The sequence below is a fragment of the Amblyraja radiata genome, chromosome 15 (assembly GCF_010909765.2).
Source record: "Amblyraja radiata isolate CabotCenter1 chromosome 15, sAmbRad1.1.pri, whole genome shotgun sequence".
Classification (NCBI taxonomy): Eukaryota; Metazoa; Chordata; class Chondrichthyes; order Rajiformes; family Rajidae; genus Amblyraja; species Amblyraja radiata.
The window spans coordinates 40,500,936-40,622,831 of record NC_045970.1 but is presented as its reverse complement, the minus strand read 5'-3'; the positions used below and the strand labels follow the sequence as shown (position 1 = coordinate 40,622,831).

The window sequence follows — 121,896 nt, the reverse complement described above, 5'->3', positions numbered from 1 at the left end:
CCGTTCTAAGATCTTCGGGTAGACCCGGCGCCCGCTGGAACAGACATTTGTATTAAAAGGACCTACCACAGTGTGCGTCTGAATCCCCTTTTCCGGGAATAAGTCCGTGCCCGGGTGCGGATGGATAGGGAATACGCCCTGTCTACGGGCACCCTGAGGGAGTTCCGCGACCGCTGGGCACCGAGGGAGGTTGAATGTATCCTGGACAAGGATTGCAATATAGTTGTTTAGCAGTTGCTTAGCATATTTGTTTCGTCTTGTATTATGGTGGTATTTTGTTTTATTGTATTGTAAATATTATTTTAATAATTGAATCATTTTTTTTGATTATATAAAAAGAAAACAGCATGCGTCTGCAGGAGGGACGCATTGACTCTTGTATTACAAAGCGCAAGAGGCTGTGAATTGGATTGGATAGTAACAGGGAAGTAGGTGCAGGACTAGGCCATTCGGCCCATTGAGCCAGCACCGCCATTAAACATGATCGTGGCTGATCATCTAAAATCAGTACCCCTCTCCTGCTCCCCCCCCCCCCCATATCCCTTGATTCCTTTAGCCCTAAGAGCTAAATCTAACTCTCTACATAGATTTAAATGAATATATTGGTCAGACGCAGGCAAGTGGAATTAGTGTGGATGGGACATCTTGGTGGCCATGGGGAAATGGAGCCGAAGCGCTTGTTAATTAATTAAATTAAAATAATTTTAAAGTGAGAATCTCATGGCTCTGTTGTCGGTACATATGACAATTAAGCATTCTTGACTCTCAAGGTTAGTCGTCGTGTAAACAAATTGCAGTCGACAGCAAGGGTTACTTTAATTTATTTTAATTCACTGTGAAAAAGACACAAAGTGCTGGAGTAACTCGGCGGGTCAGGCAGCATTTCTGGAGAACATGGATAGGTGATGTTTAAGGTCGGGACCCTTCTTCAGGCTGATCGTGGTGGAGAGTGGGGTGGGGGGGAGGGTGTGAGCTGGAAGAGATGAGGGGCACAGCAACGACTGAAGAGTGATAGGTGGATACAGGTAAGGGGGGATTTGATAGATGCGTGGTTGGACAAAGGCCAGAGATGAAAAGACAACATGTAGACACAAGGAACTGCAGCTGCTGGTTTACAAAAGAAGACACAAAGTGATGGAGTAACTCAGTGGGACAGGCAGCAGCTCTGGAGAATGTGGATAGGGATTTGGGTCACGATCCTTCTTCAGACTGATTGACATTTGCGGACGGGCCCCTTCTTCAGAAAGGTGTGAGATAAGAATAGAAGAGTTGTGAATTATAAAGCAAGAGGATAGAATAGGAGGGAAGGAGAAATGGCTGTGACTCCAGTCCATCACACAGACCAGATTCCCCACCATTCACTCAATCTACACTAAACAATGCCTCAGAAAAGCAACTGACAATCAAAGACTTGTCCCACTCCTGTCAGGCAGAAGATACGAAAGCTTGAAATCTCGTCCCACCAGATTCGGGAACACCCTCTTCAATTCTGTTATCAAACCACTAAACAATCCTCCCATAAGGGTAAAGGTATAGTACAAATCCTCCAACCTTCCATATTGCTGACTTTACACTTTTTCTCAGCAGCTGTAACACTGTAAAACTACATTCTGAACTCTGGTCTTTTTCCCTTTGAACTACCTGTTGTACTTGCCTACCGCTTGATTGCACTCATGTAAAGTATAATTTCATTGGATAGCACACAAACAACTGGATCTCGGTACATGTGACAGTAATAAACTAATCTCAATATTCCACCTCATATTCATTCCAGCACTAGCTCCAGCTCAACACTTCACATGAAAAAACCGAAAGCTGGAGGAACTCAGTAGATCGAGCAGCGTCTGTGGGGAAAAGAGGCCGTCCAATGTTAGTCCTGATGCGGTCTGGACTGGAAGCGGGCAGAATTATTCTCCCTCACAAACGCTGACCCAGCAGGTGCTTCTTTTGCCCTGGATTCAGCATCTTACTTGAAATTACTTGAAAGACTTGTCCCATCCCGGTCATTCCCCGGCATTCAGGTCGAAGGTTACTTGAAGCGTATTACTTGAAATGGGAGAATTCAATGTTCATATCGCTGGATCTACCCAAGCAGAATAAGTGGTTCAACATTGTTGGATAAGCAACAGAGTTCTGGTGAAGAACCTTCGACCTGAATGCCTGTTTCCCTCTCATATAGCCCTGGGCATCCCCAGTACATTTCAGCATTCCAGGAGCTTTCTAAAGGACAAGAATATCTACAGATAGACCAAGACACTCTAGCAAAGACACCTAATCAAACTTATAGATAATACGGCCACCCTTTTCACTTTGTACATAAGTAGGTATACAGTTGTTGATTAAGGCAGCCTCCTCCTCTTCTCTGCTGCTAAAGCAATGAAGACTCTTTCTGGCTGTTGAGAGAAAATGCAACTTAAGAATCGGAAGTACATATAGCCAAGGCATCTAGAATCACTATATACAGAATAACCACGGGCCAGGCAGCATCTCTGGAAGACATGGGCAGCATGCTCCACTTATACAGACTGATAGAGGGGAGGAAAGACTTTTGATGTTGGGTCAATTTTGATGTCTGAAGAAGTGTCCTGACCCAAAACGTCTCCTATTACTGTCCTCCAGAGATGCTGCCTGACCCACTGAGTTACTCCAGCAACTTGTGTCTTTAAAAAAAAATAAACCAGCAACTGCAGTTCCTTGTGGTTATCTTTAACATAATTGTTTTAAATGACATAATAATTATTTAATTGTCAGGCTTACATCAGAACTTTTAATGTGGTTTGTCAAACTACCACAGTAACTTATGCCTCAAGATTCTGTGGCTTGCTTATTCAGATTTAAAATCCTGGTTTCAGATTGAACTAAATCACTTTCGATACAAAATGTGTCAAATTAAACTCTCCATAACTATCAGGTTATATATTTCCAATTGCACAATATCAGATCTGAAACATTAATTCTTCAAAATACTGATGTAGAAAACCATCTTCAATATTCGCTCTGCTTGTGTCCACACTATTTCTGCTCAATTGCTTTGCCCAGTCTATGGGTAGATTGAAGTCCCTCTCCTTTGTGATCATTGTCTCACCCTCATCTCTAACCTCCGGTTCAGCACTTTGTTCCACATCACCGTTGGATTTCTACCATCAATGTTTCTTACCTCTATCTGTTTCTCAGCTCCACCCAAATTGTTCCATCTCCTTGATTTCCTGAGCTTTGATCCTTTCTCTTCCTACATTTATCCCATGTTTACTTTTACTTCGTCCGGCAGTATCCGGGATTATTCAATCCCCAACTACAGTCACTAGGGGGCCATCATTGTAACGCCCATAGCATCATTCCCATATGTACCTTCATTTACAAAGAACTCTGCCAATAGGTAGGACATCCTGACTCCCAGGGGACAGTGCAGAAAATCAAAATTCTTCTTCCAGAAATATCTGTTTCCTTCCGGATGCCACTGGGTGCCGTAAATTGGATAGTGTATCGCTGCAAGTTGGATGAAAACAGGTCAGTACAAATACTCTATCCCCTACTCCCAACTCCTCTGTCCATGACGCATCTGCACCCACGACGATGTGTTCCACACCAGAACATTTGAGATGTCCTCATTCTTTATGCAACGGGGGTTTCCCTCTTCCATCATAGATGAGGCCCTCTCTAAGATCTCCTCGATATCCCGCAGCTCCGCTCTTGCTCCGCTCTTGCTCCGCTCTTGCTCCCCTAGTTGCAATAGGGACAGAGTTTTCCCCAGTCCTCACCTTTCATCCCATCAACCGTCGCATACAGCACATAACCCTCCGACATTTTCGCCACTTCCAATGAGATCCCACCATTGGCCACATCTTTCCATCTCCACCCCTTTCCACAGAGACCATTCCCTTCGTAACTCCCTAGTTAACTCTTCCCTTCTCACACAAATCACCCACTCCCCAGGTACTTTTCCCTGTTACCGCAGGAGATGCAACACCTGTCCCTATACCTCCTCCCTCGACTCTGTCCAAGGACCTTGACAGTCTTTTCAGGTGAGGCAGAGGTTCATTTGCACCTCCTCCAACTCATCTACTGTATCCAATGTTCCAGGTGAGGACTCCTATATAATCGGCGAGACCAAGCCCAGACTCAGCGATCGTTTCACTGAACACCTCACCTCGGTCTGCCTACACCCACCAAATCTCCCGGCTGTTAAACACTAACTCTCCCTCCCATTCCCACAATGAGCATTCTGTCCTGGGCCTCCTCCACTGTCAGAGTGAGCCCAGTGCAGATAGGAGGCGCAGCAGCTCATATGTCGCTTGGGCAACTTACACCACAGCGGTATAAATATTGGTTTCTCTAACTTTAAGTAACCCTTGCTTTCCCTCTCTCGCCATCGGTCTCAGCCCGAAACGTCATCCATTCCTCTATCCAGAGATGCTGCCTGTCCCGCTGAGTTACTCCAGCATTTCGTGTCTATCTTCATGAGTGGAGGGCTTGATCTCGCCAACAACATCATTAGTGAGCAAAGGTCAATAAGTTAGAATGGATGCAGAGAAAATATCCAAGGCTGCTGCCAGGACTTTAGGGTCTGAGCCACAGTGAGAGGTTGGGCAGTCTGGGACTTTATTCCTTGGACCACAGGAGGCCAGACTCTCCCTACCTTCCATGGTGGAGACGAAGGTGATTCCTTGTGGGTCGGTGTTGGTGGAGACGATCCTGTAGAAGGAGCGCAGCTTCTCGTTCGCCTCGAAGTCCTAAAGCCAACGGCCTTGGTTAGTTACTGGGGAGACGGAGCCCTGACTCACACACCACCCACCACCCCCCCCCCCCCCCCGCCCCCCCATCCACACACCATATACCCCACCCCCTCCCCACAGCGTGTTGTGCACCATCCCTTCCCTCCTTCCGAACCCTCTACTCCCCCCATTCTTCAACCCATGTTCCATTTTGTCTTCCCCTCTGTCAGCGCACAACAGGTTTGAACCCGTGCTGTGTGACTATGACTCGCAGTGCTGGGTTTGAGTTTATTATTGTCACGTGTATCGAGGTACAGTGAAAAGCTTTGTTTTGTATGCTGTCCAAATCAGATCCGATAATACCATACACATATACAATCAAGTTAAACTGAAGTACAGTAGACAGAGCAAATGGGAAGATACAGAGTGCAAAATATAGTTTTTTATCAAGGCCTGGATATAATGGACTTGGAGGGGATGTCTCAATTAGTGGGAGAGTCTAGAACCAGAGGGCACAGCTTCGGAATAAAAGGATGTACCTTTAGAAAGGAGACGAGAAGGAATTTCTTCACTCAAAGGGTGGTGAATCGGTTGAATCCATTGCCGCAGACAGCTGTAGAGGCAGTCTTGATTATTTTTAAGGGGGGAGATTGACAGATTCTTGATTAGCAAGGGAGTCAAAGGTTATAGGGAGAAGGCGGGAGAATGTGATTGTGAGGGAAAGATAGATCAGCCATGATTAAATAGCAGAGTAGACTTGATGGGCCAAATTGTCTAATTATGAACCGTGATACACCAGTTCCAGAGTCAAAGTCCAATGCCTGCAATGTGAATCGGACAGTAACCTGGCTTATGGAAGCACCGTTCAGAAGCCTGAACACAAGGGAAGAAGCTGTTCCCAAGGTTTACTAATGGCAGCCACTAATGTAAATGAGTAGATTTTTATGAACTGTATCAAAATATAAACTAGCAGTGATCAGTTTTGCAGAGAAAACTTGTCTAGCTGAACAATGGCCACCGTCTGAAGATAGTTGCCGTGAGCTCAGTTCACCGAGCCGGAGTCAGACAGAGGGCGATGAACCCAACACGACCATAAACACCCGTCCAGGGACCCCGACAGCCCTTTCTGGTGAGGCAGGCTGATGGGTTAGAGGGGCGAAAGCTGGGATAAAGAGGTGCGGCAGGGTCTTACCCCCCCCCCCCCCCCTCCACAGTAGCCAGATAACCCCGCTCCCCCTCACCGCAGCCAGGCACCCCCACACGACAACCCCCTCCCACTGCCCACTACTGCCAACCCCACCACCTCTACCCGCTCCACCCTCCACACCCGCTAGCTAACCCCGCTGCTCGCCGCCCCATCTTACCTCCAGGGTGATGCTGTACTTGTGGAAGTGTCCGGTCAGAGAGTTTTCCCCTAAAGCTCTCATTGTCTCCGGCGGGAAGTCACGGAACATTCGGCAGCTTTTTATTTCTGAAAAACAACGAGATGGAGTCAGGGTGGGGAGGGGGTGGTCGAGGGAGGAGATGGGACAGCGGGGAGGACAGGATACCTAGCGACTCCTGCGGAGAGGACTCCATCCCTTCCCCTCTCCACCCCCGGGCGATCCGTGCCCACGTCCCCACCCAGTCCCACCCCGCCCTGTGCCACTACCGGGGGTGAAGAGGAGCGGCAGCGCCACCCGGCCGGTGTCCGTGAGGCTAAGCAGGTTGTGACCGGAGGTGAGCGCCGTCAGCAGCTGGTGGCCCAGACACGTGCCCCACACCGGGAAATAGTCGCCCCGGTCAGCGGCCTGTGGAGAGAGAGAGAGAGAGATAGAAAATGGGGGTTGTAAACATTGCCCGAGGCTTAAGGGGGGGGGGGGGGTTGCACTGTGGGAGGGGCTTTACTGAGGGAGCGCCGCAGTTTTTTTAAATTATTATACAATTACTTTTATTCAGGGGCAGACAGTCAACCCTGGTGCGGCCATTGACTATCTGCTGCCTGGACCCGCGAATGGCAATCGTGGCCAGGCCCAGGAGCAGACGGACAGGGAGAGTCCCCATCCCGACCTTCTCCCCTCTGTACCGGTGCCCAAATATCAGGAGTGTGGGGCTAAAATGTAGCCAAATCTTGAGGAACAGCCCCTTCAGATAGTCGAACAGGGGCGTAACCTCTCACACTGCATGTAGACGTGGAACACGGTCTCTTCCTCGCCGCAGAAGTGACAGGCGGCTGGCGAGTCCGTGAACCGGCTCAAGTATCTGTTACAGCCATGTGCAACACTCTCCACTACAGGTCCCCGATGTGAAGGGGGAGGACTCCCTTATAGAGAGCCCTCCACTGAGGACCACTCCCGCCATCAGGTGCTAACACGGACCGCCAGGGCGTGTCCGGACGGAAGACAAGGGCGAGGAAGTGCAGAGTGCAGGAGCAGCCTGTACAGTATGCGCCTCTCCGCGTCATGGAACGGCACGCTGGGCATCTCGGAAAGGCGGCTCATGTCGCGTGGGGCCGGCTCTCAGGAAGGGACCCGGGCCACAGGTCCCATGAGCAATTCCGACGGAGCGGAGGTAAGCTCGGCTGGAATCGCTCCACGCTCACGCCTCTCCTCGATATCCACCGTGACAGTGTGAGGACCATCCACCCTCTCAGCCACAACACCTCCCTCACCCTGTGGAGCAGCGCCCTGGCTGAAGGTGACCAGAATCCTGGCTTTAAGTATATCTCGATAAAAGCCAGGCAACTCGACTGATGCCCGCTACCGGGAGCTGTGTGCCCTCCTGAAGGCAGCGACCCTGGCGGAAAAAGTACATCGCCAGCGCGTGCCATCTAGGAGGACACTCGGAATACATGAACCTCCGCAGGGTTCTGAGACGGAGAGCAGCCACCTGGGTACGGACACAAACCAGTGCCTGACCGCCCTCCTCCAACGGGAGACTCAGAACCCCTGCAGAGACCCAATGATTTTTCTCTCCCCAGAAGAAGTTCACCAACCTCCTCTGAATCATGGTGACAAATAAAGAGGGCGGGACCAGAGTGGCCAGCCGGTACCACAACATAGAGGTCACCAGCTGGTTTATGACCAATGCTTGCCGCCGGTAAGAGAGCACGCCAATGAGGCCTGACCAACGCCCTAGCCGGGCAACGACTTTCGCCTCTAGCTCCTGCCAGTTCGCCGGCCAAGCCCCCTCAGTGGGACTCAGGCAGACCCCCAGGTAGAGGTGGTGTTCCACGCATAAGTTGTCATCTCCTCCGGCAGGGAGTCCATCTCCCCCTGAGCCACCAAGAGACCTGAACACTTGCCCCGGTTGATCCTGGCGGACGATGCAGCTGAGAAAATCTGCTGGCACTCGCGCATACTCCGCAGGTCACCAGGGTTGGTGAACATCAAAAGGACATCATCGGCGTAGGCCAAAAGAATCACCTCCACCCCTGGCCCGGGTAAAGCCAGGCCTGTCAACTTCCTCCGGAATGGCTCTACCCAGACGGGAATACAGCTGTCCGGGCATGGGACATCCGTGACGTACCCCCTCCTAAAGTGAATGAGGGCCAAGAAAGAGACATTGACCTTAACAAGGCATTCCGCAGCAGCGTACAAAAGCCGGACACGAGCCACAAGGTACGGTCCAAATCCGAATGCTTGCAAAGTCCCAAGAAGGTAGTCGTGATCCACCCTGTCAAATGCCTTCTCCTGGTCAAGGGAGAGAAAGGCGACTGACTGTCCAGCCCCCTATGTCAGATGGATCAGATGGATATTGTCCTGGATGGACCGGCCCGGGACTGTGTAGGACTAGTCCGGGTGCATCACTTGGGCCAGCACGGGACCCAGGTTAAGGGAGCATTGCCTTTCCGGGCCACTGTGGTAGAACTGGCAGTCCGGGTTCTGGGACAATTCCTGCGAAAATGTCCCACTTCTTTGCAAGAATGACATTGCAATAGGCCCGAGTTCGAGAACATGCTATCGGAGAAACCATCCAATTCCACATTGAACCTCCGCTCCATATCCATCCCCTGTGCCGTCTCTATATACACGCTGCGCTTAAACGTATATATATATGCCGCGGTCTAGGATAATCAAACCTGTGCAACAGTTTGGTGAGTCCTGACCGCACCTCCCCCAGTCTGTTTAGATGTGGGAGCAGGAGCTCATCTGGAATAAAAGTGGGAATGTTGGACAAAATGACCAGCATCACGGGACCCCCCATGGGTCCAACGCCGTGAAATTCCCACCCGCCGTTACCCCCCTTTCTAGCGCTAGAACTCCCCACTGACCACCACGCCTGAGACTATAGCTTCTGCTCCTACGACGTTCCTGTACTCTCAGCCATTTAGAGCAGCGCCTGATCCAACTGAGCCTCACTAATCCGACCACTCGCCCACCGCGTCGCCTCCTCAACACGGGGCCGTCCATGTCGCCCCCAGTGGCCCTTGCTTGCCCTCCATACCCCGGGGCATCCCCCGCAGCCGACCTCGCTCTCCGACCGTTAAACCGCCGCACTGTGGAGATGTTGATCACAACTGGACTTTGTTCCACGGTTCAACTCCGCACAGCGGCCTCTGTCCCTCTCGAAGAGAGAGAGAGAGCGAGAGAGAGAGAGAGAGACGAGAGAGAGGGAGAGCAGAGAGAGAGAAGCCCAGCTGCGAGGAGATCAGCGATCAGATCGATAGAGACTGAGAGCGAGCGAGAAGAGAGGAAATAGAGGCGAAAGCGAGAGCTAGATAGACTGCGATCTTCCGATCTCCTATCCTATCCTATCTTCTAGTCTCTATCTATCTCTCTCTCTCTCTCTCTCTCTCTCTCTCTCGCTCGGCTCATCTACTCTCTCTCTCTCTCTCTCTCTCTATCTATATATATATATATATATATTAGGCAACTTTATCAACAAAACACTCGGTCTCCCGCGGCGACCAGGCCTCCAAAGTCCCCGTGGACACCGCGCACGGACAGGGAGATCCCCCTCCCTCCCTCCCGACCCCACCCCGCCTCTGTACCGGGTGCCCAAATATCAGGAGTGTGGGGCTAAAATGAGGAACGGTCCCTTCAGATAGTCGTACAGGGGCTGCAACCTCTCACACCGCATGTACGAAACACAGTCTCTTCCGCAGAAGTGACAGGCGGCTGGCGAGGAAGAGTGTCGCACTGTCGGAGGGGCTGTACTGAGGGAGCGCCGCAGTGTGGGGGGTCTGTACTGAGGGAGCGCCGCACTCCCTATCTCTAGGTTTGGACATGGTTATCACGGACACAACCTGTCACCACTGACCTGGATCGCCAGCCTGTAGAAGATTCCGGAAACCCGGGCGAACTCCGAGCTCTGGACGTCCACGGCTCCCCCGGGGAGCAGGATGCTGGGGGAGAGGTGACGGTCAGTGAGCAAACGGTCCCATACGCAGAGCAGTGGCAGAGCAGCAGGCACCGGCCTTCAGCGTCCTGGCTCAAACACCCTGTACAACCGGAATGTAGTGTAGTGGACTTTATACTCAAGTCCCTGACGGGTGAAGGGCCGCGTGAACAAAATTACTAATGTGGCCAACTTCTACAGGTGCACCACAGAGCGCACGCTGTCAGGTGCATCACAGCTTGCTTTGGGAACAGCTCTGCCCAAGACCACAAGAAGTTGCAGAGAGTTGTGGATGTGGCCCAGACCATCACACAGACCAGACTCCCCACCATTGACGTCATCTACACTTTTCGGAAAGCAGCCAACATAATCAAGAACCGCTCTCGCCCCGGTCACTCCCCTTTCTCCCCTCCTTGTTCAGGCAGAAGAAACAAAAGCTTGAAAGCACATACCACCAGATTCAGGACCCCCCCCCCCCCCCCCCCCCCCCCCCCCCCCCCCCCACCGCTGTTATCAAACGACGGAATGGTCCTCCCATAAACTAGGGTATAACCCCGATCTTCCAACCTACCTCATTGGTAACATTGGAGTTTTCACGTAAGGTGTAAATGCCATAACACTGTATTCTGCACCCTAGTAATTTTCACTTTGCACTACCTGTTGTTCCTGTGTATGGTATAATTGTACTTGTGTATTGTGTAATTTGGCGGGATAGCATGTAAATTGTTTCACTCTATCTCGGTACATGAGACAACAATAAACTGATACCAAAAACTGCAGCGCGAGGCAATAGTGTCTGTCCAGGAGAGAAGGGTGGCATAGGAAGAGTCCAATATTCAGATTGGAAACGCTTGGAGACACCAAAGGACCCAGGAGGTTGGAGCACTTGCAGATACAGACAATCAGCGGGGCCCTGGGTGAGGGAGGGAGAGCAGTGTCCCTGAGAGGGGACAATAAAATGAGAGAGAAAAACCGATGATCAAACCTACCCATTTATTGAGTAAAATATCCGTTCATATTCAGACTCACTGAGGTACAATCTGAGGAAAACAAGGAACCTCGATGAAACAGTCATCCCCGTGAATAGCCCCCCAATGTTATTTGTTTCCTGTTCCTGATTCCCAATACAACCCAACTATAACTTCTCTCCATATCCAGCTCCAACCCCTGTCCACATCCCCAACACTGTTGCCCCAACCCATTTCCAACTCAACCCTTATGGTCCCAAACTCAATCCCCACATAATCAGCCCTATCCCACATCCCCTATTCTGTTACACTCCCCCAATTCCAGTCTAATCCCCATTCATAGCCCAATTAACCCCTTCCCCAACCTCCCCCCCCCCCCCCCATCCCTGCTTGAGCAAAACAATGTGGTGGAGGAAGTCAGCAGGTCGGGACCCTTCTTCAGACTGACCTGTTCATTCCCTTCACATATGCTGCCTGGCCCTCTGAATCCCTCCAGCACGTTGTGTTTTACTCAGGATTCCAGCATCTGCAGTTCCTTCCCTCTGACCATCCTTTCTTCTTCTGCCCTCGCTCATTCCCATTCTCCCCTGCCTTTTCTCCCTTTCCAACATTCCTCCCTGCCAAGATGTCAAATTTAGGGTCGACAGCCTCAACCTTTTATATAAGTTGACATAACTAACCATTCCATCTCCTCATCTTCCATAGATCATCTCATCTAGCACAGGAACAGGCCCTTCAGCCCGCTAGGTTCATGCACAACATGATGCTAAGCCAAACTCTTATGTGCCTTCACTTGATCCATATCCATCCATTCCCTTCATAGTGCAAGCAGATAAGAATTGGTCTTAGCACAATGTTTGACACAGATATTGGGGGCCGAAGAGCCTGTTCTAATGCTGTACTGTGCTATGTTGTATGTCCTCTAGTCTTTGACATTTCCACATTTGGAAAAAGGTTGAGACTGTCCACCCTATCTGCACCCTATGTAGTCCCGCTACACCCTTTAACCTCTGATCCTGCACTCCAGGTGGTCAGCCGGGTCAGGCCCACCTGCCCGGTCAGCAGGACAGTATTGGCATCCCCACCTGACAGGTGTCACCCGGCAGCCAGCCGACTCCAGGTGCTTCACGTTGGGAGCTGCTATGTACATCTTTGCTCTAAACGTCAGATCCTCGCGGGCAAGCTGCACCAAGATACCTGATGGGACAGAGGAGAGAACAGCTGGACCATCAACAGTCAGAACCTATTCCCCAGATTGGAAACATCGAATGCTATCTGCACTCCATTTGCTCCACCTATTGCTGTTGAATTTGACGGTTGTATTCGTGCATAGTATCATCTGATCTGATTTGGGTAGCGTGCACAACAATGTGCCCCTATACACGTGACAATACTAAACTGAAACCTAAACAATAGACAATAGGTGCAGGAGTAGAGCCAGCACCGCCATTCAATGTGATCATGGCTGATCATCCCCAATCAGTACCCCGTTCCTGCCCTCCCCATATCCCCTGACTCCGCTATTTTTAAGAGCCCTATCTAGCTCTCTCTTGAAAGTATCCAGAGAACCTGCCTCCACCGCCCTCTGAGGCAGAGAATTCCACATGCTCACCACTCTCTGTGAGAAAAAGTGTTGTCTCGTCTCTGTTCTAAATGGCTTACTCCTTATTCTTAAACTGTGACCCCTGGTTCTCGACTCCCCCAACATCGGGAACATGTTTCCTGCCTCTAGCGTGTCCAAGCCCTTAACAGTCTCATATGTTTTAATGAGATCCCCTCTCATCGTTCTAAACTCCAGAGTGTACAAGCCTAGCTGCTCCTTTAGAATTTGCCCCTTTCATCTTAAACCAATGCCCTCCAACGTTTAGGTGAGAGGGATAAGATTCAAAGGAGATGCGTGGTGCAAGTTTTTTTGCCATCTTATCTACTTGCGTTCTTGGTTCTTGGTTTCTTGGTCCTCCAAAATATTCCAAATGGAATTTTAACTGGAGGGGTGGAGGGAAGACTTAAGCCAGAAAGGGTTTTTGGGAAGAAAGAGCTACCTTAAATTTAGTTGTATCTGGTTGGGTAACTATGGTAGGGTGAAGATTATTCCATGCTTTAATTGTGCAGGGGAAGAACGAATTGCTGTATACATCTGGAATCTCAAATTGGATCGAATGCCCTCGTCTGCTCCTAATTGGTTTGGGTTTGTTGTAGGTTGTGCACTTTCTAGTTTCTAGTTGCTACTTTCATGAGACCATGGGACTTCCACCCCAAGATCTTTCTGTACCGAGGGTCCTGCTATTTACCGGTGGCCGCAGGACCAATGAGCGCAAACCGCCAAGACGCCAACACCACTCACCTATCACGGGTCGATCATTCAGGATTCTGCGTCTGTGGAAATGATAGGGATGAGGGTGAGTCTGGTGACGGAGCTACAGGGACATAAAGTGCTGGAATATGTGAGGTGATAGGGAGATCGGGTTGTGAACAGGAGTAAGACACCAGGGGCGGCAAATTTCATCTGATCTATTTCCTACTGGAGAGACGATCTCGACAGTAAGGCCAGTGGGGACTGCGCGCTTTTTATTGGCACTAGACCACATCAGGGTGGCGGTTGGGACTCTACACGGAACCTCTCCATAGACGCTGCCCGCCCGGTTAAGTTCCTCCAGCACTTGGAGTCTTGAGAAAGAATCGGCCGAACGGGTTCCAAACTTTCGAACTGCCCTCCGACGGCTAGTTCGTGCCATCGTCTTCAAATGGGCCGAGACATCGGGTTGATGACAGTCGCCCAGTCCCCGCGCCCCCGGCTCACCGACCGGCCACGGGAATACGTCCGTCAGAGCAACTGGCCCGGCCCTAACTCATCCCCACACACTCCCGTCTTCCCGGGAGTCCTGAGGCCGTTTCACCCGCAGCTGAAGTCCTTTAGACTTTAGAAATACAGTGCGGAAACAAGTCCTTCGGCCCACCGAGTCTATGCCGACCCGTGCACACTAGGAATTATTTACAATTAACAAAAGCCAATTAAACTACAAATCTTCTCGTCGTTGGAGTGTGGGAGGAAACCGGAGCACCCGGAGAAATCCCACGCTCAGTGAGAAGGTACAAACTCCGTACTGACAACACCTGCAATCAGGATCGAAACCGGGTTTCTGGCAGCTCTCCCACTGCGCCACCGTGCCGACCCGGGCAGCGAGTAAACAGAACCCCCCTCCTGCAGCCCTTTCTCCCCTCGGTGCCCGAGTGCAGTGCCTTGGCGCGGATGGCATCGACCATCCCAGCCCGGCCCGGCCCGGATCGCCCTCTCTGCCACCGCTCACCCGTTTTGTCCGCTCATGGCAGCGACAGTCTTTGGGATGTCCCGTTCCGAATAGTCTGGGCAGAAGGAAGAGGCTGCTTAAATATCGCCAGAACAACGACACACCCAGTACAGAGCTTCTTGCGTAACTCAGCGAAAGAAAAACATGTAACTCTTGCTGCCTCCAGCTCACCGTGGGAATGAGAAGCCGGAGCGAGAAAAATACCTGTTTGCAAGAGTGTCATTCGTTTAAAATGCATACACAGAGCAACAAACACAGATGATTTTGTAGATTAATTCCCCCCCCCCCCCCCCATCAGTGTGAAGAAGGGTCACAACCATGGTCTCCAGGGATGCTCCCTGACCCGCTGAGTAACTCCAATATTTTGTGTATTTTCTTGGTAAACAGGTCCCCGTTTCTACATTTTGAGGAAGGGTTGCTGTCCTGACACCATATTACTAAGTCCTCGGTCTCGTTCCGATACTCCGTCGCGTCATTGTTTGATACCCGGACCACCGCAGTGATGTACACTACAAACGGCAAATTGCAGATGGAATTAGAGCAGGACTTGGCCGCACAGTCATCAGGGTCTAGTTATTAAATTATACATCTGACGTTCATACGTTCACTAGTTATAGGAGCAGAATCAGGCCATTCGGCCCATCGATTCCACTCCGCCATTCAATCATGGCTGATCTATCTTTCCCTCTTAACCCCATTCTCCCGCCTTCTCCCAAGAACCTCTGACACCCGTACTAACTAAGAATCTATCTGTCTCTACCCTATTGACTTGCCTCCACAGCCTTCTGAACACACATCCTTGTGGGGCACAACCTGTATCCAATTTCAAACCTCACAGACACACCACAGACCTGATCTCGCGTTTCATTCAGCTTGCATCCCCACTGATGTGCTGCTGCTGGCTTCCATCCAATCGCATTCTTTACATGTTCTTTCTTGACACTGACTCATTGCCCACATAATCATCTGCCGACCTTTATTTCGACAATGTGAGTTTCAAATTACCGGAATCCTTTCACAACCAACCTCTCATAACTAATTTCCAAGGTTCCCAGCTGCTTTGAAAGGGCACTAATGATGTCAGTGCCCAAGAAGTGTAATGAGGCATGCGCGAATGATGACAGACCGGTGACATTAATATCTGGGGTGCTGAAGTGTTTTGAGATGTTGGTTTGACACATATCAACTCCTTCCTCAACAAGAACCTGGACCCACTACAATTTGCCCACTGCCACAATAGATCTACAGGGGGTGTGATCTCGCTGGCTCTCCACTCTTCACTGGACCACTTGGACAATAAGAATGCATCAACTGTAGCTGGCATTCAACGCCATTATCTCCAAGCTTATCATCAAACTCAGAGAACTGGGTCTCTGTACATCTTTATGCAACTGGATCTTCAACTTCCTCACTGGCAGACCGCAATCTGGACCAATTGGCGACAACACTTCCTCACCGATTACTCACCACAGGGGCACCTCAAGGACCATTGTTCAGTCATGTGCTCTACTTGCACTATACCCATGACTGTGTAGCCAGTCTCATCTTTACATCTGCTGAGGATGCTATCGTTGTTGGACAAATAATGAATCTAATGGTGAGTCAGAGGATAGGAGGGAGATTGATATTGTGATTCAATGGTGCCAAAACAACAATTTTGCTTTCAACGTTAACTCCGTCTCATCATTGTTTGATACCCGGACCACCGCAGTGATGTACACACTACAAATGGCAAATTGCAGATGGAATTGGAGCAGAACCTGGCCGCACAGTCATCAGTGTCTAGTTATTCAATTGTACAACTGAAATTCTTACGTTCATTATATAAACACAGGCCAATGAGTTTAACCTGTTCTATAACAGGTTTGATCTGGTATCCCCTCCCACCTCTACAGGTGCAGCCTCTCCCCACCATCCCCACCACGAGGCCGCCCCCCCCCCCCCCCCCCAACACCACAGCTGCAGCACCTCCTGTGCCGGCAGCTCCTCAACCGTTCTTCACGGAGGACGAGGTGAGAGCTGAGCTGAGGAGGTTGCGCCCTGGTAAAGCAGCTGGCCCTGATGGTGTATGTCCCAGGCTACTAAAAGACTGTGCGGCTCAGCTGGCGGAGCCGCTCCAGGCCATTTTCAACCTGAGCCTCCAGTCAGGGAGGGTACCAGGTCTGTGGGAAACATCATGTCTCGTGCCGGTTTCCAAAGCAGGGCGGCCGACCGAGATCAACGACTACAGACCGGTGGCCCTTACATCCCATATCATGAAAACAATGGAGCGGCTACTCATTCGTCTCCTGAGACCACAAGTCCAGCAGGCACTCGACCCACTACAGTTTGCATACCAGGAGAACATTGGGGTGGATGACGCAGTCCTCTACATGCTGCACAGGATCTACTCCTTTTTGGACAACCCCGGTGGCTATGTGAGGATTATGTTCTTCGACTTCTCAAGTGCGTTCAACACCATCCAACCCCTGATTCTGAATGACAAACTTAAGAAGATGGGGGTGGATTCCACATTTATCTCCTGGATATGCGACTACCTGACGGGTAGACCACAGTTTGTCAAGCTGGGGGACAGTGTCTCTGGCACAGTGGTGTGCAATGTTGGAGCCCCACAGGGAACGGTTCTGGCCCCGTTCCTCTTCACCCTGTATACAGCAGACTTTAACTATAAGTCTGACACATGCCACGTACAGAAATATTCAGATGATACAGCGATTGTGGCATGTGTAAGGAACGGGCAGGAGGAGGAATACAGGAACTTGACCAGTTCTTTTTGTGCCTGGAGTGAAGAGAACTGTCTCATCCTGAACACAACTAAGACTAAAGAGATGGCGGTTAACTTTGGCAGGTCCAAGCTCCCCCTTCAGCCGGTCAACGCTGCAGGGGCTGACATTGAGGTGGTGCAGACATATAAATACCTTGGAGTGCACCTTGACAACAAACTGGACTGGTCTGTCAACTCTGACTCCCTCTACAAAAAAGGCCAGAGCAGACTCTTTTTCCTCAGAAGGCTCAAATCCTTCAATGTGTGTAATGATATGCTGCACATGTTTTACAACACTGTGGTTGCAAGTGTTATTTTCTACGCTGTTGTCTGCTGTGGCAACAGCATTAGTGCAAAAAACAACAAGAAGCTGGTCAAACTGGTTAAACGAGCTAGCTCAGTGCTGGAGGGGAGAGTAGACTCTGGGATGGATGTGCTTGAGAGGCGTATGAGGCACAAGGTGCAGGTCATCCTGAAAAACCCCAGGCATCCTCTCCATGTCATTCTGGAGAGTCAAAAGAGCACTCGGAACAACAACCGGCTCCTCTCCCTGCCCTGTAGAACGGAGCGGTTCAGGAGATCCTTCACCCCTGCAGCCATTAGATTTTATAATTCGGACCGCTAGGCTGTAGGGGGATGCATTTTGTAATTTTTAATTGTTAATTATTGGTCTTTTTAAGTATTTATTGCTCTCAGGTAGTGTCCACATTGTATTCTATGTATTTTCTGTCTGCGTTCGTTTTGAATCTGTGGGTTTGTTGGTTGGGGGCTTCTGGACATCTGAATTTCCCTGAGGGGATCAATAAAGTATTTATTATTATTATTATTATTATTATCATTAATTATAGGAGCAGGATTAGGCCATTCGGCCCATCGAGTCCACTCCGCCATTCAATCATGGATTATCTATCTTTCCCTCTTAACCCCATTCTCCTGCCTTCTCTCAAGAACCTCTGACACCCGTACTTACTAAGAATCTATCTGTCTCTACCCTAAAAATATCTATTGACTTGCCTCCACAGCCTTCGGAACACACATCCTTGTGGGGCACAACCTATATCAAAATTCAACCCTCACAGTCACACCATGCTCGTTGATACCTGTTCTCCCGTTTCCTTCAGCTTGCATCCCCACTGATGTTAGGAAGGAACTGCAGATGCTGGTTTACACCGAAGATAGACACTACAGGCAGCATATCTGGAGAGAATGAATGGGTGACATTTCGGGTCGAGACCCTTCTTCAGACAATGTTACCTCTCTGCTCCCCTTTCGATATGCCTTTGGGATTGTCCACGCCCCTCGTCATTCTTTTACATGGACACATAGAAAATAGACGCAGGAGTGGGACATTCGGCCCCTCGAGCCAGCACCGCCATTCAATATGATCATAGCTGAACATCCAAAATCAGTACCCCCTTTCTGTTTCCCCCCCCCATATCCATTGATTCCGTTAGCCCTAAGAGCTAAATCCAACTAGTCGTGAGCATGTGCTGTGAATCTCTGTTTACTTTACTTTAGACTTTGGATAATACAGTGTGAGAACAAGCCCTTTGGCCCACCAAGTCTGCAATCAGCGATCACCCTGTGCACTAACAGTATCCTGCACACTGTGGATAATTTTACCAAAGTCAATTAACCTACAAACCTGCATGTTTTTGGAGTGTGGGAGGAAAGTGGAGCATCCCAAGGGAAACCCCATGTAGTCACGGAGAACGTGCAAACTCCGTACAGACAGCACCCATAGTCGGGGTGGAAGCCGGGTCTCTTTCCTGTAAGGCAGCAACTCTACCGCTGCGACACTGCTCCTCCACACCGTTTGCTTTCACATTATCCAAACAACATGTGGATCAATCATATTGAAACATATTTCCCATTTCTCCCGTATTCTGCAGGAGGATGGGCACCAGTGGGTGGATGCAGCCTGCAGCTTGAGGTGTTCTTGTTGAATGTGAAAACAGTGTTGTAATCGGAGTGTGTGAATGTACAGTGATGGGCAGCTCACCTTCTTCAGCGTGTTATCTTCGTGTTTCAGCCTGTCTGCCTCTCTGTCGGGCCTTGTTGAATATCAGCAAGTCACTGATTACTCCGTCATCGACAACAGAATCTACCAGGAGAATATACCCAAGGGAAAGCTGGTGACGGTGAAAGTACTGAGGTGGGAGTTGGCTGGGAGTGTGGGCATATGTGGCTGAGTCTCCAGCTATCCACTGGACTAAAAAGGTGATGCCTTAACCTGCCCGTTGGCTTTAGGAGATCCTTCATAGATCAGTGAGAATCCAGAACTTGCTATTCAGATGTATTCAGTCAAAGGTTTGAGGAGAAACAAAGTGCACAGTGCTGGAGGACCTCAGCGGGTCAGGCAACATGTGTGGAGGGAATGGACAGATGATATTTGCATCAGTCTGAGGAAAGGTCCTGACCCGAAACATCATCTGTCCATTCCCTCCGCAGATGCTGCCTGACCCGCTGAGTTCCTCCAACACTTCGCGTTGTGTTTATCCTCAAAATTGTGATTCTGAACACCTCTCTGTAACCTGCCACCACAAGGTGATCAGTTAGTTGAAGGACATAATTTCTGTGATATTCTAGTCATTTCTGGGCACCCTCTCCAGTACCTCCTGAGGAAGTACCTGAGTGTTTTAACGCGGCACGGTGCGTAGCGGGTTCTCCAGGTGGCTGTGCAGCCCTGGTGTGATACTCTTTTGTGCTTTCTCCACAGCACAGACGTGCAGTCTGGCCTAGTGGGGCTCTCGCTGCTCCCTGCAGATACCAGGAACCCAGACATGCTGCCAGAGTCGCTGGGCTTGTCGCGCAAGGAGCAGAATGAAAAGGAGAGCGGGACCACCGAGCGCGGGAAACGCAAGCGGAGAGATTCAGAGCGGGAGCAGGTGCTGAATTCTGCTGAAATTGGTTTAGTTTTACTCCTAGTTAAATGGTTGGGGTGCGGAGTGGTACAACAGGTAGTGCTGCTGCCTTACAACTCCACCTTGGGTGCTGTCTGTCTGGAGTCTGCACGTTCTCCCTGCGACCGCGTGGGTTTCCCTCGAGTGCTCCAGTTTCCTCCCACATCCCAAAGACGTGTGGGGACAGTGGGTGATATTACCCCTTGTGTTGGTTCCTGTGTGTTCCTTGTGTAGGGCACGTGATGTGGAATCTGTCGCTGGGGAATGGCAATAATGGGATTGCACAGAGTTGGTGTAAACCTTGGACTGAATGGCCTCTATTCATGAGCTGCTGCCTGGCCTGCTGAGCATTTCCAGCATTTTCTTGTTTATTTCCTTCACTTTGGTCCAGCATAACATGATAGGCATCAGGTAAACCTCCCTTCATTTTTATTGGCTCCAAGCCAGCTTCTTCTCAGAACTGAAGTTCTCCAACCTGAGTACATTGCCCCACCCCCAGGACCCATTCCCTGTGGTCTGTACTTGTCACTCAACTGATGAGTGCATCCTGTGGGGAAGTGCTTGGTCTTGTGCCAAAGATCCGGGTTCGGTCCGGACTAAGGGTGTGGTCTGTGGAGTTTGTACGTTCTCTCTATGACCAGGTAGATAATTTGGTGCTCCGGTTTCCTCCCACATTCCAAAGACGTACAGGTTTGTCGGTTAATTGACTTTGGTAAAAGATTGTGAATTGTGTCCACTGTGAAGGACAGTGCTAGTGTACGGGGTGATTGCTGGCCGGCGCGGACTCATTGGACTGAAGGGCCTGTTTCAAAGCTGTATCTCGAAGCTAAACTAAATTCCAGTGCTTGTTTGTGTGTTTGCTCTCCCATTAGCTGCCCTCCAAAATATTGAAGAGACAGATGAAACAGAGTTTGGAGGGGACTGATGGTGGGTTGGATGTGTACTGTCGGGATGAAGAGGAAGAGGAGAGTGACACTGAATTTAAGGTGAGCATCACTGAGTTTATAGCCCCTGCACAGAACAGAGTTTCCATCAACGCCCAGGTGTGTCCTCTCACCCAGAACGCTGCTCCCCTCAGTCCTTGCATCTAGTGCTCACAATCACAGAACTGTACAGTACAGGCATCGGCCCTTCAGCCCAGCATGTCCATGCCAACCAAACTGGAATACTGGGCTTGTCCCATTTGCCTGCATTTGGCCCATATCCCTCTTATCCCTTCCTGTCAATATATCTGTCTGAATGTCCTTTAAATTACATCTGCTTCTATAACTTCATCTGGCAGCTCATTCCAGATACGTACAATCCTCTGAGTGAAAACATTGCCCCTGAGGTCCCTCTAAAATCTCTCCCATTTCACCTTAAGCCTGTACCCTGTAGTTTTAGAATTCTCTACTGGGGGAAAAGATTGTGAGCATTTACTTTATCCATGCCCCTCATGATCTTGTTCACCTCAATAAGGTTACCCCTCAGCCTCCTACACCCCATAGGGAAAACGTCCCAGCCTATCCAACTTAATCCTGTAACTCAAGCCCGCAAGCCCAGGTAACAGTTTGAAGAATCTCATCTGCACCCTCTCCAACTTAATCCATTCTGATGTATGGGTTCCTCTCTAATCACCTCCCTGTAATGTGGAAAGTCCTGCAGCTTCTGCCCTATCTGTGCCTGCTGCCCCATTCCCCCCAGAATCCACAATCCTTCATGTTCCACTGAAGCCCATTTAAAACCTGCTCACCATTGTGAAGTGAGAGAGGTGGCACCTAATGCAGGCACAGCAGGATGCTTCAAACGGCTCTGGGTCGGGTGATTTATCTATTATTGTGTATCTATTCCGGTTTTAATATTAACCAGGACACTGGGGGGAAAGTAGTAGTTGTCAGCAGTGAAGCACTCCCCCAGTCCTACGTTGCAACTTTGACCAAGATTGTGTGCTTTGGTCTCTGGTGTAGGACTCAAGCCCTCATCCCTGTACCATGAGTTGCAGCAGTGCCCAAGCTGCCTACCCACTGTACGTGAGGCCACTGGGAGACAAATTCGTTGCCCCGTGTTCTGCATCAGTTGGAGCAATGCCCTGGCTTGTCAGCCTGTGGAAGGCGGGGGGGGGGGGGGGGGGAAGGGGCCAGTTATATTGTCACCCCGAGCACCCTCGGCAAGATGAGCTCCTCTGCATTTGCTTGATTCTGCGGGAGGTTCCCAACTGTCGGCTAACGCTGCTTCGCCCTGGTCTCCCTCCGCAGAAGCCAAGTTCCGCTAAAGCCACGGTCGCCAGACCCCAGCTGCTTTGCTTGGACAAAGCTTGGCAGGCAATAGGTGCTGATACACGTGATGGTGAAGCATTCTTGACTTTCTCTAATCAGGGGACAGGAATGTGTAGAGGTCATGCTTGATGGCAGATGGACAACTCCTGCCCCAACCTCTTGTGTTGCTCTTCTCAACATCACCATGACCTTGTGCAAAAGGGAGGTTCCCGACCCGAAATGTCACCCATGCTTTTTCTCCAATGATGCTGCCTGATCCACTGAGTTACTCCAGCACTGTGTGTCTTTCTTTATCACCATGACTTTGTTCTGCTGCAAGAGAATTAGTTGGAGAGTCCTTGAAAGGTAATTCAAATTGAATGCAAATTGTAACTCGGAAAATGCCTAGGTCATTATAAAACCAATTTAAACAAATTATCATTTAAATTAAATACAAATTAAATCATCATTCAGTCAACAACTGGAACAACATCCCACCCTTAAGTCCAACGTGACAACCACTGTTAAATGGGCTTGCCGTCTTGAGTTACAAGGAGAGGTTGGATAGGCTGAGACTTGTTTTTCTCCCTGGAGCATAGGAGGCTGAGGGGTGACCTTATTCAGGTGTACAAGATCACAAGGGGCATGGATAAAGTGAACACAGTCTTTTTCCCAGGGTAGAGGATTCTATAGCTAGAGGGCATATGGTTAAGGTGAGAGGGGACAGAGTTGAGGGATCTCAGAGGCAACTTTTTCACTTAGAGGGTTGTCCATATCTGGAATGAGATGCCAGAAGAAGCTATAGAAGTGGATACAATTACAATGTTTAAAATCCATTTGGACAGAAAAAAAGGATAGGAAAGGTTTAGAGGAATACTAGACTAAGTGTGACCCGTTGGGTCCCAGCATCACACGGGAGGGCTGGTTCCCCCAACGCAATATTCCACCTCTCCACCTATTCCAATATTGGTGGCCAGTGGGGTTTCTGGAGCGCTAGTATGGGTGTTGTGGGCTGAAGGGACAGGTTTCCAGAGGGCTAGTATGAACATTGTGCAGCGCTTCTTCCTGGAGATGGGGGGTGAGCTGAGTCGAGGCTGCGGCCCCCACGTCCCGCCAGACCCCCGCGCCGATTTGGACTCTCAGCCCAAGCTCTTCGGGATCACTGACAGCGAGGCCATGAACAAACTGTTGCGGGACTGGCACATCCACAAGCCGCCCCTGAACGTGGCGCCCGGCCCGGTGGTCCCGTCCTGCAGTTGCCCGTCGCCAAGATCAACAACGGCAGCCAGGTCCGTTGGGAGAAGGTGGTCTTCTGCAGCAAGGTCTGAGCCTGGTCCCCACAGCCATCTACACCCACCCCCTCGCTGGCACTTGACCAAAAGCCTCATTTACACCCACACTGGCCTGGTCCAATCTCATTCACCAGGCAGAACCACCCAGCACAGAAACAGACCATTTGCTCCAACTTGCATATGCCAACCAAGATGCCTCATCTAAGCTAGTCCCATTTCCCAATGTTTGCCCATAGACCTCCAACCTTTTTATATCCATACCCGTGTCTTTCAAATGTTATCGTACCATATCATTACGTTGTTATAGGGAAGAGCAAGAGCATAGATGGCAGGAGTGGTTTAGAGGGTTATAGGTCAATTGTAAGCACATGTATCAACTTGATTGGCATGGAAAACCAGGGGGCAGTCTTAGAATAACCAGGGGCCACAGTCTTAGAATAAGGGGGAGGCCATTTAAGACTGAGGTGAGAAAAAACGTTTTCACCCAGTTGTGAATTTGTGGAATTCCCTGCCACAGAGGGCAGTGGAGGCCAAATCACTGGATGGATTTAACAGAGAGTTAGATAGAGCTCTAGGGGCTAGTGGAATCAAGGGATATGGGGAGAAGGCAGGCATGGGTTATTGATTGGGGATGATCAGCCATGATCACAATGAATGGCGGTGCTGGCTCAAAGGGCCGAATGACCTCCTCCTGCACCTAGTTTCTATGAAAAAGCCATTCCCTCTCCAGTCAGGCAGAAGACACACAACTTTCAAAGCTTGTAGCTCCAGATTCAGGAGCCGAGGCAGGTACATTTTACGACATTTGGACAGGAAAGAACTATTCAGACCACTGAACAGTCTCCCACAAGCTTGGGGCAGTCCTAATCTTCCAACCTACCTCATCGCAGACACTGGACTTTATTTCTAGCTGCACTTCCTCTGTAGTTGTAACAATAGGTCTGCATGGTTTGACTATGCCCATGTACGGTGTGATTTGACTGGACAGCATCAAACAACAGACAATAATAAACCAACACATCAGCTTTATTACAGCATCACACAGCACTGGCCTTGCCCTGGGATGCCTCCCCCGCAGGGAACAGACCCCCCCCCCCCCCCCCCACTGCGAGCTGCGACTGTGGCCAATGTGGGATGTCACTGGGGTCCCGCTCATCCTGCAGCTTCAGGCTCAGCCATAGAACCGTCTGTGCAGAGTCGGTGCTCCTCCCCCCAGCCGAGACCATCCCTTGGGAAGCCGGCCAGTCCCAGCGGAGAAGACAAACGGATGAGGCGCAGCATCAGGGCAGATTCGGCCCGGAGGCTCCACCTCACCGGGAGATCGGCCGGCCCGTCTGGGGGTCCAATGTACAGAGGGCGCTGGTGGCAGGGCGGGCGGGCAGGCAGGGCTAGCTCCCTTCCATCGAGCCGCGCGACTCCACGTACGCCAGAGCCTTCTCCTTGACGGCCCGCACCCGCTCCGCAGTGCCCTGCTTCCTCTCATAGTCCAGGTAGCGCTTGAAGAAAAACTTGATCTTCTTGGGAGCTGCCTTGAGGTGCACGGCTCTGTCCAGAATATGTCTAGTGCAGTGTGGGCAAGAGACCAGAGTGGAGGGGGGAAATAAGTGGGAGAATGGGAGAGAAGGTTAGATTTAGAGTCACACAGCACGGACACAGAGAGTGGTGGGCATATGCAACCATCTGTCAGTGGGGGTAGTAGACGAAGGTACATTTTAAGACATTTGGACAAGTACATGAATGGAAATGTTTAGAAGCATATGGGTCAAACGCTGTGACCAAGATACCACATCTTAGCTAGCCCCATTTGCCTGTGTTTATGTCGTATCACTAATCCTTTCCTTGTACTTGTCCAATGTCTCTTAAATGTTGTTTATAGTACCTGCCTCAACAACCTCCTCTGGCAGCTTGTTCCATATACCCACCACCCTCTCACACCTTACACCTATACCCCCCTAGCCAGAGCCTAACTCTCGGCATTCAATGAAGTCTTCTGGGAACCTCCCCTCTTTCTCCTCACCCTGCCCCCTTCCAGACGGGACATACCTGACCTCCTCCTGGGTGCCGTACTTCACCACCATGTCGATGTAGACAGACCACAGGTCCGTGCGCTTTGGGTAGCTGCTCAGCGTGTTCTCAAACATGGCCTTGGCCCGCTCCGTGTCTCCCATCCGGAACTCCAGCTGTGCAAACTTGGCGATCACATCAACATCTGGAACGGCGTACAAAGAAAGAGCAACGTCAGCCGGCATCTCCCCTGGGCCCAGTGCGCAAAGACAAGCAACACACACACACACAGATCAGTACAGCACAGGAGCACGGCATTCTGCCGACAACGTCCGTCCCCAACATGATGGGAGTTTATAGCAGTAGTGGCAGAACTGGTGAAGCTATCGGCTCAGCGCCAGACACCAGCGTTCAAGTTCAAGTTGCATTTATTGTCCATACTGACCTCAGGCGCTGTGTGTGTGTGTGTGTGTGTGTGTGTGTGTGTGTGTGTGTGTGTGTGTGCGCGCGCGCGCGCGCGTGTGTGTTTTGCCCATTCCCTCTGTGATCGCATGGGCCTCCTCCGGGCGGGCGCTCTGGTTTACTCCCTCAACCCAAAGATGTGCGGCTCTGTATGTCAATTGCCCCTCTGTAAATTGCCGCTAATGTATCGGGAGTCGATGAGCAACTTGCATAATATGGAACTGGCGTTGACACATGATTGCTGGTCGAATGAACTTGTTGGGCCAAAGGACCCATTTCAATGTTGTGTCTCTTAACTAAACCAAATTATTCTCCTCTACCTGCTCATGATCCATATCTCTTCCCTCCATATCCATGTACCTATCTAAAAGCCTCTTAAAAAACAGACATGGATTTGAGATAAGCCGGGATCTGACTGCATGGGCAGCAGGTTCAAGTGTTGAACAGTGTTATCGTGTGCCCAGTCTTAAACCCTGCGCGGTGTGAGTGGAAATAGATCTGAAACACGTCCGATTCACACGTAATCCCCAGAACCAGTGGATAAGGAACCACACCAACACAATTTTAACAACCCAGCTACAGGGCAAGACTGAGAGGGACTTTTGTGTAAGTATTAGTTACACAGCAGGGAAACAGACTCCTTGCTCAACTCATCCTTATCAACGAAGATGCGTAGTTTAGTTTATTGTCACGTGTACTGAGGTACAGTGTAAAGCTTTTTGTTGCGTGCTATCCAGTCAGTGAAAAGACTATACATGATTACAATCGAGTCGCCCACAGTGTACAGATACAGGATAAAGGGAATAACGTTTAGTGCAAGATAAAGTCCAGTAAAGTCCGATTAAAGTCTAAGGGTCTCCAATGAGGTAGATGATAGCTCAGGACCACTCTCTAGTTGTTAATAGGATGGTTTAGTTGCCTGATAACAGCTTGGAAGAGATGCCCAATCTATGCTAGTCCCACTTGCCCGAGTTTGGCCCACGTCCTTCTACACCTTTCCTATCCATGTATCTGTCCATATCTATTAAATGCTGTTATAGTAACTGCCTCAACTACCTCCTCTGGTAACTCGTTCCATACACCCACCACCCTCTGTGTAAATAATCACTCTATCCCCCACCCTGTGTCTCCCCAACATTAAATAATTCCAATAATTTCCAGAAAGTCTCCCAACTCTTTGATCTGCTCCCCAATTGTCCTTGCGATTTCCTCACCTCCTACTCACTCGCCCCCACACATCCCAACCTCCATCTCCCTGTCCTCACCTCCTACAGACAAAGTGATACACACTAAACACAAGTTGGAGGAACAGCACCTCATATTTTCTTGGGCAGCTTACAACCCAGCGGTATGATATTGATTTCTCCAACTTCAAGTAACCTTTGAATCCCCTTTCTCTCCATCCCTCCCCACCCTAGCCGTTGTACTAGTTTCACTGGCGTCCTGGTGAGTTACATTGTCTGTATAACTCGTTTTCAACTAGCCCACAGCTAACGATGGACTGCTTCCTTGATCGTTACTTTATTACAGATCTTTGTTCTATATCTCTCTATATCGTCGTCTATATCTCTCGTTCCCTTTCCCCAGACTCTGTCTGAAGAAGAATCTCGACCTGAAACGTCACCCATTCCTTCTCTACAGAGATGCTGCCTGTCCCGCTGAGCTACTCCAGCATTTTGTGTCTGACTTCGGGGTAAACCAGTTCCTTCCCACACAAAATAATAGAGCATCACTACAGTCACTCCGTGTTGGCAAGAACACCTCAGGCTCAGTCACGCTGAGCACCGGCTCCCCTCAAGGCTGTGTGCTCAGCCCTGCTGTTGTTCACACTGCTCACACATCACTGTGATGCTAGATTCAGGGACAACAGGATTATAAAATTCACAGATGACACTACAGTGGTGGGACTCATCAGTGGAGAGGATGAAACAATGTACAGGGAGGAAGTGAAACAACTAGTGGACTGGTGCGGCAACAACAATTTAGAATTAAATGTAGACAAAACAAAGGAGATGATTGTCGATTTCAGGAGGTCGCAGCCCAAACACACACCCCTCAACATCAGTGGCACCACGGCGGAGAGAGTGGAGAGCATAAAGTTCCTCGGAGTGCAAATCACAGACAGTCTCACCTGGTCCAGGAACAACACTGGGGTTGTCAAACGGGCCCATCAGCGACTGCACTACCTGAGGAAACTCAAATAGGTCTCACTTCCCACCAACATCCTCAGGACTTTCTACAGGGGCACGGTGGAGTCTGTACTCACGTACTGCATGAACACGTGGTACTCCAACTGTAACTGCTCAGACTGAAAGTCTCTGCAGAGGGTAGTGAGGGGAGCAGAGAGGATCATTGGCGTCTCGCTACCCTCGGTACAAGAACTGTTCCAGAGCCGCTGTCTGAAAAAACCACTGAGCATAGCAAAGGACAAACTGCACCCCCTCCACACACAACTAGATCTCCTGCCATCAGGCAAGAGATACCGCAGCATCAAAGCCCGGACAACCAGACTGCTAAACAGCTTCCTGCCACAGGCTGTGAGGCTGCTAAACAGTCACTCCACCTGATTCTGCTGCTTTTGCACTGACAATTTAATAACTGACACTGAGTAATAACTCTGGCACTGGCTCAGGCCACTTAAATCAGCTGCCCTGGACATTTTATGACTGTTTTTACTTGTATTTTAATGTTGCTGTTTTTACCTGCACTTTTTTTGTTAAACTATTCGTACTGTTTTATCAGGAACTGGATTGTTTTTTATCGTTTTTTATTTTATGCGTGAAATGTTTAAGTTTTTATGTGCGATGCTCCGGTATTCCCTGGGAAACGTCTTCTCATTTTGCACTGTACAACTGTTGCTTTGCAAGATGACAACAAAGGATGATAATGATAATGATAATAATCTGCAGCCCTCTGATCCACTGCCCTTTCCAAGTTGTCCGTCAGGTTGGTATTGTGAAGCTGTAGCAGCTAATGAAACGAAACCTCCTGCCCCGCACCAAGTGACAAACGCAGACAGCAGAACACCCCACTCTCCCCCAACTCACGCTCTTTCTGTGGCAGACACTTGAGGGCTCTCTGCAGCAAGGCATGGCCTCCCTCTGCGCGCCCCTGCTTCAAGAGGAAGGAGGCGTAACTCAGCCAGACGGAGCTGTCCTGGCGAAACCGTCTCAGCATGGTGTTGTACAGGGAGTCCGCTTGCTGCAAAACACAACCCACAGTTACTGCGTGGCGCAGTGGTGATTTACTGTCTAATCCATACTTCCCCAGCCCCACGAGTGTGTGACGGGACGGTGCAGAAGTGCTTCACTCTCAAAAGATTCAAGACAGTCTATTGTCATGTGTCCCAGATAGGACAATGAAATTCTTGCTTTGCTTCAGCACAACAGAATATAGAAGACATGAATACAGGACAGGTCACCGTGTCCATATACCATTGTATAAATATATACACACATGAATAAATAAAACATATAAAGTGCAAATAAACAGATAATGGGCTATTAATGTTCAGAGTTTTGTTTGAGTTGAGTTCAATAGCCTGATGGCTGTGGGGAAGAAGCTGTTTCTGAATCTGGATGTTGCAGTCTTCAGGCTCCAGTACCTTCTATCTGAAGGTAGCGGGGAGATGAGTGTGTGGCCAGGATGGTGTGGGTCCTTGATGATGCTGCCAGCCTTTTTGTGGCAGCGACTGTCTGTCTGATCCCTGGATTGTGGGATGAGGCTGTGTAGAGGGAGCTTCTCTTTGTGTAGGAAGGAACTGCCGAGTTACACCAGCCTTTTGTGTTGAGCTTTACTCTGTCTCTAACCCTGGGAGTATGTGACAGACCGGGCCAGAGGGAGCTTTACTCTGTCTCTCACCTTGGGAGCGTGTGGTGGAAGTGTGTGATTTAAATTTTAAAAAAAATATATAAACACATTTTCGGGGTCAGACACAGAATGAAGCTCCATCCACACCCTCCCAGGGTCAGACACAAAGTGGAAATTATCACCTCTTCTGCATCCGGTGGCTTGGTATGGGTAGATCGGTGAACCAGGCACGGGGGAGCACCATCTGTCCCTGGGGCCTCTGGAGTTCAGGCCAGCGTGGGTGCCCTCTCCTGACCAGTGTTAGAGCAATAGAGCCCCCAACCTCCTCCCCCCCAGTTTTACCATCCCCAACAGACGCAGGGTTACCCGCCAGCCTACCTTGTACTTCTCGGACCTGCTGTAGACGCCGGCCAGTTGCTGGAAGACCTTGATGGGTTCACTGTTCTGCACGGCACGTTCGAACACCCTGGTCAGTGACTCCTCAGTGCCGTAGAGATTCTCCAGGTTCAGCAGGGCCACCCAAACATTCAGCTTCTCCTGCTCCTCCCTGAAAGGCAGAGGCCAAAACGAACATGAATGGGGTTAAGAGGGAAAGATAAATCAGTAGACTTGATGGGCCAAATGGCCTAATTATGCTCTTATGAGGGAGGGAGCAAGAGCCGAACCGTACAGAAGCTGCTGCAAACACTCGGCAGCATGAGCGGAGAAGAAGAGTTATAGTTTGAGGACAATTACTTCATTGCCCTGAGCTGAGATGCATTTCCAGAAACTGGATGAAGTTTAACATCGTGGAACCGGGACAGGGGGTGGATTGTCTGAAGGAGGAATTTAAAAAAAAAAAAAATTTTAATTTTATAAACGGTTTTGAAGAGGAGATTGTGGGACTGGGACAGAAATCATGACAGTGCAGGGAAGGTGGTGAAAAGGTAAATGTGGGCAGTAAATCAGCCTGGCTCGACACAAGATGGTGGTTCTGTTTCTCTTCCCAGAGAAACTGCCCGACCAGCTGAGTGTTACCAGCACCTTCTGTTGTTAGCAGAGAGGACAGTGTTGTGATGTGGGAGGGCGAGGGATTTCTCTCGGAGTAGAGGGCAGCTCTGTCGTGTGTAGGGAGGGGGGGGGGGGGGGTCCTGGACAAGGCTTTGAGAATGTGTGTGTCCCCTCCATCTTCAGAGTCACAGTGTGTTGCAGAGTTTGTTTGGTGTGTTGCAGGATTTTCTTTAACACTACCTGAAGGAGATGGTTTTCAGGGCCCTCTCACCCACCGCCCGTGCCTTCTCGATCTCGGTGGCGTGCAGGTGGAACGCCATGTACTGTATCCACACTATGGAGTTGCTGGGGGAGCTCAGCACCAGACGGTCAAAGTCGTCTGCTGTCTGGGGCTGCCGCGTGGGGTCGGCCAGACGCTGCTCGGTCCGCGACAGCTCCACCTCCTCACGCCGTCTGCTGGCTTCCTTTTCCCGCCGACTCAGCCTGGGCTAGAGGGTCGGGGGGGGGGAGAAGGCAGGAGAATGGGGTTAGGAGGGAGAGGTAGATCAGCCATGATTGAAAGGAGTAGACATAATGGGCCAAATGACCCAACTCTGCTCCTATCACATGACATTATGGCACCCCCCCCCCCCTCCCCACCACACAAGATACAAGAGCTTGAAAACGCAAAACATCAGATTCAGGAGCAGCTTCCCAAGAGCGAGAGCGTAGTTCCGATCTTCCAACCTACCTCATTGCCGACCTTGCACTTTTTTCCTGTAATTTAACATTATGTTCTGCACTCTGGTATTTTTCTCTTTGCACTACCTGTTGAACTTGTGTACGGTTTAATTGTACTCATGCAAGGTACGATTCGACTGGATAGCGCACAGACAAAGCTTTTCACTGAATCTTGGTACACGTGACAAATGATAATTCAATAGTAACAGTGCTAAAGTGACACGGAGGTCTCCCCTACCTCGGCGTTCGTGCTCTGCTCTTCTTCGCTGTCTGAGCTCATGTCCTCTTGATCCTTCAGTCCCAGCGCGATGGTGTTTAAACCAGCGTCCCAAGCAAAGCCATTGGGCAGCTGGAGTCTGGCGACCGTGGCTTTGGCGGGACTTGGCTTCTGCGGAGGGAGGACAGGGCGAAGCAGTGTTAGCCGACAGTTGGGAAACTCCCGCAGAATCAAGCAAATGCAGAGGAGCTTATCTTGCCAAGGGTGCTCGGGGTGACAATAAACTGGCCCCTTTCCCCCCACCCCCACCTGCCTTCCACAGGCTGACAAGCCAGGGCATTGCTCTAACTGATGCAGAACACAGGGCAATGAGTCTGTCTCCCAGTGGTCTCATGTATCGAGGTAGGCAGCTTGGGCACCGCTGCAGCTCATGGTACAGGGATGTGGGCTTGAGTCCTACACCAGAGACCAAAGCACACAATCTTGGTCAAAGTTGCAACGTAGGACTGAGGGAGTGCTTCACTGCTGACAACTACTACTTTTCCCCCCAGTGTCCTGGTTAATATTAAAACTGGAATAGATACACAATAATAGATAAATCACCCGACCCAGAGCCGTTTGAAGCATCCTGCTGCGCCTGCATTAGGTGCCACCTCTCTCACTTCACAATGGTGAGCAGGTTTTAAATGGGCTTCAGTGGAGCATAAAAGATTGTGGATTCTGGGGGAGCAGGCACAGAAAGGGCAGAAGGAGATTAGAGAGGAACCCATACATCAGAATGGATTAAGTTGGAGAGGGTGCAGAAGAGATTCTTCAAACTGTTACCTGGGCTTGCGGGCTTGAGTTACAGGATGAGGTTGGATAGGCTGGGACTTTTTCCCTTTGGAGTGTAGGAGGCTGAGGGTTGACCTTATTGATGTGAACAAGATCACCAAGGGCACGGATAAAGTGAATGTTCACAATCTTTTCCCCAGAGTAGAGAATTCTAAAACTAGAGGGTACAGGCTTAAGGTGAAAAGGGAGAGATTTGAGGGATCTCAGGGGCAATGTTTTCACTCAGAGGGTTGTACATATCTGGAATGAGCTGCCAGAGGAAGTTATAGAAGCAGATGTAATTTAAAAGACATTCGGACAGGGTTCGGACAAGAAAACAGAGATATATTGACAGGAAGGGATAAGAGGGATATGGGCCAAACGCAGGCAAATGGGACAAGCCCAGTATTCCAGTTTGGTTGGCATAGACATGGTGGGCTGAAGGGCCTATGCCTGTACTGTACAGTTCTGTGACTGTGAGCACTAGATGCAAGGACTGAGGGGAGCAGCGTTCTGGGTGAGAGGCCACACCTGGGCGTTGATGGAAACTCTCTGTTCTGTGCAGGGGCTATAAACTCAGTGAAGCTCACCTTAAATTCAGTGTCACTCTCCTCTTCCTCTTCCTCCCGACAGTACACATCCAACCCACCATCAGTCCCCTCCAAACGCTGTTTCTTCTGTCTCTTCAATATTTTGGAGGGCAGCTAATGGGAGAGCAAACACACAAACAAACACTGGAATTTAGTTTAGCTTCGAGATACAGCTTATGAAACAGGGCCTTCAGTCCAATGAGTCCGCGCCGACCAGCAATTATCCCGTACACTAGCACTATCCTTCACAGTGGACACAATTCACAATCTTTTACCAAAGTCAATTAACCGACAAACCTGTACGTCTTTGCAATGTGGGAGGAAACCGGAGCACCAAATTAACTACCTGGTCATAGGGAGAACGTACAAACTCCAGAGACAGCACCCTTAGTCAGGACCGAACCCGGATCTCTGGCGCTGTAAGGCAGCAACTCTACCGCTGTGTCACCCCATCGGGCACATATGCCCCTGATGTTTGCAGGAGTCGTCTGTAGAGTGGTTCAGAAGATAGATGGGTCTCTCGCCTCAGTTGGCAAGAAATAGCACACAAGACCAAGCACTTCCCCACAGAATGCACTCATCAGTTGAGTGACAGGTACAGACCACAGGAAGGAGGTCCTGGGGGGCAATGCCCTCAGGTTGGAGAATCAGTTCTGAGAAGAAGCTGGCTTAGAGCCAATAAAAATGAAGGGAGGTTTACCCGATGTCTGTCAAGTTATGTTGGACCAAAGTGAAGGAAATAAACAAGAAAATGCTGGAAATGCTCAGCAGGCCAGGCAGCAGCTCATGAATAGAGGCCATTCAGTCCAAGGTTTACACCAACTCTGAGCAATCCCATTATTCCCATTCCCCAGCGACAGATTCCACATCACGTGCCCTACACAAGGAACACACAGGAACCAACACAAGGGGTAATGTCACCCACTGTCCCCACACGTCTTTGAGATGTGGGAGGAAACTGGAGCACTCGAGGGAATCCCACGCGGTCGCAGGGTGAACGTGCAGACTGCAGACAGACAGCACCCAAGGTGGAGTTGTAAGGCAGCAGCACCACCTGCTGTACCACTCCGCACCCCAACCATTTAACTAGGAGTAAAACTAAACCAATTTCAGCAGAGTTCAGCACCTGCTCCCGCTCTGAATCTCTCCGCTTGCGTTTCCCGCGCTCGGTGGTCCCGCTCTCCTTTTCATTCTGCTCCTTGCGCGACAAGCCCAGCGACTCTGGCAGCATGTCTGGGATCCTGGTATCTGCAGGGAGCAGCGAGAGCCCCACTAGGCCAGACTGCACGTCTGTGCTGTGGAGAAAGCACAAAAGAGTATCACACCAAGGCTGCACAGCCACCTGGAGAACCCGCTACGCACCGTGCCGCGTTAAAACACTCAGGTACTTCCTCAGGAGGTACTGGAGAGGGTGCCCAGAAATGACTAGAATATCACAGAAATTATGTCCTTCAACTAACTGATCACCTTGTGGTGGCAGGTTACAGAGAGGTGTTCAGAATCACAATTTTGAGGATAAACACAACGCCAAGTGTTGGAGGAACTCAGCGGGTCAGGCAGCATCTGCGGAGGGAATGGACAGATGATGTTTCGGGTCAGGACCTTTCCTCAGACTGATGCAAATATCATCTGTCCATTCCCTCCACACATGTTGCCTGACCCGCTGAGGTCCTCCAGCACTGTGCACTTTATTTCTCATCAAATTTCTGACTGGATACTTCTGAATAGCAAGTCCTGGATTCTCACTGGCCTATGAAGGCTCTCCTAAAGCCAACGGGCAGGTTAAGGCATCAACCTTTTAGTCCAGTGGATAGTTGGAGACTCAGCCACATATGCCCACACTCCCAGCCAACTCCTACCTCAGTACTTTCACCGTCACCAGCTTTCCCTTGGGTATATTCTCCTGGTAGATTCTGTTATCGATGACGGAGTAATCAGTGACGTGCTGATATTGAACAAGGCCCGACAGAGAGGCAGACAGGCTGAAACACGAAGATAATACGCTGAAGAAGGTGAGCTGCCAATCACTGTACATTCACACACTCCGATTACAACACTGCTTTCACATTCAACAAGAACACCTCAAGCTGCAGGCTGCATCCACCCACTGGTGCCCATCCTCCTGCAGAATACGGGAGAAATGGGAAATATATTTCAATATGATCCGCAGATGAATGCAACATCTCCAGGTTTGCGGATGACACGAAGCTGGGGGGCAGTGTTAGCTGTGAGGAGGATGCTAGGAGGCTGCAAGGTGACTTGGATAAGTTGGGTGAGTGGGCAAAGGCATGGCAGATGCAGTATAATGTGGATAAATGTGAGGTTTGGTGGCAAAAACAGGAAAGTAGACTATTATCTGAATGGTGGCCGATTAGGAAAAGGGGAGATGCAACGAGACCTGGATGTCATGGTACACCAGTCATTGAAAGTAGGAATGCAGGTGCAGCAGGCAGTGAAGAAAGCAAATGGTATGTTAGCATTCATAGCAAAAGGATTTGAGTATAAGAGCAGGGAGGTTCTACTGCAGTTGTACAGGGTCTTGGTGAGACCACACCTGGAGTATTGCGTACAGTTTTGGTCTCCTAATCTGAGGAAAGACATTCTTGTCAGAGGGAGTACAGAGAAGGTTCACCAGACTGGGATGGCAGGACTTTCATATGAGGAAAGACTGGATAGACTCGGCTTGTACACGTTGGAATTCAGAAGACTGAGGGGGGATCTTATAGAAACGTACAAAATTCTTAAGGGGTTGGACAGGCTAGATGCAGGAAGATTATTCCCGATGTTGGGGAAGTCCAGAACTAGGGGTCACAGTTTAAGGATAAGAGGGAAGACTTTTAGGACCTAGATGAGGAAATCATTTTTTACACAGAGAGTGGTGAATCTGTGGAATTCTCTGCCACAGAAGGTAGTTGAGGCCAGTTCATTGGCTACATTTAAGAGGGAGTTAGATGTGGCCCTTGTGGCTAAAGGGATCAGGGGTTATGGAGAGAAGGCAGGTACAGGATACTGAGTTGGATGATCAGCCATGATCATATCAAATGGCGGTGCAGGCTCGAAGGGCCGAATGGCCTACTCCTGCACCTATTTTCTATGTTTCTATGTTGCTATCCACATGTTGTTTGGATAATGTGAAAGCAAACGGTGTGGAGGAATAGTGTCGCAGCGGTAGAGTTGCTGCCTTATAGGATCAGAGACCCGGTTTCTACCCTGACAATGGGTGCTGTCTGTACGGAGTTTGTACGTTCTCCGTGACCACATGGGTGTTCCCTTGGGATGCTCCCGTTTCCTCCCACACTCCAAAAAGATGCAGGTTTGTAGGTTAATTGACTTTGGTCAAATTGTCCATTGTGTGCAGGATACTGTTAGTGCACGGGGTGATCGCCGATTGCAGACTTGGTGGGCCATAGGGCTTGTTCTCACACTGTATTTTCCAAAGTCTAAAGTAAAGTAAACAGATTCACAGCACATTCTCACGACTACGAGCTGTGCAATGAAATGCTGGAAAACTCAGCAGGTGTTGGTTTTCAGCAGGTGTTGAAAACACAGCAGGAAACAGTTCATGGTGCTGGGTGACAATCAAGTGAGAACAAGTTAGACTGGAATCGCAGTGTGGGTGTGAAAGGTGTTAACACCCATTGTGTCAGAACGGCATATAAACAGGCCTTTCGGCCCACCGAACCCACACTGACCATTTATCACCATTTCACACCTGTTCTATGCTATTCCATTTTTACATTCATGCCCTACATTAAAGAGGCCAATTAGCCTACAAACCTGCACACCTTTTGAGGTGGGTTCGGGACACAGGCAAAATAAATAAATTCAGCAAGTGTGGCAATAAATCTGAAATTTAAAAGCTCTAACCTCACCAACAGTTCATTAATTTTTTAAACCCGTCTGGTTCACCAGAATGCGTCGGAGCCAGTCATCCACTTGGCCTGACACAATCTGTACACAGTTTTGCACACTCATTCACATCTGACATCTCGCACAGCTACCTGGGCAACCTCACCTGATGTACACTCCTAGCTCCCCAACGTCCTTCACGTAACCCCTCACGACGGCCCCCTTCCAAAGGTTCTTGATCGTTGCAAGCTCGGGGTCACACACTGAATGCTGCTTCTCAGGGTAAACCCTGGAGGGACCAAACGCACATCGGCAAAATAATTCAGAATATTACGCATTACAAAAAAAAAAATCAAAATGGAAAATCATCAAAAGACATTTTTAGTGTATTTTTGACTCTACAAGTGCAGATATCAGCTGATTAGCAGCAGCTTTTTCTGTGGAGTTGGCCCTGATGTGCAGGTGAGTACAGTTAATAATTTGATGATTTCTGCTGCATTTACATTAATAGTGTCCAGTCTGAAAATATAGAACAATGTAAAACCTTGTTCCTTAAAAGGATGAGGATTCGAGGGCCTGAGCTGCAGGGAGAGGTTGGACAAGCTAGGACTTTATTCCTATGGAATGCAGGAGGCTGTGGGGTGATCCTATAGTGCATACGATCATGAAAGGAATAGATCAGGTGAACACAGAGTATTTTACCCAGAGTAGGGGATTCAAGAACCAGAGGACATGGGTTTAAGGTGAGAGAGGAAAGGTTTAATAGGAACCTTGGGGGGGAGGGAGAATCCTTTTCACACAGAGGGTGGAGGGTAAATGGAAACAAGTTGCCAGAAGAGATAGTTGTGGCAGGTACTATAAAATTATAAAAAATACATTGGACAGATACATGGATATGAAGGGTTCTGAGGAATACAGATCAAATGTGCATGGGACTAGATTAGATGAGGCATCTTGGTCAGCATGGATGAGTTGGGCTGAATGGCCTGTTTACATGCTATATGACTTTACCACAATATATTGCAACAGGACAGGGGAGGGAAGGAGGGAAACTCACCTGGATTTCCTCAGAGAAATTCCAAGTTGATTCTGACTTTTGGAAATAACACAACACCTGAAGAAATAAAGAACAGAGAATCAATGGAAGACAAGGATGTACCAGAAAATTCAACTTCAGCAGATGATTACTTTGGAGGACCAGGGACCGAGGAGTGGGTGGGAGTGGCGGGGAGAAAGAGAATACTCACAACCTCACTATGTCCTCCCACATCCAATCATCCTTAAATCCCTCCTTTTCTCTCATAACAGAAGAAGCGGGCTCCCGGTGCCTGGCTTGGCATTCAGCGAGACCCATTACCTCAGTCCCATTTGCCCGCACTAACCCCACCTACCTTGAATCACCAGTTATCTAAAAACTTCTCATCTGCCTCAATGCCTGACGCGACAACACTTGGGTGGGGAACTCCAACCAAAGTCAATTAACCTACAAACACATACGTCTTTGGAGTGTGGGAGGAAACCAGAGCACCCGGAGAAAACCCACGCAGCCACAGGGAGAACATACAAACTCTGGGCAGACATCACCCGTAGTCAGGATAAAAACTGGGTCTCTGTCGTTGTAAAGCACCAACTCTACCTCAGCGCCAGCGTTCCCTGCACTGCATCACTCCCTGCAGTACTGCATCTCCAGCATGGCAGTGGCCTCCTGCACTGCATCACTCCTTCCAGTATTGCACCATTGCACTGCATTGAACTCTTCTAAATTGCAACACACCCTCTAGCACCCACTCCAAGCTGCAGGAGCCAGAGTCTCTCCACTGGCTCATCAACCCCAGAGTTGCTGCCTTACAGAGCCAGAGACCCGGGTTGGATCCTGATTGCGGGTGCTGTCTGTACGGAGACTGTACGTTCTCCCTTGGACCGTGTGGGTTTTCTCCCGGTGCTCCTGCTTCCTCCCACACTCCAAAGACGTGCAGGTTTGTAGCTTAATTGGCTTTTGTCAATTTCCCCTAGTGTGTAGGATAGTGCTAGTGTACGAGGTGATCGCTGGTCGGCCTGGACTTGATGGCCCGAAGGGCCTGTTTCCGCGCTGCATCTCTAATGTCATGTCCGTCCCTCTGACATCCCACTCCCTGCAAACACCCGGAGCCAGAGGGCGAACAAGGGCACCTCCTGGTACCCACACCCACCTGACGAGGCTGCCGGGTACCAGCCCATCCAGCGGTACCTCGCTGTACGAGTCCGTCACATCACACAGGCCTGCCCGACCAGTGGTGCCCAGGGGCAGGCTGACCATTACCCCTACGCCGGGGACAACCCTTCTGATAATGCCCAGGGTCATCGCACCTTCATCCAGCGAGCAGAGACCTGGGGAAGTGCGTTGGGAAGAAATCGTTTAGTGACGATTTAGCAACAAATCACAGAGCACCAAGCAGTCCTGTTCCCCCAGCCCCGACCTCCCTGCTCACAGCTGCTGGGGCAGAGCACAAAGTACCTGACCAGCAAAGTTCTCCCAGTATTCTGTATTTGCCCCCAGCTCCAGAACCTGGCTCCATTGCCCCAATTCCCAGCAGAAGTGCTTCGCTCTGTACACACAGTCTCCGGAAAGATGTGGAGGCACAAGGCACTGCAGATGCTGCTTTACAAAAAAAGACATAGAATGCTGGAGGAATTCAACGGTTCAGGTAGCGTCTCTGGAGAACATGGATAGGTGACGTTTCAGTGTGCTCTCCACTGCTGATCTTGCAATAAGTCACTGTTTAAGTGCCTCCATGTCTTTTGTTGGGCTAAGCCTCTCCCTTGCCTTTTACCCTGTAGACTGCAGGGTGGTAACTGACCCAGCTCACAGGCTACCCTGACACCCAGCCCCACAGGCTGGCGGGCTCAGAGCCCTCGAGTTGCTAGCTTCACCGGCTTCCTCCCCCCTTCCTCAGGTCCCAGCTCCCAGAGGCTGTTCCGCGGCCAGAAGTCACCTGATCATCGGCGACCCCTTGTCCCAAACCCTGCCAACAATCACCTCCCCCCCAACAGTGACCCTTCCCCAACATAAACATTTGCAGCTTCCCGCGCCCTCCCCCCCTCCGCAAACCCCCTCTCCCCAATCCCGGCAACTCCCCCAGTTCTTGCCCCTGGCCCACCCTGCCTCCAGCGCCCCACACTCAGTCTCACCTGTGAGTGAGAGACAGAGGCGCGTGCCGCTGCTGTCTGGGCCGATCACGGTCGCCGTCAATGCCTGACCGGGCTGGAAGGCTCTCTCGGGATGCTTCATGCACTGAGTTTGAGGGAGAGGAAGGAAACCTTTCAGAGGAGGTTTATAAATCAGACAAGCGCCATACTGACAAGAGTCCTGCTGACCGGGACCAAGCTACCCCAAATGGCAAACTAACACAATAAATACACGCTATCAGCTTAATGAAGGTACTGGAGCCTGAGGACCGTGCATTCATCAGGCACCTCCTTTAATCCGGACAAACGTACAAGAGCGCACTTGAAATATCCCCCCCGGAGTCCCACCCCCCACTGAAAGTGTGGCGCTTAGGCCTCAGGTGAGGAGGCCAATCTCGGCCTCACCGGGACTTCCGCATCCGACCAGTGGGTTGAATCTGCGCTCTGCGGCCGGGCCTCTGGAACTGCGGCCCGGCCGGCCAGTTCCCATAGCCAACTTTGAGGGCCGGCATCGTGGCTTGCCGGCAGCCCAGGTGGACCATTCCGGAACCGTTCGAGTCCCTTCAAAGCCTATGATCTCTGTTAGTCCGGCAAAACAGATAATCCAGAAAGCCTCTGGAACTAAGGGTGCCAGAAAATCAGTGGTGGACCAGTCCTACTGTCTTTGTTTAATTCGCTTTACATACTTTGGCTTGCACTATCTGGTTACCTGGCATTACTATAACTTATTGTATTGTTGAAGATTGTATATTTATTTGTTGCGTTAACGGACCTGTAAAGCTTCAGTAAGTAAGAATGTCATTCCTGGTGTATATGACAGTAAACACAGGACTCTCTTGGAATCAACCTGGACAGGACAACCTCCCAACTCACAGGAAGCCCTCCATGGTATTCTGCCCACCATTATAATTTCCCACCATTATAATTGCCCACCGACAGCCCGGCACTCACCTTGTGATTGAGGGACAGCAGCAGCAGCTCCACATTCCCGTGTATATCATGGGTCACTTCAACGTCCAGACATTGCTTGGCACTGTAGTACTGCGGGCAGTTGAAGGGGTAAAATACATCAGACATAGTGGATTGAGGCAGGTACCATCACAACGTTTAAGAAACATTTAGAGAGGTAGATGGATAGGACAGGTTTAGAGGGATATGGGCCAAACACAGGCAGGTGGGACTAGTGTAGATGGGACCTGTTGGTCAGCAAGTTAGGCCAAAGGGCCTGTTTCCACGCTGTACGACTATGTGGTAGGAAGAGGCCACATCCGTGACTGTCCTTGAACACGTGTGTATGTTCGAGTGGACACACACAAACAAAGAAACAGTGCCCACCAGCAGCTTGGAGAGCCAGCACGGAAAGGTCTACTCCCCAAATCCCCTCCTCAGATGGCGGAAGCGGAGAGACACAAGGCCGTACCCTGTACACGTAGCAGGTCAGTGCCTGTCCAGGCTTGAAGGCTCGCAGCCTGTCCACCAGGTCACCCTCCTGCAGCTCGGCACCATCTCGCCTCGACAGCTCGCTGGAAGGAACAGGACAGCAGGTCATGCACAGAGGGAACCAGGGGCAGGCTCGAGATTAGATCCAAGCTCACGTTTCTTTCAAACATTCAACCTTAAAGATCCCCTCCTCAGACGTGCAGTTTTTTTTTTTAAACAAAGTGGGTGATGGCTGCCTGGCATGCACAGCAATGGTGGTGGAGGCAGATACAATATTTAATAGGCTTTTAGATAGGCACATGGTTATGCAAGGAATGGAGGGATACGGATCACGTGCAGTCAAGTATATCAGCTTAATCTGGCATCATGTTCAGCACAAACATTGTGGGCCAAAAAGCCTGTTTCTGTGCAGTTCTATGTTCTCTTTGGGAACATCTGCTCCTGTGGTTATCAGCTTCAGTGGGAGCCTCACTTTAATCAATGTACCCTCTACAGCTCTAACTATTGGTGGTGACTCCATGTCAGAGTCTATGTCTTGGCTGCCACAGAACACACCCCAGCAGCAAGTGTTGGAGGCTGTTCAACTGAGACACATCTCACCCAACACAGACATCGGAGACGGCAAAGCAAGCTGTGTTCCCGAAACCTTCACAATCCAGAGCAAGCCACATAGTGCTGGAGGGTAGGACAGGCAGCACATGGAGGGAATGGACAACAGATGACGTTTCGGGTTGGGACCCTTCTTCAGACGAATGTTTTGAGTGGAGAGAAAACCTTTGCCGAATTTCCTTTTGTAATTCCCTTGCCGGCTTCTAATTCTGAACTCTCTCAGTGTAAATGCTTTCTCTGCACCTTTCTTGAACCCTTTCTTAATTCTAAAAACTTCTCCAAGGTCACCCTGCAGATTCACATTTCCAAAGGAAACAACCCTGGATGGCTCTACACTTTAACTGGTTCTCTCTCCACCTCCACAGATGCTGCCCGACCTGCTGAATGTTTCCAGTGCATCGGTTTTAATATCAGGTTTCCAACAGCCAGCTGCATATTTTTTTAATTTTCCAGCCTTTCCTATTATTTTAAACCCTCCAGTTCCTTTGCCCTCATGATGAGTGTTACCTTGTGCTTTGCCTAACGGCTTAACAGTCTTCCCGCACTGTGGGGACGTGACATTGAGCTGTGTTCTAGGAGCCCTGTACAACTACTGATGCACCCTAGGCCAGTGCTCACTGCAATACCATGTCTCACCTGGGTCTCAGGGTCAACACTGGTGTAGTCACTTTGAAACGCGAGTGCGTGATCGGCAGAAACCTAGCACAAGAGGGAGATAAAACAAAGAATATGTCAGAAGCAGTTAAAAAAAGAAACTAAAAAAGGACACAAGATGCCAAAGCAACTCAGCAGATCAGGCAGCATCTCTGGAACACACGGTCTGAATCAGTCTCAAGAAGGGTCCTGAAGCAGAACGTCACTTATCCATGTTCTCCAGACATGCTGCCAGACCCGCTGAATTACTCCAGCACTTTGTGTCTTTTTAAAAAATATACATAAACCAGCTTCTGCAGTTCCTTGTTTCTATGAGAAACTTGCTCATTGGCTTTGATCATTGATTTATCATTATCACGCGTAGCCAGATAAAGGGAAATATCTTGTTTGGCGTGCTCTCCAGGTAAATCATGAAAACATGATCACAGCACAGAGTGCAAAAGAGAAAATAAAGAGACTTCAAAGTACTCACACACAGAATGTAGGGCAACACATTTGGTCCAACTCATCCATGTTGATCAAGTTGAAAACAGAACCAGCCCGCCCAATCTCTACTTATAACTCCACCTTTCCACACCCGATTGCATCCGTATAGATTTTGCTGCACACGCTCCAGTTTAATGTCATCCTTACTATAGCAGGGTGACCACAACTGTACACCGTTGCCCCAGTTGAGGACTAAACATATGGACCATTTCCTTAACCATTTGAAAGACTAATAGCACCTACTTGTGGGACTTTGTATCCTTGCATCCGATGACCCTTGCGGTCACGGTGTCGCCAATCTTCTGGCTGGCCGTTGGTACCATGCTTTCCGAGACCTGGTCGAGGATCTCCGAGACGTGAACGAATCCGCTCACTCCTCCGGACAAGGCGATGGTCAGACAGGTCGGCCGGACCGACTTGACCGTGCCGCTGACGGTGTCTCCGACACACAAAGAGTGCTGGACCAGAGGCGCTGTTGCTGCTGCTGGTGCTGCCTCCGGAGGCTCGCGGCCACGGTCCCCGGCCGCCCTCCGCCGCTTGCCGGGACCCCTGGCGCTCAGCGGGATGCCCTGGTGGTTCTTGCTGCCGGCCTCCACCTTCACAGAGACCACCTGCCCCTCGCACAGCTTCTCCGAGTCAAAGTGGAAGGTGTCGTTGAGATGGGCGGCGACGGGGATGAAGGTGAGCTGCGAGGAGCCAGACAGGGATCCCACAGCCAGATCCGGCGTCACTAACTGCACCACAGCCGACTGCTGCACAGATCTTCTCGTCTGCTGGAGCTGCACAATCACAACATGATTCACTGCAAGTCGTACACTTGGTGACTGCTTCACTGAACATGTATGCCCGGTCCACCAAGGCCTGCTGCATCTCCCGGTGACTAACCATTTTAATTCCCCATCCCATTCCCACTCTGTCCTGGGCCTCCGCCATTGTCAGAGTGAGGCCACACCCAAACTGGAGGGATAGCACTTCATCTTCTGCACCTTACAACCTAATATAGAATTATCCAATTGTATGTAACCTCCTTCACCCTGTCACTTGCTCAGCTTTGTCCCACTCCCACCTCTCTTCCCCCACCCTATCAGTCTAAAGAAGGGTCCCAACCTAAAACGGCAGCTATCCTTTAGCCCAGAGTTGGGGAATAGAGAGCAAGAGGTGAGGTTTAAGGTGAGAGGGAAATGATTGAATAGGATCCTGAAGGGAAATTGTTTTTTGGGGTTTTTTTTACACAAAGGTTGGTGGGCATATGGAACGAGCTGACGAGGAGATAGTTGAGGCAGGTACCACCATAATGTTGAAGAGACATTTGGACAAGTATAGGATACTATTTGAGGTTTCTGGTCAAGCACGGGTAGGTGGGACTAATGTAGATGGGACATGTTGGCTGGTGTGGGCTAGTTGGACTAAAGGGACCGTGTTCCACGCTGCATGGCTTCATTCATGTTATCTCGAGATGCTGCCTGACCCGCTGAGTTACTCCAGCATTTGGTGTCTTTTCATAACCGCAGGTAGTCAGTTCAACCCGTTACCTAATCCTCTCACGATAATTCCAACTCTCCCTGGAAGAATCTTCTACACAATGCCAGACTTCATGAGCAGCTGCAGCCTGAACCATTCCCCACAGACGGGCAGAGGCTTTGGAGAGCACCAGACCCACACGCCGTACCTTTTTGACACTTGGATGCAGCAGTTCCGGGCGGACAGAAACGTAAACTGTGGAGGAGTGGAGGTCGACGAACAACACCACCACTGTCATCTGCTGTCCGGGGCTCAGGCTTGCCCCTGAGGAAGAAACAAAGAGGAAGCTGGTCAATAGAGTGGCAAAGAAGGCACAAAGTATGCTTGCCTTCATCAGCTGGGGCACTGAGTATAAGAGTCAGGAAGTAATGATACAGTTTTATAGGATTTTAGTTAGGTGCAGTTCTGGTCGCCCCATTACAGGAAGGGTGTGTAGGCTTTGGAGAGGGTGTGGAAAAGGTTTACCAGAATGATGCCTGGATTAGAGGGCATTAACTACAGGGAGATTGGATAAACTGGAATTGCATTCTCTAGAGCGTCAGAACCAAGGAGAGACCTGATTAGAAATATATGAAAATATTATAGGCACAGATAGGGTAGACAGTCAGAATATTTGTCCCAGGGTAGAAATGTTCAAGACTAGAAGGCACAGCTTTAGGATGGGAGGAGACAAAGTTTAAAACACATGTGTGGGACAAGTTATTTTTAAACAGAGAATGGTGGGTGCCTTAAACGAGCTGCCAGGGATGATGATGGAGGCAGATATGATGAGGGCAGTTAAGAGACTGTTAGAATGACACATGGAATGCCGGGAATGGATCACATGCCGGCAGAAGAGATGAGCGGCTACTGATGACTGTGGAAGGTGTGCTAACAAGAGGGATACAGTGGAAATGATAGGACGATGAGAGAGGGGGAGGACGGGAGGGGGCATAGCTTAACATTATGTTCGGCACAGACAATGTTTGTCGAAGGGCCGGTTACAATGCTGTAATGTTCTATGAAGCCAGGCCACATGGGCAACAAATGTACAGCTCACGAAAACGACACAACCCAGGTTGTCGGGCAGCAGGGCCTCACTAAAGACTCTGATTGCGGCATGTGGTTTGAACTCTTGGCCTTCTGGCTCAGGGACAAGATAAATGTTGACTCGTGGAGGTCTGCACCCCCCCCCACCCTCCTTCAGCCGGAACGCCAACACACCAGAGGCGAACGCACCTCTTTGGTGATAGCGACTGGCTGTGACTGTCAGACCAGCAACGGGCTCGCCGGTGAAGGACACTGTCCCGTCAGGCCGCTCTGCATCCATGGTGAGCTCCAGCCTCTCTCCGATGACCAGGCGGCTCAGACTGGCAACCACCGGGGAGTCTGTAACAACAAACAAGGGTCAACGCCTGCAGCTTACAATCTGCCCCCCACACCAGGCGTCCTCTGTAGAGCCCCCACCCTGTACCTTTGATTACACTCCAGCCTGTAACCCACTCTGCCATCTTAACACCAGTGTATTATGTGTCAATGATGTCAGGCAAAAAAAAAACCCACCACAGGGCAGTCCCAGGCTGCACATTAAAGGCAGATCTAACAGAGGAGGTAACATAGTGTAAATAATGACCTAAACAGAGAGAATATGACATTGCATTTCACCATTGCCAGCAGGTTGAAGAACAGATTCTTCCCAAAAAAAGACTCAAACGCTAACTTAAACTGTGAACTATGGACCATCTTTGCTTGTCTTGGGAGATAGTGTGGATGTGGAGAGGATGTTTCCAGTAATAACAGTCAAGGACCCGAGGACCACAGCTTCAGAATAAAAGGACCTACCTATCTTTAAAATGGAGATAAAGAGGAATTTGTTTAGTCAGAGGTTGTCGAATCTGTGGATGTCAAGTCAATGGATATTTTTAAGGTGCAGATTGATTCGTACAGGTGTCAGGAGTTATGGGGAGAAGGCAGAATATGGTTGAGAGAGAAAGATAGATCAGTCATGATCACGTGGTGTAGGAGACTCGATGGGTTGAATGGCCTAATTAAGCCCCAGACTTATGGTCATGGTTTATTGACCTGCTGACGTCCTCCAGTGCTGTGCTCTAAATCCTGGAACTCTCTACTCCCTAAAGGTCAGAGATTCAAGGACAGGCTTGGGGAGGTTGGCATAGGAAGTAGCTCAAATCTGCGATTATTATTTTTTAATCAAAAAGGATGCGTGCAGTTGCAGAACCAAGGGTAGATTGAATGATGCTGCAGACCAGCCCACTGATCAGCAACATGGGATCGGTGGCTGAATGTCCTCCAACTTATCCCGTCCCACGGATGTTCCCCCTGATACTGAGCCAGACAGCTTGCTGACTCCGCGCACCAGGGCTATTGTGACATTACCCCTCCGGCCCATGTAGGCCCCGATGAGCTCCAGCTCCGTCAGGTACTGCCTCAACAGGGCCAGGCTCTCCCGATCAGCGTCGCCGGACCCACAGTCCGACACCTTCAGGGACAGCAGCGCTCGCCTCTTCTCCGCGTCCAGGTTCGTCACCATGGCAACCACCGTCTGCCCCACCACAAAGTGGTCGCCCGTGTTGGTGACAAACTTGTCAGACATGGCCTGTGGAAGCAGAAACGTTCACATGCACGATCGTCACTCCCAGGAGCAAACTGGTCCTCGTGTAAACCCACACCTCACCTTCAACACCTCAACTTTACTCCAGCTCACAGCTCTCGCTGGCTGTTATTCTAATCAATAATCATCAAATTAGGTTGAAGGATGGGAGAGGTGGCACAGTAGCACAGCAGAAAAGCTGCTGCCTTATAGCCCCAGAGATCCAGGTTCAATCCTGACCTCGGATGCTGTCTATCTGTCTGTTTGTACATTCTCCCTGTGACTGCACGGGGTTTCTCCGGGTGCTCCGGTTTCCTCCCACATTCCAGAGACGTACAGGTTTGTAGGTTAATCGGCTTCTGTAATTTGTCCCTCGTGTATAGGATGCCAATCTGGGCTAATATAGAACTAGTGTAAAGGTGATTGTTAATTCGGCGCAAACTTGATGGGCCGACATGGTCCGTTTCCACGCTGAATCTCAAACTAAAATTAGATCACGTAGAACATAGTACAGCACAGGAACAGAGCCTTCAGCCGCAATGCACCTGGTGAACATGATGCCAAGATCAATTCCTCTATGCTTGTACATAGTCAGTATCCCTCCATATCCCTATGCCTTCCTAAATGGCTCTAAAACACCATTATTGTATCTGCCTCCACCACCGCCCCTATCAGCAGGTTCCAGACACCCTCCTTTAAACTTTGCCCCTTTCACCTTAAAGCTATGTCCTCTGTCTTTGACGTTTCCACCCTGGGAAAAGGCTCTGTCTACCCCATCTATGGCTCACAATTTTTATGCACCCAAATTCCCGCCCGTGACTATTTAGATCCCTTCCTATAATTCACCATTTTTTATTTTTTTATTAGAAGCATTGTACGTACATCTTAATCATGATATGCAACATAATACATTTTGTGTACAACTTGTCTTTTTTTTGTTTTAAAAAAAAAACTTTAACCTGTAATAGAAAAAGAGAAAAGAGAAAGAGAAGAATGAGGATAGTAGTGAAGTGTAGTCCGCAATAGTTGGAGTTAAATGAATGAAGATGGTTAAGTAGACTGCGTGCTTGAGAATGTGAAAAAAAAGAAAGAAAAAAGAAAAGAAAACAAGGCCCCAAAGGGAAGAGGGCCTTAAGAAGGGAAATTTTACTTATTTCAAGTAAAAAATCCAAAAAAGGTAGAGCTAAACAAAAAAGAAAGGGAATGTGCCTAATTCATAACGACTCACACCCATCACCCAGTTCTAAAACAATAACTTTCTAGGGTTTCACCATTGAATGTCCGTTCTATCATCTGTAAATTCCCTGTTACTCGGCTACATTCCAGTCTGCAACTCCTGAGTATCTGTTATTCGGTCTACAATTTACCCAAACTCTGATTAGATTCCAGCCAGTGACACATGCTGTCCACTACACGCCCTGCTACAGCATTAACCTCATTGCTTGGAGTCTGGAAGTGAGCACGCAAGCAAGGCCCATGTCAACCAGGACACACCGTGAAACCGACCGCACATAGCTTTTGCACTGACAATTTAATAACTGGCACTGAATAATAACTCTGGCACTGGCTCAGGCCACTTAAATCAGCTGCCCTGGACATTTTATGACTGTTTTTTTTTAAACGTATTTTAATGTTGCTTTTTTTAACCTGCACATTTTTAAACTATTCGTACTGTTTTTTTTATCAGGAACTGGATTGTTTTTTATTTATGCGTGAAATGTTTAAGTTTTTATGTGCGATGTATTCCCTGGGAAACGTCTTCTCATTTTGTACTGTACAATTGTTGCTTTGCAAGATGACAATAAAAGGATGATAATGATTAATGAAACAAGACTCACGGCTTTGGGAGCCAGGCCAACAAGTCCATGCGCAAACTCCACAAACACACCGTACGGCATGATGTTCTTCACAATTGCTGGCATCACCATTCCCACCTGCGAGCAGAGAGAGGCAAGCAGTTACAACACGCCTTTTGTTAGCAGCATGGTCCCCCCACCCTCTGATGATACGATAGAACTTTATTTACCCCGGGAGGGAAATTTGAAATTTGTCTGTCAACAGTCATAAAACACAAGATACATGGAATTAAAGTGACAAGTGTAAAAAGGATTGTGGATGTGCAAAGATGGGGGGGGGGGGGGGGGGGGGAAAGAGTCAGTCGCAGTCTACCCCATGACAGAAGGGGAGGAGTTGTATAGTTTGATACGGGGAAAAAAGACCAAACTTTCATTCAACTAATCTGATAATGTGCTGGAAGAATTCAGCGGGTCAGGCAACAGATGTGGGGAGAATGAACACCCGAGAGGCGTTTCAAGTTGGGACCTTTCTTCAAACAGATGGGGGGGGGGGGGGGGGGGGAAGGAAAGCTGGAAGAGAGAGGTGTGAGTAGGACAAACCCTGGCAAGTGATAGGTAGATACTAGTATCGGAGGGGGGGTGAATGGGTGGAGTACGTGACAAAGAATCAAGATGAAAAGGAGACAAAAGAGATGAGGGAGGAGAGGAACGAGATATAAAGCCACATGAGAAATGTTGGTGGAAGGTATCATGGGAGGAGAAAGAAGATGGATAAAAGGGAAAATAGGGATTGGGGAAGAGAGATGAACGTATGGAGTGGGGGAAAGGATCAGGTTGGCTAGGGTGCGGACAAGGTGGGAAGAGGGCACAGGAAAGAAGGGCATGGGGTGGGGGAGGGGGGTGAGGGGAGGAGGAGAAAGCGATATTACAGGGACTTGGAGAATTCAACGTTCATACCATTGCTTCCCAAGCGGAATATGAAGTGCTGTTCCTTAAGTTTGTATATGGCCTCACTCTGGAAAGGTCACAGATCCAAGAAAGTGCAGATGTGGACATTTTGAGCAAAAGTCAAAGTGCTGGAAGAACTCAGCAGGTCAAGCAGCGCCTGTGGAGGGAATGGACAGACACCGTTTCGGGTCCGACTTATGAAGGGACCCGAACCGAAACGTGACCTATCCATTGCCTCCACCGATGCCGCCTGACCCACTGAGTTACTCCAGCACTTTGTGTTATGACAGAAAGGCTGGTATGGGAATGGGAATGAAATGGTTAACAACCACATCCAGCAGCCTTGGTGGACCAAAAGTTCGTGTTTGGCAAAGCGGTCACCTGGTCTATGGTTAGTCTCGCCGATGTACAGGAGGCCACATTGAGAACAACAGAAGCAGTAGACAAGGTATGTGTCAGATATTGCTTAATGGAAGTAGATTTGCGTTATGTTACAGACGCCACGCAATTATATGTTGCTTTTAGAATATGGCACATGAGATGTCACCTCACCTGGAGCTCCGTAAAATCCTTCGCCACTGGGCCTTGTTCGACAAAAGCCAGTAATGCTGGCTTTCTGCAAAGAATCTGCGAGGGGGGTTAAGGTCAGCAAGCACTTATTGCAGGAGACAGGCAAGAAATGAAGTAGTCCTGTACACGACAGAGTAAGCCAAGTCCACTGGCTAAAGAGAACTGCTGTAGCAGCAACTCAAACCAGTCAGAATGAGTCAAACTTAAAACAACTCTGATTGCAATAATTAAATTGAAGCTTGTGAACCTGCAAACTACCAAAAAAAAAGACTAAAACGACCAGCAGAAGATTAGATTAAAAAACCCCAAATAGATTAGACCAAATAGATTAGATTTTAAAAAAAAACAATGGGAGGATAACCTTTAGAGCTCTTAGAAGTATTCAAGATAGACACAAAGTGCTGCAGTGACTCAGCCGGTCAGGCAAAGAACGGGTAACGTTTCGGGTCGGAATCTTTCTTCAAACTCAAAGTATTCAGCCTTAGAAGTATTCAATATATCACCAAATACTCTTAAAATATTTACAGATGCACTGTGGAAACCAGCAGAGTGGTTGTATCATGGCCTGGTATTGCATTCCACTGCACAGGAACACAAAGGCTACAGAAAGCAGTGGATTTAGCCCGGACCATCACAGGCTCCCCATTAAAAGCATCTGCAGGAGGTGCAGCCTCCATCATCAAGCTTCTCCACAATCCAGGCCATGCCCTCTTCTCACTACTGCCTACGGGCAGGAGGTACAGAAGCCCGAAGTTCCGCACCACGAAGCTACTCTCCTACAACCATCAGGTTCTTGACCCGACCTGCACAACCCTAATCCTACTCAGCAAGTAAACACCGCACACCACCTCTTGCATGACTATGGATATGTTAAAAAAATGTCTTATCATCTTATTGCACTGATGTCTTGTTGCACTGATGCATTTTTTCCACAATCTTTACTTTTTAATGTTATCTGGGGGTGATGCTGCTGTAAGCAAAGTTTTCATTGTACCAATATTCACCGTATTTGTGCACACGACAGAGTTGAGCTTGATAACAAAGATTAGCGCAGCCGTCTCACGAGGCCTGGGTCAGGCTCGGACACATGAAGCCGGGTGTGGGGTTTAGGGAGTGGGCTGAAGGATACGATCCTGTTGTTGGCTCGGCCCCAGCACATCACGCCAGAGATGACGTCAGCCACCCTCAGTCTCTCCGCCAGGATCGGGCAGTTGCTCACGTGGTCCGACAGGTGAGTGGTGGGCAGGAAGGCAGCCGTGAGCTCGGGCAGGATGGACACCTCCAGCCCATCCTTGGCCTTGGCCAACACTTTCACATCCACAACCTGACGGAGATACAACAAAGGGAAATACATTAGCAGCGGGCACATACTTCAACGGACCAGCTGAAGGAACACGCCATTCAGACCCTCAAGTCACTTTTCATAAGCAATAGGAGCAGAATTAGGCCATTGGGCTCATCAAGTGCACTCCACCATTCAATCATGGCTGATGCATCTTTCCCTCTCAACCCCATTCTTCTGCCTTCTCCTCCTAACCTCTGACATCCGTTCTAATCAAAAATCTGTCAATCTCCACTTTAAAAATATCCAATAACTTAGCCTCCACAGCCGTCTGTGGCAATGAATTCCACAGATTCACCACCCTCTTGCCTTGGTTCTGTAGCTCTGCGCACTTTCACCCTACAAAAAACAGGACCTGTACCTTGGCCTGGTGGATAGTGCCTCACTGAGGTACAAATCCCACCTCTACTGAAATAGATTATGTTGTACTTGTTGGGAGTAAATTCCATCTTTCCCATTTTCCTCAATTAAAACTTCAATATTGTTTATCGCCCAGTTTCCTAGTCTTTCCATCTTCTCCCATCCTTCCTGGAATATTCTGGTCCTAAACTCTTACAAACTATCCTTTAAAACCATAGAACAGTGCACCATTAGATCGTGTCCATCGGCCCATAATGCCCATGCAGAAGATGATGCCAAGACCAACTCTTATTTGCCTGCACAAAATCCAACCATTCCCTGCGCATTCAAAAGTCTCTTAAACACCACCGCCTCCAGCACCGCTCCCGGTGGCAAGTTCCAGGCACCCACCACCCTGTGTAATTTAAAAAGAAAAAATGCTCCACACTTCTCCTTTAAACTGTGCCCTATTACCTTAAATGTGTGCCCTCTAGCCTTTGATATTAACACCCTGGGATAAAGGTCTCTGACATTCTACCCTATATATGCCTCCATCATTTTACATACAAAAGACTCCTGCTTGCCAGCTATTGTTTTATGCACTAGCATCTGCTCCCTACAGGTCCTCTGTTACACCATTGAAAGCAGCTTTTCCCCAGTTTAGGGCCCCATTCCTTGCATTGACCACCTTGAAGCTTACAGAATGCAGGTAGCGAAGGCTGTGCCCCACTGTAATGCTCATGCTGTGGACTCAACAGCCCCCCTCTTCTCATACCTTTCCAGTCGGGTATCCAGTGGCTCCTTCCCTCTCCTGTTGACCTCCATCAGCTCCGGCCGCTGGGTCCCCTCCGGTGCCCTCTCTGGGGGACATAAATGAGAGCAGCAGCTTCTCCTGGGCTGGGTTACATTTCAGGACGGTGGCCTTCACAACCTGGGCAAGGGGTGAAGTGCAAAGTTTAGTTTTTCCCTCTGGCTATCAAACTCATGCAGCAGGGAAACAGACCCTTCGGCCCATCGACCATCCGTTCACATTGTTTCTATGTTATCCCATTTTCTCATCTACTCCCTATACGCTAGGGGCAAGTTGCAGAGGGCCAATTAACATACAAACCCACACGCCTTTGGACCTGTGGGAGGAAACCCACGCGGTCACAGGAATAATATGCAAACTCCACACAGACAGCACACAAGGTTGATTGAATCTGGGTCTCCGATGCTGTGAAGCGCTGTTTCTATCAGGTGTGTCACCACGGTGCCCTGAACATGCGATAGTGCACAGGAAAGTGTTGTCGGACTGCGCCCCGCCGCCACGTGGAGCCCCCTCACCTGTCCAACGTAGAAGACGTCCTCGGGGCAAGCGGGAGGCTGGGCGCTCAGTTCTTGCCGCGGGACCAGCCCCCGCACGTCACCGTAGAAACACACGATGCAGCCAAACGGCTTCACACACACGATGTATCCGTGGGCAACCAGCCCGGGCACCGCCTCTGCGTAGCTCGTGACGATGGCAAGCTTTGACCCCACCAGCGTCTTCTTCCGGGTCAACGTGACCCTCTTGGTCTCAGCGTTGACCTTCAACACCTGAGAGGGAGGCAACGGTCAGCTGGGTTATGGAGACACAAGGAACGGCAGGTGATGGTTTAGAAAGCACTGGAGTAAAACTCAAGAGTCAGGCAGCATTGCTGGAGGACGTGGAAAGGGAATGTTTCCAGTCAGGAACCTTCTTCAGACCTGGATTAATAAGACAGGTCCTGGTAAAAGTAGACTGGGGGCAGCCATCAGTGGGCGACATTCAAAATGGAACAGAGGGAGATCAGAGAAAACTTATTCTGATAATGGTGAAGGGGCAAGGACTGAGGAGGCCTGGATGTCATGGGACATCAAGGACAGATCAAGAAGGTAAAAGATAGCTTATGAGAGGTTTAGGCCGGCCTAGTCACACAGGTGGACGGAATGAGTTGTGGGCGGCAATTAATAAAGCAATTCAGAGGACCAAAGAGAAGCAAGTTTGCAGATGGCATGTATAGATTGGCGAGGTTACAGAACAAGGGGTCACAGTTTAAGGATAAGGGTGAAATCTTTTAGGACCGAGATGAGGAAAACATTTTTCACACAGAGTGGTGAATCTTTGGAATTCTCTGCCACAGAAGGTAGTTGAAGCCAGTTCATTGGCTATATTTAACAGGGAGTTAGATGTGGCCCTTGTGGCTAAAGGGATCAGGGGGTATGGAGAGAAGGCAGGTACAGGATACTGAGTTGGATGATCAGCCATGATCATATTGAATGGCGGTGCAGGCTCAAAGGGCCGAATGGCCTACTCCTGCACCTATTTTCTATGTTATGAATAGCGAAGAGGGTAATCATGGGCTTCAGAGCCACACTAGTGGTCAGACTGATCAGACTAGGATATACTGACAAATTACTAAAGAATAATATGTGTCTGATGATCCCTGAAGGTGGTAACACAAGTAGACAATGTGTCTAGGAATGTGTCTGGATTACTTGCCTCCATTAGGAGGTTGCGGGTAGGTACCCTTACCTACACTTAGAGCAGCGAGTTTATCTTCTTATCGAGTCCACACACAAGATTAGTTGTTCAGCCAGAGATGAACACACTTCTAGGCATCTGCATCCAATGGTGTCTGTCTTGTGCTTCTTGTGCGTGGTGGTGGAAAGATTGGTAGAAACAGGGCTGCGACGTGAATGCTCTTTCCTCGAGTTTATGATATAACCATATAAAGCATTCAACCTTTGCTCGAGCACTCACTGTGGGCAGGATAGAGGAGATACACCAGGATGGTAACGAGATCCTGCAGTGGTTCAGCCATGAGGTGAGATGGGAAAGGCTGGGTTTCACTATAGCGGTGGAGGCTGAGGGGGGGGGGGGGGGGGGGAATAAACCTAACTGATGTCCACACAGGTATGAGGGGCACATATTGCAGATGTACCAAGGGACTTTTCCTTGCAGAAGAGGTGTCTGTGAGCAGAGTGCCGGGAGATTCAGTGGTGATTTCACACTGCCCTCTCTCACACACAATACCAGGTAATGAACATAATGCACACAGCCCTCTTGCACATTGTACCAGACAGCAAACAATGCACACTGCCCTCTCTCCTTTACTGTGCCCGGAGACCACACCGCCCCTCCCACTCTGTCCCACTTCCCCATGTTGTACGGCCGTGAAAACTCTGTCGCTAGCCCCACTCTCTCCACACTGCACCAGGCATTGAACACACTTACCCTGCACTTAATCTTGTCTCCCACATTGTACATTTTCTCTGGATGCTGCAGTGGGACATTAGCCAGATGGGTTCGAGGCACCAGTCCCCTGATGTGGTCCGTCAATGTTACAAGTACCCCAAATTTCTCCAGGGAGACGACCTTGCCCTGAAAAGCGGTAACACACATAGGATAAGGATGAGAAAAACAGCCAGTTTGACACCAAAATTACCATTTCGCATGAACCAAAGCAACTTCCCACAGATGGACACAAAGCGCTGGAGCAACTCAGCAGGTCAGTCAGCATCTGTGGAGAACATGAATAGGCGACGTGTCGGGTCAGGACCCTTCTTCGGACTTCTGAATAAGGGTGTGGACCCAAAACGTCACTATCAAGGTTTTCCAGAAATGCTACCTGACCCACTGAATTACTCCAGGATTGTGTCTATCTTTGGTATATACCATCATCTGCAGTTCCTTTTTATTACAGCTTCCCACACTTGGAATACTGTTTGCATTTACAGGAAGGACGACATTGAGTTAGAAAGGGCGCAGAAAAGATTCAACAGGATGTTACCTGGGCTTGTGTTGCGGAGCTACGGGTCGAGTGAAAGATGCTGAACAAGAGCTTCAGTCCAGACTGGTCCACTGGGCTGGGTGTGAGAGAGGAGCCTGGCACAGGCACCAACTGGTAGGGTTGGTTCTGCTGTCAAGGCCCACAACACAGGCAGGGATGGAGCAAGTGGCACAAGCTGGTCTGAAGGACAAAGAGCCAGGGGCGGCACAGTGGTGCAGTGGTCGAGTAGCTGCCTCAGTGTCAGAGACCTAGGTGCGATCCTGACTAAGGGCGCTATCTGTACGGAGTTTGTACGTTCTCCCTGTGACCGCGTGGGTTTTCTCCGGTTTCATCCCACGCTCCAAATACCTACAGGTTTGTAGGTTAATTGGCTTCCGCATGTTGTAAAATTGTCCCTAGTGTGTAGTGTAGTGCTAGTGTATGGGGTGATCGCTGTGTTGGCGTGGACTCGGTGGGCCGAAGGGTATGATGGAAGGAGGCAGAGAACAGTAGGAGGGTGACTAGTTAATCAGGAGCTGTGGGTGAAGCGGGAACGATGTGGAACTCGGGGCCTCGGGTACGCAACGTGGGAGGTTTCTCAGACACACCTACCTCAATCACCTGCCCAGGGAGGATGTCCTGATGCCTCAGAAAGGAGGCTTCAATAATGCTCCTGAAAGTGGAAGACACAGTATAAGTGAGAAGCTCAGTGGACCCAGCGACTCTGACACATTCCTCAGGTGTCTGCTCCCCACAGGAGCCTGGAAACAAGGCTCCAGTCAAAGGTCTCTGAGCATTATTCCAAAACACAAAAGCACTTACCTCAGTTCAGAATAGTACATCGATAGATCAGTGTATATACCTGTCTAACCCACCCTAGGAGAGTATGGTGGGACAGAGTAGAGGGAGTGTCATTCAGCGTCTAACCTGTTTGTTTTGTGGAGGAAGCGTTAATCACTACCTCATCCGCGCTGTTGCTGCTTTTATTTTATTTTTTTTAAATACCAAAACTTTTATTCAGAAAACAAAAGCAAACATACCAAAAAAGTAACTTGATCAAAACTGTGTTTACAAACCCAGTTTAAATTCCACCTCCAGTTTAAATTCCACCTCCAGTTTAAATTCCATTTGGAATAATTTGGAGGACCAAGAAACCAAGACATCAATTTTAAAATAACGCCATCCTCATCAGTATTACACTCGACCTCCCGCGGCTACCAGCGGTCACGGAAGGCCTGGGGTGGTGTAGAGGGAGATTCACTCAGATGTCTAATCGTAGGAGTGTGTGATGGGACAATGCAGAGGGAGCTTCATTATGTGTCTGACCGCAGGATTGTGTTGGGCCGGTGTAGACTCTGTGAATACAACCCCAGGAGTGTGTAAGTGGATGGTCAAGAAGGAGCTTCACTCTGTGCCTAACCCATGCTGTCTCTGCCCCGGGAGCATGAGGGCAGCTCTAATCTGTCTAATACGTGTTTGCTGTCTGGGAATGTTCGGTGGGTCTGCACTGAAGGAGCTTCGATCTGCATGTAACCCTTGTCGTCTCTCTTACACACTGCTGCGCCACTGCAGACATGTCCCTTCGGTAATCCATCATGTCCCATTAAACCAGCACAACAATGTGCCGTTACCTTTGGTGCATGCTCACAGGAGCAGGATACAGACACTCACGTTTTCAGTGACACCAGGGCCATCTGCTCCATGGGGGCATGGTCAATGACCCTGCACTTGTGCTGGCTGCCCTTCCTGAACACGTTGGCAGCAGACGACACCTTGGTGTCCGACAAGTGGAACACCTGCAATGAGAAGGGCCAGGAGTTAAGAGCTGACGGTTAAGATGTGAAGCCTCAGAACAAAATGCAGCTACCCTACAAACGGCACAGTGGTAGAGCTGCTGCCTTACAGCACCAGAGACCTTGGTTCGATCCTGACTACGGGTGCTGTCTGTACAGAGTTTGTACCTTTTCCCCGTGAGTGTGTGGGTTTTCCCCGGATGCTCCAGTTACCTCCCACATTCTAAAGACGTGCAGATAGGTTAATTGGGTTCATTAAATTGACCCGAGTGTATAGGATAGAACTGGTGTGAATAAAGGTGATCGCTGGTCGGCCCGGACTCGATGGGCTGAAGGACCTGCTTCCATGCTGGATCGCTAAACTAAATGGCTGCAGGGGTGAACAGCCAATAGGTTGCCAAGCAGAGCTCTCGGCACTACAGTGAGAGTGAGAATGCGAGCCGGAAGGAAATGGGTGGCAAATGTCACTCAGTGTGTCTGTCACCTCTGAGCCTGGGCTCAGCCTAGAATACCGAATCTATCCAAAAATCTAAAAGCACGAGTCCTGGAATCATTGTATTATATCTTGCATGCATCTTGAATAGATATGAATAAAACAGTACCACATCGGATCTTCAGCCCACAATGCCTGTGCCAGACGCAATGCTGCTAAACTAATCTCATCAGCCTGAACATGATGCATATCCCTCCATATCTACAGTGACTTGCAAAAGTATTCATACCCCTTGAACTTTTCCACATTTTGTCACGTTACAACCACAAACGTAAATGTATTTTATTGGGATTTTATGTGATAGACCAACACAAAGTGGCGCATAATTGTGAAGTGGAAGGAAAATGATACATGGTTTTCAAATTTTTTTACAAATAAAAAAACTGAAAATTGTGGCGTGCAAAGGTATTCAGCCCCCTTTACTCTGATACCCCATAAATAAAATCCAGTGCAACCAATTGCCTTCAGAAGTCACCTAATTAGTAAATAGAGTCCACTTGTGTGTAATCTAATCTCAGTATAAATACAGCTGTTCTGTGAAGGCCTCAGAGGTTTGTTAGAGAACATTAGTGAACAAACAGCATAATGAAGCCCAAGAAACACACCAGACAGGTCAGGGATAAAGTTGTGGAGAAGTTTAAAGCAGGGTTAGGTTATAAAAAAATATCCCAAGCTTTGAACATCTCACGGAGCACTGTTCAATCCATCATCCGAAAATGGAAAGAGTATGGCACAACTGCAAACCTACCAAGACATGGCCGTCCACCTAAACTGACAGGCCAGGCAAGGAGAGCATTGATCAGAGAAGCAGCCAAGAGGCCCATGGTAACTCTGGAGGAGCTGCAGAGATCCACAGCTCAGGTGGGAGAATCTGTCCACAGGACAACTATTAGTCGTGCTATCCACAAATCGGGCCTTTATGGAAGAGTGGCAAGAAGAAAGCCATTGTTGGAAAAAAAGCCATAAGAAGTCCCGTTTGCAGTTTGCCACAAGCCATGTGGGGGACACAGCAAACATGTGGAGGAAGGTGCTCTGGTCAGATGAGACCAAAATTGAAGTTTTTGGCCTAAATGCAAAACGTTATGTGTGGCGGAAAACTAACACTGCACATCACCCTGAACACACAGTCCCCACTGTGGAACATGGTGGTGGCAGCATCATGCTGTGGGGATGCTTTTCTTCAGCAGGGACAGGGAAGCTGGTCAGAGTTGATGGGAAGATGGATGGAGCCAAATACAGGGCAATCTTGGAAGAAAACCTGTTAGCGTCTGCAAAAGACTTGAGACTGGGCGGAGGTTCACCTTCCAGCAGGACAACGACCCTAAACATACAGCCAGAGCTACAATGGAATGGTTTAGATCAAAGCATATTCATGTGTTAGAATGGCCCAAAGTCCAGACCTAAATCCAATTGAGAATCTCTGGCAAGACTTGAAAATTGCTGTTCACAGACGCTCTCCATCCAATCTGACTGAGCTTGAGCTATTTTGCAAAGAAGAATGGGCAAAAATTTCAGTCTCTAGATGTGCAAAGCTGGTAGAGACATACCCCAAAAGACTTGCAGCTGTAATTGCAGCGAAAGGTGGTTCTACAAAGTATTGACTCAGGGGGGCTGAATACTTTTGCACTACACACTTTTCAGTTTTTTTATTTGTAAAAACATTTGAAAACCATGTATCATTTTCCTTCCACTTCACAACTATGCGCCACTTTGTGTTGGTCTATCACATAAAATCCCAATAAAATACATTTACGTTTGTGGTTGTAACGTGACAAAATGTGGAAAAGTTCAAGCGGTATGAATACTTTTGCAAGCCACTGTATGTGTCTATCTAAGAGCCTCTTAAATGCCACTATCGTATCTGCCTCCACCACCACCCCTGGCAGAACGTTCCAGGCACCTGCCACCCTCTGTGTAAAAAAAAACGTGCCCAGCACCTCTCCTTTAAACCTGTTCCCCCTCTCACCATAAACCGTTGCCCCCTAGTCTTTCACATTTCCACCCTGGGGAAAAGGTTCGAGTGGGGGAGGGAAGGGGAGCGACTTACGCGAGAGTAAACAAACGATCCATCTTCCGCCCGGAAGGTGACGCCAGCGCCCTTTTGGTAGTAGGCGACGGTGCAGCACTGCAGCACCTCGCTGACGGGCGGGCCACTGGGCAGCCGCACCGCCGCGCCCGGCTGCAGGAAGAGGGGCCGTAGCGTCAGGTGCACGGACTTGGAGTCGGGGTACAGGTACAGCACGCAGGCCTTCATCTGGAGGAGAACACAGTGCGGTCAGAGATCCAGAGTCACACAGCATGGAAACAGGTCCTTTGCACCAACTCGTCCACGCCACATTCAAACTAGTCCCATTCTCCCAAGATTCCCCATATCCCTCTAAACCATTCCTAGCCATGTACCTGTCCAAGTGTCTGTTAAATGTTGTTATAATACCTGCCTCTACTACCTCCTCCCACAGCTTGTTCCATACATCTACCACCGTGTATGAAAACATGGCCCCTCAGGGCCCTATTTAATCTTTCCCTTTTAATAATAATAATATCTTTTATTTCATTGCACATAAGAGCAACGAGATTTGGTATGCAGCTTCCATCTGATGCCATAACTTAAATAACTAATACAATTTAGATTTAGATACCCCGAGAATTTTTAAAACTATATTCTCTGGTTCTTGATTTCCCCTACCTGGAGACCCAGATTTGATCTTGACCTCGGGTGCTATCTGTGTGGAGTTTGCATGTTATCACTGTGACCGCGTGAATTTCCTCCGCGTGCTCCTGTTACCTCCCACATCACAAAGACGTGTAGGTTTATAGGCCTCTGCAAATTGCCCCTGGTGTGAGGGGAGTGGATGCAAAAGTGGAATAACATAAAACTAGTGTGAACGGGTGATCGATGGTCGGCCTGGACTCGGTGTGCCAAATGGCCTGTTTCCATGTTGTACATGCCAAACAGAACAGTGAACATACAAGAGCCTATTTCTTTATGATATTCAGCCCATTGAGTCCACACTGACTCTGCAAGTCAGTCAGCACCTGCAGAGGGAATAGACAAGCCAGGTAGCATCATCAGTCTGAATAAGTGTCCCGACCAGAAACATTGCCCATTTCCATCCAGAGATGCTGCCTGATTGCCGAGTTCCATTAGCTTCAGGCCTCGAATCTGTCTCTCATTGTCCGCTGTAAGTTGTGTAATTGCGTTTTACCGACATAATGTAACAATTTCATTGTCCCGTTGTCGGTGCAGAAGACAATTAAACACTTGTGACCCGCTGGACCTTCACTGCTCCATCTTGCAGTTACGCTCATGCAATTACTCTCACGTTTGTCAAGGACTCATCACACGATGTTCTGATGGTACCAAGAGCTCACCTTTTGACCTGTGCGGTAGTTCCCCACTCTCTGTGGATCCAGGTGATTGAAGTCAACAGTGCCTGACAGGTCAGAGAGGAACTGCAGGACCAGACTATGGGGGTTCACCTGGAAGAAAATCAGCAGAAGTCCAAAATAAGTCTCGTAGGCATGGGTCAAAGCCTGGGGAAGTACGTGCCACGAGTTGCATGGATAAAGCGAATGTTCCCCAGGACAAGGGATTCTGAAACTGGAGGGCACAGGCGAAAGGTGGGAGGGGAGAGATTTAAGAGGGACCTCAGGGGGAGCTTCCACCTTTGTGGGAATGGAGGAGAATACATGATCCCAAGAGCTGTACCTTCTGAACTTCGGCATTCACCACCAACCCCGGCAGCAGGTTGCCAAAGCCCCAATTCTGATCCTCAGCTGCCATTGCCGTGGCAACGTCGTTAGTGCGGACTGAAAGCTGGGCGAATCGGCCGTTGTCCTTTATCACCTCCAACAGGACGTTCAGGTACTGACCAACACGGAGAGGCAGTCCTGGTGCCAGCAAAACAAGAAAACACCAAATATTCCATGAAAGATTTATCACCATTGGTGAGTATCATTCAATTACCAACTCATTCTCAGTGTGCTCTGGAGGATAAGACATTCCCACCAGTTAGGAAGTTGCTGGGGAGCATTGCAGTATCAGCATTGAATTATTATTGTCACGTGTACTCATACAGTGAGAAGCTTTGCATTCTATCCAGTTAAATCATACACGATACACCAGTACAATCAGGCCATAAACAAGTAAAACAGGTAGTGTAAACAGAGTGCATAATATGGTGTTACGCCGTTATAGTGTTGCTGTTACAGAGGAAAAAATGCAAGGTGTACAATGAGGTAGGTTGGAAGAACAGGGCTACACTCTAGCTTATGGGAGGAACGATCAGTAGCCTAATAACAGCGGGGAAGAATCCGCCTTAAATCTGGTGGTGTGCGCTTTCAACCTTTATGACAGGAATAAATTGAGTGGGGCAGAGTTTAAAGGAGATGCGCGAGGCAAGTTTATTAAACAGAGGGTGGTGAGTGCCTGGAGCCGCTGCCAGGTGTGGGGGTTGAGGCAGATACAATAGTGGCGTATAAAGGAAGTTTGGATAGACACGTGGATATGTAGGGAATGGAGGGGCATAGTTTGCGTGCAGGTGGATAAGAGATGGTCTTCGCATCATGTTCAGCACAGACATTGTGGGTCGATGGACTTATTCCTGTGCTGTACGGCTCTGTGTTCTAATAAGCGTGGCGTGAAAAGATTGGCAACTTCTGAGTGCTGGTGCGTGGGCAATACAATACAATACAGCACACCGACACCTGAGCGTTTGACCAAGTGACACTGTTCAGAGTTACAGGGATAGTTTACGACCTCTTTCCAATTCCGTGGTGCATGAAGAGCTGTCCCGGTAACAGAGACTGATCCCGAGGATGGCCTACCTTGGTTCCTGTTTTTAATGTACTCCTGTGCTTTCTGTTGCGGCAGGAAGGCCTTGGTGACCTTGACTCCAATATCAACCAAATAGCCGTGGTCCTCCACACTGGATACACAGCCAGAGAGCAGCTGGAGAGAGGGAGAGAGAGAGGGAGCAGCAAACTGTGAACAGCAGCAGGAACCGTGCAGAGCAGGAATTAAAACAAAACAAGAGCGATGCTCAGCGGGCCTCCTGCTGCTGCAACTGGGCAGCAGGTTACAGGGAATTGAGCCGTTCTTCCATCTTGGAATGAGCCCGGGCAGCACTTCATACCTTGGGAAACGAACCATACTCCAGTGAAGTTTCCCTTCAGCACTAGGCTAAGCATGTCTGGTCACACTGACACACAAAGCCAAAAACCTGAACACCTGCGTGGCTTGTTTTTTTTTTGGTGATAAGGCCATCGTAATGGGGGGAAAATTACAGAATGCTGGATCACAGCAGTTAACCTTGTAAACTGTGTACGTGACGAACTTTACATTGCTGCTACCAAAAAATGGTATAAAAATGCTGCATGCTTCGAGTCTGTAGAACAGTCTCCGATTAACTGTTCTCTTTGTCCGACAAGTTATCACAAATAAAGAAGTTAACTGCCACCCATGTCTCATGTTTATTATTCCAACAAAACGACCACCAAGAACAAACCAAAAATGCCGTTCACTTAATGGGGCCAAGAACCATTGACAAGCAAGGCTTAATGAGAGGATACAGTGGGCAGCCCTTTACTGGGCAAAAAGATAGTGGGCAACCCTTTGCTGGGTAGCTGTAGAGGGGGTGACCCTTTATGGGGGCAAGAAACAGGGGGTAACCCTTTACTAGGGACGGATACAGTGTGCGACCTTATACTCAATGGGCCCGACTATGGGTGAACTGGGGTTGGGGACTGGACTTTGTGCCTTCCCTCATGGTGGGAGCCACTGTGGGGGGATGTTTTTTGTGTTTAAGACTCTCATTGGTGTTATGTCTGTATTTTTTTTTGTGTGCTGCAAAATGGCAAAAAGCATTTCACTTCACTACACCTGGGTGTATGTGAATGTGACTAATAAAATACCTTTGATACTAGGCAATAGGATACAGTGGCCGACCCTTTACTGAGAGTGGGATAGAGTGGGTGACCCTTTACTGGGCTACAGGATACAGTGGGTGACTCTTTAGTGGGCTATAGCATACAGTGGGTGACTCTTTGCCACTCCGCTCACGGCTGCTCACTCACCATGCCGGCGCGCAGCGCCCCTGCCGACAGCGCCGCATTCACCTCCTTGGGGTTAATGGACAGCTTCAGGCTGTGGCGGTTGGTCTTTGTTGCGCCGAGCCGGGAGACGACGCAGCGCACGACCATGCCGGGGCTGAATAGGCCGGACAGAGCCGTCAGGTCCTGGGGAAACACGACGGCAACAAGAAGCAGAAGCTCGGAGCACAAACAACCGCCGCCGGACAATGACTCGAGGCAGATTCACTCTGCTGCCTGAAGCTAATGGAGACTTACAAAAACATAGCAAACGTAGACTCGGCCCCCTTATTAGCCCTCCCTCTGGCCTAGGCTTGAGGATCGAACAACCCAACAGTCGGAACATTCGTTTTCCTATTTCAAGCAATACTCCTCCTACCCCCATTTCCTCCCCCTGGCCCCCATCCCAGTGCGCACACTTTTCTCCCACCACCAATCCCCACACACCCACAATAACCTTGTTCCTCGCCCCTTCTCCGCACACTCATCTCCAATCCCCAAGTCCCACATTTTCCTTTTATTCCAATCCCCATCCACCCATACCCCTCTGGCTTTATATTTTGCTTCTCCTCTTCCCTCCTTAATTGACACCATTTTGTCTCCTTTTCACCTCTATCCCTCGTCACTTACCCCATCCATCTGCCAATCACCCCGACGTTTGTATCCACCCATTACTTTCCAGCCTTTGTCCCGCACCCACCTCTTTATCAGCTTTCTCTCTCCCTACTCCATCAGCCTGAAGAAAGGTCTCGACTGGTAACTTTATCTGTCCATTCTCTCCACAAGGGCTGCACGACCTGCTCAGTTCCTGCAGGACTTTGTGTTTTACTGAAGATTCAAGCATCTGCAGTTGCTCATGTCACCCCACATCTCCTGATCACTACCCCATTGTCAAATGCACATACAGAACTACCCCAAAGTGACGCTTGCGCAGGTCCCAGCAAGGTGACACTGTAGAGGCCCAGAGGTAAGAGAGGGATAATGATCGGACTCACCTCGGTCAGGTCCTCGCTGACCTGCTTGCTCAGGGACTGTGTGAACGCTTCGCAGATGCTGGTGAGGTTGACGTAGCCGGTGAGGCCGTGGGGCAAACCCACCGCCAGTTCAAAGTCATTCACTTCCTTCACACATCCAAGCAACAGGGTGCCCACCGTCAGCTTCTGCATGGGGAAAGGAGCGAAAGAGAGATGTGGATGCTGCCCAGTCCAAGGGTTGGCATGGACAAGGTGGGCTGAAGGGCCTATTTCAATGCAATAGCTGTATGAGGATTAGGGCTACACAGATCCAGGAAAACTACAGATAGCGAAGCTGGTACTTTCCCACACTGGACGCAAAATTCTGGACCAGCTGAAATTGACGGAGGTTTTGAAGGACGGTGTGCAGTCACCATGTCACAAACTGTACATGGAACAGATGGACGAGGAGGGATAAATTATCTTTGCCTCAATCCGGCTTCCCAGATGGCAGTGAATGAAGGAGAGGATCGGTGAGGGGGCTGGGAGCTCACCTCTCGTGCTCTGTGGTTTCTGAGGTCAGCTGCGGGTGCTGCCTCGGGGCACAGAGGCTGAACGTTGGATATGTGAGGTGAGGGAACGGCGCATTTGTGGGTCAACGAGTCCATGGAATAGGCTGCTGGAGGCTCTGCAACAGGCAGGGGCTCGATTACTTCGGGTGCAGCTCCAAGAGGCGGAGCACGCGGCCTGCAGTGGAACGGAGCGGTGGTGGAGAACACGAACCACATCGCCAGGCCAAGCCAACCTCTGCAACTCCAACCCAGTGCCGCAGCCAGGACTATGGGCCTTTATGGCCAAATTAAGGCTCTACATTTTTAGTAGCTTTGAACTTGAAGAATATCAGTTGGTGCCAGAAACGCGCCAACTTTTGTGTGTCGTGTCAGTGTAATCTACTATTTTATCCCCTCCTGTACTAAAGTATAATTGTTCATATGAAGAGCAAGATCTATACTGAACTGTATGCAATAAAGGGATTTCATTTTACCTAGGCATGTGATAATAAAGTACCAACGAACCACACAAAATGTACTTAATGGCTAACATACCTTGAACGTGAGCACGTCTGCCTCCGGTGGCTGCTTCCTCCGCGATGGCCCTCCTTCCACCCCAATTGGCTTTTTCGTTTTCTCATCGTTTATTTCTTTCCTCCTTTTTTCCACCTTTGGGGCCTTTGTACGAGGCTCAGCGCTGGGCCACTGGAGGCAGAGCACAACATTTATAAAGTATGCTCACAAAAAGGACCGCACAACTGAATGGAGCAAGTATAGCATTGGAGTGAACACTGAGCTATTTCCATCCTCATGTCAGACACAGAATGAAGTTCCCTTTATTCCCCGACTACAGCAGAAAGCAATGTTATATTGTTGATAGCTGGCAGTACATTTGCAAAGGGGGTCTCAAACTCACTTGTTGATTAGTTGGTGAAGGTGGATTGAAATTACGTGACATACGGAAATATTCAACCATGGATTCACAGTGAATGATTAAAAGTGAACACTACCAAACACTCTGACCGGCTGTATCGGCGACAGAAACCCAACATCCATCCGCACATTGGAAATCATCCTCCCATCTGTAAATTCCACTGCTGCTTCCCAGCTGCCTCATCTCCAGGACTTACATGAAACAAGTCATCCTCTTCCTCCTTCCTCTTGCTCTTCCCTGCTGCAGCCTTCCTCTGTATCCCCCCACGGGGAAAGCTCTCATCTTCTGCAGCCATTGTCAACACCTGGAGAGGTAAAAACACATTTAGGCACATCCTCTTCACTGGTGGCTGGCGTTCTGGACTCTTACCAAGTTACTGAGATACCAGATGCAGTATTGGCACATAGTGTGGTCTGGCAGCTGGATCAAATGGATTGAAGCTATCGAGTCACACAGCACAAAACAGACTCACAGCCCAACTTGCCGATGCTGACCAAGATGCCCACCATCTCCACTAGTCCCACCTGCCCATGATTGGCCAATATCCCTCTAAACCTTTCCTATCCATGTACCTGTCTAAATGACTTCCAAATTTTGTTATAGTGTCTGCCTCAATTACCTCGTCTGGCAGCTCATTCCCTATACTTTCCACCCTCTGTGTACAAATGTTGCCTCTCAGGTTCCTATTTAATCTTTTCCCTCTAACCTTAAACCTCCGGCTCCTAATTCTCCAACCCTGGGGTAAAAGACCGTTAATTCGCCCTATCTATTCCCACCATGGAGGGAACGTAAACCGAAGATCGTGCATTGAACGGCCTGTTCCTGTGATGTACAACTGAAGACGGGGCGAATGGCCTCTTCCTCCTGCTCCGCCCCAATGCCGGGGGCTGCGATCCCCATCGTCCGCCCACGCAGGTCTCCTGCTCCTTTCCCCCTCCCCGCGACCCGACCCTCTCGTATCCCTGCCCCTGCCCCCGGACCCAGGCCGTGGACACTCCTCACCTGCCCGGCCGCTCACATGGTCATCGCCATGACTCCAACCCCCGGAAGGACTTCTGGTCGCAGCACAAACACTTCCGGGGCCCTGCAGACTCCGCGGCCTCGCCCAATCAACGACAGGCCGATCCTGTGTGACGTCGCTCAGCTCCTATCGCGTGGTCTTACAGTCGATGGGCGGGTCCTTCAGTCATTAGCCAATGGCTGTCGAGGGGCGGGAGCGCTCGGTCCGAGCGGCCCAATGGGAGGTGGCGCCTGGCGCGGTCATGGTGATTGACTCCTCGCCCGCCCAATAGGCGCTGCCGTGGGCCGGGATTTCCGGCGCCGCTTCTGGAACCCGGGCGGGCCTGTGAAGGACGTTGGCGGCGGCGGAGTGAAGGTGAGAGCCGGCGGCCTGGGTCTGGGTCTGGGTCTGGGTCTGGGTCTGGGTCTGGGTCTGGGCCTGGGTCTGGGTCTGGGTCTGGGTCTGGGCCTGGCCGGGGGAAGGTCCGCTGGAACCGAAACGAACCCGCGGGAGGGGCCGGGCTACCGGCGCGATAGCCGGCGACACCGCTGGGCCTCTGTCCCCGGGGGACCAGGCCGGCACCACACCCGCCCCGCAGGGTTCGGCCCCGGACTGGCCACTGGGAGAAGGGAGAGGTTCAGCCGTTCCCACCCTCAGGACGTAGATCACAAACTCCCCACTCCTGGGGGAACTCTCCACTGCATCACCTCACTCCCTGGGGAGAGGCCTCTGTCCAGCACCCCACCCCCATGTTAGAGGTTAGAGTGGTGGGGTTGAGGTGAGGTCTCCTCTCTGGCACCCCACCCCTAGGGGATCTCTACCGTCCAGCACCCCATGGTGTGGGGGGGGGGGCTTCTGTCCAGCATTCCACCCTTGGAGGAACTCCTGTAGCACTGTACCCTTAGGGGAATTATCCCCTGTATCACCCCACCCCCGGGGGTGCCTCACCCCTGTACCACCTCACCCCCTGCGGCAAGTCTCCCCTGCAGAATCCTATCCCTGGTCTGACCCTCTGCCAAGGGATGTATCCTCACTGATGGTTGGAGGTATGTGTGTTGTTGAGGAAAGGCCCCAGTTAATCTGTCCTCCCTCTGGGCAACCTGTAACCGTGTGTGCATCAGTCAATTCTCCTCGGTGCTAACTCCGTCCCGTTGAGCTGCAGTGTTCTGCTCCTGGTAACATTCCCTCGACCTCCCACAGTCTCTCCACAACAATCACATCTTTCATGTGCAGAGCGGAGCAGTATGTGTCCGGCTGCAGCACAAACTAATGGGCTACACACTCAGACCGCGATGCTGAGATGATCATTGCTTGATGTAACCCATCTTTTTATTCCTCTGCAGCCTGTGTCAGTCAGAATGGCGGGTCATGATATGCCCGGTCAGCACCAGTTCACTGGATTCCACAAGTACTTCAATGCCTACTCTATCACAGGCAGGAGGAACGTGAGTACAGGGGCAGTGACACGGGAGGCAGGGGTCTGCATGGTCGGCTGCGAGATCCCCCCGATGTCTTCTCCCTCGCCCCCTCCCCTTCCACCCATACCCTTCCCTCCCCTTCCACCTATATCCCTCTCCCTCCTTCACATTTTACTCCTCCTTATCTGACACCCTTTAGCCTCCTTTTCCCCTCATGTTTTTTTCTTTGTGTTTTTTGCACTAATGTTGTGATTGTTAATTTATTGAATTTTAATTTATTACTTATTATGTTAACAGGCCTGTTAAGCTGCTGCAAGTAAAAATGTCATTGTTCTGTTGGTGCAAATGACAATTTAACACTTTAGACTCTTGTCACAATCTCCACACATTTGCCAATCACCCCCCCCCCTCGCCTGTATCCATCTATCACTTGCAAGGCTTTGCCGCACAACTAGTTTTCTTCTCCAGCTTTCTCCCCCAACTATCAGGCTGACCTGATGTCACCTGTTTATTTCTCCAGCACTGTGTTTTGCTCAGGATTCCAGCATCTGTAATTCCTTGTATTGAGATTGATTGATGTTGTTAGCTAGATGTCAGAGATCCTGAACAAGGCAGTGATGAAGATCGATCACCCGTTCACACTAGTTCTGTTATCCCACCTTTGATCCTCTCCCTACACACTGGGGGCAGTTTACAGAAGTCTAACAATTAATAGGCCTACATGTCTTTGGGATGTGGGAGGAAACCAGAGAACCCGGAGGCAACCCACGCTGTCTTAGGGAGAACTGCAAACTCCACACAGACAGCAACCGAGATCAGGATCAAACCCGGATCTCTGGTGCTGTGAGGCAGCGGCTCTCCCCACGGCGTCACGGTGCCATTAAGGAACATTTTTCTGACCTTGCGCACTCTCTCACCCCTCGCTCTGTTTTCATCCTCACAGTACGTGCTGGTTACGTACGCAGGGATCGCGTCACTCATATTATTCTTCAAACTGCGATCAAAGAAGAAGGCACCACTGGCAATCGCAGACCAGAAATGATGTGTGGTGAGGATTTTCATTTACAGCTGTTTTTTTAGACAATAAAATGCCAGTACGCACATCGTTCCTTGCTGTCAGTGTCTAATGTGGATAGTTGTTCTAGATCGTGTCGTGCTTAAGAGCTCAACTGCCTAATTTAATGTTTTTAGTAATCTTTTGATAATAAAAATGTAAATAAATTAAATCTAGTTTTTAAATTACAAAATAAGTATTGACAGTAATTAATTAATGGGATAACAGAGGGCGATTTAAGCTCCTACACTGTCCGATCACAGCTATTTTTGTTATTAGTTTGTGAGGGAGTTATAATCTGTCTAATCCATGGCAGGGCAGTGTAGGAGCTTTACTATGCATCTAATGGGTGCCTGCTCTGTCCTATGTAGGCCAACGTGCGATTTGCTTTCTTCACTGCCTGCTGTATCTGCATGTTTACTTTCAGTGACTGGTGTACAAGGACACCCAGGTCCCGTTGCACCTCTTCTTTTCATAATCTAACATTCAGATAATATTCTGCTGCCTTGTTCTTCCTTTGATTCAGCTTGGCTCCAGAAGCCTGTTTTAAGACAAGTTCATCCCCTGCATTACTAATGTCTTATTCACCTCTTTCTGATTTATTTCAGGGTCTTTTCAGCGAGGGTGTAATTATGAAATTAAGGACGAGCATATGTCTTTTTTGTTGGACTTGTGGAAATATTTTAAACCTCTCCAATCGTGTCACTATGGTGTTGTAATGCAAGTTACCTAATGCAAGTAAATCTACTGGGAATCAACTTTGGCAGTGTTTTATTTTCAAATGGAAATTGTCCTGTCGAGTGGCGAGTTTCAGGTGTCAATGACCCATCCTCCCAGCCAGTTGTGCTCCCACATTCACTTACACACTCCACTCCCCACATGCTCACCAACTCTGATCCTTGTGCAGATGTGCAACTACTGCTGGGCAACAGTAAAGGGAGTGTAAGTTCCAACTAGGTGATGTAGATTGTGTGCAAAACATTGATGGATCTTCCCTTTGCAAAGGGAAGATCTACTTCTCACTTAGCAGAAACATTTTCGGGATACCGTGATGTATTTCAGTGTTTTATTGTAAATTTCATCAAAACTTTTAGAAAAAAACACAATGAGGGACAAATTTCTCATTCACATTCTTTCAAGATATCTGTGCGGCAACGTGTCGCGAATGTGGCGGAGGCTGATCACCTCGGCGTGGGAGGGAAAGGCAAGAGAAGGCTGATCACCTCGGTGTGGGAGGGGCTGAGGCTAGATGAGGCTGGTCACCTTGGTGCGGGCTGGGTACGTAAGGGAATGCCACGGATACCGTGGAAATAGCTGCATCCTTTGTTCGTTCTGAGAACCACGTGGGGGTTGGGGGAACAAGGATGGGTAAAGGCAGGTTTTTATCCTTGATCTGTAATCTGTGGCAGTCAGGAGGTCACGCTAGCATGGAGCAGGGCCGGTCACACACTCCTGCAGGGGGGAGGGGGGGGTTGAAGGGGCATCAGTGGGTTGTACACCCCTGGACCAGCTAGTGACAGCGAGGGAGAGTCACTACAAGTAGTACGGCCCTGGGCCAGCGATGAGGAGGGGAGTGGTCACAGGAGGGATCGGTCACTGCGGGTTGTATGGCCCTGGGCAAGGGTGTCAGTGCTGTGAGCGGCCCATCACTGGGGATTGTAGGCCCCGGCAGCCAACAACAGGTTGCGGCGGGTGAAGTGCAGGCCGATGACTGGCGTGGACTTGGTCATGTAGGAGCCCAGCAGCAGCTCCTGTGAGTTGTCGGCCAGGTTGATGTGGCCGGTGGCAGTGCTAAAATCGTCCGTCTCCAGATCCTCAAAGGCCTTGATCGTATCCCACATCTTCACCGTGTGATCCATGGAGCCTGCAACAACAAAGCACGAGTCAGGCATTCCCTGCACATCCATGGAGCCCCCAGTTTCACCAGCGGGTACTGAGACCAGTCCCCAGGACCCATATTCATCACTCCAGCCTGCCACCATCTGGGCTGTATCATTGAGTGTTCACACACTGCACACTCTGGCAATTGCCCATGATCTGTAGTGCATATTCCACCCTACCGTCTCAGCAATACTGTCCCATGCAATAAACTACAAAGGGTGTTGTAACGGCAGAATTACAGCAGTGAATTTACACAGTGCAATCCCACAAATACCAACATGACAACTGCATACAGGAAAACTGGCAGTCCGCTACCCAACTATTCAAAAATGTCAATAGTTCGGCACCTACTTCACCAGGTGTTTATTTCCCCAGGTCCTTGCATTGGGGCACCAGTTCCCGTGCTTCTTTTAACACACTGGGGTTGAGGTCGAGACCCAGTCTGAAGAAGGGTCTCGACCCAAAACGTCACCCATTCCTTCTCTCCAGAGATGCTGCCTGTCCCGCTGAGTTACTCCAGCATTTTGTGTCTAGCATCCGTAAGGATCCGTTCATGCGCTATATTGTAATATATTCTACGTACTCCAGATTCCTTTGTTCTACAACATTTCCCAGGACCCTACCATTCAGAGTCCCATAACTGAACATGCCAATGGGAAAATGCCTATCACCACCTTAGAACAGACGGGAATGTTGATCTTCACGGAAGATCCCACCCTGCCCCCGAGTTGCAAGAGATGAAGGGTCTCACCTGAGGCTAGTATCTCGCCGTCCCGACTGAACCTGAGAGAGTAGACGGTGTCCGTGTGGCCGTTCAGCTCCCCCACCAGCAGCCCGTGCCCGATGTCCCACAGCAGCACCCGTCCGTCCGTGGCGCCTGACGCCAGGTACCTGCCACTGGGAGAAAACGCCAGCGAGTGGATCGGCCCCTAGCGTGAGAAATGAGAGGCCGTTACTAATGCCCGTCTCGGCCAGGTCCCTGCCAGCCACCCGTGCCGGGCTGCCCACCTTGTGTCCAGTCAGGATTCGCACGCAGTTGCCGTTCAGAACGTCCCAGAGCCGGATGGTCCTGTCTGCAGATCCAGTCGCCACATAGTTGGAGTTGGGGTGAAATCTGGTGCAGGTGACATCAGAGAGATGACCAGAGAAGATTCGCAGAGGCTGGTAGTGGTCTGTCACCCAGAGCCTGGCGGGTGGAACATCACAATGTGATGATCGTGTTCACGGCACATTCACATCAATACACAGGTCACGGCAACTCAGTCAAAAACAGCAATTTGCGTTTACTGAGCCCTTAGTATGCAGATTTATAAAATCACAAGAGGTGTAGATAAAGTGGACAGTCATCTAAGGTGCCCAGAAAGATTTAATAGGAACATGACAGGCAAACCTTTCCACTCAAAAGGGTGGTAGCTATATGGAATGAGCTGTAGTTAAGGCAGGCACAACATTTAAAAGACAGCTGGGACAGGTACATAGATAGGAACATTTGAGAACGATATGGGTCAAACGTGAGCAGGTAGAACAAACATTGATGGGCACCTTGGTCGGAATGGATGAGTTGGGCCAAAGGCCTGTTCTGTGCTGTATGACTAACTTGAAGGGCAATGTTTTCAGTTAGATGGTGAGTATATGGAACGAGCTGCCAGAGGAGGCAAGTGCAATAACATTTAAAAGACATTTGGGCAGCTATATGGATAGAGAGAAGAAACAAGGAATTGCAAATGTTAGAAACTTGAGCAAAACAAAGTGTTGGAGTAACTCAGAGGGTCAGGCAACATCTCTGGTGGACATGGATAGACAAGTTTTGGGTCGGGAACCTTCAGAGATACATGGATATGAAAGGCTCGGGGGAATCTGGGTTAAACACGGGCAGGCACCTTAGCTGGTTGGGCCAAAGGGCCTGTTTACGTACTGCATGTCGTACTCCACTGGCTCCCGGTGCTCTCTCGAGTTCATTTTAAAATTCTGTTATTTGTTTTTAAATCTCTGAATGGGCTCGCCCCGCCTTACCTCTCTGAGCTGCTCCACCCATACGCTCCTGCCCAGTCCCTCAGATCAGCTGATCAGCTGCTCCTGGAGGTACCGAGGTCTAAGCGGAAGCTCAGAGGGGATAGAGCCTTCTCTGTTGCTGCTCCGGCACTCTGGAACGCTCTGCCGTTGCACGTCAGACAGGCCCCCTCACTGTCCATCTTCAAATCCAGTATTAAAACACACTTATACTCCCTGGCTTTTGACCATGCATGAGACTTTGCTCCTGCTTGTAGTGTTTTTAATATTTCTTTATTTTGAATATCTTTACTTACTCCATCTTTTAACTGTTATTATTGGTGTGTATTAACTTTTTTGTCAATGATTAGTGATGTACAGCACTTTGTTGCAACTATGTTTGTTTTTAAAGTGCTCTATAAATAAAATTATTATTATTATTACTTCATGATGCTTTCCAAGTAAATTGTAAGTTAAATGTTGACACAAAATGTTGGAGTGACTCAGCGGGTCAGGCAGCATTTCTGGAGAAAAAGGATGGGTGATGTTTTGGGTCAAGACCATTCTTCAGACTGTCTGACCCAAAATGTCACCCGTCCTTTTTCTCCAGAGATGTTGCTCGATCTGCTGAGCTACTACAGCACTTTGTGTCTATCTTTGTTATAACCCAGCATGTGCTGTTCATTGTTTTTCTTTAAATGTTGGTGCTAATGCAAGTGCAGGGAGATGGGATTTACACAGGAGGCTGCCACTTGTCAGCATGAACATAGTGGGGTGGGCGATGTGACTCGGACACAACGCACCGCCAGTCATGGTTCGGACACACACACACACTCACCGTGCCACTCGATCGTGGCCCCCTGAAATGAAGTAGTAGCCGTATGGAGAGAACTGGGTGTCCCACACCGGGTAGTTATGTCCCTTGTAACCCACCAGGCAGGTGAAGGTTTGCAGACTCCACAGCCTCACCGTCCCGTCTTCCGAGCTGGACAGAAGGTAGTTCCTGAAGAACGAAAGTGAACAGTGTCACGCACAATAGCCCACGGCCACAGAATGTTTCTGTCATTATCCTACCTGCTAACTGCATGTCAATTGTTGCACTTCGTTTATGAGGCAAAAGCACGCCAATGAGACTGACGGGGCTGCTGTTAGGTAGTGGCATAGACTTGATGGGCCAAGTATTCTGTACTCTGGTTTGTCCCCCCCCCCCCCCCCCCGTGGGTCGGTTGGTTAATTGGCTGCTGCGAATTTCCCCTGGAGTGTGGGTGAGGTAGAATCTGGGAGGGGGGGAGTTGACGGGAATGTGGGGAGAATTTAAAAGTAGGGTCAATGTAAATGAGTTGTTGATGGTTGGAGTGGACTCAGTGGGTCGAAGGGCCTATTTCCCTGCTGTATCTCTCTGACAATATCATCATCACAAACGTTGGACTAAATTTATGCATCAATCAACATCCACAAAATAATTAGCTGACCAAGAGCACAACGTTGTATCTAAGAGTTTCCGGGCGCCTCACCTGTCGGGACTAAAGCTGGTGCCGTACACGGGGCCACCATGTCCCAGTAACATTTTAAACTCGCAGGCAGACTTCTCATCCATTATTCTCTCCAGCACGTCCTCAGATTCCTTGTCGATTAAACTGAGATCTGCAGGTGGTGGATAAAACACTCAGTGAGACTGCTGTTTGCACCCACACTGAGAACAAGGGCCAACACACCCTCCCCCTGCCACCACCCTCACTCACTCCCCAACTGGACCAGACACATTTCACAAAAACTCTCAGCCCTCTCCAAGGGAGAGGCGAGTCCTTCACCGCTACTTACACCTATTACCTCAAACCGTGTGCTGGAGAAATGCAGAGCTCCACACTACTACTGTGCACAGCTGGAGGTTTGGAGAATCTACAGGCAAAATCTCCCTGGGAAACAAAATCTTGGCAAAACCCATGGAGAGAGGAGACATTTGCAGAATGGCAAGTCACTAGCCATCTTGCAGCCAGCTCCTTGTGTTGGGGTGGCAGGGCTGGGGACAGGAGGAATATGGGGAGCACAACACAGAGTCTATTGACAAAGTCAGTGCAAGTGAGGTGTGATGATAAACAGCGGTTTGTGTCTAAGGAGCAGAACATGATTCTAGCTCAGTGGGCTGTCAAACCTGGCCTGAAAGAACAACGGAAAGGAGGCTAGGAAGCGTGAAAATACCCATGAAGAGACCCTGCACAGTTTTGTACAACACATAGATACCATGGCTTAAGAAATTCTATCAAAATTGGATATGCAGGCTGAGGAGATTAATTTAACTTGGATTCATTTTTGGCATGGACATTGTGGGCCAAAGGGCCTGTTGCTGCGCTGTTCTATACTGGTGTCTGTGGAATGAACAAGCCTACGGAGGGGAATGGGACAATAAGCAATATGGGGAAGATAATTTAACCGTGCATTATAGCCACCACTCTTGCAGTCCCAGCTGCCAGTTGGACCAGTTCCCTTTCCCACTACAATCTCACAGCCACAGGCAGACTGCCAAAGCCGGATCGCGGGTTCCGCGTGCTTTACCCGTAGCCCCTTTGACGCTCCGCAGCTTCTTCGGCGTGGCGCTCCACACCCTCACGGTGGAATCGGCGAACCCGCCCGCGATCAGACTGGAATCGTCGGTGAAATCGACCGCAGTGAGACCCTGGACCAGTAACAGAACAGCAGTGATCAGAGACCAGGCAGACCACACGCAAAGTTGGAAGATGCAGTGTGCACAGAATCCCCAATGCAACCAAGGTAGTGTACAGATTGAGCAACTCCGATTTTACCTTTAATGCTTCGTCACGCAATCAGGCCTTTTGGCCCAAACACTGGAGCTGTAAGGCAGCGGCTCTACCTGCTCTGCCTCTATGCTGCCCATACTTAAGCATTATATGAAGATTCACTTTTAACCCATTTAGAAATCATTCTCCCCAGGAACTAATGGGAACATATTCTATCAGTGCTGCTCCACGTTCAATAGGATCATGCCTCTTCCTCATGAATTTTGCCCTGGTTCCCAATACCCCTTGATTCCTAAACCTCCCTGGATCTCACTCGGCAACGAGAAGCAGTCCACCTCAGTTCAAACTTCCAAACTCTTTTAAGTATGAAGATTTCATGTCCTAAACAGTAACTCCTGGTGCTGAGAATTTTAGACGGCATTCATTATTTTGCTTATTTCAGTGAGATTTTCCCGTGTTCTTCGTGGCTTTGCACCTTAGTTTACCAGAGCACGCATACAGATGGCACAAATCAGCGATTTCACCTTCATTAGACCATAGAACAGTACAGTACCAGAACAGGTCCTTTGGCCCACAATATCTGTGGACAACGTAATGCCAAGCCCAACTCTTATCTACCAGCACATAACCCATATCACTCCATTCCTTGCATATCCATGTGTCAATCCAAAATGCTTTTAAACACCATTATCATATCTGCTTCCATCACCACCCTTGGCAGATGGGTCCAGGCACTCAACACCCTCTATGTAAATAAACTTTCCCTGCACATCTCCTTTAAACTTTGCCCCTCTCACCTTGAAGCTATGTCCTTGACATTTCCACCCTGGGGGGGGGGGGGAATATCTGCACACTACTAACCAGTCATTCATACATCTATCACCAACAGCAGAGCTCCCAGCACAGATTCCTGCGAAACTCCACCGATCACAGACCTCCAGCATGAATATTGTCCTTCCAACACCACACTGTCTTCTATCAGTAAGCCAGTTCTGAATCCACATGACAAAGTCACTGTTAATCCAGTGCATTTTAAACTTCTGGATTATCAATGGCATTACTGATAATCATGTTTTATTTTCTGAACATCAACAGCTGGTGCATAAAGGTCTGGACAATGCTAACTTAGAAAATATACAATCTGTCCACCAATCGGCCCCCCAAAGCACACTAAATATCTTTTCCAGGGAACACCGTACACCTGGACCTCTAACCAGCAGAATATCCTTCCCAACACATTGTGCACTGCTGTTTTTGTGAGGGTATGCATTAGTACAGTGCATCGGCACCTCTAAAAAGTTAAAAACTAGATTTTCACTTTTTTTTAAGAATATTTACTATTACAAAAAGTTAAAAAAATAAAATGTGTTCATTAATTAATGCATTACATAGTTATTAATTAATTAAATTAGACGGTCAGACCCTTAAATAGTTTAACAGCTTATAGGATGGCGATTTGCCGTAGACCCCAGGAAGGATATGTGTCCCGGCATCTTTTTATCGACAAAAAGCACTGACACTGCAACACATCTGCTGCCCGCCACAGCAAGGAAAGGGCCTGATCAGAGGTGGTGATTCATCAGACATCACCGTTCTACTCCCACTCAGAAGGAGCACATCATTCACCTGATAGGCGTTGAGGAAGGTGTAAAAGCAGATGGAAGGCAGGCAGTCGGGACCGAGCTTCACCCTCTTCGTGGCTTCCTTCATTATCATGATCTTGTCCAACTTGTCAGAGTCCTTCAGCTCGGGAAGTGGAATTCTTCAGTAGGAAAGAAAGCAGTTAGACTTTCATTTATACCGTGGGACTGATTGTGATGTTTAACAGCTAATGCAGTAATTTTAAAAGGAATTGCATCTAGTAATGCAGGAAAAGCAAGAGCCAGTTTTCAAAATTATCTTGTATAAATTATCTTCAGAACTAGGTAATCTTAGTTGATTAAATAAATGGCCTTGTAAACAACTCAATGGCACCAACAAGGACCACTATTTATATAGCACCTGTACCATAACAACATTTTCCCAAGACACTTGACAGAAATATTACGGCACAAAGTAATGACCAGAGGGGACATTGGGAAAATATCCGAAAGCTAGACAACATTAACTAATGCAATAAAATGGAGAGAGGTTTAGGGAAGGAATTCCAGAAGTCAGGTCAACTGAATCACAGCTGGCTGGTTGCATCATGCCCTGGTTCAGTAAGGAGACTACAGAGAGTGGTGGATACTGCCTCACAGGTACTGACCTCCCCACCATCGAAGGGAACTACAGGAGGCGCTTCCACTAAGAGGCAGCCAATAGCATCAAACACCCACACCACCCTGGTCACGCTTTCATCTCGCTGCTACCATCGGGTAGAAAACTGTGACCTTCAGGTTCAAGAACAGAATCTTCCCAGCAACCACCAGAGTCTGAAGAAGGGTCTTGACCCGAAACATCACCCATTCCTTCTCTCCAGAGATACTGCCTGTCCTGCTGAGTGAGTTACTCCAGCATTTTGTCTACCTTCGATTTAAATCAGCATCTGCAGTTATTTCCTACAGACTCTTGAACACTGCACACTAACCTCAGCATCAGTGAAATGCTTTGGTTGCACTACAGACTATTTTTTGCACTGTATGGTTACCAGTACGGTGGTTATTAATTAATTTCATTGATTTTTGTATATTGTACGTGTGTTATTGGGTTAGTGGGCGTGTGAAGTATGAATTTCATTGTCGGTACATATGTCAATTAAACACTTTGGACTTTACTAATGGTAGTGCAATTAAGTTTGAATAGCTGGCCAGAATGGAATTAAAATATCAGAGGGTTGTGGGTTGAAGGAGATTACAGATATGGCAGAGCTGCGAATGAGGAGAGATTTGAAAAAGTATGGATGGAGCCAGTATGACTGACCAAAGATCTGGTAGTGATTGACTTGTTTTGGCACAGGATCTGACACTTAATTATTCCATGTGATACTGTGGAGCGAACAGCTCCTGTGTTGTTCCTGCCATGGAGTGAGTGCAGCAAAAAGGTCTCAGAATGGAAGACGTCCCCCTGTCCCCATGAACACCATTGGTATTTTAAAACGCCTTCTCTTGATTCATTTAAAAAATGTCACTAACTGAGCGTTATAGCGGGGGACCAGGGCGCAGCTGGTCTGCCCACTGTGACGGAGCCGATGGAGTTGTGCCAGCCACGGACCTGTTCACTTGAGGAGCATTAGGGTCCTGCTTCTTGCTCTTGGCCCCCAGACTGTCCTTCTTCGGCTTCTTCTTCTTTGGTTTGCCCTCCTCATTCTCTCCTTCCTCATCTTCGTCATCCAGAGGCAGTTCAATCTCAGGCTCCTTCAGCAGCCCAAAGAACACCTGCCAAGATTTGTACAAGTTAGCTGAGCCCTGATTCTTCCCCCCCCCCCCCCGTCAGAACAGCAATTAAAACAGACAACTCAGACAGCATATCTGTGAGGAAGATAACAGTGACAAGCCCCAGCCTGACCTGCTCCATTCCCCCTCCCTAGTTTAGAGATGCAGCGTGGAAACAGGCCCTTTGGCCCACCAAGTCCGCGCTGACCAGCGATCACCCGTTCACTAGTTCTGTCCTGCACCCTAGGGACAATTTACAGAAGCCAATTAACCTATAAACGTGCACATCTTTGGAATATGGGAGAAAACCGGAGCACCCAGAGAAAACCCACGCGGTCACAGGGAGAACTTGCAAACTCCACAGACACCATGTGTGGTCAGAATTGAACCCGGGTCTTTGGCGCTGTTAGGCACCAATTGTGCAGCTGCACAACTTCCCTCTCCTTAATATGGCAATCAAGGTCCTCAACACATTAATCCATTAGAGAACTGGAACGAGGCTCCAGGGTTCCCCACCCATACTGCAGAGATGGGGTGGTGTCCATGATTCCCCACCAACCTTACGGAGAAGGTCTAGGGTCCTGGATTCCCCATAGATCCTGCAGAGAAGTAGTGGAGTCCAAGAGTCCACTCTGTGGAGATGGGGTGGGGGTCTACGAGTTAACCCTGTGCAGAAGACGTAGGGTCTATGAACCAACTGTGTGGAGAAAAGATGAGGTGTCGGAGTTCCACCCACCCTGCGGAGAGCGACCGTAACCCAGTCCACACCTTGGTTTTGTTTGCCTCCCTCTTGGCTTCGCCGGCCATCCCTCCGGAGGTCAACTCGATCTGCTGCTTGCTCCTGGGCATGCCGTCGAAGACATCGATGAAGAGGTGCTCCTGCACAATGTTCCAGATCTGGTTGTTGTGCTGCTCCTGCAAGTGTCGCTTCAGGCACTGGTAAGAGTCCCGCGAGATGCGCAGCACAAACTTGCTGGTGCGGAAGTCCAGCACTGTCTCGTTGCCCTGCATGTGCTCCTTCTTGGACAGGCCGGCCAGCACCCGCAGGTCATCATGGTAGTAGCCTTCCTGATCTCCATGGTACCTGTAATAAACCGTGCAGCAGGTTAACGGGGTGACAAAGGGCTGCAGTCACTTGTTTAATCTACCATACTGTGCTGTGCCATTGGGCGCACTACCTGGTGTCCTTGTATAGATTGATTGGACTAATGTATATAGTATTTGGCTGAATAGCATGCAAACAAAAGCTTTCTTGTACCCATTGATTAGTACGGGTGTCAGAAGATATGGGGAGATAGATCAGCCATGGCAGAGTAGACTTGATGGGCCGAATGGCCAAATTCTTATCACTTATGAACATTACAATAATAAGCCCATATCGAGTGCGAACCCTCCCATTCATGCTCCAAGGGTTTACACACCACCATGTGTTAGAGTAATGGAGCTGTACAGAACCTAAACAGGTCCTTAGGCCCACCACACTGTGTTGGCTGCTGACCTGAGGAAGAAGAGTCAGACATGTACTATTGTGTACTAGTGCTTCAGTTACAGGGGCTTGCACACTATCAGTGTTATTCCACTGCACTGGGGCTGCTGACCTGTGGGAGTATCAGACTTGTGCACTAGTGCCCCAGCTCGAGGTTTAGTGTTCACACTGTATTGGAGACTGACCTGTGGAAGAGGTGTCAGATCTCCCACTCAGTTACAGGGGTTTACCCACTGACTGGAATACTCCAAACCAGACTGTGCACCTGATGACATGTGGAAGAAGTGTCAGACGCGTACTATTGTGCACGAGTGCTCCAGTTACAGGGACTTACACACTAAGTGCACACAGCACACTGTGTATACACTGAAGGTACACACAAAATGCTGGAGTAACTCAGCGGGACAGGCAGCATCTCTGGAAAGAAGGAATGGGTGACGTTTCAGGTCGAAACCCTTCTTCAGATATTGTTTTGGGGCTAACCTGTAGAAGAGATGCGAGACCTCTCATCCAGATACATGAGTTTATACACTATGGTGTACATTCGACACCACATTGTGTTGTCTGCTGACCTGAGGAAGAAGTGTCAGACTTGTGTACTATTATGTACCAGTACTCCAGCGCACCACTTAATAGGGATTACACGCTGACAGTCATATTCCACACACCACTGTACATTGGGGCTGACCTGTGGAAGAGGTGTCAGGCCCCCCCATCTGTGCTTGGGTTGCAGGGGTTTACACACTGAGTGTTATATCCCACACACCACACTGCATTGGCGCTGACCTATGGAAGAAGAGGCGGGCCTCCCGTTCGTGCTCGTTGTACACCAGCTCCAGGTAGAGGTGCACGAAGACCGGATAGAGCAGGCTGGCCAGCTCGGCCTTGAGCGCGTCCAGCGCCGCCTCGATGAAGGCCTTGAGGCCGCAGTAGTACTCCTCGTACAGGGTGGGGTCCCCCTGGTTGCTGTAGGCCGACAGCACCGAGCTGACGTCGGGCTGGTGCACGGAGTCGGATCCGCGGGGCCCGGCCGCCCGCAGAGCCTCGTCCGGCCCCTCCTGCACGCTCGCCTCCCGCCGCAGCGTCTCCTCCGCCTCACGGAAGCGGTTCTTCTTCAGGAACTGCAGCACGGCGAGCAGCGTGTGGCGTTCGCTCAGCTCGGTCCCGGGGGCGGCGGGGGCGGGGGCGGGGGCGGCTCCGGCTCCAGCACCAGCTCCGGTCCCAGTCCCGGTCCCGGCTCCAACCCCCGGGCCCCCGCCAGGCCCAGCTCCAGTCCCAGCCCCGGCCCCGGCCCCTGGGCTCTCCGCCGCCTCTGCCTTCACCGCCAGCGTCGGCGACGGGCTGGGCGACGGCGAGGGTGCGGGGGATGCAGCGGGAACGGGCGCCGGGGAGGGGACGGGCACGGGAGCCGGGGCTGGGGCCGCGGTGGCTGCGGGAGTCGCCCCTTCAATCGGCGGCTCCGGCACCGCCGCCATCTGCCGCTCTTTACGACACCCGCCCGCCCTTATTAACTCGAGCCCGCTGCGCTTTACGGTAGTGCTGGCAGGGCGGCCGCTCTCCCTTTGCGACGGTTAGGGCAGACATCAATTAAAGGCGCATGGACAATATTAGTCATGGAAACAACTCAGAGAAAGTACCAAATGATTCCCTGCACAGAACCAGAGCTTAGTAATTCAAACAGAAGATACTGGAGTATCTCAGTGTATACTCAGAGTATCTCAAACAAAATGCTGGAGTAACTCAGTGAGACAGGCAAAATCTCTGGAGGGAAGAAATGGGTGACATTTCGGATCGAGACCCTTCTTCAGAATTCAAACAGTGTGAGGGGATCCCACATCTATGTACATACACCATTGCCACTCATATAGCCCCCCCTGGGGTGATCTTGCTTCCCTTGTTTGAGGTGTGTACCCACCGGACTCTGCCCTCAATGTCCAGAAGCCTAAGGCCCTTAGACTGTGGTCCACCCCCACAGAGCCTTAGTGTTGGCCGCACCGAACTTCAGTGCGTCCCTCAGCACATACTCCTGCAGCCTGCTAAAGAAATCAAGGGATATGGGGGGAAAGCAGAAACGGGGTGCTGAATTTAGTTGATCAGCCACGATCATTTTGAATGGCGGTGCTGGCTCAAAGGCCCGAATGGCCTACTCCTGCACCTATTTTCTATGTCTGGGGTGGGCCAGTCGGCAACATTCCCCAACGGACATCTCGCTCTGCTGGGTGATCAACAGGTTCGGGCAGAGCAAAAAGGGTCTTTCACCAAGTTGATGGTCTTCCAGCAGCACTTGATATCCATCTCTGAATGTGTCCCTGGGAACAGACCAAGGGTCAGAGAGGGTGCTCTGTTACGGAGTTGTTTGGGATGAACCATGAGAAGGATCCTGGGTAGGAAAATGAAGAACAAGAGGGCACAGGTTTATTGTGAGAGATGTAGGATTTAATAGTAACCTGAGTGCCAACTTTTTCCACACAGTGGGTACTGCCAGAGGTGGAAGCTGAGGTAGATAATATAACTACATTTAAAATATATTTGGACAGATGCGTGGATAGAAAAGGTTCAGAGGGACAAACGCAGGAAGGTGGGACCTGCTTGAATTAGGTTTAGATTTATTATTGTCACATGTACAGAGGTATAATGGCAATCTTTATCTTGTATGTTTTCCGATCAGATCAGATAATACTATACTTAAATACTATCAAGTCAAACTCAAGTACAATAAAGCAATGGGAAAGCATCTGCCAGATGGGAGCCAATAAAAGAAGGAATGACCGGGGTGGGACAAGTCATTGATTAAGATGAAGTTAGACATAAAAAGCTGGATTAACTCAGCGGGACAGGCAGCATCTCTGGAGAGAAGGAATGGGTAACATTTCGGGTCGAGACCCTTCTTCAGACTGGATCGTGATAAAGGAAATGAGAGATGCAGACGGTAATGTGGAGAGTTAAGGAACAATGAATGAAAGATATGCAAAAAAAGTAACAATGATAAAGGGAACAGGCCATTGTAAGCAGTTTGTAGGGAGAAGATGAGAAGCTAGTGCGACTTGGGTGGGGGTGGGATAGAGAGAGAGGGAATGCTGGGGCTACCTGAAGTGAGACAAATCAATATTCATACCACTGGGCTGCAAGCTGCCCAAGCAAAATATAAGATGCTGTTCCTCTAATTTGCGTTTAGCCTCACTGTGACAATTGAGGAAACCGAGGACAGAAAGGTCGGTGTAGGAATGGGATGGAGAACTAATATGTCCAACAACCAGATACAGTAGATGAGGTTGGAGGAGGTGCAAGCGAACCTCTGCCTAATGTGAAAGGACTGTCGAGGTCCTTGGACAGAGGCGAGGGAGGAGGTTTAGCGACAGGTGTTGCATCTTCTGCGGTTGCAGAAGAAGGTGTCTGGGGAGGAGGTAGTTTGGATGGGAAGGAAGTTGCGGTGGGAACAGTCTCTGCAGAAGGCGGAAAGGGGTGGAGATGGGAAAATGTGGCTGGTGGTGGGATCCCGTTGGAGGTGGCGGACATTTTAAAGGATTATGTGTTGTATGAAATGGCTGATGGGGTAGAAGGTAAGGACTAGGGCGACTCTGTCTCTGTTGTGACTAGGGGATGGGGGAGCAAGGGCAGAGCTGCGGGGTACTGAGGAGACACGAGTGAGGGCCTCATCTGTGATGGGAGAGGGGAACCCACATTCCCTAAAGAACGAGGACATCTCGGATGTTCAAGTAGGGAACACATCATCTTGGGCGCAGATGCAGCGCAGATGGAGGAATTGGGAGTAGGGGATTGAGTCTTTGCAGGAAGCAGGGTGGGAAGAAGTGTAGTTTTTTAGATAGTTGTGGGAGTCAGTGGGTTTGTAATAGACATCAGTCAATAGTCTATTTCTTGTGATGGAGATTGTGAAATCAAGAAAGGGGAGGGAGGTGTTGGAGATGGTTCAAGTAAATTTGAGTGCAGGGTGAAAATTGGTGGTGAAGTTGATGAAGTCCATGAGTTCTGCATGGGTGCAGGAGGTAACACCGATGCCGTCATAAATGTAACAGAGATGGAGTTTGGGGATAGGGCCAGTGTATGCCTGGAACAGGGATGTTCAACGTACCCTACGTAGAGACATAGCTGGGGCCTATGCGGGTGCCAATAGCTACGCCTTGGACTTGAAGGAAGTGGTAGGAGTCAAAGGAGAAGTTGTTGAGGGTGAGGACCAGCTCGGCTGGGCGGAGTAAAGTGTTAGTAGAGGGAAATTGGATGGCTCTGCAGACGAGGAAGAAACTGAGGGCTTTAAGGCCTTCCTGGTGGGGGATGGAGCTGTAGAGTGGCTGAATGTCCATAGTAAAGATGAGGGTGTGGGGGCTCGGAACGCGGAAATCATTAAAGAGACGCAGGGCATGTGAGGTATCTGGGAGGTTGTGTGAGGTCGGGAGAGATTAGACCAGGGGGGATAGGATGGAGTCGAGGTGCGTGGAAATCATTTATGTGGGACAGGATCAGGCAGAAAGAATGGGCCTGCCAGGTCAGTTGTGTTTGTGGATTTTGGGGAGAAGGTAAAAACAGGCTGTGCGGGGATGGGAAATGATAAGGTTGGAGGCTGTGGAAGGCAGACAGCCAGAAGTGATGAAACCAGTAATGGTGGTTGAGATTAAGGCCCAGTGTTCATCTGTGGGATCATGGTGCTAGGACAAGTAGGAGGAGGTGTCTTAGAGTTGTCGCCCAGCCTCACCCCGGTTGAGGTCAGCGTGCCAGACCACCACGGCATCTCCCTTGTTGGCGGGTTGGATTATAATGTTAGGGCTGCTGCAGAATGTGCAAAGGGCTGTACGTTTTGAGGGGGTGAGGTTGGAGTAGGTAAGGGGTATAGAAAAGTTGAGACAGTTGATTATGTGTCTTTGATTATGTTGGCTGCTTTTGCAAGGATAGGTAGCCCAGTGCATCTCATTGACCTAGGGTAATCTGGTGCATCACACAGTGACTGGGAACCTCTGTAACTCCGAAGCACATTACCCCAGGCCCGGGCAATGTCTCAGCTCATACTAACTGTACGTGCCTTTCCCCCCCCCCCCCATCCCCCCCAATCAGTCCCAGCTCCCCGCCAACCGCCTCCCCTGCCAAGAATGGTGAGATCCTCGCTCCAGAGAAGGTCTGGTTTACTCAGGTGCTGCAGTGTTTGTTCAAGATAAGACTCAAGTTAATTTACAAAGAGTCAAGGTTTCATTTATCGTTCAAGGTCCACAGATGGTAACAACAGTAGAGGTGTCTGCAAGGACAGAAAGACTCCGCACTGGTGATAACTGGTAAAATCTTACTGAAGGTAAGCAAGTGATTTTAATAATTAACTCACCACCATAACACTGACCCAAGCACAGGAACACAAGGAGCAGCAGTAGGCCATTCGGCCCTCGATCCTAACCCACCAGTCACTATGATCTGGCTGATCTATTCTGGCCTCAACTTCTCCAAAGAACCATGCCGTCATATAGCATGGAAACAGGCCCTGTGGCCCAACTCGCCTATGGTGACCGAAATGCCATATCTAAGCTAGTCCAATGTATCTGCATTTGGCCCAAATCCCTCTAAACCTTTCCTATCCATGTACATGTCCAAATATCTTTTAAATGTTGTTATTGTTCAGAGTCAAGAAGGGCCCCGATCCAAAATATCTGCTGTCCATTTCCTACCACTGATGCTGCCTGACCTGTTGAATTCCTCCAGCATTTTGTATTTTGCTCAAAATTCCGGCATCTGCAGTTCCTTGTGTCTCCATTGCCCTGACAGGGGACTTGGATGAGAGTCGTGTACTGTTCTGAATTTAAACCCTCACACACACACCTAGACGCACGCACACACACATACACACACACAGCCATGAGCACACACAGACACATACGATCATGCACATACATACCCAAGCATACATACACACACATGAACTCAGTGCACGTGTGTGCCACAGCACACACACACACACACACACACACACACACACACACACACACACACACACACACACACACACACAAACACACACACACACACACACACACACACACACACACACACACACACACACACACACACATTTGCAGAAGGGGTTAACATCAGGGTTTACTTTCTCCGCCAGTGTGCCCTGACCTTGTTGCAGCATGTGGAGTGGGTGCTTGGCATTCTCACAGTACAGCTGTGGAACCTCTCACACTGCAGCACCAGCCCCTATGGGTGGGGATATAAGGAGCAGCGGGGAGCAGCACACTCACGCCCGCCACTCTACACAGACAAAGGTGAGTCTCCATCACCCGTTTCTGCGAGCAGCAGCCCTGACTCAGGCACAAGTTTATCTTACTCAGTTGTGGAGCAGTTCTAGGAACAGGCCCTTCGGCCCAACTTGCCCATGCCAATCAAGTTGGCATACTGGGCTTGTCCTATTTGCTTGCTTTTGTGCCATAGCCCCTCCTATCCATATATCTGTCCAAATGTATTTTAAAAGTCGCAATTGTATCCATTTCTATAGCTTCCTCTGGCAGCTCATTCCAGTTACGGACTACCCTCCGAGTGAAAAAGTTGCCCCTGAGGTCCCTCTTAAATCTCTCCCCTTCTCTCTTTAAAAAAGCCTGTGCCCTTTAGTTTTAGAATCCTCATGGGGAAAAGATTGTGAACTATCGTGGGGGAAAGACTGTGAACTTTATCCATTCCCGTCATGATCTTGTACACCTCAATAAGTTTAATTTAGTTTAGTTCATTATTATCATGTGCGTCAAAGTACAGTGAAAAGCTTCTTGTTGTGTGCTATCCAGTCAAAGAAAAGACTGTATATCATTACAATCAAGATGTCCAAAGTGTGCAGATGCAGGATAAAGGTTAACATTGGTCAAACACGGGCAGGTGGGACTAGCTGAGATGGAGCAGCTAGGTCGGCATGGACGAGTTGGGCCGAAGGGCCTGTTTGCATGCTGTGTGTCTCTGTGACTAAACAGCTCCATTTCTCCTTCAGATGCTGAGGCTGTGGATTCCTGTGGCTCTCCTTCTCTCCAGGATTTGTGGTAAGAGAGCAGGAGACATTGAAGAAGAGTCTCGACCTGAAACATCTCCCATCCCTTCCCTCCAGAGATGCCTCCTGTCCCGCTGAGTTACTCCAGCATTTTGTGTCTATCAACCCTTTTACCCCGTTGTGTCTCTTGCTATCAGTGGAGGTGTGTGCCTTTGGGACGAATATCTCTCTTTGTTTAAACCAAAAATAATTGTAATCAATTATTTACAAAAATGATATGTACAATACAAAACAATACCAACAACCCACCACCATAATACAAAGTAAAACATATATTCTTAAATACTGAATATTAAATAACTATTTCCCACTCCTCGTTAAGGATACATTCCACCCCCCACGGTGCCGAGCGGTTTCCGGAAACCCCCCAGTGCGCTGGTGTGCAGCAAAGATCTTATATACATATATACTGCTCTAAGATCTTTGGTGTGCAGCGCATGGTCCCTTTCGAAAACCAGCCGGGCATGGACGTAACTCCGGAAAAGGGGCAGGCAGCCGGCTCTCAGCAGCAATGTCCCGATGGTATGCGGTCTACAGGCAACGGAAATCTGATTATACTGTAGATTATACTGCAGAAGAAGACTTTATATTTTATTTATCTCTCAATGGATGGTACATTGGGGAGGAAATAACTGCTGATGCTGGTTTAAATCGAAGGTAGACACAAAATGCTGGAGTAACTCAGCGGGTCAGGCAGCATCTCTGGAGAGAAGGAATGGGTAACGTTTCGGGTCGAGACCCTTCTTCAGACTGATGTTACATTGTTCGATTAAATATCATTGTACAAGTATCCATAGAAGAGTAAAACATAAAGTGCTTGAGGAACTCGGTGGGTCAAGCAGCATCTGTGGAGGAAATGGAAGGGCGATGTTTCGGGTCAGGACCTCACCTGAGACTGAGCCGAGATGTAGTCTGTCCATTCTCACCACAGATGCTGCCTGACCCACTGAGACCTCCAGCGCCGTGCTTAGCTCAAGATTTCAGCATCCGCAGTTCCTTATCATGGAGTCATGGCACATAAACAGGCCCTTCGGCCCAACTCGTCCATGCCCATCCGAGAAGGCAGGAGAATGGGTGAGAAGGAAAGATAGATCTGCCATAATTGAATGGCAGAGTAATTCGATGGGCCGAATGGCCTAATTCTGCTCAAATGACATATGAACGTATGCGCGGAGAGTGAGGAACTGCAGATGCTGGAATCTGGAGCAAAACAAAGTTTGCTGGAGTAACTTAGCGGGTCAGGCAGCGTCTCTGGAAGAGGTGAGGTTGGGGTTGGGACTAGCCGCTGAGTTGCTCCAGCACTGTGTGTCCGGAAGCGGTGGCCGGGTGCTGGCCGCGGGGCTGGCATGGGGAAGTTTGCTCACACGCTACACATTCAGTCGGGTCCTTCCTCCCCACCGGCAGCTGAAGATGAGCCCATCTGCTTCCAGAGGCTGGGTTGCTTCCCGGTGGGTTACCCGTGGACCGGAATACAGGAGAGACCCACGACCAGGGCTCCCTTGAGCCCCGATGAGATCGCCGCTCGCTTCCTTCTCTACACCAGGCGCAACCCCGACAACTTCCAGGTAACACCCTCCTCCCCCCGGACAGCCGGGTGGGAGAGGGAGAAGAGCAGGGTCCGGGGGATGGGGTGGGCGTGTGGTACAGTCGGATCTCCATCCCCCAGGAGGACGGGCAGAGGGTCACGGGGAAGCTCGAATCACATCACATCCCATCCCTCCTCGCAACCCCGCCGCCGCCGACCCTTTACCGCCGATGCATCTAAATCCGACTCCTCCCCCCAAATGCGCCTTCCTCTGAAGCTGTGTGCTGGTTCCACAAGACAGCTCATGGAGTCATTCAGCACGGAAACAGGCCCTTCGGCCCAACGTGCCCATGCCGACCAACGTGCCCCATCTACACAGACCCTTCGGCCCAACGTGCCCATGCCGACCAACGTGCCCCATCTACACAGACCCTTCGGCCCAACGTGCCCGTGCCGACCAACGTGCCCCATCTACACTACTCCCACCTGCCTTCCATAGCTATCCATATACCTATCCAAATGTCTTTTAAAATATTGTTATAGTGCTTGCCACAACTACCTCCTCTGGCAGCTCTTTCCATACACCCACCACCCGCTGTGTGAAAAAAATGCCCCTCAGGTTCCTATTAGACTGCACAGTGGCGCAGCGGTAGTGTCGCGGCATGACAGCGTCAGGGACCCGGGTTCGATCCTGACTACGAGTGCTGTCTGTACGGAGCTTGTATTTCCCCCCCCTGTGACCACGTGAGTTTTTCCCAGGTGCTCCGGTTTCCTGCCACTCTCCAAAGACATACAGACGTAGGTTAATTGGCTGCTGTAAAATTGTAAATTGTCCCCAGTGGAGGATAATGCTACTGGGGACAATTTACAGGCTTGAACCGAGGTCTCTGGCGCTGTAAGGCAGCAACTCTGCCGCTGCGCCACTGTATCAACCTTATCAATCTGAACATAATCCATTCCCTACATATACCCATACCTATCCAAAAGTGTCTTATACGCCACTAGGTATCTGCCAAAGCCATCTCTCCTGTAGCGCGTTCCAGGCACCCACCACCCTCTGGGTATACAATAGCATGCAAGACAAAGTTTTTCACTGTAACTTGGTACTGATGAAAATAATAATACTAAATCTAAAGCTACGCACAGCTCGCCAGTTTCCACCCCGGCCAGGACACTGCGCTCCCGGACTCCGGAACCCTCCTCAGTACAGCCGGCCGACCCAGGTAGTAACAGCGGTAGTGGTCGGGCATTTGATTTGTGTTCTCTACGCAGGAAATCAGTGGGATCAGTCCACAGACAGTCGCTGTGTCAAACTTCAATACCCAGCACCGGACAGTCCTGGTGATCCACGGGTACTTGGAAAATGGTGACTCGCAATGGACTGTGGATCTGTGCAAGGTGTGAGCTCGGTGCAGGATGTGAGCTGTGGATATGTGCAAGGTGTGAGCTCGGTGCAGGATGTGGGCTATGGATCTGTGCAAAGCATGTGCTCAGTGCAAGGTGTGAGCTGTAGATCTGTGCAAGATGTGAGCCGTGGATCTGTGCAAGGTGTGTACTCAGTGTAAAGCGTGTGCTCAGTGCAAGGTGTGAGCTGTGAATCTGTGCAAGGTGTGAGCTGTGAATTAGTGCAAAGTGTGAGCTGTGGATTAGTGCAAGGTGTGATGTGTTGATTAGTGCAGGGTGAGCTGATCTGTGCAAGGTGTGGACTAGTGTAAGGTGTGAGCTGTGGGTCTGTGCACTTTGTGAGGTGTGGATTAGTGCAAGATGTGAGCAGTGGCTTAGTGCAAGGTGTGGCTTAGTGCAAGGTGTGAGCTGTGAGTCAGTATGTGGCGTGCAGTGCAAAGCGTGAGCGATGGGGTTGTGTGAGCTGTGGGTCAGTGCGCATGGGAGGTGAAGGGTTAGAGCTGGATTGCTAGCATGGAAAAGCAGTGCCGAATGGCTGACTCGTGTACGATCAATTCAATGCCATTGTGTGACACTAGCAATGGTGTCCCAGTGATGGTGAAGCTCTGACTGAACCTATGCTCTCACTCCTCTCCCTGCAGTCGATTCTACAAGCGCACGACGTTAACTGTGTGGGGGTCGACTGGCGAGGGGGCTCCCAGTGTGTGTTCAGCCAGGCTGCCCAGAACGTCCGCGTGGTGGGAGCGGAAATCGTCTACTTCCTTGAGGCACTGCAGGCGAGTGACTGACTGCCCATCGTTGCTCACAGTAAAACGCCCCAGAGAGCAGGGTGTGGGGTGTAATGGGACAGGGACAGACTGCCTGTAGAATAATGTGGGTGTAACGGAACAGGGGCAGTGTGGAATGTAATAGGACAGTGTATGTACAACGATGGAGAGTGTAATGGGACTAGGACAGTGCGTGTACAGGTATGCGGAGTTTAACGGGACAGGAATGGTGTGGGGGTGTAACAGGACTGAGACAACAGTGCGAGGATTGTAACGGGACAGGGACTGTAGCTGTACAACAGTTGGGGTGTAACGGGACAGGGAGTGTCTGCCTGTACACAGTTGGACTGTAAAAGAAAAGGCACAGTCTGTCTGTACTACAGTGTGGGGTGTAACGGGACAGGGACAGTGCCTGTACAACAGTGTGTGGAGTGGTCACATTAGAGTGCCAGAAGCAGTTTCTCATCGCGTCCTGTTCTGTTTCAGATAACCAGCCTCTGCAGTGTGTATGTGTGTGTCAGAACTGTCCATTTCCCCTCTAAAGTGATCAATCCCAAATCCCAGCTCCGCTTCATCTTTCTCAGTTACACACTCTAGTCTCCCCTGACAGTGTGCGTCAGGCTGCTGACCTGGGTATGTGCCAGCTCACCATATGTGTTGCCCTTGTGTGTACCAGAGTAACTACAACTACACCGTGTCAGACGTGTACCTGGTGGGGCACGGACTGGGTGCCCATGCGGCCGGGGAGGCAGGCCGGAGGAAGACGGGCATCGCCCGCATTACAGGTACGGTCTCTTCCCCCCCCCCCCCCCCCCCCCCCCCCAACCCGGGGGATCGGGAGGGTCACAGTCTGGGTGGGTGGAGAGTGGACTTCCTGGACATCTGTACGTCTGCGCAGGGGGTGGGAGAGGTCACACCGGATTGGTCGCGGAGATGATCATACACACTTTAGTTCATAAATTCATAGTTAGGAGCAGTATCAGGCCATTCGGTCCATTGTCTGCTAAACCATTCAGTCATGGCTGGTCTATTTTCCCCTCTCAACCCCATTCTCATGCCTTCTCGCCATAACCTTTGACACCCTTACTAATCAAGAATTTGTCAATCTCCGCCTTAGAAATATTCAATGTCTTGGCCTCCGCAGCCATCTGCGACAATTAATTCCGATGTTCCAGAGTAGACAATCCAAGTCTCTCCCTGTAGCTAATACCATCTAATCCAGGCATCGTTCTGGTAAATCTCCTCTGCACCCTCTCCAAAGCCTCCACGTCCTTCCAGTAATGGGGCGACCGGAACTGCACACTATACTCCAAATGCAGCCTAACCAAAGTCCTATAAAGCTGCATCACGACTTCTTAATGCCCCGACCGATGATGAAGCCAAGCATGACATATGGCTTATTTGACTATTCTACCAATTGGTAAGCTTGATAGAGTGGTAAAGGGATATTATAAGCTAAGGGGTTGACCTCTGGGATTATGTTTGTGGCACTGGGTGGCGATGCTGCTAGTATAGCCCGTGGTTTGACTCACGGCTGGAGTTGGGGACACCGGACTGATGCCGAGATTACTCCCCAGGGCTGGATCCCGTTGCCCCGTATTTCCAGAACACCCCACTTGAGGTTCGCCTGGATCCCACCGACGCCCTGCTCGTTGATGTGATTCACACGGACGGTTCCATCCAGTCCCCCAGCAAAGGTTGGTGCCGTTAGTGAGCTGCACACCGTCACATATCGCGGCGGAGAGTCGGGGACACAGGACCGGTCACAGAGCAGCAAGATCACCGTGCTCAGAACAGGCGTGTGGGTTGGTCACACTCAGGCAGTCCACAATATGGGAACTATGTCAGCAGAGATGTAGGCAGAGAGAGGATGTGTGTGAGTGAGAGAGACTGAGAGGGAGACGGAGAGGGAGATGGAGACGGAGAGGGAGATGGAGAGGGAGCGGAAGACTTAGATGTGGCCCTTGTGGCTAAAGGGATCAGGGAGTGTGGAGAGAAGGCAGGTACAGGATACTGAGTTGGATGATCAGCCATGATCATATTGAATGGCGGTGCAGGCTAGAAGGGCCGAATGGCCTACTCCTGCACCTATTTTCTATGTTTCTATGTTTCTATGAGTCGGAGAGGGAGAGGGAGAGAGAGATGGAGACAGTGTGTGTGAAAGAGAGAGAGAGAGAGTTAGTGAGTAAGAGTGAGTGAGAAAGTATGTGAGCGTGAGAGAAAGTGTGAGAGTAAGTGTGAGAGAGAGAAAGAGAGTGTGAGAGAGAGAGAGATGTGACTGAGACTGAAAGTGTTGGAGAGAGCGAAATAATGAGAGACAGAGAGAACGTGTGGGGGAGAATGGGTGTGAGCGAGAAACAGAGAGAGAGATAGTGTGCGTGAGAAAGAGAGAGAGTGTGTGAAAGTGTAAGAGACAGAGAGGGAAAGAAAGTGTGAGAGGGAGAGAGAGCATGGAGGAGAGGAAAGGAAATAAGTGAAACGGTGAAAAATGGGAAGATTGGGAGAGATATGTGCGGGGTGAGATGAAAAGTGAGACGGTGAGAAACAGTGGTCGAGTGGGGACAGGTTGAGGGACAACCAGAGAGAGAGAGAGTGAGAGAGAATGGCGAGGAGAGCAGGAAAGGTAGAATGAACAAGGAAGAGAATCAGACAGCACGGGAGATGGGAATAGAGAGTAAGAGACCCAAAAAGTGAAAGAATGAAAAAGGCAGTGAGAGATACAATGGGGGGGGGGGGGGGGGGGGGGGGAGGAGAGAGAAGAGATGATGGAGGATGAGTGGGGAGAAGTGAAGCCGCAACGCGGGTGAGAGAACCAGTAAGGAGGGAGGGAGTCCCGATGAGGCAGAGACCAGCGCACCGCGATCTGTTCGGGGAGGGGGGATGGGGAGTTTAAGGGGGGGTGGTGGTTGGGGGGGGGTGGTTGGGGGAGGTGTGGTTGGGGGAGGTGTGGGCCGAATGTTGCCTTTGCTTGGGCTCGGATGACTGGCTGCCTCTGTCACAGGGTATGGGATGACATTCCCTTGTGGGCACGTGGACTTCTACCCGAATGGCGGTGAGAACATGCCGGGCTGCTCCAAGAACCTGCTCTCCACCATACTGGACATGGATGGGATCTGGGAAGGTGAATGACGGGCGACGGTGGGGGAGTTTAGGCGGTCGGTGGGGGGGGGGGGGGGGGGGTGGGTAGGTTGTAGGGGGATTTGGAGATGGGTGGGGTGGGGGGTGGAGTCCAGGTATCACTCCATGAGATGGGGTCTCATCATGGCTTGTGTCTGGAGAGGTTCCACCAGAAGCACCGGGTTCTCCACCAGAATGTCCACCCATGTACAGAGAACATTATAAGCTGGAGTAACTCAGCGGGGCAGGCAGCATCTCTGGAGAATAGATACGCTTCGGTTTAAACCAGCATCTGCAGTTCCTTCTTACACAATGTATCTACAGAGAAGTCCATTATCGTATCTTGTGGGGGTTACAGTAGCCCAGAGCACGTGGCACCGTATTCTGTGATCTCCACAGGAGCACGGGCCCTTTACGTAAAGCACATGGCTCACCGCTCGTTACAAACGGCTCCCTCTCCAGTACCTCATGTGAGTGGGTTACATGTGTGTAAACTATTCACAGAGCTGTACAGAGCTAGACCCTTCGGCCCACCTTGTCCATGCTGACCGAGTACTCTAACGGCCATATCCCCCATATCATTTCCAATCCATATATTTGTCCAAATGTTTAAAAAGTGTTGTATCCACTGCGAAAGCTTCCTCTGGCAGTTCATTCCAGACAGAGGTTCCACTCTGTGTGAAAAAGTGGCTCCTGAGGTCTCACTTAAATCTTTCCCCCCTCACCTTAAGGATGTGCCCTCTAGTTTTAGAATCCTCCACCCTAGGGAAAAGACGTGAAACGTGAGCGTTCACTTTATCCACGCCCCTCATGATCTTGTATACTTCAATAAGGTCCCCCCTCAGCCTCGTACACTGCAAAGGAAAAAGTCCCATTTTATCCAACCTCTCCCGGTAACTTAAGCCTGCAAGCTCAGGTAACATCCAGGTGAATCCCTTCTGCACCGTTTCCAACTTAATGACATCCTTCCTGTAGATGGGCGAAAAGAACTACACAGAGTATTCCAAGTGTGGTCTCACCAAAGACTCGTGCAGCTGTATCATTATGTCCCAACTTTTATGAGTTGAGTGAGTTTAGTTTATCGTCACCTATTCCGGGGTACAGTGCAAAACTTTTGTTGCGCGCTAACCAGCCAGCAAATGATTCCAATCGAGCTATTCACTGTGAACAGATAAGGTATAAAGGGAATAATGTAAGTAACGTTTAGTGCAAGATAATGTCAGCGAAGCCCGATCAAAGAAGGTCCAATGGTCTCCATTGAGGTAGATAGTAGTTTCGTACTTACAGCCTTCCCAATGAATGCAAGCGTCACCACCCTGTCCACCCGACTCACCGCTGTCAGGGAATCGTGTACCTGTACTGTTCTACAACACTCTCCGGGGCTTGGCCGATCACTGTGTAAGCCCTGCCCTAGTTTGACGCACCGAGGTGCAACGCCTCACTTCCCAGAATTACTTTAATATTTGCTGCAATATTCTGCAATATTCTGAGAGTCACACAGGGCACCGCTCCCTCACAAGTCTCTCCCACGTCTGCGACGTCTCCTCGTTGATCTGGGCCTCAGTTGAGCATCTATGAAGCAACGTTGGTTTTTGCCCCCCACAGGCACAATGAATTTTCTCAACTGCAACCATCTGCGAGCCGTTAAGTATTTCACCGAGAGTGTTGGGTCACCGGACGGGTTTGTGGCCTTTCCGTGCGCCAGCGAGAAGAAGTTTCAGGCAGTAAGTACAGAAGGAAAATACTTTCACTCACAGTCACCCCACCACAGTAACCCAGGCAACAGCCCAGAGTTAGACAGTCCACCGCAGTAACCAGGTCAACAGCACAGTACTAGTCAACCCACCGGTACCGTAGTAACCAGATCAATAGCCCAGTACCAGTCATCTCGCTCTAATCCCACCTTGGCAATGCACCTTTTGCACTACCGGGACTTGTTTTCTACAAACCCGGCTCTACCGGCAGACCCATTGTCTCTGCTTGTTCGTGCCCCACCGAACTCATCTCCACATACCTTGACTCCATACTATCCCCCTTGGTCAAATCCCTTCCCACCTATGTTCTAGACACCTCAGACACTCTCCGCCGCCTCCGCGCATTCCACTCTCTAGGCCCTCACCCCCTCATCTTCACCATGGATGTCCAGTCACTCTACACCTCCATCCCCCACCAGGATGGCCTCAAAGCCCTCCGGTTCTTCCTCGACCAGAGGAGCAACCTATACCCGGCCACTGACACCCTCCTCCGCCTAGTGGAGTTGGTCCTCACCCTCAACAACTTTACGTTCGACTCCTCCCATTTCCTCCAAACACAAGGCGTAGCTATGGGCACACGCATGGGCCCCAGCTACGCCTGCCTCTTTGTCGGGTACGTTGAACAATCCTTGTTCAATACGTACCAGGGCCCCATCCCCGACCTCTACCTCCGTTACATTGATGACTGCTTTGGGGCCACCTCCTGCACCCACACACAAGTGACTGACTTCATCCACTTCACCACCAACTTCCATCTGGCACTCCAATACACCTGGACCATTTCCGACACTTCCCTACCATTCCTTGACCTCACCATCTCCATTGCAAGGGACAGACTTCTGACCGACATACACTACAAACCAACTGACTCACACGGCTATTTGGACTACACGTCTTCCCACCCTGGCCCCTGTAAAGACTCCATCCCATACTCCCAATTCCTCCGCCTACGCCACATCTGTTCCCAGGATGAGACGTTCCACACCAGGGCATCGGAAATGTCCTCGTTCTTCAGGGAACGGGGATTCCCCTCCGCCACAATAGATGAGGCTCGCACCAGGGTCTCATCCATACCCCGCAACACTGCTCTCTCTCCCCATCCCCGCACTCGCAACAAGGGCAGAGTCCCCCTAGTCCTCGCCTTTCACCCCACCAGCCGGCAAATACAACAAACAATCCTCCGCCATTTCTGCCACCTCCAACGTGACCCCACCACTCGCCACATCTTCCCATCTCCCCCCATGTCTGCTTTCCGCAAAGACCGCTCCCTCCGCAACTCCCTTGTCAATTCTTCCCTTCCCTCCCGTACCATCCCCTCCCCGGGCACTTTCCGTTGCAACCGCAAGAAATGCAACACCTGTCCCTTCACCTCCCCCCTCGACTCCATTCAAGGACCCAAGCAGTCGTTCCAGGTGCGACAAAGGTTCACCTGTATCTCCTCCAACCTCATCTACTGCATCCGCTGCTCTAGATGTCAGCTGATTTACATCGGGGAGACCAAGCGGAGGTTGGGCGATCATTTCGCCGAACACCTCCGCACAGTCCGCAAAAACCTACCTGAACTCCCGGTGGCTCAGCACTTCAACTCCCCCTCCCATTCCCAATCCGACCTCTCTGCCCTGGGTCTCCTCCATTGCCAGAGTGAGCAACACCGGAAATTGGAGGAACAGCACCTCATATTCCGCCTGGGTTGCTTGCGTCCGGATAGCATGAACGTTGAATTCTCCCAGTTTTGCTAGCCCTTGCTGTCTCCTCCCCTTCCTTAACCCTCGAGCTGTCTCCTCCCATCCCCCCCGCCCTCAGGCTCCTCCTTCTCCCTTTTTCCTTCCTTCACCCCCCCACCCTCCATCAGTCTGAAGAAGGGTTTCGGCCCGAAACGTCGCCTATTTCCTTCGCTCCATAGATGCTGCTGCACCCGCTGAGTTTCTCCAGCATTTTTGTGTACCTTGTTTTCTAATTGTGTTTTGCACTAACATCATTTTTTTGCACAGTCTTTTTCTTTTCACTGTCTTGTAGAATGTATCTATAATTTATGTTTATGTGTGTCTGAGTCCATGTGCCTGTGATGCTGCTGCAAGCAAGAGTTTCATTATACCTGTACGTCACGGTACCTGTGCCTATGACAATGAACTTGACCTGACACATACCTCACACACGTACAGGCATACACGTTTACTTACACACACACACACACACACACATGTTCACACACACCACATGCACGTTCACACATGCACACAGCAAGGGTAGACACATTTAAGAATTTGCAGCTTTCTCTTCCTGATACATGGAACATCTAATGGATAGTTTCCCAATCATTCAGCAGTGGGCACGTTTTAGCCAGCAGTCCTTCTCACCACCACAAGGTGGTGCATGTGAGCTATCTGGCTCTGCAGAACAAGAGCAGGTGCTCACTCCCTGAGCACCCCCATCTCTCCCCCTGCTCAGCTCCCAATCTTACTTCCCGCACCTCTACCCGCTCCGCTCCCCACCCGGCAGGTAAGGTTGTAGGGGGAGATTTCGGGATATTCAGTGACAGGCAGCAGATAAAGTGACACACTGGAATAACAAACCTGGGCCATTGAAACACCAGTGCATAGGCGATATATAATATATAGTATTATCCCCACTATATGGAGACGGTACAGTAATGGTGCTTGTGCAGGGAAATCCTGCCTCTCTAATCTGACTGAGTTTGATGAGGAGGTTCGTGTGTTCATAAGAAGACACGAAGTGCTGGAGTAAATCAGTGGGTCAGGCAGCATCTCCGGAAAAGAAGAATAGGTGACATTTTGAGCCGGAGCCCTTCTTCCTGGTGTTTTGGGTCGGAAAGGTTCCATTCTCAACCCCTGTAAACTTTGACACCCTGACTAACCAAGAACCTGTCAATCTCCGCTTTAAAAATGCCCAATGACTTGGCCTCCACTGCCGTCTGTGGCAATGAATTCCACAGACTCGCTCCCGCTGACTAAAGAAATTCTTCCTCCTCTTCTTTCTAAAGGCACATCCTTTTATTTTGAGGCAACAAAATAGATTGATGAATGTGGGGTGGTCACTGTTGCATGTGTGGACTTTAGTAAGGCATTTGACAAGGTCCCACGTGGCAGGCTGTTCAAGAGGGTGACATGGTGCCCAAGGAGAGCCAGCTAATTGGGTCCAAAACTGGCTTGGTGATTGGGGGCAGAGTGTGGTGGTAGAAGGATGCTTTTCTGATTGGAAGTCTTTAACCAGTCGAGTACCGTAGGGTTCGGCGCTGGGACCCTTGTGAGATAAATTTAATAAATTGAATGCAGGGAGATCCGGCTGGTAGGTTAGTCGATGACGTGGAAGTGGGTGTTGTGGATAGTGTTGATGGATGTCCAAGACTTCAGCAGCGTACAGATCAGATGGAAAGTTGGGCAGAGAGTTGGCAGAAGGAGTTTAATCCTGACAAGTGCGACGTTGTGCAATTCGAGAAGTCAGATATGGGGCAGGACATGCATGGTAGATGGTGCAACATAGCTGGTAAATGCTGGAACACAGTGGAAAGTTGGGGTGGAAGATTGCAACCTTCACGTGGCCCGCCCTGTTTCGACTAATGCAATCAACTCGACGTGCACAAACGGAAGATCAAATAGAACAAGTTGTCCTACAACTTTAGGCTGTGCACGCCACATGAAAGAAGAAGAAGTGGCAAGTTGATGAACAGAGGGAGCTTGGGGTCCAAGTCCACTCTTCCCGGAAAGTGACAACACATATTGATAGGGTGTTGACTATTCTAAGCTTGCATTCACAGGTCGGGGCAGAGAATACAAACGTTGGGATGTGATGTTGCAACTTTGCAAAATGCAGTGAGGAAGGCCATCAAAGGATAGAGCAGGATATAGACCGGTTAGAGATGGGGGCAGATAAATAGCAGATGGAGTTTACTCCGAGCAAGTGTGAGGTGTTGCACTTTGGCAGGTCGAATGTAATGGGAAAGTCCATAGTTAATGACATGTCCCTTAACAGCATGGGGTCCTCCTGGCCCCCTATTGGTATTTGGGATTGTTCTCTGCACCAGGGGACATGTTACGGGGAGGGTCTCGTGGTGCGCCGGTTGTAACCACATGTGGGTGTGTTTCAGGGGGAATGCTTTGCATGCCCAGCGGGAGGCTGCCCATCCATGGGGTATGACATGGGTGTGTATCGCCCGGACCCATGGCTCCTGCATCAGACCTTCTACCTGAACACTGGCGAGTCCAGTCCATACGCACGTGAGTCACTCACACCCCCCCCCCCCCACCCAACCCGTAACCACCACCATCCATTCACCGCAATATACAATATACCCCCATGTAATCGTCCCCAACCAGTCACCCTGTCTAATATACTGCATCCAATACCCCATCCAATCCCACCCCTACACTCCTCTCCTGCACTCTCTTCCCCACACTTCCCCCTCTCCCCACACTCCCCTCTCCCCACACTTCCCCCGCTCCCCACACCCCTACTCCCCACACTTCCCCCTCTTCCCACACCCCTACTCCCCACTCTCCGTGCACTCCACTCCCCCTCTCCGCATTCCTCCTCTCCCCACACCCCCCTTCACCCCACACCCCTGCTCCCCACCCCTCCCTCTCTCCCCACATTCCAATCCCCCCACACTCCCCTTCACCCCACACCCCTGCTCCCCACCCCTCCCTCTCTCCCCGCACTCCACTCCCCGTCTCCCCACCCCTCATTCCCCACTCCCCTCCTCGCCCCACACTCCCCTTCTACCCACCTCCGCTCCCTTCCCAGCCCACCCGCTCTCCCCACACAGCCCGTGCTCCGTCCCCCCCGCGCGGTGCCTGACACTGGTCTCTCTCTCCACAGTCTGGCGTTATAACGTGTCGGTGAAACTCTCCGGCTCTCACTCGGTGTCAGGTCGCATCAACATTGCACTGTACGGCACCAAGGGCATCTCTCGACAGCACCTCGTCACAAAGTAAGCACCAGCCTCGCAACAGCTTGATTAAAACCTCACTTCATTAGCCTGGCTGGCCTTCAGTACAGCATTCTGACCTTAATTAATGTGTTCTGACACTTTATTAGATAACTTCTCTTTATTATAACACTGGCATTTGTTAAATTGCTGTTAAAACACAAAGTACGTGCTATGACACCAGGATAAGCGCTCAACCAAGAAAGCAAAGCCCAATACCAAAGTAGTATCTAATCTACCTATACACACTTATGCTATAGGACAATAACTAAGTTCATATTCAGTAATAATCTATCTGCACGTCAACAAAGAAACAAAACAGAGGCGCGTAGATGCCAGAATATCATTGGGATTATCAAGTGGGCACCTGCCTTCACAGGTGTTTCATTGAGTTAGGCCCATGACACTTCGGGAAGGCTCAACAATTAGTTCTGGCATCTTAGATCCACCCCCCTCAATCCATGCTCTCACCACCTATGTTACCCGCTGGGCACATGTGGATAGGAAAGATTTAGAGGGATATGGGCTGGTGCAGGCAAATGAGACTAACTTAGATGATGCTTTTTGGTTGGCCTGGTTTCATTGGACCAAAGGGTTTAGTTTAGTTTAGTTTAGTTTACTTTAATGAAAGAGCGTGTGAACAGGCTCTTCGGCCTGCCGAGTCCATGCCGACCAGCGATCACCCAGACACTAGTTCTATCCTACGCACTCGGGACAATTTACAATTTTACCAAAGCCAATTAACCCACAAACCTGTATGTCTGTGATGTGGGAGGAAACGCCGGAGAAACACACGTGGTCACAGGGAGCACAGGCAAACTTCACACAGACAGCACCTGAGGTCAGGATCGAACCCGGGTCTCAATCAATCAGTCAATCAGTTTTATTCGTCACTTGCACAAAAAGAGCAAGTGAAATTAATTTGCCAGCAGCGGTACAATGAAAAAGGACACACAAAAACACAATAAAAATTTAACATAAACATCCACCACAGCATTCATCACGGTGGTGGAAGGCACAACATTTGGCCAGTCCTCCTCCTGTCTCTGGTGCTGTAATGTAGTAATGCCCCAGTCCCACTTGGGAAACCTGAACGAAAACCTCTGAAGACTTTGCGCCCCACCCAAGGTTTCCGTGCGGTTCCCGGAGGTTGCAGGTGGTTGCCGGAGGTTGCAGGTAGTGGAAGCAAGTAGGAAGACTGACAAAAACTTCCGGGAACCGCACGGAAAACCTGGGTGGGGCGCAAAGTCTCCACAGGTTTCCGTTCAGGTTTCCTAAGTGGGACAGGGGCATAAACTCTACCGCTGCGCGACTGTGCTTCCCATTTAGTTTACTTTATTATTTTTATGTGTACCGAGGTACAGTGAAAAGCCTTTGTTGTGTGCTATCCAGTCAAAGAAAAGACTATTGCTGATAACAATCAAGCCACGTACAGATACAGGATATAGGGTACAACATTTAGTGGAAAGGTGCACTATTAGTGCAAGGTGTTTCTGTGTTGTGTGACTCTATGTCTCTGTCTGGGCAGGGATGTAGGATGGGTGAACTAACACTGTCTGGCGTCTGTGTGGCTTCAGGACCAAGCTCCACCCCGGGACCACCTACACCTCCCTTCTGGACATGGAGTTAGACGTTGGAAACGTCACCAAAGTGAAGTTCCTCTGGGACAACAGTGTGGTCAACATCTTCCGCCCTCAGCTCGGCGCTGATAGCATCACCGTGGAGCGAGGACGGGACCAGGCCAGGTCAGTCAGCATGGATCCGATGGGCAGAATGGCCTCGCGCTGCAGGGATGCTGTGATTCACTGACTCGGGTTGATGGTATTAGTGGTGTTGGGGTATTGGGGGGGGGGGGTGATTGTCTGAATCAGAGAAGGTGGGGCTTTGATCGGCAGCCTCTGATTCAGTTTGTGTGGGGCCGCACTATCAGACAGGAGAGCAAAGGCTTCTACACCGGCTCTGTAACAACGCGCAGTACTATACACTGTCATCGAACGGGTGTCAGGGGTTATGGGGAGAAGGCAGGAGAATGGGGTTGAGAGGGAAAGACAGATCAGCCTTGATTGAATGGCAGAGGAGACTAGATGGGCCGAATGGCGTAATTCTGTTCCTTTCACTTATAAACATATGAACCTATGACTTACAACAAAATTAAGCTGGAAAGGGTGCAGAAAAGATTGCCAGGACTCGTGGGCCTGAGCTACAGAGAGAGGTTGGGCAGGTTCATAATAATAATAATAATAATGCATTTTATTTGCTGGCGCCTTTCTGGACACCCAAGGACACCTTACAAAAGTTAACAGAAGAGAAAAAAACATATAGTCGGAGAAAAAAAAATAATAAGGACATCATCAATGCACAAATTAAAGATAGAAATTGTTCCAAAGACACAAAATCAAAAAATCAAAAAACACAATGTGAAGAGAGAGCAGCGGCAGCTAAAGCGCGCCAGCGTCCACTCTCCCTTCCGACAGCCATGTTGCACACAGACTAACATGTTAACTTACACGCAGAAAAATCATCCCCCCACAGTGGATACCACTGTGGGGGAAGGCACAAAGTCCAGTCCCCATCCCCAGTTCACACAAAGTCAGGCCTATTGAGGCCACCGCTATTGCCTCCACAGAGGCCCGATGTTCCTGGCCGTTCTGGTTCAGACTTTATTTTCCCTGGCGTGCAGTGGGATGCGGGGTGATCTTATAGAGGTGTGTAAAGGGGAATAAATATGGTGTGAATACACAGTCTTTTACCCAGAGTTGGGGAACCAAGAACCAGAGGACATAGGTTTAAGTTGAGAGGAGAAAGATTTAATAGGAACCCAAGGGGCAACATTTTCACTCAGAGGGTGGTGGGTGTATGGAACGAGCTGCCAGAGAAGGTAGTTGTGGCAGGTGCTATAGCAGCAGTTATAAGACATTTGGACAGGTACATGGATAGGAAAGGTTTCACACAGGAAATCCTCTTCTGGATTCACAGTTTGCAATTCTTCAATCCTTTTGTCTTGCACTTTCTGTAATTTCATCTCCAGCATTTGGCCATCCATCTGCCTATGCAATAACCCTGCACACCTGTTGTTGTTCTATTACCTGTCAGGCTTTGCTCCGCCCCACCTTTCTTTCCCCCCAATCCGCGCAACCAGTCTGAAGAAGGGTTCTGACCTGAAATGTCACCTGCCTACCATGTTCTCCAGAGATGCTGCCTGACCCACTGAGTTATTCCAGCTCTTTGTGTCTTCCATGGAAGACCACAGTTGCTGATGTTAGTGTTGTGCAGTGTTCAAGAGCCTGGTGTATAAAATCCGGAGGGGAATAGAGACAGTGAACGCACAGGCTTTTTCCCAGAGTAGAGAGATTAAGAACTGGAGGAGATAAGTTTAAGGTGAGAGGGGAAAGATTCAATAGCAACTTGAGGGGGTAACCTTTTTACCCAAACCGTGGTGAGTGTATGGAACAAGCTGCCGGGGGAGGTAGTTGAGGAAGGTACTATCGCAACGTTTAAGAATAATTTAGACAGGTACACGGATAGGATAAGTTTAGAAGAATGTGGGCCAAACACAGGCAGGTGGAAATAGTGTGGATGGGGCATGTTGGTCGGCATGGGCAAGTTGGGCCGAATGGCCTGTTTCCATGCCGTATGATTCAATGAAAAGAAAGGACAAATTGGAAAACAGACAATATCTTAACTCTGAAACAAACAGATTTCTCTCTCTCCCCTGACGGTATAAAGGATGGAGTGTAGGCAGGTAGCTGGGTATAACAAAAGGGTCAGTTATAATCTCGGTGATCATGGGGGAGATTTGATGGAATGAATGGCTTCACATGGTCTTCAGGGGTAGGGGTGGGTTTGCATATTCTCAAATCTTTGCTTTGCCCCCTTGCAGGTTCCACTTCTGTGGGAAACAGATGGTTGCTGAGGGTACCCTGCAAACTCTGATGCCCTGTGCCCAGTAGATGCAGTTCAGCCCATCAGTGCTGCTGGTGACTGAGACCAAAAACCAGCTGGAATTGACAGAGCTTCGATCCTAACCCTTCAACCAAACAGACATGGGCACATGACCTGAAAGCAGACAGTCTCCTGTGGAAGAGAGGGTCTGACAGGGAGGGCCATTTAATAGCTGCCAAGTGGATAGATCAGAGCAACTGAGTCAAGAGACCCACTGCATGACACAGGAGACCACAAACAACTCTCAGTTTGTATCTGATCTACAGACCAGTGTAATAAAGCCTGTTTGCCCGTGTCTCATCTCATCTTCTAGATTTGTGGCGATGAAGGCTTTTAGCAAACTGTCTTCCCTTTTCCAATTTTCTTCTCCATCCCCCACTGCCCCCCACCCCTGCCACAAAGAGTCTGAAGAAGGATCTTGATCAGAAACGTCATCCATCTGAGTTCTCCAGAGATGCTGCCTGGCCCATTGAGTTAGTCCCGCACTTTGTGTTCTTTTGAATATTAATCAGCACCTGCAGTTTCTTGTTTCTACCTGGGGAATCATGTATCGATGCTGGGATGTGTAGGAAGGAACTGAAGGTGCTGGTTTACACTGAAGATAGACACAAAATGCTGGAGTAACTCAGCAGGTCAGGCAGCATCTCTGGGGGAAAAGGAATAGATCGCGTCGAGATCCTTCTTCAGACTGAGTCAAGGGGGAGGGAAACTAAAGATATGTAAAGGTACAGAAGCCAGATACAGAGGAGCAATCACAGAGGGGGAGCAGCAAGTGAGGGGACATTAGGTTACATCTCCATATCTCTCTCACACTCACAGAGCAGGGTCGGTCGGCATAGACAAGTCACCGGAAGGGTTACCCTGTAACGTTCTGACACACGCTTCCTCTACAGGCATGTGGGTTTATATAGTGATGTAAACTTAAATAGTGATGCTCCCTTTACACTGTCCCAACACAAACTTGACTTGAAGCTCTTGATCATCTCCACTACCATACCATTGACCCTGTAGCAAGGGTGCAGCGGGTAGAGCTGCTGCCTTACAGCACCAGAGACCCGGGTTCAATCCTGACCTTGGTTTCTGCCTGTGTGGAGTTTGCACATTCTCCCTGTGACCATGTGGGTTTCCTCCAGGGTGCTCTGGTTTCCTCCCAAATCCTACAGAGGTGCAGGTTTGTAGTTATTTGACTGGCGTAACTTGCCCAAGTGGATGAGAAAGTGGAATCACATAGAACTAGTGAACGGGTGATCAATAGTCAGCGTGGACTCGGTGTCTTGAAGGGTCTGTTTCAATGCTGTATCTCTAAACTAAACTAAACTGATGCTGTTTGGGGTGTCTACCCTCACGGTGGCGCAGCGGTAGAGTTGCTGCCTTGCAACGAATGCAGCGCTGGAGACCCGAGTTCGATACCGATTACGGGTGCTGTCTGTACGGAGTTTGCACATTCTCCCGGTGACCTGCTGTGGGTTTTCTCCAAGATCTTCGGTTTCCTCCCTCACTCCAAATACGTACAGATTTGTAGGTTAATTGGCTTGGTAAATGTAAAAATTGTCCCTAGTGCGGGTAGGGCATCGTTGGTCGGCGCGGAATCGGCGGCCCGAAGTGGTTGCCGGAGGTTGCAGGTAGTGGAAGAAGGTAGGGAGACTGACAAAAACCTCCAGGAACCTCCGGGAACCGCACAAAAACCTTGGGTGGGGCGCGAAGTCTCCAGAAGTTTCCGTTCAGGTTTCCTAAGTGGGACAGGGGCAATTACTCACTCCTTTGCCTTGCTGACCAGAGGAGGTGGTTGAGACCGGCACAATAACAACATTTAATAGACATTTGGACAGGCACATGGATGGGCAAGGTTTAAAGAGATACGGGCCAAACACTGCAAATGGGTCTAGTGTAGATGGACTGGATGGGCCGAAGGGCGTGTTGCTATGCTGTGTGACTCTATGACGCTTTAATACTAAATTCCCAATTGAGGTGTGTATGTCAGAGAGATTGACAGTGATCAAGGAAGCAAAAGAAATTCAGCGGATGGGAGTGTTTTATTTGTCAGGAGTGAGACAAATTGAGCCCCAGATAAGCAGTTTTGTTTTATTGATCATCTCAGTTTTCAACGTGACTGATGTAAAAAAAATTGTCAAGTCTCTAATTGACATTGAACCCTTATTCCCCATGCAGTGAGTGGCAGTCGGTAAGTCTGAGAGACTGTGACAAGAAAGACAGGAGAATGTTAAAGAGAAAGATCGTTTACAGAGAGAGTGAGACAGAGAGAGCAAGGGATCAAGAGAGAGAAGGAGAGGAGGGGAAAATAGGTTTGAGAGAGAGTGAAAGTGAAAGAGACAGAGGCAGAATCAAGTCAAGAGTGTGCAATTGTCACATGTACTGCCAACTCGACTGTGTAGCTTTACAGGCCCATTATCACAACACACACACAGACAAATTGCAATAATCAATAACACAATGAAAGGACGCAGAGTGCTGGAGTAGCTCAGTGGGTCAGGCAGGCATCATCTCTGGAGAACATGTGTGGAACAAAGGGCGGCATGGTGGAGCAGCGGTACAGTTGCTACATTACCGGTCCAGAGACCTGGCTTCGATCATGACTCCGGGTGCTGTCCGTAAGAAGTGAGTACATTCCCCCTGTGGCCATGTAGGTTTTCTCCACATGATCTGGTTTCCTCCCACACTTTAAAGATGTACAGGTTTGTAGGTTAATTGGTTTCTGTAAATTGTTAATTAATCCCTAGTGTATAGGATCGAAGTAGTGTACAGGATGATCGCTGGTCGGCACGGACTCTGTGGGCCAAAGGGCCTGTTTCCACACTGTGACTCTAAAATCTCAAGTCTACAATTTTGATGACATTTCGGGTCGGTATCCAACTCCGGCGGCCTGAAGAAGGGCCCCAACCCAAAACATTACCTATCCATGTTCTCCAGAGAGGCTACCTAAACCAGCTTTTTCAGTTCCTTGTTTCTACAATAATACAATAAATGAATAACTGTAATACTAGGTACGCCAGACCATAATAGTGCAAAACCAGTCTGTGGTGCAAACAGAACAAAGTCCATATAAGGTCACAGTTGCTGAGGTCAGTGTTGTGCAGTGTTCAAGAGCCTGATGGTTGCCGGGAAGAAGCTGTTCTTGAACCTGGAGGTCACGGTTTTCAGGTACCAGCACCTTTTACCTGGTACCAGCGAGATGAGAGTGTGGCCAGGGTGGTGTGGGTCTTTGACGATGCTGGCTGCCTTTTTGAGGATGCACCTCCTGTAGATCCGTTCAATGGCGGGGAGGTCAGCACCTGTGATGGACCGGGTAGTGTCCATTACTCTCTGTAGTCTCCTTCGCTCTTAGGGGTTCGAGTTGTCAAACCTGGCTGTGATGCGACCAGTCAGCGTGAGAGGCAGAAATTGAGATGATGAAAGGAAGTTGGAGCAGATCGGGAATGAGAGAGAGAGAGAGAAATAAAGAATGAGGCTGAGTGAGGGAGGGGGAAGACTAGAGGCACCTCTAACCGGGTACAAGCTGATGCCCAGTCCTCCCCCTGGACAGTTGAGTTAGACACAGGATTATGTGGTGTCCTGTGGACCAACACCATCTCTCACACAGAGACCACAGCCCCAGGGCCTCGACCAAGGTTATCATCCTGGGCTGTGTGTCTGTTCTCTGTGAATGAAGTTACCTGATATTCTCTCTATAAATACCTCCACCTCAGTCTAATCGTCTCCCTGATGAAGTCGTTAGAGAGGTTTCTAAGTTGCCAGCTGACACTAAGTAGTACTTGTGAACTATTCACCCTAAGGTTGGTTTGGGACAGGGCTGGTGAAGGGTGGGGGTGTTGGGAACACACTTACAGTCATGAGCTGTACAGCAAGGAAACAGGCCCTTCAGCCCATCTTGTCCATGCTGACTAAATTGGCCTTCTGGACTAGTCCCATTTGCCTGCACTTGGCCCTTAGCTATCTAAACCCAGCCTATCCATATATCTGTCCAAATGCCTTTTAAACTGTAATTGTATTTACTTCTATAACTTCCTCTGGCAGCTCATTCCTCATTCCAGATACAGACTGCCCTCTGTGTGAAAACGTTGCCCCTAAGGTCCCTCTTAAATCTCTCCACTCTCACCTTAAGTCTGTGCCCTCTAGATTTACAATGCCCCTTTTTCCATGCCCCGCATAATCTGGTACACCGCAATAAGGTTACCGCTCAGACTCCTATGCTCCAAATTTAAAAAATCCCAGCCTATCCAACCTCCCCTTGTAATTCAAGCAAGCAAGCCCAGATAACATCCTGGTGAAATTCTTCTGCTTTTTTCCCAATGTAATGACTTTTACCCAGGGTAGGGGGAATCAAAACCAAGAGAACATATATACAAGGTGAGGGGAAGAAGATTATATACAAACTTGAGGGGAAACTCTTTCACAGAGGGTGGTGGGTAGTATAGAACAAGCTTCCAGATGAGGTAAACATAGAAACATAGAAAATAGGTGCAGGAGTAGGTCATTCGGCCCTTCGAGCTTGCACTGCCTTTCAATATGATCATGGCTGATCATCCAACTCAGTATCCTGTACCTGCCTTTTCCCCATACCCCCTGATTCCTTTAGCCACAAGGGCCACATCTAACTCCCTCTTAAATATAGCGAATAAACTGGCCTCAACTACCTTCTGTGGCAGAGAATTCCACAGATTTACCACTGTGTGAAAAAAAAAATTCTCATCTAGGTCCTAAAAGACTTCATCCTTATCCTTAAACTGTGACCCCTTGTTCTAGACTTCCTCAACATCGGGAACAATCTTCCTGATTCTAGCCTGTCAAACCCCTTAAGAATTTTGTACGTTTCTATAAGATCCCCCCTCAATCTTCCAAATTCTAGCGAGTACAAGACGAGTCTATCCAGTTTTTCTTCATATGAAAGTCCTGACATCCCAGGAATCAGTCTGGTGAACCTTCTCTGCACTCCCTCTATGGCACATATTAAAACAGCATTTAAATTAGTATGGAGTTAGGGATACAGCAAGGAAATAGGACCTTTGGCCCACTGAGTCTGTGACGACCATCGATCACCCATTCACACTAGTTCTATGTTACCCCACTTTCTCATCCACTCCCTACATATTAGGGGCAATTTACAGAGACCAACTAACCTACAAACCCGCTCGTCATTGGGATGAGGGAGGAAACTGGAGCATCCAGAGGAAACCCATGTGGTCACATGGAGAATGTACAAACCACACAGTCGGGATGGAACCCGGGTCTCTGGCGCTGTGAGGCAGCACCTCTACCTAGAATAAACACAATTAATCCAGCAATGTTTATCAGTGAGTGCTGTATGTTTCTTCACAGAATAAAACCTGCAAGACTGTGCTAATTTTAAGTTTAATATTCAGAGCAATTTCTGGAATAATGAAGTCAATGAAAAAATGAGACATTTTTAAACTGGACATTTTTACACTGGGCTCCAAGCTAGGTCTGTGCCATTAGACTCTGATCCAGTGGTGAGGTGGAGTCAGCAGGTCCTGATGCAGTCTACTCCTTGTCCTGAACTGGTGCCAGGGAATTGACTCGATGAAACTGAATCCCAACTCCCAGAGCAGTGCGCTGTGACCAGGGACATTTATACTGGAGCCACATCATTAACATTTCATCAGACTCAGGCTGTAACCAAATGTGGAATATTGGTCTTGTTCTGAGCTGTCACCAGTAACACAGTGTGTACGAGAGCAATTGTATCCATTGTGTAAGCATGGAATGAGGATGTGAGGGTGTGAATGTAGGGGTGTAAATATTTGCATCGCCTCTCTCTTTGTCAGAGAAGGTTCACCAGACTGATTACTGGGATGTCAGGACTTTCATATAAAGAAAGACTGGATAGACTCGGCTTGCACTCTCTAGAATTTAGAAGATTGAGGGGGGATCTTATAGAAACTTACAAAATTCTTAAGGGGTTGGACAGGCTAGATGCAGGAAGATTGTTCCCGATGTTGGGGAAGTCCAGAACAAGGGGTCACAGTTTAAGGATAAGGGGGAAATCTTTTAGGACCGAGATGAGGAAAACATTTTTCACACAGAGAGTGGGGAATCTCTGGAATTCTCTGCCACAGAAGGTAGTTGAGGCCAGTTCATTGGCTGTATTTAAGAGGGAGTTAGATGTGGCCCTTGTGGCTAAAGGTATCAGGGGGTATGGAGAGAAGGCAGGTACAGGATACTGAGTTAGATGATCAGCCATGATCATATTGGATGGCGGTGCAGGCTCACAGGCACCTATTTTCTATGTTTCTATGTCCCTCCTCCACCCTAGTCGTCGTACTAGTTTCATTGTCGTCCTATCTGTATCTCTCGTCTCCCTTTCCCCTGATTCTCAGACTGAAGAAGGGTCTCGACCCGAAACATCACCTATTCCTTTTCTCCAGAGATGCTCGCTAACCCACTGTGATACTCTGGCTTTTTGTGTCTATCTGCTGTAAGTGTTAGCATTGTGAGTAGGTGCCGGGCTTTGACGGTGCAGAGGTAGTGAGCAAAGAAACAGACTCAACTCAAATATAATGAGCAAAACTAATATGATAATCTGTATTTCTGCTTCACACTGGAGAAGGGTCCCAACCTAAAGCGTTGCCTATTGATGTTCTCCACAGATGCTGCCTGACCCACTGAGTTACTCCAGCATTTTGTGTTTACTTTTGTAAACCAGCACCTGCAGTTCCTTGTGCTTTTTTTCTGTTTGAAGATAAATCCTTTTATTTCCACATGTCCTCAAGGGATGAGGGGGCCTTTTGAGAATCAGACCCATATTGTGAATGATGTAACTGTGCACTTTGCTAAGTATCACAGGGATACTCGCTGGAATGATAGCATTGAAAGTCTGGCGTGATTGGTATTGAATTTCAAAGTGAGGAGGTAGACAGCAACACCATTTGCTTTTAAGTTTCGTGGCCCAGGTCAACCCATTCGAATCGTTTAGTTTAGTTTCGATACACAGCGCAGAAAGAGGCCCATCGGTCCATCAAATTCATGCCGACCAGCGATTCCCGCACACTAACACTATCCTGCACACACTTGGGGCAATTTACAATTATAAAAACCTCTATGTCTGTACGTCTTTGGAAACTGGAGCACCAAGAGAAGACCCGCGCGGTCACAGCGAGTCCTACCACCATAATGCATGACTCCACACTCCGCTACACTATATTCCATCTGCCACTTCTCTGCCCACTCTCCCAACCTGTCCAAGTTCTACAGAGTTCATGCTTTCCCTACACTACATGGCCCTCCACCTATTTTCGTATCATTCGCCACAAAGTCTTGAATCCCCTCGTCCAAATCATTAATATACAACGTGAAGAGTAGCGACCCCAGCACCGACTCCTGTGGAACTCCACTAGTCACTGGCAGCCAACCAGATAAAGCCCCCTATGTTGCCACTCTTTGTCTTCTGCCATCCAGCCAACCTGTTATCTATGCTAGTATCTGCCCTTTGATACCGTGGGCTCTCATCTTCCTTAGCAGCCTCGCGTGTAACACCTTATCTAAAGCTTTCTGAAAATCTAAGTAAACACCATCTACTGACTCACCTTTGTCTGTCCTGCAATTTACTTCTTCAAAGAATTTCAGCAGATGTTATCAAGCAAGACCTTCCCTTCACCAAGCCATGCTGACTTTGGCCCATTTTATTCTGAACTTCTTAGTACTCTGTAACCTCATCCTTTATAATGGACTCTAAAATCTTACCAACCACCGAAGACAGACTACCCGGCTTATAGTTCCCACTATTCCGCTTTCCTCCCTTCTTGTGCAGCGGGGTACGATTGGCAATTTTCCAATCATCTGGGACCTCTCCTGTCTCTAGTGATTCTTGAAATATCACTATCAATGCCTCCACAATCTCTATAGCCACCTCTTTCAGAACCCTAGGGTGTAGTCCATCCCATCCGGGTGACGTAAACACCTTCAGCCCTTTCAGCTCCCCAAGCACCTTCTCCCTAGTAATAGCCACTCCACTAACATCCACCCCCTGACTCTTGAATTTCAGGTATGTTGCTGGTGTCTTCAATTGTGAAGACTGGTACAAAAAAGTTCTTCAGCTCCTCTGCTGTTTGTTCTGTTCGGGCGGTTGGCAAATTGGGAGTGTAAGGATGCATTTAAATGGGAAGAGAGTAAAGGAAAAATTACGATAGACACCCGAATTAATGGGATGGAAAGTTTAAGAAGGGATAAGAGAGTAAGGTCAGGTGAAATAGGAACCGGTGTGAGAGGGGAGGTGAATACCGAATCAAGTGTTATATATGAATGTGCTAAGTATAAGAAATAAAGTGGATGAACTTGAGGCACAGTTAGAAATTGGTGAGAATGATGTTGTGGGAATTACAGAGACATGGCTGCAAGAGGATCAGAGCTGGGAACTGAATATTCAGGGGTGTACATTTTATTGAAAAGACAGACAGGTGGACAGAGGCAGTGGGGTAGCTCTATAGGTAAGGAATGAAATTCAGTTCCTTGCTAGGGGTGACAGAATCAGAAGATGTAGACTCATTGTGGATAGAACTGAGAAATTGTAAGGGTGAAAAGACCCTAATAGGAGTTATCTACTGGCCCCCAAACAGTAGCCTGGATATAGGGTGCAAGTTGCATCAGGAGTTAAAATTGCCATGTAACAAAGGTGGTCATGGGAGATTTCAACATGCACATAGACTGGTAATATCAGTTTGGTACTGGACCCCAAGAAAGGGAGTTTGTAGAGTTTTTAAGAAAGGAGGGAGAGAGAAAGCAGGGAATTATAGACCAGTTAGCCTGACATCGGTGGTGGGGAAGCTGCTGGAGTCGATTATTAAAGATGTAATAGCGACGCATTTGGATAGCAGTAACAGGATCGGTCCAAGTCAGCATGGATTTACGAAGGTGATAACATGCTAAACTAATCTTCTGGAATTTTTTGAGGATGTTACAAGTAAAATGGACAGGGAGAGCTAGTGGGTGTAGTGTACCTGGACTTTCAGAAAGCCTTTGATAAGGTCCCACACAGGAGATTAGTAAGCAAAATTAGAGCACATGGTATTGGGGGTAGGGTATTGACATGGATATTCTTACACCGGTCCCGATTTTATCTGAACTTACTCTATTATCCCTTCTTGAACTTTGCGTCACGCTAATTTAGGAGACTTCTGTAACATTTCCTGAACTCTCTTTCCCTTTAACTCCACCCTAACAGTTCAAATTTGTTGACCCCCCACCCCTTCCCCCACTATTTAGTTTAAAGCTCTATCCACAGCCCTTGTTATACGGTTTGCCAGTGATGGAGTCATACAGCATGGAAACAGGCCCTTTGGCCCAACTTGCCAATGTTGGTCAAGATGCCCCATCTAGGCTCGACCCGTCTGCCAACATTTGGCCCATATCCCTCTCAAACTTTCATATCCATGTACCTGCTCAAATGTAATTTAAATGTTGTTATGGTACCTGCCCCAACTACCTCCTCTGACAGCTCGTTCCATGTACCCGCCACGCTCTGTGTGAAAAGGCTGCCCCACAGGCTCTTATTAAACGTTTCCCCTCTCATCTTAATTCTATACCCTTTAGTTCATAAATCCCCTAACCAGGATAAAAGATTATGAACTCAGGAATGAAGGAGACTACAGAGAATGGTGGACACTGCCTGGTCCATCACACCATCACATGTACTGACCCCCCCCCCCCCCCCCACCCCACCATCGAAGGGATCTACAGGAGTCGTTGCCTCAAAAAGACAGCCAATGTCATCAAAGGCCCACACCACCCTGGCCACACTCTCATCTCGCTGCTGCCATCGGGAAGAAGGCACATGAGCCTTAAAAACGTGACCTTCAGGTTCAAGAACAGCATCTTCCCAGCAACCATCAGGCTCTCGAACACTACAGACACCAACTAAACTACCAATGTTGAACTGCCTTGGTTGCACTAGTGAATTAAGGGTTTTTATTCAGTTTTGCACTAATATTGAGCTTATTTATTGATCGATTATTTTTGTTTGTTTGCTTATTCTGTTATCTATCGAGTCCTGTATTTGCAGACCCCATAAGCTGCAGCAAGTAGGAATTTCATTGTTCCATTGCCAATACATTTGACAAGTAAGTACTTTTGAATCTCGTGATATTAGATTCTTCGACTCTTCGGTCGAGGCTTTCCAGGCAAGTGACCAAAACCTATGGCGACTCACGGAAACCTTGGGTGGGGCGCAAGGTCTCCAGAGGTTTCCGTTCAGGTTTCCTAAGTGGGACAGGGGCATAAGCCACACAATGCTGGAGTAACTCAGCGGGCCAGGCAGCATTTCTGGAGAAAAATAGGTTACCTTTCGGGTGAAACGTCACCTAAACCTTTCCCCCCAGAGATGCTGCCCGACCGGCTGAGTTACTCCAGCATTTTGTTTCTAACCAGGCTTTATCAAGAGTCAATAATCAAGTATCACGAGATTCAAGAGTACTTACTTGTCAAATGTATCGGCATAAACCAGCATCTGCAGTTCCTTCCTATACAAGTGATAGGTGGATATAGGTGAGGCGGTGAGGGGGGTGGGGTGGGTGTACGGAGACTGGGTCGTGGTTGAACGCACCCGGAAACATCAACAACGCGGACAAAACAAAACAACTTCTGTTTTATTTACACTGTTTACATATTAATTGATTGAAAATTGGACAGCGCGACACCCGAGTCTAGATTGCAAAACACGATTGTACAAACCCAGCGGCTCCAGGGCCAGCGAGGCTGTGTATCCGGACGCGGCGGCGGCAGCGGATCAACAAAGTGGCGGCACAAGGAACTGTGGGTGCTGGAATCCTGAGAAAATCACAAAGTGCTGGAGGAACCGAACGTCTCAGGGAGCATCAATGGAGGGAATGGACAGACGACGTTTCGGGCCGGGACATTTCTTCACGCTGATGGAGTCGGGGATTGAACGTGGAGTGGTTGGGGCGGGGCACAGCCTGGCAAGTGATAGGTGGATACAGGTGAAGGGGCTGATTCGCAGATGGGTGGAGTGAGTGACAAAGGCTGGAGGTGAAAAGGAGAGAAAAGGGTGTCAGATAAGGAGAGAAGACGGAGGAGGGGAAGTGAAATGTAAATAGACATAAAATACTGGAGTAACTCAGCGGGATGGGCAACATCTCTGGATAGATCTCCAGTCTGAAGAAGGGTCTCGACCCGAAATGTCACCCATTCCTTCTGTCCAGAGATGCTGCCTGTCCCGCTGAGTTACTCCAACATTTTGTGTCAATCTTCAGTGTAAACCAGCATCTGCAGTTCCTTCCTACAGAGGTGAAATGTAAAGTCGGAGGAGGGAGAGATATGGGTGGATAAAAGGGGAAAGGGGGACTCTGGGGTGGGAGACAAGTGTACGGAGGAGGGGGAAGGAATAAGGTAACGGGAGGGGGGGGGGGGGGGTGGAAATGTGTGTGCGCGGGGTGGGAGTGAGGGTAGACTGAAGAAGGGTCCGCTGCACATTCCGTCCACATATGCTGTCCACTGAGTTCCTCCAGCACTTTGGGTTTTTTTTTTAAGATTCCTTGTGCAACAGATTACAACCCCTGAATTTGCGTCCCCATTCCCCTCGGGCTGACCCAGAGGAACGACGTTCACTCCCCGCGGCGCGGTCAAACCCGGGTAACGTGGTTGTTTTCAGACGGGGCCGGTCTGTTCACGCGGAAAGTCAGAGGCAGCCCCTCGGTGACATTTTGGAGCTTTTCCCCGCGGAGAAGGCAAGAGTAACGGGGGCGCCAGGTGGACGGGATCATCCTTCAGGGTCCCAGCGAACTGGCAGTGGTTGGACGGGCGGTCCCGACCCCCTCTGTCGGCGGCTCCTGATCCGCCCGGCGCCCTTGTATCGCTCCCCGCCGCCCACCTCCTCCCGCGACCGCCTTGTCGAGCATTTCAGGCCAATTCCCCCTTCTCTCTAGACGTGGCCAGTCGGTGTGCATTTGCTCGTTGGTCTCATCTGGAGCAGTTGAAACGGGAACAGTTTCTCCGTGAAGTCTCTGATATTGGAAGCAACTTTCATACAAAAATAAATAGAGACTCTTCCGATACAGAAACCAATTAAGTGGAAGCGCCTCTTTCCCCCCCCATTTTTAGACATAATTTACACAAGAAAGGTAGAAAGGTAATTACTGAAAATATTCATCATAAGTGCATAACATTTGGAAGTTCTATCCCTTTCTAAGGGTGGCTCCGTGTGTTGACATCGTGGTTTCTCCAACAAACATTCCCATCACACGATTGAAGTGAAAACTGACCTTATGAAAACAAAATACTTTCACTATTTTATACATTTATATATTTTAGATAATGTGATTGTATGTCTGTGGAAGGTTGCATTAGTGTGCTTGAGTGTGTGTGAACGAGTGTGTGTGTGTGTGAGTGTGCGCGCGCATGAGTGAGGGTGTGTGTGAGTGTGTGTGTGCGTGTGTTTGCGTGTGTTTGCGTGTGTGCGAGTGTATGCGTGTGAGTGTGTGTGCACGTGCGTTCGCGCTTGTGCAAGTGTATGTGTGTGAGTGTGTGTGCGCACGTGCGAGTGTGTGTACATGTGTCTGTGTGTGCGAGTGTTTGTGTGTGTGTGTGTTTTATGTATGCGAGTGTATGTGTGCGAGTGGGTACGAGTGTGTGCGAGTGTTTGTGTGTTTTATGTATGCGAGTGTATAACTGTGTGTGTAAGTGTGTGTGTAAGTCTATGTGCCTGTATGTAAGTGGATACGCGCTTTCAAATATATTGCAGAGTGCATTCACTATATCTTACAGGGGAATCCGTCTCATCTTCCTACTAGCTAGCCATGGGCAGACCATGGACATATCCTCCATCAAAACACAAAGTGCTGGAAGAACTCAGTGGGTCAGGCAGTATCTGTGGAGGGAAGGGGCAGACGGCTGGAGTGTGTGTGTGTGTGTGTGTGTGGGGGGGGGGGGGGGGGGGGGGGGGGGAGAGAAAGCCGGAAAAGGGAGCTCTGCAAAGATGGGTCTCGACCTCAAATACGGCCACGGCCAATGCAACAATTCGTGTTTGGCACAAACATTGTAGGCCGAAGGGCATGTTTCTGTGCTGTACTCGTTTATGAAACGTCGCATGTTCCTTCTCTCCGCAGATGCTGCCTGAGCCGCTGAGTTCCACCAGCACTTTATGTTTATGCTCAAGATTCCAGCATCTGCAGTCTCTTGGAGACACAAGTATCTTTCTCGTGGTTCACTTAGTTCGCCACGACTCAAATCCCCAAATTAAAACATTTAAAAGAACTGCAGATGTTGCAAACCTGAAATAAAGCCGGAAAACGCTGGGAACACTCCGCTGGTCAGGCAGCATCTGTGGAGAGAGACAGACAGAGATAGAATTAAACCTTTGGCGTGGTTCTGGGTTCTTCTGGAAAGTTTACGAGCAGGAACGTGAATACTGATTCTCTCTCCACTGATGCTGCCCGGCCCGCTGAGTGTTTCCGCAATGTTCTCTTTTTATATTTCAGATCTGCTCAAAAGGATGAAAAATTTGACACAATGTAATCTGGACATTAACAGCTGGCGATAGCAAAGTGACCCTGAGAGGGAGACGCTTCCACAGTAACCATGGCGTCACTGAGTTGGAGGATGTGCCGGGTCCCTGCCCTGCTCTTTTGGCCCGGTTTGTCCACGCCCTGGTCTCCCTCAGGCACAGTCTACTAGTCTACAGCCCACACCATAGATCCGACGGTGATAGTCAATACACCCACCCCGCCCCCACAATAGAGCGGAGAGGCGGGGATGGGGGGGGGGGGGGGGGGGGGGGGGGGGGGGGGGGGGGGGGGGGGGGGGGGGGGGGGGTGGTCTAACAAAGTCCCGCCAAAGTCACTCTAACAAAGTCCCCCCGGAACTCTCCACCTTTCACTCGCTTCGCCACAAACAAGGAAGACATTCAGAACGGTTTTTTTCCCCACAGGGTGAAAATCTCAAGGTAGTGGGCATAGATTTACGATGAAAGGGGCAAAGTATAAAGGAGATGTGCGGGTACACAGAGAGTGGAACGCGCTGCCAGCGGTGGTGGTGGAGGCATATGCGATGGTGGTGTTTCACGGGCAATGATGGGATATGGATCATGTGCAGGAAGAGGAGATTAATCGTGTTCAGCACGGCAATTGGGGGCCGAGTGGCCCGAGTGGCGTGTTTGGCCCATGCCCCCGTGACAGGACCTCCCTCCCTGGGTTCTCCCATCTGCTCCAGGAGTCCGGCAGGTTTGGTTCCCCTGAGCGAGGAGCGGGGCCCGGGGAAGGATGGGATAGCAGGAGCCGGGCAGACCCGCTTGGCGGGAGCATCGCCCGAAACCCCTGGTCGCTGGCGGGGACGGGCTATTCGCAGGAAGCGGCCACGGAGGTGACGGAGGCGATCTTACTGGTGTCGTCCGACCAGGGCTGGAGGTTCTGCAGGGCGAAGAGCGAGGCGTTGTGCAGGCAGATGGGGTCGGCCTGCAATGGTTGGCTCAGCGACTTCTGGAAGGCTTCTTGCTGCAGTTGCATCAGGATGCGATTGGCCTGTTGCCTCTCCGCCTCCCTCTCCTCCGCTGTCTGTCGCCTTCGCCCGGGAGCACAGAGACAGAGACAGAGACAGAGAGAGAGAGAGGTTCCGTCAGTCACATCTTCCCTGCACCGACCCTCCCCCGCGCCCCCCGTGTGCGGTCGGGTCTCAACCCACAGTAACAGGTACCGTAACAACTTAAAACAACCCACTTAGACAGGTTCGTGGATATAGTCATAGTCACAGAGTGATACACTATCTACACCGTCCCATCACACATGGCCAGACACAGAATGAATCTCCCTCTTCTGCACCGTTCTATCACACGCTCCCACGATCATAGCCATAGAGTGATATCGCTTGAAAACATGCCTTTCGGCCCAATTTACCCACCCCGACCGAGATGTCCCATGTACACAGGTCCCACGTGCCTACGTTTGGCACATATCCCTCCAAACCTATCCTATCCATGTAACTATCTAAATGTTTCTTAAACCTTGCGATAGAACTTGCCTCAATTCGCCATAGTGGAGAGGACAGGTATAGAGGGATATGGGCCGATCGTGGGACTAGATTGGAAAGAGTCGCGGGGAGCTGCAAATGCTGGAATCTTGTGCAAAACACTTTCTACTCGCTGACCACATGCATCAGGAACTTCACGGTCTCCCTTCCCTCCCAGGTTGGCATAGTCCACCCTCTCAGCGTTAGAGCGCTCGGCCACATCCCACTAATCAATGGAGGCACCCATGGTCACAGCCACCAAATCAGAGGAGGACTCTTTTATCTCCAACCTGTTAACACCAACCTGCTATCGCCAACACGGTATCTCCATCCTGTAATCTCCAACGTGCTATCTCCACTTTCTAGCTAAAACGTGTTATCTCCAACTGCTATCTCCACTTGCTATCTCAGTTGACACAAGCCCACTCGCTCATTTTGCTAAATGGAACCTTGTCAGCATGGGCGAGTTGGGCCGAAAAGCCTGTTGCCGT

General features: G+C 49.6%; 6 protein-coding genes across 8 annotated transcripts; 3 read left to right on the top strand and 3 right to left on the bottom strand.

Moving 5' to 3' along the window:
- Positions 1 to 1,897: 1,897 nt before the first annotated feature.
- Positions 1,898 to 14,452, bottom strand: LOC116981413 (gamma-glutamyl hydrolase-like). Its single transcript, XM_033034467.1, has 10 exons — positions 14,308 to 14,452; positions 13,344 to 13,375; positions 12,085 to 12,196; positions 11,021 to 11,071; positions 9,954 to 10,038; positions 6,364 to 6,502; positions 6,077 to 6,183; positions 4,637 to 4,730; positions 3,349 to 3,486; positions 1,898 to 2,393 (listed from the first exon to the last, which is right to left on the bottom strand). The coding sequence occupies exons 1-10, from the start codon at positions 14,322 to 14,324 to the stop codon at positions 2,272 to 2,274; spliced, it is 897 nt and encodes a 298-aa protein (XP_032890358.1). The 5' UTR covers positions 14,325 to 14,452; the 3' UTR covers positions 1,898 to 2,271.
- A 4,583-nt stretch (positions 14,453 to 19,035) lies between these two features.
- On the top strand, positions 19,036 to 23,536 carry LOC116981412 (protein RRP5 homolog). Its single transcript, XM_033034466.1, has 5 exons — positions 19,036 to 19,226; positions 19,791 to 19,959; positions 20,847 to 20,960; positions 22,209 to 22,274; positions 23,378 to 23,536. The coding sequence occupies exons 1-5, from the start codon at positions 19,051 to 19,053 to the stop codon at positions 23,534 to 23,536; spliced, it is 684 nt and encodes a 227-aa protein (XP_032890357.1). The 5' UTR covers positions 19,036 to 19,050.
- Positions 23,537 to 24,508: 972 nt separating this feature from the next.
- On the bottom strand, positions 24,509 to 68,086 carry pdcd11 (programmed cell death 11). 3 transcript variants are annotated; one of them, XM_033034177.1, is made up of 37 exons: positions 68,005 to 68,086; positions 67,199 to 67,306; positions 66,624 to 66,773; positions 65,560 to 65,724; positions 64,550 to 64,711; positions 63,302 to 63,425; positions 62,184 to 62,365; positions 61,847 to 61,954; positions 60,522 to 60,728; positions 57,860 to 57,984; positions 56,801 to 56,861; positions 55,654 to 55,800; positions 53,742 to 53,993; positions 53,191 to 53,346; positions 51,864 to 52,058; positions 50,717 to 50,791; positions 49,259 to 49,354; positions 47,207 to 47,426; positions 46,049 to 46,198; positions 44,979 to 45,094; positions 43,553 to 44,088; positions 42,806 to 42,868; positions 41,541 to 41,643; positions 41,072 to 41,161; positions 40,124 to 40,226; positions 39,145 to 39,322; positions 38,013 to 38,069; positions 37,122 to 37,244; positions 34,966 to 35,088; positions 34,233 to 34,401; positions 33,107 to 33,220; positions 31,725 to 31,874; positions 31,007 to 31,254; positions 30,155 to 30,323; positions 29,014 to 29,167; positions 25,544 to 25,709; positions 24,509 to 25,060 (listed from the first exon to the last, which is right to left on the bottom strand). In XM_033034177.1, the coding sequence occupies exons 2-37, from the start codon at positions 67,295 to 67,297 to the stop codon at positions 24,889 to 24,891; spliced, it is 5,508 nt and encodes a 1,835-aa protein (XP_032890068.1). In that variant the 5' UTR covers positions 67,298 to 67,306; positions 68,005 to 68,086; the 3' UTR covers positions 24,509 to 24,888. The 3 variants fall into 3 exon arrangements, with proteins under 3 accessions (XP_032890068.1, XP_032890069.1, XP_032890067.1); XM_033034178.1 differs by having other exon boundaries at positions 68,021 to 68,062; XM_033034176.1 differs by lacking the exon at positions 68,005 to 68,086 and adding an exon at positions 67,779 to 67,817 and having other exon boundaries at positions 43,553 to 44,079.
- A 221-nt stretch (positions 68,087 to 68,307) lies between these two features.
- atp5mk (ATP synthase membrane subunit k) lies at positions 68,308 to 71,232 on the top strand. Its single transcript, XM_033034180.1, has 4 exons — positions 68,308 to 68,377; positions 69,346 to 69,447; positions 70,364 to 70,468; positions 71,083 to 71,232. The coding sequence occupies exons 2-3, from the start codon at positions 69,361 to 69,363 to the stop codon at positions 70,460 to 70,462; spliced, it is 186 nt and encodes a 61-aa protein (XP_032890071.1). The 5' UTR covers positions 68,308 to 68,377; positions 69,346 to 69,360; the 3' UTR covers positions 70,463 to 70,468; positions 71,083 to 71,232.
- Positions 71,233 to 71,526: 294 nt separating this feature from the next.
- taf5 (TATA-box binding protein associated factor 5) lies at positions 71,527 to 83,431 on the bottom strand. The gene is made up of 10 exons (XM_033034179.1): positions 82,726 to 83,431; positions 81,222 to 81,537; positions 80,293 to 80,456; positions 78,727 to 78,862; positions 76,898 to 77,018; positions 75,859 to 75,988; positions 75,183 to 75,347; positions 73,364 to 73,541; positions 73,107 to 73,284; positions 71,527 to 72,338 (listed from the first exon to the last, which is right to left on the bottom strand). The coding sequence occupies exons 1-10, from the start codon at positions 83,412 to 83,414 to the stop codon at positions 72,121 to 72,123; spliced, it is 2,295 nt and encodes a 764-aa protein (XP_032890070.1). The 5' UTR covers positions 83,415 to 83,431; the 3' UTR covers positions 71,527 to 72,120.
- A 4,578-nt stretch (positions 83,432 to 88,009) lies between these two features.
- Positions 88,010 to 106,718, top strand: LOC116981277 (pancreatic lipase-related protein 2-like). Its single transcript, XM_033034175.1, has 13 exons — positions 88,010 to 88,202; positions 88,913 to 88,961; positions 90,374 to 90,534; positions 91,767 to 91,892; positions 92,540 to 92,674; positions 93,342 to 93,450; positions 94,243 to 94,362; positions 95,667 to 95,786; positions 97,388 to 97,506; positions 101,642 to 101,771; positions 102,373 to 102,484; positions 104,059 to 104,226; positions 106,362 to 106,718. The coding sequence occupies exons 1-13, from the start codon at positions 88,068 to 88,070 to the stop codon at positions 106,429 to 106,431; spliced, it is 1,554 nt and encodes a 517-aa protein (XP_032890066.1). The 5' UTR covers positions 88,010 to 88,067; the 3' UTR covers positions 106,432 to 106,718.
- The last annotated feature ends 15,178 nt before the right edge of the window (positions 106,719 to 121,896 follow it).

What these genes read in the sequence shown, in the direction of transcription:
- LOC116981412 (XM_033034466.1), top strand. Translation starts at nt 19,051, where the DNA reads ATGTACAGTGATGGGCAGCTCACCTTCTTCAGCGTGTTATCTTCGTGT. An exon ending in GTGACGGTGAAAGTACTGAG is followed by an intron (nt 19,227 to 19,790) that starts GTGGGAGTTGGC and finishes CTTTCTCCACAG; the next exon opens with CACAGACGTGCAGTCTGGCC. An exon ending in GAGATTCAGAGCGGGAGCAG is followed by an intron (nt 19,960 to 20,846) that starts GTGCTGAATTCT and finishes CTCTCCCATTAG; the next exon opens with CTGCCCTCCAAAATATTGAA.
- LOC116981413 (XM_033034467.1), bottom strand. An exon ending in GCCGCTCCTCTTCACCCCCG is followed by an intron (nt 6,184 to 6,363) that starts GTAGTGGCACAG and finishes GTTGTTTTTCAG; the next exon opens with AAATAAAAAGCTGCCGAATG. An exon ending in CTTCGTCTCCACCATGGAAG is followed by an intron (nt 3,487 to 4,636) that starts GTAGGGAGAGTC and finishes TCCAACTTGCAG; the next exon opens with CGATACACTATCCAATTTAC.
- LOC116981277 (XM_033034175.1), top strand. Translation starts at nt 88,068, where the DNA reads ATGTGGAGTGGGTGCTTGGCATTCTCACAGTACAGCTGTGGAACCTCT. An exon ending in CATGGATGGGATCTGGGAAG is followed by an intron (nt 95,787 to 97,387) that starts GTGAATGACGGG and finishes TGCCCCCCACAG; the next exon opens with GCACAATGAATTTTCTCAAC. An exon ending in CGAGTCCAGTCCATACGCAC is followed by an intron (nt 101,772 to 102,372) that starts GTGAGTCACTCA and finishes CTCTCTCCACAG; the next exon opens with TCTGGCGTTATAACGTGTCG.
- pdcd11 (XM_033034176.1), bottom strand. An exon ending in ACTACCGCACAGGTCAAAAG is followed by an intron (nt 60,729 to 61,846) that starts GTGAGCTCTTGG and finishes GTTCTCCTCCAG; the next exon opens with ATGAAGGCCTGCGTGCTGTA. An exon ending in TTGGCCTGGCTCCCAAAGCC is followed by an intron (nt 47,427 to 49,258) that starts GTGAGTCTTGTT and finishes CTGCTTCCACAG; the next exon opens with GCCATGTCTGACAAGTTTGT.
- atp5mk (XM_033034180.1), top strand. Translation starts at nt 69,361, where the DNA reads ATGGCGGGTCATGATATGCCCGGTCAGCACCAGTTCACTGGATTCCAC. An exon ending in CTATCACAGGCAGGAGGAAC is followed by an intron (nt 69,448 to 70,363) that starts GTGAGTACAGGG and finishes TCATCCTCACAG; the next exon opens with TACGTGCTGGTTACGTACGC.
- taf5 (XM_033034179.1), bottom strand. Translation starts at nt 83,414, where the DNA reads ATGGCGGCGGTGCCGGAGCCGCCGATTGAAGGGGCGACTCCCGCAGCC. An exon ending in GCCCGCCTCTTCTTCCATAG is followed by an intron (nt 81,538 to 82,725) that starts GTCAGCGCCAAT and finishes GGTTTATTACAG; the next exon opens with GTACCATGGAGATCAGGAAG. An exon ending in ACCAGCTTTAGTCCCGACAG is followed by an intron (nt 75,348 to 75,858) that starts GTGAGGCGCCCG and finishes TTCGTTCTTCAG; the next exon opens with GAACTACCTTCTGTCCAGCT.